The 117,946-nt window shown below is 36.5% G+C and overlaps 1 protein-coding gene across 1 annotated transcript; it reads right to left on the reverse strand.

Annotated features, from left to right (window-relative positions):
- Positions 1–7,630: 7,630 nt before the first annotated feature.
- Positions 7,631–116,949, reverse strand: LOC150080672 (ADP-ribosylation factor-like protein 15). Its single transcript, XM_090381163.1, has 5 exons — positions 116,470–116,949; positions 91,989–92,136; positions 36,166–36,225; positions 23,093–23,301; positions 7,631–7,994 (listed from the first exon to the last, which is right to left on the reverse strand). Exons 1-5 carry the CDS (start codon positions 116,530–116,532, stop codon positions 7,866–7,868), a joined length of 609 nt encoding a protein of 202 aa, XP_090237289.1. The 5' UTR covers positions 116,533–116,949; the 3' UTR covers positions 7,631–7,865.
- Positions 116,950–117,946: the final 997 nt, after the last annotated feature.

Genomic DNA, 117,946 nt, shown 5'->3' on the forward strand with positions numbered 1-117,946 from the left:
TCTCATTACATAACATAAGAATTCAAGGGGAAAGTGCATTGGCTGATAATGAAGTTGCCAGGAAGTAAGCAGAGGAATTTCTAAAAATTATTGAAGAGCACAGATACACACCACATCAAGTTATCACTGCTGATGAGACAGGTCTTTGGTGGAAAAAAAATGCCCGACAGAATGTTTATTTCAAAAAAGAGAAAACTGCACCAAGTTTTAAGGCATCAAAGGATTGTGTAACGTTACTTATGTGCAGTAATGAATTAGGAGATTACATGATAAAACCTAAGCTAGTTTAAAGATCCTCTAATCCTCGTGCAGTGAAAGGTGTAAATAAAAATGCTTTACCAGTATATTGGAAAGCAAATAAAAAAGCTTGGGTACCTGCTGATTTATTTAAAGAATGGTTTCTAAATTTTTTTGTGCCAGCCATGGAAAACTATTTAAAGCAGAAAAATCTAGATTTTAAAGTTTTATTATTGGATAATGCGCCAGGCCATTCAAAAGATTTAAGTCATCCAAACGTTGAAGTAATTTTCCTACCACCTTATACAACTTCTTTAATTCAGCCATTAAATTAAGGTATTATACTTTTAAAACTCATTACATCAGAAAATCATTACAAAGGATTTTGGAAAAAATTGATTCCGAATCTATTGAAGTGATGGAGGCATGGAAACATTTTTCAGTTGTGGACTGTATCGGAATCATAGCTTTATTGCTCAAAGAAGTAAAACCATCAACATTAAATGCTTGTTTGAAAAATGCATGGCCAGAGTCAGTTCATTCAGGAAATATGGTCGAAACGGAATCGGTGCAATAATATAAGTCAGTAGGAGGGGAAGGTTTTGATGATATGACTACTCAAGACATTCAAGAATTACTGGTAAGAAAAGAAGCTGGCAAAGCAGATTTGGTGGAAATGGCATTGGAGGTAAACCAAATCAATTCAGAGGATTATAGCACAGATGAAAATTCTGAAGTTCCAAATTTTACATCAAAAAGTATACAGGAAGGCATAAACTTAACCGAGCAATTAAAATCCTTCGACTGAAAGGAGCACAAAGTTCAAAAAGGAGCTTCAAAAATGCTTAGCTCCATACCATGAAATTGACAAAGATCTATCAAGCAAACAAATCTAGATTATGGATTTTTTTAAGAGAACAGAAGATACACAAAATCTAGATGCTTGCAGAAGAAAGTTCAGGAGGTGAAGATATTCTGCAACAGAGAAAACTTTCTCATTTGATTGTGCTTAGCAGCAGTGAAGAGGAAGGAAATTAATGACTGACATATATGTATCACAGTTTGTAAGACGTTTGTTATTACTATTTTTAATAAAAATTAAGTTTCCCATAGTGATAAAAAAAAAAAGTGTATTTTTGTTAGCTTTTGGAAAATAACCTCCTTTTTGCTTGTCCTGTATAACATGGTTTCACACTACACAAAGATTTTATAGGAACCTAATTACTGTGTTATATGAGGGTTACCTGTACTTCAATCTTTGACGTTTTGAGGCCCAGTGGAAATGGAGGGTTGAGTCAGGATAATCTAATGGCGCTCTTGGAGTTAAAAGCACAGAAGAGGTGAAATTTTCAGCTTGATTCGTTTTTACTATACTCCCTCAGAGCCTTACAGATGGTTATAAATGATGAAAGAATGTGGGAAAATTCATTCAAATAGTCTAAACATGATTTTAGGAACTTTTCTTTTAGCCAATGTGTTGCAAATCACTGGAATAAATTGTCTGCATCAGTGACTGAAGCTGACAATTTGGAAAAATTCAAAGGTCAGCTGGATCAGCAGCACCCACATAATGAGGGGTCACAAAGTTTAATTATTATTATTATTTTTTATTTTTTGTTTCTCATGCAGCAAAGCCTAGAACTTCCTTGCAGCAGATGGCTAATACTATAGTGTCTCTAAGGTTTTTAACAAAAAAGTAAACTTATAAACCTTTGTTCATAGTGTAATATTCTAAAACAAAATATATGAAATTATTTTCAATAGATAAAAATAAACCTTTGCCGTAAAAGATTCTAGACATTCTAGGTTCAAATTAAAATAGTTTTTCTTATTTGATCAGATATTTTTAACAAATTCAGTCCAATAATTTTTTGATCCTATCATGTAACAAGTTGTGTGTCACCACCCTAAAATAATTAGAATATGAAAAGAAGAAATAATCTTTCTGTAAATCAGATATTGTCATCAGTATGCATACTACATTGACATACGATACTTTTATTTGCTTATTTCTGTTTCTTTAATGCTAAAGGATATTTCTTCATTTATTTTTTCAAGATTTAAATGAGGATTTTTATAGTTGAAATGAGAAAAATTGGAATTTACTTGATGACTCCTTGTCTATATCTTCAAAAAGGCCTCTAAGGTTGGGAGAGTACATATCCAGAATTTAAAACAAATACACCAACCGTTTAATTATAATGGTTTAATACTAGAAACTAAAATGTACCAAACGATACTACACTGTAAAATGATATATGCAAAAGACTGATTTACAAAATAAATATACGATGAAACTTTAATATACAATAAAATATAAATAAATAAATAAAATATTTAAAATACAATAAAGATAAAAGCGATAAAACATTGACTGAAGCTTTCGGAGGCTTCCGCCTCCTTTCTCAACAACAATGATGCTTAAGCAACACATCCTTAAATAACAGGCTCACAGCACATGTGGTTGACCAGGCGCATGCTCACGGCACAGCTATGGGTTCTCCTATTAGCGCCATTGTCGCAAACCTGGCAATGGAAGAGTTAGAAAATAGGATTTTTACAAGTTTGGAGTTCCCTATGCGCAAGTGGAAGAGATACGTGGATGACACATTCACTTTGGTGCAAAAGGGGAGAGAAGAGGATGTAGTTAGATTTCTCAATGATTTCTCTCCTTTTATACAGTTCACCTCAGAGGTGGAAGTGAATGGTTCCCTCCCATTCCTGGACGTAATGGTGAGTAGAGAAGGCTCCAGGCTTAGTACTACAGTGTTTAGGAAGCCTATGTGTAGGAGCCAGTACACCCATTATAGGTCAGAACAGACTGCCCAGCATAAAAACAGCATGGCCAGGGCACTTTTGGGTAGGGTTAGGATGCATTGTAGCACCTCTGAGGAGAGAGAGAAAGAAATTGGGCGAGTTAGGGTGGATCTTATGAAATGCGGTTACCCCCAGAGGGTCATTGATAAATATAATAGAGGCGTGGAGCCTAATCATGAAATACCATCCGTTCCAGTCGCCACAGTTTATATTCCCTACTATCTGGGCTTGTCAGATCGAATTTCAAGAATGCTACGTGACTTTCAGACACGCTGTGTGCAGCTTCCAGGTCGGAAGTTGCACACAGTGTTGTCACAGGTCAAAGACCCCATTCCTGGGGATTCCAGTAGTGGGGTCGTATATGAGATCAAATGCCCGGACTGTGGGGGAGACAGGACGGCGACTAAAAGACCGTCTGGGGGAGCACATGCGAGCTATACAGACCGCAGAGTTCAATAAGTCCGCCATTGATGAGCATTATTGGGAGAAATATCATCAGGTCTCCCCGGTGAATGCTGTCATCCTTGACCGGGCGTATAGGTTCTGGGACCGTAAGTGGCTAGAGAGTTTGTGGATAGGCTTGTCTGAGAACAATAGTATGAATAGGGACAGGGGTGTTCGATTTCACTCCCTACTAGAAGCTGTGGTCCTGGCAAAAGACGAGCGATTTATATCTCCACGGTTCCGGTTCTGGATCGTATAGAAGAAATATTGAGCATGCGCCTGGTCAACCATGTGTGCTGTGAGCCTGTTATTTAAGGATGTGTTGCTTAAGCATCATTGTTGTTGAGAAAGGAGGCGGAAGCCTCCGAAAGCTTCAGTCAATGTTTTATCGCTTTTATCTTTATTGTATTTTAAATATTTTATTTATTTATTTATATTTTATTGTATATTAAAGTTTCATCGTATATTTATTTTGTAAATCAGTCTTTTGCATATATCATTTTACAGTGTAGTATCGTTTGGTACATTTTAGTTTCTAGTATTAAACCATTATAATTAAACGGTTGGTGTATTTGTTTTAAATTCTGGATTCCTTGTCTGAAACAGTGGAGCTCAGAACATCATAAGAGCAACACTCTCACATGTTGCTCTTATGGGGGTATCCCCCTAAAACTGGATTTCAGAATCGCTTCTTGATTAGACTGGGGTTCAAGCCCGTGACGACCAAATATGGAGGATGCGGAAAGGTCAGTGAATGACCACCGCATATCCCCGAGCAATATGGCCTTAGTTGCTAATGCTCCTAAAAACCAAATAACAAACAAACAAACAAGCAGCTACATCAGCAATTAAGCCCATATTATGTCTATATAATTGTCAATGGGCTGATTTGCATGTTGTGGACCTCAGGCGTAATCCCTCCCCCCCCCACAATTAACAGAGAATACGGGTTTATTAGATGTGGTGATGTGTTTAAATGCAAAATTAGAAAGTCCTTTCTCTGCACTGAAACTGCAACTCTCCATAAAGTTTAATTTTCTCACCCTTTGAGAGGGGGGAGAACTGTTAACCATATTTGCTGCATTCTTCTCTTGTAAAAGTGTCATGGACATTCAATAAACCAGTCATTTGCTGTGTTTACAGTAGGATAAAATGGCTTTATTTGCGAAAAGGCCTTTGGTTTCGGGTTCCACTGTATAAAGTATATTGCCACAACCGAAAACACAGAAATTAATACATTTATTTTAAATAAGTTAAGATACAAAAATATAAACAAACAGGAGTTTTCGGAACAGTGTGTCCCTTATTCAGCTGAACGTTATATAAACAAAAACATTACATATGGAATATCATATAAGACTGGGCATGATCATGTGTTAGACAGAGTAAGGCATATACACAAGATTGATGAATGTTATATGGAAAGGAACAGTGAGTCACTGGGCAGAATCAGACACTTGGTGCTGATGTAAGGTACATGTGCGAGACGTATGCCAGCATTCGTTGTATTGTAAAACAGCTGCCTCCATAATTGGGTGCATGTGTACACGTCTGTTACGGTTGAAGACACTACTACATTTAGCTATGTGTAGTGTTTCAAACCACAAACGTTGGTAGTAGTTACGTGAGTGATCAACAATCTTGAAATCACGTTGGGGATCGAGGTCGTGCTGTTCAGACCAATAGTGTGGAGCATTCAGTCAGCAGACCGGAGGGCCCTTTCGTGTTCCGAGACTTGATCTTGTAGTCTTCTAGCAGTTTTGCCTACGTAACAACTACCGCAATCAGGGCATGTAATACGGTATACAGAACCGCTACGTAAGAAGGAGGGAGTGAGTGTTTTCACCCTAGAGATAAATGATCATAATTTCCTACCAGGAAGTTGTAAACACTTTGTACAGTAGGTGCATAGGATTCTGGAAAGGCATTCCGAAACGCCCGGGTAATAAGGAATGTAGGCAGTTGAGATCGCTTCATTGTTACAGGGTGGATTAGGTCATGCAACAAGCTCACATGCTTGTAAATCGCATTTGTGTAGAATATGAGCAGGATAGCCACAACTTGAAGGCCAGCTCTTATCTTCAAAATTTCCAACCACCTGTCATCCTATAGTAGTAGTGGCATGTGATGCAAGAAAGCAAGTGTATGAGCTTATGCAGAATCAGCGGGAAAAAAAAAAAAAAATCACACCATTCCCTCCAAATGCCTGTCCAGTTCCTCCTTAAATTTATTTAACCTATCAACTTCCACGACAGATGGAAGTTTGTTCCAGCAATTACCCACCCGCGGGCTAAAGGCAAATTTCTGCACATCTATTCTACATCTGTCTTTTCTTAATTTCAACTTATGCCCCCTTAGGTTTGTAATCTGAACAAGTGGAAGGATTCCATCAGAATTCAGCATGCTCAACCCATTCAAGGCCTTATACACCTCAATCAGATCACTGTACAGGTCAGCATTGCTCAGAAAACTTCATATCTGACTGCACAATTACTCCCAGGTCTTTTTCACTTTCTACCACCTTAAGTGTAGTACCACACAGTTGGTATGTTTCTCTGGGGTTACTGCTACCCATATGCAGTACTTTGCATTTGTCAAGGTTAAACTTCAATTACCACTTCTTAGCCCATCTGCCCAAATAGAGCTAGAATGGGTCCAAGTGCAGGTAAGTAAGGCATGTGCAATGTTAAGTAAATGGCTGGGAGCATGTGCAGACCTGTAGTTTGTAAACTTGCCTGCACACGAGTTTACTATAAGCCAATGTTCTTAGACGTGAGTCCACAAGTACAAAAATATTGTACAGCAAACATTAAAGCATCGTACAATAAACTGGCTAGAAAACTATAGTGTATCAATTATATATTTTTTAATCCTAATTTTTTATTATAATATTACATATATACCATAAACCACTTAAGTTCACGCAAAAGAGATATGCAAATTCAGCTCAGGGTCCTACTATAGGAATGGGCTTGTGATCTCGAGCTTACCCGAGCCACACCTTATATCTTGCATCAGACTTTAAGCAGTCCTATACCCTTTGTTCTTATTTCTCCAAAATTATTAGGGCAATTATTAGGGGGAAACATACTACTATAATTCCACCTTCGTGGAGTTCAGGTACTTTTACTTCTACTCCATTAGTCATTCATCCTACCTCTCTATTGGCATGTTTCTTTTTTGCATTAACTTAATAGAAACTAATTGGCTACTAGGCCTGATGTAGCTGAGTGGTGAGGAGCACATGCTCTTTGAGTGGACTGGGGTTCAAGCCTATGAATGCTAAATACAATTAACATTTGTATTGATTGATTTGTTGTGAACTCCACTGACCTGCTGGTCGTGCCAGAGTATAAATAAGAACATTTTTTTTAGGCATTCTACACACATTTTCTAGTGAGAATTACCGTGTCCAATACACGGTAATTCTCACTAGAGAGCCATATGTTACACACAATAACATTTCTTTTTTGACTACAGTTTGTGCTATACCTGCTTTGTCAACTTGGACATGGTAAATATGCCTTTTCCTACTTTAACTTCTAAACTTGCATCCTTTGTTCTCTGTCAGGTCAACAATGATCAATCAGCACTTTGTACTGTTATTAAAAATCTTTCTTATTGTATTATGGTTTAGATTCGAATTATTTACATAACCTCTAAATTTATTACTTGTTATATTACACCAAACTATTTTTGGTATTCAACCTCAAAATTGATTTCATCTTAGTGCATATTGATCATCACAGAAACAGAGAACCCCTTATTGCTGTTTTACTTTCAGTTTGGGTCGTTAACCCCAGACGAAGTCACCTAGATTGTGGGTAAGCAACAATAAGTTTTGTATACTAACTTTTGTACATTATATTATCCTATACATTTTCTATAAATCTATCGAGGTATATATCTTAATATGATTATCTTACTATAATTTTCTCCATAATATTATAAAAATACTATATATGTGTGTATGTAGAAAAATATATTAGCAGTACAACTGATTTTGTAAACTTCTAAAAAATTTATTAGTTTAAGCTCCCATATTCTTCAAGAAGGAAACAAAAAGGAAACCAATCCCAGATATATATATATATACATGCACACATCTAAGAATACATGCCAATGAGCTGGATGGCATTATAAAATATTTTTCAGACAACCATTACACTTCATTTACAAAATAGTTATATTCCTGTAACATACATGCAAAACACCAATAGTGATTTTAAAACTATCATATATATAAATGAAGAGTAGTAATTTTAATAATACCACAAAAGTATTATTACACTGACTGGTGACAAAGGTCATGCTAAATTTAATTTGTGTCAGCTGATTATAGTCCTCTCTCCATCTATTTATATAAATTATTCTGAATAAGCCATGAGGTCAACCAAAGTTTCAAGTGCCATCTGGACACTGTTTCTGTCTTGTAAACCACAAACTTGAACCTGCCACTTCCTGCCATGGACTGCACTATGAAAATACTGTTCTAACTAGAAAGATAATAAAAAATATTTAGAATTATAAATGTACAAATGTGATGACAAATTATTTTAAAAATTAGAATACATCAGACAATCATTTAACCATATTCACTCAGTGCTCACTTTATTTGGGCACATGCAAATGGCAGATATGTGGTGTGACTGCAACTCAGGATATATATTCCAGGTGAATGGGAGCATGCCCAGCAGTCATGGGGATGCCATGTAGATAACACAATCTTGAACATGGAATGCTTGTAGGTGTATGCCAGTATTTTGGAGTGGCTAAAATGGTGGAGATTTTTTGCAAGGACAGCAGCAACAAGGCATAGCAAACAAAAAAAAACAGCCAACGTGTGAATTGTGGCAAAATACCAGTCACTGATATTCCAATACAGCGAAGCACTGCAAGAACTGTATTGGCTGCAGGCATATCAGACATTGCACTCTCAGCAGTCAGCAGTAGATAATATTGCCTATAAACAACCAGAAATGCCAACACCACGATGTTTAGCACCAGAACTGGACACTAGCACGCTGCAAAATTTTTGGCAGTCGTGGCAACTGCATCATGCTGATAGTAGGGTTGAGGTATGATAACAACCGGTGCTTTTTTTTGGGACAGTACATAATGGTACGGCGTACCGGCACCTTTTGTGCGCGTGACATTTGGAAGCAGTGCACTCCAAAATTTGTAATATTCCGTAAATTTTGTTCACATGTTTACCTATTGTTCAAATAAGCTTAAAATTATTTAACTAAATTTGCATTTTTCACTATGTTAAGATATTTTCTATATAAAATTGTATAACCATTTTTATAATTCTAAATTACTCAGTCGGGTCTCTGTTTAATGAAGTCCTTTTATATAGAATTTTGTATATTTATCAATGATATTGATGAAGGTATATCAGGCTTAATGTCGAAGTTTGCAGATGACACGAAGGTTGGCAGGGTTGTTAATGACAGTAATGGCAGTGTGCTACTGCAACAGGATCTAGATAATTTGGGCAGATGGGCTAAGAAGTGGCAACTGAAGTTTAACCTTGACAAATGCCAAGTACTGCATATGGGTAGAAGTAACCCCAGAGAAACGTACCAACTGTGTGGTACTACACTTAAGGTGGTAGAAAATGAAAAAGACCTGGGAGTAATTGTGCAGTCAGATATGAAGTTTTCTGAGCAATGTAGACAGGCTGCTAGGGCAGGTCATGGGGTTTTGTCAATGATATATAGGAATTTTGCTAGCAGGGAAAAGGAGGTGATTGTCCCTCTGTATAAGGCAATGGTCAGGCCACGCCTTGAGTACTGCGTACAGGTCTGGAGGCCTCATTTTAGGAAGGATGTAGATTTGCTTGAGCGTGTACAGAGAAGAGCAACACGATTGGTGAGGGGAATGAAGGGATCCTCTTACCAAGAGAGGCTTAAGTTCTGCAAATTGCAGTGGCTGGAGACTCGGCACCTGCGCGGTGATCTGATTGAGGTCTATAAGGCCTTGAATGGGTTGAGCACGCTGAATTCTGATGGGATCCTCCCACTTGTTCAGAATACGAACCTACGGGGACATAAGTTCAAATTAAGAAAGGATAGATGTAGAATAGATGTGCGGAAATTTGCCTTTAGCCAGCGGGTGGTTAATTGCTGGAACAAACTTCCATCTGTCGTTGTGGAAGTTGATAGGTTAAATAAATTTAAGGAGGAACTGGACAGGCATTTGGAGGGTATGGTGTGATTTTTTTTTTTTTTTTTTTCGCTGATGCTGCATAAGCTTCTACACTTGCTTTCTTGCATCAAGTGCCACTACTACTACTATAGCGAATTATTTTGACTTGCCCTTGGAAGTTACATTTAAAATAGTTTCCATTGAGCAAAGAAAATTTTCATATAGCAAACGGATTAGGAGAGGATGAATTCGGTACCCACTGTTCGCATTTCTGGCCTTTAGGCAATTAGTGCTGCTGCGCGAATTAAGAGAGCTAAAGTGATTACTATTCTGCAACTTAGTGGTACCTGGTAAAACCTATCCGACCACCTGTCCCACATACGGAGAAGTCGTGCTGGTCAGCAGATCAAGGGGGACTTTGTATTCCGAATGGGCTCTGGTCCACCTTCTACTGCAGTGGTGTCCAAACTTTTCCCGTACAGGTGCCATATTAAAAAAAAAAAAAATTCAAGGTTAAAAGATTCTTTAGTGTGTTACATTTTCCATATCTTGTTGCACGTAAAAGTAAAATTGAAAATATTCGAAACTTTTATTAAGTACAATACACAATTACATTTACGGAACAAAACATTTAATGAGAATTTTTTTGATAATTAACAAAATTTAAAATGTTGTTTTAATTCACTTTCCAGGCGGGCTGTAGCTTGGACACCGCTGTGAATCAACTGTAAGTGATCCGTTTGAGAATTAGGGGAGCGTGATTTACTTTTACTCTGACAAATAATCATCTGTTGTTTCACGGAAGTGTTATTATTCACATTTTTCCGGAAATTCTCCCTATCTCTTTTTACATGGTCACAGTACCTGAATATCCGAATGACACTGACATTTTCGACAGTTAATACCGATGACAACAGAAGGAAAATGGGGACAATGAAGGTATTAAACCTTCAAAACATGAGTTGTTGGCATTTGGTGAAAATGAAGTTAGAAAATTGTCAATTAGGTTAATGAAAATTTTTTTGATAATTAACAAAATTTAAAATGTTGTTTTAATTCACTTTCCGGGCAGCTGTAGATTGGACACCGAATGACAGGAAAATGTGAGTAATTTTTCTCTCCCCCTCTCTATTTCCGTCGCTAATGGAGCTAAAAATTTAAAAATCATATTAGCTATGCATTATTCAATGCTTATAGAGGGAAAACTATTCCGATTGAAATCTATCATTTACTTTTTTGTGTTAAAATTAAAAAACCAATTTTTTATTGCACTTCGACAGCACACTTCTTTGTACTAAGCAACTCTCCTTTTGGTGACAAAAAGGTTGCTAAATAGTTAGTTAATAATTCTATAAAGGTCATTTATAAATTTTGCGATGAGAAGTATTTTTTAACAATTTTCAAAGCTGGAGTTGTCCCGACAAGAGGTACTCAGAGAGCCAGTGTTTAAGAGGCGGTGGTAGGGAGGTGCCTGCGCGGAGTCTTGCACAGCCCTCACCTGCCAGCGCTCCCCCTCCCCAACACTTTAATTGCTTCTCCAGGAAGAAGTCTGAGTCGCTTCTCATACCTTTATCATTCACAACTGGAAAGACTCAAATAGACAACGTTTTCGTTAGTTCCTCAGTTTTAGGCCAAGCCAGGGTACTAGAAACTTTTTTAGTTACTACAGTAACGACCATTCGTGACTATGGACCCTTCATCCTGAGTGCCCGGCACTCAGTAGTTGACCGATTTATTTACTTATTTTACTCACATTTTACTTATCTTTTTATATACTTGAATAATAAATTTATGCTTAATAAACTGTTAATATACTAAATTTGTTGTTCTTATTCCAAAAGTAACAATATCAGGAAAAAAATTTAAGTACTTTTCATATCCTTTTAATTTTCAATTTTTCCTGATAGCAAGGAATGAGTACTAGCACCTATTTTTTTTACAAAAAAAAAGTACTGATAACAACAATATGATGTTATGAAGCCATCATGTTATAAACAAAACAAAACATATTACAGGTATGGTGTTTTGGTTCATGTTTTTCTGGGGATTCATAGGTCCCCTTGATTAATGTAGGCAAATACCTGAATGTTTAGGGCATATCTAAATATTAGTATTAGCCATACAATGCAAGGAAGCCCTATGCTTATATTGAAACACACAGGAATACTAATTAATTAAAAAATGCTGTTTTTATATAAATTAATCATATCTAACACAACCAGAAATTTAAAGCATTTATACATACCATATTTCCCCATGAATAAGACGCACTTTAATTTTGGGGCCCGAAATTTGAAAAAAAAAAAAAATGTATTACATAAAGTTATTGAACTCAAGTTTTATTCATCATGAAATTCATACAACTCCTCATCACTGTCAAAACTCCCATCCATTAGCTTGTCCTCATCTGTGTCTGATGACGATTCACTGTCTTCATATATTGTCTCGTCCTCAGTTCCATCTATGGCATTCGAAATGCCACACTTCTTAAATGACTTGACAACGATCTCAATCTTAATATTGTCCCAGGATCTTTTCACCCAGGTACAAACTTCTCCTATAGTTGGTTTCTTCACTCTTCCTGCTGGTGTCAAATTGTCCCCAGAAGACTTCATCCATTGGTTCCATTCGTCTCTCATGGCAGCTTTGAAGGGTTTGTTAATGCTGACATAAAGTGGTTGGAGCTGTGATGTCAAGCCTCCAGGTATGACGGCAAGTTTTGTTTTTTGCTCTGCAGCAATCTTTGTGTTTTTTGTTATGTGTGCCCTGAACTGATCACGCACCAATAGGGCAGGTTTGTGTAAGAACCCACCTGGTCCCCTGCTCCAAACTTTTTCAAACCAGATCATCTCATCCTGATCCATTCAACCCTTGTCATGAATGTAGACGATCACTGCTCGAGGAATGTCTTCTTTTGGCATTGTTTTGCGTTTGAAAATCAGCATAGGAGGCAGCTTGGTTCCGTCGGCACAACAATCTAGAACAACTGTATAATGGCTCTTTTCACGTCCCCTTGTCTTCACAGTTATAGTTTTCACCCCCTTCTTATCAACAGTTCTGTTACTTGGGACATCAAATTGAAGGGGGGACTTCGTCCATATTTGCAATCTGTCCCAACTCAAACTGATGTGTCTTCCGACATTGAATGACAAAACGATGAAATTCAAGGACCTTCTGCTCATAGCTTTCAGGCATCTTTTGGGCAAGTCTGCTGCGTGTACGCATGCTTAGTCCATTCCGTTTCATGAACCTGAAGCACCAATTGTGTCCTCCTTTGAAATCAGTAACTTCTTTTTCATCAGCAATTCTTCTTGCCTCATGCTGAACCATCTTTGTGGACACAGGAATTCTAATTGCTCTTTGCTCTTCAATCCCTTCTCTAAACCAGGCCATTTTGGTGACTTGCCTCTCATGGCCTTCTTCTGCCGTGGTGTTTTCAGTAGGGTTTCCTTCTTCCGTAGCCAGTCTCGGATTGTTTTCTCAGTTGGAGGAGGACCAAACTTATGTTCAGCAGCATGATTTCCATTCACTTTTGCAAACTGGATCACTTTTAACTTCAATTCAGCACTGTACGAAAATCTTTTCTGAGCCATTTCTGGGCAGAACGTGGCAAAACGTAACCTAATATACCGGTAAAAAGTGCGAAACAATGAGTGCGAAAAAGCGGGAAATGAAAGAACCACTGTATAAGACGCACCTAGTTTTTAGACCCCAAATTTTTCGAAAAAGAGTGCGTCTTATACATGGGGAAATACGGTAATTCTGAATCATCTATATAACATAACTTAAATAACATGGTTAACAGTTACTGTTTAACATATTCACTGCCACCTACTATTGCTGGCCTTTCACATCAAGTACAAACAAGTTAAGTATGTTGTGCATTATATTTTAAACATATTTGATATTTCTTCTTATATTAATTGATTTTTTTTTCTTTTTTCGGTGATTAACAGAAGTGAAATGTAAATATAGTTATCTTATCAATTAATTACTAAGATATAACTTTGTATCTTCTTTATAGAACACTTAATAAAACTCAATTTTTTTAAAATGAAAATCCCAAGCACAAGAGGTATTAGAACATATAGTACTATGCATGGATTGATGTTGAGAAGATGAAAGAAGATACTTGTTGATATTAGACTTGAACTGCATAATATTTATTGCTCTTCTTTGCAGATACACTTCTTTTTAAGTCTCTTTTTTCTCTCTCTCTATATATATATTATAGTAAAAACACAATAAGTACTATATATGACATCAGTCTATAATCTAGTTATTATAGTAATGAATGGGCCTGGTGTACTGGGGTCCATGGTTGTGAAAAAATATACAATGATAACCCAGTTTAATATAATACAATAAAATATACAATGGCAGAAGCTTTCAAGACTGACAAGTCTCTTTTTCAACTGATGATATGATTTGAATATAACAGATAAGTGCAATGAGTTGAGAGTGAGGCACGTTATTCATTTCCTATTGTTGTTGCACGGATGTGCGCTGTTTTTTACTCCATTTTTACTCCATTATCTCTCTCTCTCTAACTCAGCGTCTTCTACATGCTACTGGCTGCTAACTACCGCAATTCTATGGATTGCCAAAGATCCACAAACCGGGTATTCCCCTCAGACCCATAGTGTCGTGCTGCAATGCCCCAACGTACGAACTATCCAAGCATATTGCGCGCCTCCTCTCATCTCTTGTAGGAAATACCACACACACTGTCAAAAATAGCAGCAAATTCATCCACCTCATTAAGGACCTTTCAATCCCTGACAACAACATCATGGCATCATTTGATGTGGTTTCTTTATTCACTTCAATTCCCGTCCAACAGCCGTGCACTGCGCCAGAAGGCTCCTCGAGAACGACTTAAGCCTCCAATCCAGAACATCACTATCCACTGATGACATCTGCACCGCCCTCAACCTATGCTTATCAAGCAGCATCTTCACCTTTGAGGATTCAGTCTACCAGGAGGTGCATGGCACTGCTATGGGTGCCCCTGTTCCATAGTAGCCAACATCGCCATGGAAGATTTAGAGGAGCAGATACACCTGAACCTATTACAACATGGTGCAGATATGTTGAATATTTTTACTGTAATACCACGTGGCTCTGAAACATTATTACTGGAATACCTCAACTCCCTGTCTAATTTCATCCAGTTTACTATAGAGTTAAAGGTCAACGACGCGCTCCCATTCCTGGATGTCCTAGTGCATCGCGCAGGCCCACGTCTAGAGACTTCAGTATACCGCAAACCCATGTGGTGTGGATAATTTGCTAACTACAGATCCGGCCACGCACCCAGTCATCTCAATAGCACTGCTCACACCCTATTCTCCAGGGCTTGGAGCCATTCCAGCACTGATGCAATTAGACGTAATGAGATTTCCCATGTGAAGGCGGACCTAACCAAATGGGGTTATCCATCCCATGTGCTAAACAAGTGCTTATTACAGGCACAAGAACTCACATCCCACCCAAGACCACCGAACCAAGACGGTACAGTCCGCCTACATTCCCTATTATCCAGGCGTGTCAGGACGGATCTCAAAAATTCTTAGAAATTACAACATTAAATACGTACAGTTACCCTGCAGAAACCTAGGTTCACTTGTCTCCAGTGTGAAGACCCCTGTCACACCTCTCTTACACAGCAATGTAATATATCGCATCACCTGTAGAGACTGTGAGAGCTGCTACATAGGAGAGATATCAAGACGTCTTCAAGGTCACCTTGCGGAGCATGACAGAGCAATCCGGCTTGCCAAAACTGACCAATCCGCAGTCGCGGAACATTTTTGGGCCACCAACCACGATCTTGATCCCAAGCGTGACTTTGAAATAGTAGACCACTCACGACACTTTCGCCACCGCCTATGGCTAGAGTCACTTAATATATTAAACAATCCAAAGGCCATAAACCGCTGCAAAGGCACATGTCTGCACACCATCCTAGAGACAACCATTTTAACACTGGAGTAAAAAACAGCGCACATCCGTGCAACAACAATAGGAAATGAATAACGTGCCTCACTCTCAACTCATTGCACTTATCTGTTGTATTCAAATCATATTATCAGTTGAAAAAGAGACTTGTCAGTCTTGAAAGCTTCTGCCATTGTATATTTTATTGTATTATATTAAACTGGGTTATCATTGTATATTTTTCCACATCTAGTTATTATAGTAAAAGCAGAATAAGTACTATACAGATGCCGAACATGCATATGTTGTTATTTGGTTTTTAGGAGCATTGGCAACTAAGGCCATATTGCTCCAGGAATATGTGGAAAGGTCATTCCGTGACCTTTCCGCATCCTCCGTATTTGGTGGTGATGGGCTCGAACCCCGGTCTAATCAAGAAGAGTGTGCTACGCACTGCTGCTCCTTCCCACCTGGCTACGGAGGTGCCCGAACATGTATATGAACACAACAGTATACAGCTTGCAGTAGGCTATAAGGCCAAAATAACTTATAAAAATAAAATAGCCCATGCAGGCATTCATGGCCAAACCCTGGAAGTAAACATATAATTAGTAATAAAATATAAATATATAATACAATGAAGATTATGTAGTTAACCACTGGTGTAAAGATACATTGAAAGGGACTTTTTCAAGGGCTACCCATCTACTTCCTTTCTCCTTTTGTTAGCTATAGCTTGCTTTTGTATAAATAAAAATAATACCACAACAGAAATTAAAAATTATAGTTGGCCTTCCTTTTCTTTTTTCTTTTTCTATATATTCGTTTTGAAGGTATCTGTTGGGCTAAATGTTATCTTGCCTGTTTGCTACTAAATTATAACATGTTTAAGTTTTGGACACTGTTAAACTGGCAGATGGCAATCAGAAACAGATATCTCTGTTAATTATTGATAAGATACATTGAGAGGGTTAGCCCTTGAAAAAGTCCCTTTCAATGTATCTCTACACCAATAGTTAACTACATAATCATCATTGTATTATATATTTATATTTTATTACTAATTATATGTTTACTTCCAGGGTTTGGCCATGAATACCTGCATGGGCTATTTTATTTTTATAAGTTATTTTGGCCTTACGGCCTACTGCAAGCTGTATAGTACTTATTGTGTTTTTACTATAATAACTATATTACAGATGTAATGTACAATCTGATTTTGATGGCATTAATCTGATCTGGCTAATAACTTTTATATTCATCCCTATTGTTTATATATGTATGTATGTATGTATGTATCTCTACACAAGCACCACAATGTACATGACTACATAAAAATACAAAGCATTGAAACTATATTTAATGTATGAATTTCTTTTTCCACATACAAACGGCATGGAAAAAAAAATAATTTGCTGGATTTCTAATTGTTTGATTTTAATGAAATTTGGGATAGCTTAAAAAGTCTTTCTAAACAAATTAAATAAAAAATTTAAGGAATTTTATTAATTTGTAATTAATAAATATTATGCAATTTTTATTTGAGTTTTGTTAGCTGTTCTATAAAGTTTATATCTTAGTAATTAATTGATATGAAAATAACTACATTTACTTATGTATCTGTCCACTGGGAATCAAGTTGTTACATGTGGGCTGATAGATATGGCAATAGGCACTGTGTGTGTGTGTGTGTGTGTGTGTGTGTGTGTGTGTGTGTGTGTGTGTGTGTGTGTGTGTGTGTGTGTGTAATAATACCTAAAAAGCCTGATTTAGTCTCATCTAGTTGGGAAAAGATAGACTCCTCAATATGCTCTAGTTAGTCGGTTTCAGGTGAGTGTTACTGAATAAAATCTTCATGTCATCTGGTTTTCTGGAAGAAAAAATCTAGAGCTTTCAGAAAACAGTACAAAAATTATTCTTAAAGACAAGTGAGTGGTTTTCACCATATTTTGTAGTAGATAATGTTTATCTGCATGATTTCTGTAATATTTTGTAATGTTATATTCTTACCTTAATAAAATCTCTCCTTGATTATTCAAAGAATATCATGACTCAGGAATATTTGGTCATAGGTCACTCCCGTGGGAGAAGAATAGGTGGACTAGAATAGTGGTGCACAAACTATGGGGTGCGACCCCCAGAAGGGCTACAGGAAAAATTAAAGGGGTCGCAGAAATTTTTAAATAAAATTAGTTTTTGTGTACAACAAAGACAAAAAAACCTGTTGCTAAAATTACTTTTTCAATACTGTAGGTGTAGAGACCTTACTTGGTTATTTGTGTTTTTTTTTTTTTTTTTTTAGGAGCATTAGCAACTAAGGCCATATTGAGGTAGTCATTCCCTGGCCTTTCCGCATCCTCTGTATTTGGTGGTCATGGGCTCAAACCCCGGTCTAATCAAAAAGCCTGTGCTACGCACTGCTGATCCTGCCCACTTGACTACGGAGGCGCTCCAGAGACCTTACTACTCGAACGAAGTCTGAGATACAAATGAATCCTATTGCCACTCTATTTTTTAGGATGGTTTCACATGTGATGCAGGTGGCTTTCTTACTTGTCCTTGTGGATAACATGGCTTAATTTGCTCACTGGCTATGGACACACAGAAAGTAGCTAACTAGTGTGACTTCTCAGTATATATTACACTGGTGTGCAAAACTTCAGGACCAACACTATTTCTAAAGGTTACAACCACAAAATCTTTACTTAGGGTACTCTTTACTGATGAGAGTAGATTCAGTCTGAGCAACGATTCTGGACGTCAGCTAATCTGGCAAGAGGTTGGCACACAGTATCACCCCGACATCATTGAAAGAGATTGATATGGCAGTCGAGGTGTTCTTGTCTGGGGAGGCATTATTTTGGATGGACATACACAACTCCAGATACTGAAGGCGGTACTGTAACCAGTGCATGCTGCTGTACTGAGGTAATCCTTCCCCATGTGCATCTGTTCCGAGTTCATGTTTATGGATGATAACGCCACACCCCATCGCACTGCAGCTGTTGATGTGAAAATGAGGACATATTGTTCGTATGGATTGGCCTGCCTGTTCCGCCGATCTAAATCCTATCAAACACGTGGGACGCTCTAGGAAAATGGCTTGAGAAGTGGCAATTCAGGTTTAACACTGATAAATACAGAGTACCTCATTTCAGTAGCAATAACCTCAGAATAACATACCAATTGGGTGTGACCACTCTTAATGTATTGGAGAATATAAAAAGACCCGTGAGTACAACTGTACATTTCTCTGAGCAGTGCCAACAGGCTGTTAAGGCAGGGGTTTTGTCAATGATACACTGAAACTTTGTCAGTAGGAATAAGGGAGTGATTATCCCACTATAAATTACTAGTTACGCCACACCTTGAGTACTGCATACAAGTCTGGAAGCCTCATTTTAGGAAGGATATGGATCTGTTGGAACAGGTGCAGAGAAGAGCAACAAGATTAGTCAGAGACAAAAGGAGAACCAAGAAAGACTTCAGTTCTGTAAATTGCATTGTCTGGAAACAAAGTACTTGCAAAGAGACCTGATAGATATTAGGTCTCCTCGCAAATGCTGATGACATCCTTACTCTTTCATTGTATGACACAATGGGACAAATTTAAATTGAAAAGCGATGGTTGTAGAATATATGTGCAAAAATTTGCTTTCAGCCAGATAGTAATTAATTGTTTGAATAGCCTTTGATCTGGTGTTGTGGAAGTACATAGTTTGAATAAATCTAAGGAAGGATTATACAAGTTAAGCAAAAGTTTCAGATATTAAATTATCTGCTGATTTCAAAAGTAAGTACCAAAATTCTGTTTCTATCACATCTCCATTTAAAGATATACAGAAATTTTAATAACTTAATGTTTTTTCCTTCCCTTAGAAATGTTTGTCACCCAGAGTTTTTCTTATAGTCCATTTTGCTCTCCCTTCTTAAGAAACCAGCAGTAATCGTCTCCCATCATGGGAGTATTCCAGCAAATCTTGATACCTCTTTTCCCTTGTGGATATATCCTTTTGAAACTGTTTTCCCTTGCACTTACACTTCCAAATTTTGAGGAAACAAGTTAGTTAATGTATGCAGTGCATTACATATCAGGCATGTTAACAAACAGTAATAATTCATGATCTTTAACAGGGGAAAAAAATAAATAAAAAAGTAACTTTTATTAGCATTAGTAGTGGGATATATAATGCAAGAAAGCAAGCTTATATAGCATCAGCCAAAACAACAAAAAAACCCCACTTCCATTCACATCCATTTGCTCCAAACGTTTGTCCAGTTCTTCCTTGAATTTATTTAAGCTATCAACTTCCACGACAACAGATAGTAGTTTGTTCCAGCAATCAACTGCTCACTGGCTAAAGACAAAGTTCCGCACATCTATTTTGCAACTGTCCTTCCTCAGTTTGTCCTGCCTCTTCTCCCACTCAACCATCCTTTTATCCATAGCAATTATATATTAATTGAGAACATTTCATTTCTGTGCATCCACCACATTGCTCATTCTTTCCTCCAAACCAGTACAAGGCAACAGACCTACCAGTGCTTCAGTTGAGAATATAGTATATGGATTGTCGATTTGATATGTAGGGGGGGGAGAATGCAGGATTCTAACTGTCCAATTTTAATGAAATTTAGTAAGGCTCGACAAATCACATTCCAAAAGAATAAAATATAAAATTTCGCCCACTAAGAGTTGAGTTACTATATATGGAGGGACTGACAAAGGAAAAAATTGTCAGATTTCTATTGGTCTAATTTTAATAATTGAAATTTGTTATAGCTTGACAATTCTTTCAGAAAGGCACAAAAATAAAGTTTCACAAAATCCATTCACTGGGAGTAGAGTTATTACAGGTGGACAGGAAAAAAAAAATAAATAAATAAAATAATAATTGCTGAATTTCTGTTGGTCTGATTTTAATGAAATTTGGGTTACTCAACAAATATTTTTAAAAGGATAAGATATAAAATTTCATGAAATCTATTAATTAGGAGCTGATTTATTAAATAAGGACAAACAGACATGGTGAAGACAATAGGCACATTATGCATATATACCTAAAAACTGATATTGGAATGAATATTTGGCAGCTCATTTCTTATAACATTCCAGTAAAGTTAACACAAGAGAATCATCTCTTTCCTTCTTCCAAGAAATCCATGTATAAGTGCTTTAAAAGATTGCCTAGCTGCTAGGTTGTATCCTGTAGCTTTGTTTCAAATACATTTATCTTTGAGGCTCAATGGAAATTCCTTCTTTCATCTATTAAATTGAGAAACACTTCCCATAGGTAGCAGAATCCACTTCCTTCTTTATCCTAGTCCTAACTGAATTTGTCATTAATGCAAGTTTTATATGCAAAGATAGAGGAACTTTTTATTGTTCAACCAGTAGAACATATTTTATATTACTTAGAGAAATACAGTCTCACTGTTGGTTGCACAATATGGTTTTATGTCACACAAATGTCTCACAAACAGAAAATATTTTGTGAAGTATCTCTGTAGAACAGTGAGTAATCCAATTACCATATTCCAAGAAAAGTCATGGTACTTTACTGCACTCAGGATCATGGAAATACTTCATAAGTTTCAAGACAACATGAAGCAGAGGGAACTGAAGGCAATGCATTTCCATAGTGCAGCAAAAACTGCTTTTTAAACTTAATTTTGAGGTCTAAACAAATACATATCATTCATTAGGATTGTGTTCAATGCCTAGTATGTTCAAAAGATAACTAATATCTTTACAAAAACATTGACTATCTCTCATAACGAGATATTTTGAAAACACTTTGTGATGTTTTTAATATACTGTAATTTTAGTTCCTGCTTCAATAGAAAGATTGGATATAACTTAGAACTAAAGCATTTAGTTGCTCTTTAGATAAGTTTAAATCACCAACTAAGTCACACAACTCTCCTTGTTTAATTAAATGTGGCATGTTATTTTCAAGTGGATGGTCCAATGAAGTCTGCAACAAGAATCCTCTCTATATTCATGTACTTTCTCGATCCCGTGATATTGGAGAATCTGGTATCAGCAGGTCATCATTATATGGAACAGACCTTACAGCAGATATTTGATGCTGTGCTTCCTTTTTTTGGACATCCCTGATATTTTTGTCATGCAGAAATTGCAGTTGTCTGTTGACTGCTGGGTTCTCACCAACACATAAGAACAACAAAAGGCACATTTCCCAGTTAGCCCTCAGATTTGTGGTGCAGGTAATACAGCTATGAGTGTGGAGCCCAAGTTTTATTTTGATCACCAAATTTTGCAACCAAAGTGCAAAGAATATGCATGTTTAGTAATATTGTAGATTTTCATTTTAAACCATCTACACACAACATAAATTGTCAGGGTGATTAGATACTCCATTACTTCTGCTTAAAAATTTTAACAGTTTGATGCTAATAATATAAGAAAAACAAAGAAGAAACAAACAATATGCAATAGATATGCAGACAAACTTACATGTACTCACACTACAATGCTTTCCATTACTGAAAGAAAGTGGAGGAGAGAGAGAGAGAGAGAGAGAGAGAGAGAGAGAGAGAGAGAGAGAGAGAGAGAGAGAGAGAGAGAGAGAGAGAGAGAGAGAGAGAGAGAGAGAGAGAAGGTTGAAGATGTTAACCCTTCCCAACATTATTGCCAACCACTAATGAGCACATGCAAATATTATTATTTGCAGATAATACAAGATTGATGTAATATCTACATTCCTAAACTGTAATCAGATATGTTTTATGGACAAACAGAAAAACCTGTATATGTTGAAATTGCGATGTGATATGAAATTTTAAGAATTATTTTTGAATGGCTGATTTCAATTTGCCCCTTACTGATTGGAGCAAATTAAGGGGTAGTTCTGGACTAATATCTTTATATGTGAAATAATTTTTTACATCAGCAGGGTAGGGAATTTACTATGGGCAAGAATAGTCTAGATATGAACATCACGTACAGTCCAGCCAACATCACAGACCTCCTAAGCAGGATGTGATCACACAGCTTGAGTTAATTTAATCAAATTTAATATTGAACAACATTTTAATTTTATAATTTTTTGCTGCACATTCTAGAGCAAGTTTGAGAATAAAGCAGATCAGAGCTAGTTAGTTCAGTGGATATTCTAAACTTTGTCATAGTCTGGATTAAAAAAAAAAAAAAAAGCTGTTCATGAAGCTTACTGAAAAGTTAAGCTTCCCTTCTATCTCCAGTCTCCTGCATACTTCAGAATATTACTTATTGTTATCTCTGTTAGCATTCTTTTTTTGTAAGGCAGAGGTCATCCTTTTTCTTTTCCCATCCATTTTTATCCATGACTGTAATTAATTTATTCACTTCCATTCTAAAAACATAACCTTCCATCATAATCAATTTTCCACCTGCTTTCATATATTTTTATTTCTTCTGTATTAACAGATTTGGCAATTCTGTTATTATCCTAAGCATATTCATACCAATAAGGAAAAGTTTTATAACCTGCAAAATTACCTGTTCTTGTGTTTTTGCTTCTTCCAAATCCTGGTGTGTTGCCAAGATCACACAAGGAATACCTCTCAGTGCATTGTCAGAAAGTACAGTTTGTAAAGCTTCCAAAGTAATTTTAAGTTCACTATCACTTACTGCTCCATTTACTACATACAGAAGGCCATGTTGACCTTGAAAATATCGATTCCAGAAAGGTCTAACACTTTCTGCACCTAAAAGAAGAAAAATTAACCTAAACATTTTGGTCCTAAACATACAATTATATGATTCAATTACCAGTTGTAACTTATAATTAAATAGAAGGGCTACTTTCCTATGTAGATAAACACAATGAAATTTAATGAAAACATTCTGTAACAGCTACAAAAATCAGAGTAAATACAGTGAAATGATTACTATCACAAAATAAAGTTTAATATATACTATAGAAAACAGTGGATCAGTATGTATCTAATTTAAATTCCTATTTTTTTTTTTTTTTTCTCTTCCAATTTCATAATCTTCAATGAGTGCAAGGATGGTAATGTCATTACAGGCAAAACTACAGGATGATTCCGAATTCATGCAATGAATTTGTAATTTATTATTGATGATATGATGGAATTTGATTTTGTGCAACAGTGTAACCACTGATAATTCCCAGAGGTCTGACAGTTATTGTTTTTATATTAGGTCTTCAGCCCTTCACTAGTAGTGTTTTTATAGACTACAGTATGTAATTTTTCCACACATGGTGCATATTCATAATCAAACTTCATTTAAATCCTAATCACATGTAAATGGCTAAGCAATTCAGGAGACATCCCAATTTCTCTTATTCCAAATGTTGCTCCAATTTCAAGACATGTTGCCCATTTTCTTGTGTGGTGTGGTTATTGCAATATCCTAGGAAATTGCTCAGAAAACTTGCATCATGGATTTTTAGATCTTATTCAAATGTATGGAGGACTACAAAGAGTTACTACTTCTTACTGTTATACACATGAACTTAAAGAATCTGACAAGCTAAAACATATTTATTCAGGATAATAAATAAATTTTCTGTTTATACTCCAGCACAACGACCAAGTCAGTAGAGTTTACAATAAATTGCCAATACAAATATTTATCGTATTTAGTAGTCACGGGATTAAACCCCGGTCCACTCAAGGAACGCGTGCTATGCATTCTCATTCCTGACCACTGGACTACATCAGGCCTTCTCCCAAAGACCACTGCACTTGTTACATCTTTCATCCAATGTTTTAGGCAAAGAAAAAAAGAAATTGGGTCCATTTAATACAACAGTTCCCAACCTTTTTTGACTCGTGAACCCCTTTAAATATAATATTTTTATCGCTAACCACTAAGCCAGTGGTTTTAGACCTTTTTTTAACAATGGCACTCCTACTCAATTTTCTGCCTGTTAGATTGATTTTTTTTTTTTTTTTTTTTTTGATTTGGTGGTTGTTGGCGCATCGGCTTCTGTGGCCATATTGCACCTCCCAAGGTTTTTGCAGTACTTTGATCCAAGCCCAAGGCGGGAATCGAACCCGCGACCTTTGGGTTGCCGGGCAGGTACTTTACCCACTCGGCTAGCCCGGTCGGCTCTGCCTGTTAGATCCGATTCTCTCTGTATTATATATATATATAATATATGATAGTTATTACAATAATATAACTATAAACAAAATTACAATTCATAATACAAATTATATATATACAGGGTGTTTATAAATGGTGGGAACACTTTCAATAATTTATTGCACATGGAATAAGAGAGATACCATTTACTTATTTATATCATGTGAAAGAGAAAACATGAAAGTTTCTCAGTTGTTACTGCCAAGGCGTGTAGTTCCATCATTCACCACCAGTTGAATGATAGAACAAGAGGGCATTTTGTGTGCTACTGTTTGATAAGAACAAGTGCGCAACAGACGTTCAAAGGAAATTTCGAAGTGTGTATGGTAAAGAGCCACCAACCAGGAAGGCTATTTACAAGTGGCATAAGCAATTTGTAAATATAGGTTGCTTTTGTTCAGGAAAGCAATGGCTGGCCTAGTGTTACTGTTGATAATGTGGAATGAGAGAGAGAGACATTCACAAGGAGCCCCAATAAATCAGTGCGGAGAGCATCACGTAAGCTGTAAATGCCACATAAGCTGTAAAAAACTTTCTATGAAGCTGTATAAATTGCAGTTGGTGCATACGTTAAAGGAAGACAACAAAGAGAAGCATTTCCACTTTTGTTGTGAACTGCAAGGACTGACAGAAGAACATAACTTCTTTAACTGCGTAGTGTTTGGTGATGAGGCCACATTTCACACCAATGGGAAGGTCACCTACACTATTGTTGAATCTGGGGCACCCAGAAACCTGAAGAGATAACTGAATATGAGTGTGATTTGCCGAAGGTGAATGCTTTTTGCACCTAGTCACGCCGAAAACTGTACAGACCTTTCTTCTTTGCCGAGGGCACTGTAACTGGGCAATCCTACCTCAATATGCGGTAGCAATGGTTGATGCCTCAAGTTCAGGAAGATAGTGATGACAACTTAGATGGATAGAAGGATGGCTTCAGGGCAGGAGGCAGAGGGTTGTGATAAATGGCTATTCCTCAGATTGGGTTGATGTAAGAAGTGGGGTTCCCCAAGGATCAGTATTAGGACCACTGTTGTTTTTAATTTTCATAAACGACATTGATGAAGGGATAGAGGGCGTGATGTCTAAATTTGCAGATGATGTTAAAATTGGGAGAGTAGTTAATGATCACTGTCAAGCTGAGCTTCTTCAGAGAGACCTAGATAGACTTCAGGAATGGTCAGAAAAATGGCAGCTGTGCTTTAATCCAACAAAGTGTAAGGTATTACACCTGGGAAACAGTAATCCCAAAAAAACTTATTCACTTGGTGGAGTTCAACTAAAGCCAGTACTGGAGGAAAGGGACTTGGGTGTTACAATACGGTCAGACATGAAATTCTCTGAGCATTGTAAACAGGTTGCAAGGAAGGCAAATGGTGTCCTATCGATGATCTATCGAACTTTTGCAAGTAGAGATAGGGACGTGATAATCCCATTATATAAGGCTTATGTTAGACCACACTTGGAATACTGTGTTCAAGTATGGAGACCGCACCTGAAGAAAGACATCGAGCTTCTTGAAAGGGTGCAAAGAAGGGTAACTCGCCTGGTGAGATCGGCAAAGGGGCGTCCTTATGAAGAAAGACTTCGAATATGTGGGTTGCAGAGTTTGGAAACTAGACACCTTAGAGGAGATTTGATTGAGGTGTTTAAGGCTCTGAGAGGCATCAGTAAAATGAATGAGGACAAAATTTTCAAGATTATAAATGATGCTAGAACTAGGGGACATAAATTCAAGTTACGGGGGGAAATGTTTAGATTGGACTGCAGGAAGTTCTATTTTAGCCAGCGAGTTATAAATTACTGGAATAAGTTGCCTTCATGGGTGGTAGAGGCCGACAGTTTGGGGAAATTCAAAGGTCATCTGGATAGTACTTTCGGGTAAGGGAAGCGCATAGGATGATAGGTTTAATTTCCTTTTTATTTATTTTTTATTTTATTTTTTTTTAATTTATTAATTATTATTATTTAGTTATTTATTTATTTTTTGTTTTTATCATTGTTTTGTTTGGATTTTTTTTTTTTTTTTTTTTTTGGCTGGTGCAGCATAAGCCATAGGCTTTCTTGCACCATGCGGCCATTACTAATACTAATACTAATACTAACCCCAGGGATTCACATGTGGTGAGTATGGGCTTGGCACACCCAGGGTTCTGAGCTGGATATCACCATTCTTCTGTTTCTTGGTGATTCCCTTCTACTCTCTCTCTCTCTCTCTCTCTGGGTAACTCAAAAATTTTTTTTTTAGCTGGTGCAGCATGTCTCAGGCTTCCTTGCACTATACGGCTAATAATAATAATAATTTACCAGCAAGACGGGGTCCCTCCCCACTACCGATTCAGCTACACAAGCGCTGGATCGGACGTGCCGGAGAAAGGGACGAATGTTTCTTGAAATGTCCACCGAGATCACCAAACGTAACTCTGTGCGATTTCTTTTTGTGGGGTTACATAAAAGATCATGTTTATGTACCACCTTTGCCATATGACATCCAGGAACTAAAGCAGAGAATTGAAGCTACCATCACGGTCATACAGGATATGTTGGACAAGGTATGTCAAGAGTTCGATTACCGTGTGGACATTTGTCAAATGTGGTTCCCACATTTGTCAAATGTCAAAGTAAAAAAAACTTTGACTTTCCCTTTCACAAGGTATGTATATGACACTGATATCTGTCCTAGTCATGCAATAAATCACTGAAAGTGTTTCCACCATTTATAAACACCCTGTATAATAATTTTATTCTTTATACTTTATATAGACATGCTAAATAAACATCAATTATAGATCACCACAAAATTAAATAGATACTGTACACCTTTTTATAATGAAATAAATATATAAATTAAAATAACTTAAACCCAAATTACGTGGCACCCCTGGAATGTTGTTGCAGCACCCCGATTGAAAACCACTGCACTAAGCCTATATCCTCTGAAATCGTATAATCATTCTGAATTTTTATTATAAAATATTTCCAGTACTACTTTATAAGTGATATTGTGTAATAATATAAAATTATTATTAAGTACTTATACATAACAATGGTCTTTGAGAATGAAAAAAAAAGTTATCATGGAAAACATGATATACTGTATGATGGTAAACTAATTATAAGGCTTAGTCACTAAGGTGATCGCTATGTAAGGGCGCATGACCCAAACCACAACTAAATATAAATTTTGAACCGAATGGGATAAATTAATATTAAACTATTTTGCAGTTTACATAAATATACCTGTGTAAATCTAAGAAGACACCATTACAGAATTTTTAGTGCAAACCCCCTGGAACACTTTTGCGAACCACCACTGGGAACTGCTGCTCTAAAATATACCTTTCCAGTTCTGGGAAAAGATAATAGTCTGATGGAGAAAAGATAATAGTCTTAATCAAGTGAAAAACTGGGGTATTGCATAATGACTGTAATTGTTTTGGAAGAACTTAACATTATTTTATTTTTTTCTGGGTTTTCTCTCAATTTTTCCTTCACACAATCCATAAAAAAATCTCTGCAATTAATCCACTTATACTTAATTCCAAGGGTAATCCAAAAAATCTGTCTGAAAACTTTACTACAAGAACTATACACCTTTCTGCAGTTTTAGAGATTATCTAGTTGAAATTGAACATATCCACTTAACCCCTGTCATGAATGATGTATCATTTTACAGTCATTATATTGATGATGTTATCACTGTCTCTACAGTAGACACTGTTAATCAGATTTAAGATGTCTTTAATAATATCCCATATATGGCTAAAATACACATTAGAAATCGAATCCCTTTTTAAATTTCACTGTTATGAGGAAACAGAAATCCTTACACCTGAAAAAATTTAAGAAAATATTTGCATTTTAACAGTTTCCATCCCATCAAATATAAAAAATTTGTTTTATACCATCAGTTTATTAATGCAGTAAAACTGAACACAACACAGGAAATTTAATGCAACACAGACAGAAAATGAAGAAATTAATAGCCTTGTACAGAAATTTCTACAATGTGGCTACCCTCATTCATTAATAAATTCCATTAAGAATAGTGTATTATATAAATATCTGTTTCCCTACGTGGAAATAAATTTGTTAGTCCAGAAAAAATACGCAATATATCTTCTGTTTGTGCCTAACACAGTTTAATATGTTAAACTCCTAATATACATCTATGCGCAACAAAATGTTGACAATTTCCTAAGTCACATCTTCATCTGATATGACAAAACATGTTTCTTTTCATGCTCCTCAATCTTCAAAACATTACGAAAATAAGTCCAAAATACATCTGGGGAAAACAAACATTAGTCAAAGATACAAAAATCTACAGAGATGCTGCAAATGCTGCATTGTTCATGCCCATGAACAATGCTATATATGATATTGAGGAGAGTGCAACTAAGAACACAGACTGCAGTGGTTTTCAAAGCATGTCCATCTTGGTGTGCTGCAAGGTTACAGAAAAACTACATTCACTTCAATGGCAATCTCTTTAGCTGTTCCACGAATATAGCATATTTTTAAATCCAAGTACAAATCAAGTTTGGAAACCACTAGGATAGAGCATAAGCAAATCATCTTCCTCTACACTACTCACTGGACTCACCTCCACAATTTATGGGAGATGGGAACAACAATGTTCTTTGTTTTAGCAGGCAGGACTGGACTGAACCGTGTGTGTGTGTATAAACTGTAAAACTATTATGAAGAAGAGTAAAAATAAAGAGATGCCTGCAAACATAAGTGGCTGCATATGCAATATCCAACAACACATCACATAATATACAATATAATAGGTAATATAGAGGCAATATGGAAAACAAAAGTGTGAAATATTGCAAATATATGATAAACAACCACAAAAGAAACAGATACAGGACAAACAAAGCAAGGCACAAATAATAGATGACCACTGTATCCAATCTCATCAGAAGGCCCTGGACATGCCATGAACATTACTGCATTTTTAACATAATGCAAATTCCCACAATGGACAATGACAGACATTCATTTAAATGCCAGCTCACCATATTGCCTCTATATTACTTATTATACAGGGTGATTCAGGAGGAATAGTAAATATTCTGGGAGGTTATAGTATCGATTATTCTGAGTAAAAAAGTTCATATAAATGTGTCCAATTCTCAATGGATATGGAGATACAGCTGTTTGAAACTGGCATGCACAGACCAAGAAGCAATTATAACCTGACGCTGTTTGGTGTTAGAACTCTTGTTAACAATGCTGCACGTCTTCACACATGCTGAATACGGTGATATGGAATTTGTCTATGGTTTTTGTAATAAAAGTGCTCCTGCTGCTTGTAGAGAATACCATCAATGGTTTTCTAACCTCAGAATACTGGATTCAAGAGTGTTTACACCAAACTGCATGAGACTGGTACTGTTCCCAGCACTCATATTTCTTCTGAACGTGCAAATGAACACAAATATAGGTGTAATAGAACACATTCTTCAGTTGGTAGAATGTAGTCCTACTATTAGCACACAAAGAATTTCTATGCGTATCGGTGTTCCACAGAAAACAGTACGGCGAACATTACGTGAGCACAGCTTGTATCCATTTCACATAGAAGGTGTTCAACCAGGAGACGAAGCCCGGCGATTGGAATTTTGTCAGTGGGTAAATGCTAATCGCTGATTAATTCCATTAATACTCTTCAGTGATGAAGCTACTATCACCAGTGACAACAACACCCGTAACTCTCATAGGTGGTCAGATGAGAATCCACATGCCACTGCAGAAACAAATTTTCAACCGCTTCTTTGTAAACATGTGCTGTATTATCGACAATCAGTTGATTGGGCCTGTTGCTACGAAATCGTCTTACAGGGCCCATTTACCTAGATGTTCCCTTGGCTACAAGGATTGGTATGTTATCTAAATCAAACTTTCCCTGAACGATGCATCAGCCGTGGTGGTCACATCCATTGGCCACCAAGGTCTCCAGACCTCACTCCGTTAGGTTTTTGTTTGTGGGATGGATGAAAAGTGCAGTATACAAAGAAAAGATGAATACAAGAGACGAATTGCTCATTCACATTTTGGATACTGCTGCCCTCATACAGGAACACCAAGACAACTTCAGAAGAACATGTCATATTACCACAAGAGTTGCAAAGTGCACAAAGGCTGGTGGGATTTTCAAACATTTATTGCAAACTGTAAAAAATTTGTCAATTATTTGTGTTTTGTATCATTCAAAAAGTCAATAATACAAACAATGTCATATGTCATTCTTTAATACTTCTCATAATGGCTTCGTGTGCAGCAGTTTCAAACAATCTGTATCCATTGAGAATTGGACACGTTTATATGAACCTTTTTACTCAGAATAACTGATACTATAACCTCCCAAAATATTTACTATTCCTCCTGAATCACCCTGTATATACATATAATGTTATCGAAAGAAGTGGTTAAGAGTTTGAAATTGAGATACATAAAGGATTATAGCTCTAGGTTACTACATTAATAGTAGAAAGAACCCAGCAACTATAAGGAATGTAGATAACAAATTAGATAGACAATGAGTGTGAGTTAAAGTATAGTCTAAGGTTCAAACTTTTTGGTTGTGCACCCTTATTTTACTTAAAAGGACTAGCATGCACTCCGGAATAAAAAATTAAATATATAAGTTTAATATATTTTTTTATTTATAAAAAATCATTTACATGGAAGGCATTATATCTAAAATCACATTCATAAGACAACAAAAATCAAATATCATAGCCCAAGCTTACTCAATGGGGAATAACATATAATTTCACAAACAAAATTTATTGTCAAATAGGAACTAATGCGTGGATGGAAGGAAGGAAGGAAGAAAATTCAGAGTTCTATAAATGACAACGCTGCTATATTCCTTTTAGAAAAGAAATAAATAGTAATACAGTAATACCCTGACTTACGCTACCCCAATTTACGCGGTTCTTGATTTTTTCATTTGGTGTATATCTAAAATTAGCTTACCAGTGATTTGGAAGTCAAATCATAAAGCTAGGGTGACAGCTTCCGTTTTTGAGGACTGGTTTGGTCACCACTTCAAACCCGAAGTCGAACGTTATTGCAAGTCTAAACAGATTCCATTTAAAGTGATGCTTCTTACTGACAATGCACCCGGCCACCCTAATTAATTTCGACCCATGTATGAAAGTTGTTTTTGCCTCCAAACACAACCAGCTTGCTTCAACAGATGGACCAGGGAGTCATCAAAACATTCAAAGCTTACTACATGAGCCGTTCGTTTGCACGTCTGAATGAAGCTATGAGACAAAATAGTGAGATATCTGTTAAAGACTTTTGAAAACAGTTCATGTTTTAGATGCTGTAAGAATCATTGAAGAATCTTGGGATGAAATTCACAAAAAAACATTGAATGGTGTCTGGAAGAAACTTTGTCCATTTTTTTTCAAAAACAAGACGAAAACAACTCCAGAAACTGATCATGTCGCTCACGTGATAGAAGAAGTTGTTATTCTTGCCAGGCAATTAGATTTGGAAATCAACGGTGATGATGTTGAGCTGTTGGATTCACATGGTCAGGAGCTGACAATGAATGAGCTCATAGAGATGCGTGAGCAAAACGTCACTGAAGTATCCGACACTTCAGACCCAGTTCCACCAGAAAAGCACATGACAATTGCAAGCTTGACAGAAGGTCTCAGCTCAATTGAAAAGGGCTTAAAAATTTTAGAAAACAGACTCCAACGAAGAACGTGTTATAGCTACAAAGCAAGGAATAAAAAAATTATTAGTTTGCTATGAAGAAATTCTGCGTGAAAAAAAGAAGGCGCTGTGTCATCAGACGAATTTGTTAGATTTTATGAAGCCATCAACATCGAAATAACTTTTTTACGTAACTCATTTTTTTTTTAATACATATTTTGTATTAATATGTATAAAGAACTGCAATTTTATTAAATATTTTTCTTCTGAACTAGTGTTTTTATTAGTCCTTCGTCCCAATTAAACAAAATTTATATGTATTTATATGCAAAGTTGTACCCCGACTTACGCGAATTCGACTTAAGCGATTTTCGTCGGATCCACCTATCGCGTAACTTCGGGGTATTACTGTACAGTCTTTACAAGTTCATCCATTTCTACTACACCTTATAATGTTCAAAAAATCGTGGTGTAATGTATTATTTCATGTCACTATCATTTTCTTCAGAAATACCTGTTGTATTATTGGTTTTTGGATGCAATAGCAACTGAGGCCATATTGTGACATTGTGTGTGTGTGTGTGTGTGTGCACGCACGTGCATGCATTGGAAAACCTGAAATAACCAACAGATGAAACACTGTCCCTCTGTCAAAAGTCTTCTTCATTCAAGGCTATAGCCCTAAATGAAGAGGCCTTTTGAAATTCTTCCAATCAATAATGAGACTCGAATACTGTCGGTGGATTTCAGGGATGCAGCTGACGAATTATATATAAGAATTTTCATAAATCAAATCATCTCATTATTGAAAGTAGATGGATGTAAATGATAGTTTGCCAGGATGGCATGATCTTTGGGACTACTTAAAATTAATAATATAAACTAAAAATACACAATGAAGAATTAAAAGTCAGTATCAATCAAAAATTGCAAAGATAACTGTTCAAACACTACATCAATTCTCATTACCCCAGGGGCTCACATCTGGTGAGTATGGGCTTGGCAAACCCAGGGTCCTGAGCTGGACATCATCATTCTTCTCTTTCTTGCTCTCTTGGTGATTCCCTTCTACTTCTCTCTCTCTCTCTCTCTCTCTCTCTCTCTCTCTCTCTCTCTCTCTCTCTCTCTCTCTCTCTCTCTCTCTCTCTCTCTCTCTCTCAGGGTAATGCGGGAATTTTTTTGGCTGGTGCAGCATAAGCCTCAGGCTTCCTTGCACCATATAGCTAATAATAATAATAATAAAACATGGGGGAAAAAACGTTTATGCTTGCATTCTGTAAAGGGGAAGGGGATATCCTGAACATTTATTGTAACTTCTCTTATAATTATCCTTATAATGATAATTGAAATAAAAAGTATTACATGAATTATTAAATTAATATAGATACAAACAACTGGCCTCCGTAGCCGAGTGGTCAGGAGCGGGAGTGCAGTAGCACACGCTCTTTGAGTAGACCGGGGTTCAAGCCCCTGACTACTAAATACGGTCGATCTGCCAACCCGCACTGGATCAGCGTGGCAGATTATGGTCTATTTCCCTCAGCATGAATTGTTGAGGAGACTTCCATCCTGCAGTGGGTTGATAAGGGCTGCAGTTTTTTTTTTTTTTTTTTATAGATACAAACTAGTTATGTTCAGGTTCACATATATTGACATGAAACAGTGGCTAGAAACATTCAGACAGCAAAAGCAAGGTAGAGTTTAAATATGCAAATAGCAAGAAAAATTGTCATTTACACAGAAGATAAATACAGCCAATTATTAAGAATGGGAGTTGAGGTATTATAAATGGTCATGAATAGTTATTAAATTAATATTCTTAGATTATTTTAACATTATAAACAACAGGCAAAATGCCCTTTTGATAACATTAAACCATGGCATAAATTTTATTAATCGTTTCAACTCATTCTGCATTGGTAAGAAACATGCACTGGCTCATGATTTTGTTTGAAAATTTGAAAGTAATGTCAATTGACAAATTTTGAAAAATTTGTCAGCTGACATTATTCAAATTTTATTTTTCCTTATGTAAATATGGATATTCCTTGGAGGAAATGCCAACCCATCTTGAAGGAAACTCAAATTTGATTACATAATTTAACTATGGAGCAAATAAATTTGACTTAAGATGATGTGCTCTAAATACTCCAAATTAGCATACATCCAAGTTCTACAGATTTTAAATTGGTCCTATTAAGAAGGTATTCACAGCACTATGGAGTATTTAAAATTTTAGATTGCAGTTCCTTACCAGATCCATACAGAAGAGAAGTAAATACAGGGTTAGTCAAAATTTCAACAACTCTGACATCAAATATAATGCAAAAATGCTATCAAATGAAAGCATAAACATCAAAGTTGTGAATGCCACAACAGAGATGGTGCAGACATCACAGGTGTCTGTGCCTTCTCTATTGCAGCAAATATACCATTTTGAATGGAGAATTTTTTCTGGCATAGACATCTGTTGCCAGATAGTGCTGCATTCAAAATGGTGTCACCTGTGAGGAAATCATTTTATGTTCTTTGTTATCATGAAACAAAATCAAGTGTTTCAGCACAGCAATCATTCCAAACTAAATTTCACAGAACTCTACCAACTCGAGACTCCATCATTAAGTGAGGCAGTTTGTGGTGTGTGGATGCATCTGCAAGGCCAAAAGCACAGGTGACAGTTTAGTGTTTACCAAAGAAGCCACGTTCCATCTCAGTGATAAAGTGAAGCAACACAACATTCATATCTGGGAGAGTGAGAATCCACATGAAAGGGACAGTTCAAAAGTAAGACTTTTTGAAGGCTTTATGGGCCCTTCTCTTTTGCTGAGTACACAGTGAGTGCCATTTCCTACCTTGACATGCTGATCAAGTTGTTGCTGACACAGCTGACAAAAAGACAGAAACAATTTCATTTTGCAGTAGGATGGGGCTCTGCCACATTTCCATAGGGAGGTGCGAAAGTTTCTGAATGATGTTTATCCTCATCACTGGATTGGCCATGCTTCCTATGATGAAAAATCTTTACTTCATTGGCCACTGAGATCACTGGACTCCACTCCCTTAAATTTTTATCTATGGGATTTTTTGAAAGATTTGGTGTTTGTGCCCCCCCCCCCCAACTGTCACTTTGCACGAACTGTGAGGACATCACTGCAGCTATTGCCCAGATTGACAACAATATGCTGGAGAAAGTGTGGCATGAATTTAATTACCACATTGAAATGTGCTTGGTCACACAGACCCATATTGAAGGACTATACGGCAACTGTTAAAAATTTTGATATTTATGCATGCATTTTTTTTTTTTTGACAGAAAAATATGTAGTTACTTTCAAATACCGGAAAAGTTTTGGCAACATTTTGACTAACCCTGCATATTTTAGAATAATATCAGAGTTGGTTACATGTAAAAGATTTTAACTCAACCACCATATTTTTCCTAAGAGTGGAAGATCAAAATTTTAGAACAACACAAAGATCTATGTGGAATTGATAAATTTCAAAAGGATGGAGCAACCAGAAATGACTTTCTTTTTAGTATTTTTTTTTTTTAGTAATATATGTGAATTAGATAAAACATTAGAAAAAAAAAAGTATAGTATCAACTGAAATGTCTTCCAACGATTTTATTTTGAAAAGTGCAAAAGATTAATGGTCTTTAAATAGTTAATTTAAATAACCATTCATGTCAAAGTTAATTATTACTTCAATACAGTTATCATCAACAGACAAATATAAAAATAAAATCTGGCTGAAAAACTTACCTCCCAGTTCTTTAATATCAATAACAGTATCCTTCAGTGGAAGTGTCTTTATATTAAAACCTATTAAAAAAAATATATATATATAAAAAAAATTAAGAAATACTTTAAATAAATATAACTTTACAGACCTAATGCAACAGATTACTGGCTTTCATTCATTGCCTCTCCACTGAAAGATATATACTGTTGTAGTTCATTCAAAATTCGACAACATTTTGACTAACACTGTATATTTTAGAATAATATCAGAGTTGGTTACATTAAGATTTTAACACTTTCGCTGTTGATTGTTGCCACACGCAGCCTAAGATGCATCAGCATCTTAGGCCACGTGTAGCAGCATATTACGTATACAGAAGTGTGTTTGGAGGGAGCCAATTTGCAAATGTTGTGTGCAGGGCCGTATTTACACTTCTCAGGGTCCAAGGTGCTAAGCTCTTGCGGGGGGCAAGAGCTTAGCACCAGAATCGAACCTGGGTCACCTGCACTGTCAAAACCGAGCTGTGGGGCAACCCAACAACAATAAAGCACAATACACAAATAAGTACGACAAATTAGTGTAATTACTAATTTTATTACAAAAACAATATCAAAAATTGTGTTCCAAAAATATTATAAAAACAGTCACATCTTGTTTGTCAGCAGGTACATTATAAAATAGAAATGCAATAGCTAAATTATGAGTTCATACAATTTATTTGCATAAATATATTTACCTTGGCAAAAATATCCATTAAATCAAAGTAATTCATGCTATTTACTAGTTCAGATTCAATAAATAACAATGACAAATTGCTCACTTTATCTTGAATTAAACTATTCCTCAGTTTTTTACTCATTTGAGAACAGAAAACGGCTGTTCTCCGCTTGCATTACTACCTGGCATTGTTAAAAATATTTTTAATGTTGTTTCTAGGTTGGGAAATGTAGATCTTAATCCATTATTAATGATATTATACATCTCATTCGTATTATTTTATCTTTAATAAACAGTAAAAATTTAACAATTTCATTAAACTTTTTCCGAGTCAATGTCATTTTTACATATACTTGTTAATTTATCGATATTAGTGTTGAATTCAGTTTCATCTAAATCAAGATTTATAAATATTTTAAAAGTATCTAAAATACTGGTGTATACTTCTGTTCATCTATTTATTTCAGCAATTAATCTATCACAAACATAGAATGCATTGATAATAAATATTTCTTTCCCTTCAAAAATTACTTCATTATCTTTCATTTCGTCGCACAGTTTTTCTTTTTTTTTTAATTTGACTTTTTTTTATCTTTGTAAATAATTTACATTCATCAGTTAATAATTTACCTTCTCTTTCAATAATATTAAAATCGTTTCTAATATGCAAAATATATCCATGTAATGATTTACTTGTTTTATTTAAGCTATTTAACATTTTATTCCAGTGGACAGGAAGTAATGCAGTTTCATACTCAATTTTTTTTATAAATTAAATACATTCTAGATGTGCTACTGATCTTTCATGTTTGCTTGTTGATTAAGGCTTCTTTTGTTAATTTATAACCATTTCGAAGAGCTGAGACAGCATCAGCCTTAGCAGACCATCTTGTATTGCTTAAATTTTTCAGTGTTAGTGAATTTCTTCCTAAGTATTGATTTAAGACATTCCATCTTCTTGGGGCAGCAGAAAAAAAATATATATAAAAATTTTATATAAAGTGAAAAAATGCAGTGCAGTAGAACAAGATTCAGCTGCATTAATTCCAATTAAATTTAGAGAGTGACTAGTGCACGGTACATAAAATGCAGTGGAACTATGTTGCTTCAATCTGGCTTGGACTCCTGAATACTTTCCTGTCAATATTTGAAGCATTACCGTAACTTTGTCCTCTGCAGTTTGTAATACTGATAAATCTAATAATTTAAAATAGTTTTTCTATATATTCAGCATTGTGATGTTCTATAGCGGGGGTCGGCAACCTGCGGCTCTAACTTTTACTTAGCCCACATGAAACACAATATGAAATGGAGTTAGAGAACTTAAAAATCAAGGACATGTGGAGTGCAAGACTAAAATGCCTTAAAACTGAAATTGAGGATTTGGAGAGGCAAAAGGCTGCCCTTGCAATTCAACACAAATGGATGGCAATAGATGAGTTAAAGAAAGCAAGACCAAATTGTGTTTGATGCATGGAGTAGCTTACTGGACAAGTATATAAATTTGAAAATATTTGCATTTGGACTTCTCTCGGTTTTTTGTTCGACATATTTCTGCGGGCAAATATTTTCGAACATGAACTATATTAAAAATAAATCAAGAAACCGTCTGAACAATGCAAGTCTCAAGGCATGTTTAAAGATGAAAATTACGGTATACTCGCCTGATGTTGAGAGACTTGTTCAAGAAATTCAACAGCAAAAGTCACATTAATTTGTAAATTGGATGTTTGTTAAGATTTTTCAGTATTAATAAATAATATTTCAAAAAATATATATTTTTAATAAAATACCTTCCCACTCTTCCATTTCTTAAAAAAACATCCCCTCCTCCTCCCAGCTTGAGCTGAGGCTCATCAGATTCTCTTTTTTTTAAAATTAGATCAAAAATGGCTCTTCACTCAAAAAAGGTTGCTGACCCGTTCTATAGGATGGCAACCTAAAAATTGTTCTTTGATGATACCATTTTGTGACGTATCTTATAATAAACACTAATTGATCAACATGGCTAATATCAGGGGTTGAATCAACAATAATATAAAAATATTTTGCTTCTGAAATTTCAGAAACCATCACCTGTTCAACTCTTTCTGCCGTCAATTCTATAAATTCATCACAGGTTTTATGTGAAAGGTAATTGGTTTTGCTGGGTCCACAATTAGCATACATCTCTATGTGATTTCTTAAAAAGTTATTAAAATTTTACTCCAATATTCTAGGCAACTAAGTAATTACCACTACGTTCCGTATAAATTTTGTCGTTACTATCCCTAAATCCTAAACCAAGTTTACTCAAAAGCTGAACAGTAGCAATAATTCTTTTTAAAATATCTCGCTAATAATTTTCTTCAGAATGAATTTGTTTCATTAGTTCCACGTCAATATGACCCAAAATTGAACGTCTCTTAAAATAAACACGCATAGCATTAATGTGATCTGATGAAAAAGACCATTCACCACTTGCGTTTGTCACAGGCATTGTGAGAAATATTTTCAGAATTGTTTCAATGTTCGGAAATGTCGATCATTTCCGAATTATTAAGTCCATCATTAATAATATTGTTTATATACAGTTAGTCCCCGACTTACATAACTTCAGACTAACGTAAATTTTTTTCATAAAATCATAAAGATACTTTCTGTATCATTTTTAAGAGTGAAGTTGAATGAAAGAACAATAAGTATAAGTTTTTATTTTCGTTCCCATACAAACTACGTTGGATAATAATCTGCAATGTAACTAGGATCTTGGTAAATAACTAGAGTTAACATTTGATTTTCTGCTTTAAAAATTCTAAATAAATATTCGACAATGTGTTTGAGATAGGTGAACTATGTCGAAGCACTTAGAGAAACTCCCAAAGCGTTTAAGCCACGTGGACTGTGTCCCATTGGCTATTTCTTCGAAGAATTGCACTCTAGCCCTTCATCTCTACATCCTTTCCTTCCTTTCTTTCTGGATTGTACAGTTCAGCTTTGTTTGAGAGCGAAGTGGGAGCTTTTGTTATCCGGGTATTCAAAGCTTATTACATATGGACAACATTTTCTGGGGCTATAAATGCAACAGAGTGAGGGAAGTGGATCTGCACCAATTCAAGAGCCTGGAATGATGACAACAACAACTTGTATGAGCGAAGTAACAATGAAGGCTTCAACAAGATGAGCTGATGTCTTCTGTTACCAAAGAAATTGTAAACTTAGCCCAGGAGTTGCAGTTGGTCCTGGAGGACAAAGATGTAGATGAGCCTATGGATGAATGAGGTGAAGGTGAAGATTTAACAACAGAAGTTCTTCTGTTGAATGTACAGAGTTGAGGAGCAAGGGAGAGCCAAATCCATTGAGGAATCTGAGCACCCAAGCAGTTCAAATTAAAGGAAATGGCAGAAGTGTTTCGTAAAATTCAGGAAGGTCTCTCTCTATATTAGATGCAATGGATGAAAACACAGAACATTTCTTGAAAATAGAAAGAAAAGTTTGAGATTGCTTATCGTGAAACTTATGAAGAGAAAAAAAAAAGCATACGAAACAGATGAAGATCGAAGAGCTCATATCGCCTACTACCTCCCCGACCTCTACTCAGGCCTACAACATACTGTGATTAAGCTGTGTCTTATTATTCTTCAGGTTCGTTTTAAGTTACCTTCAGTTCATTACCTGAAGTGTATAGACTGATTCATTGTGTGGTTAAGAAAATTTTTTTAAGTATGTACACTCTGGTTTGATTCCCTTAGTAGTCCTTATAAAGCCTACACGATGTATGAAATACATATCAGTTTTTACAGCACAATAATGTGTTTTTTCTTCCTTTTATATTTTCTTTCCTTATGGCTACTTCACTGCTGTCCCAAGATAAAGCTTTTAATTGTTATGGTATATAACTATTTTTCTTCATCCTTCTTACGATATTATGTGGTTTCTGGAATTTTGGTATATCAGGATATAGTAGCAATATTTTATTAGTCATTCCGAAGTTACGTAAAAATCAACTTACGTAAGTCCTGGAACATATCTCTTATGTACGTTGGGGACAGACTACTCAATATTTGAAACATTTTCTTCTCTGGCATAGTTGCCGTTATTATGATTAATGCCTTTTTAAATATTAATATATCATTGTTTTAATTACTGCTTCATTTAATGCATTGTTTATTGACAACTTCAGATTTTTAATTCAAACGAGATTATAGTAACACTGCTTAAGAGTAATATAACCAGTGATTTTTTGGGACAGTATGCAATGGTACGGTGTACTGGCACCTTTATTAACAGTGACCTGTGACATTTGGATGCTGTACACTTCGAAATTTGTAATATTCTGTAAATTTTTTCACACATTTACCTACTTTTCAAATAAGCTTAGTTATTTAACTAAATTTGAATTTTTCACTGTCTACTGTTAAGATATTTTCTATATAAAACTTTATAATCATTTTTAGAATTCTAAATTATACAGCCAGACTTCTGTTTAACGAACTCCTTTTATAGCATTTTTTTTTTTTTTTTTTTTTTGAATCTCCCTTGGAAATTACATTTAAAATAGTTTCCATTGAGTGAAGAAAATTTTTAATATAACGAACAGCTTAGGAGAGACTTAACTGAGTATGCACTGTTTGCCCTTCTGACCTTCAGGCAACTTAGGAAATTAGTGCTGCTAAGCAAGAATTGAGAGAGCTAAAGGGATTACCATTTTACAACTCAGTGGTTCCTGGTAAAACCTATCCGACCACCTGTCGTGCATACGGAGGTCATGTTGGTCAACAGTGAGCAGATCAAGGGGTATTCCCGATGGGCTCTGGTTCACCTTTTACTACAGTGGCATCCAACCTTTTCCCATGCAGGGGCCATATTCAAAGTTAGATTTTTTCGGGGGCTGCACTGAGTGATTCGAGAAAAATTAGTGCGTTACATTTTCCATATCTTGTTACAGGTAAAACAAAGTTTCTGTTTTCAGTTACAGTTTTTTATTTTCAGGCTATATATAAAAAATGCAAATTCCCAATACTTTTATGTGTCACTATTTTATATTTTAGATTTTATTAAAATCTTAAAAATATGACTTTCTTTTGTTTTTCAAAAAAAACCTTTTGCCTTTAAATGCTCACTGTAGAAAATTTACAACCCAAAAGGATCACTGCTTAAAATGAATATATGGTGAATAAATAAAAATAATGATGAACCTAAAATTGAAAATATTCGAAAATTTTATTAAGTACAATACACGATTACATTTATTAAACAAAACATTTAATGAGAATTTTTTTTTGGATAATTAGCAAAATTTAAAATGCTATATTCACTTTCTTTAATTTTGACAAATGCAAAGTACTGCATATGGGGAACAGTAATCCCAGAGTAATGTTCCAACTGTGCGGTACTACACTCGGGGAGCGGAGAACGAAAAAGACCTGTGGGTAATTCTGCAGTCAGATATGAAGTTTTCTAAGCAGTGCAGATAGGCTTCCAGGACAGCTCATGAAGTTTGTTTCAACGATATACAGGAATTTTCTAGCGGGGATGAGGAAGTGATCATCCCTTTGTTTAAGGCAATGGTTAAGTGTAGTACCTTTAGTACATACAGGTCTGGTGGGGTCATTTTAGGAAGGATGTAGAGCTGCTGGAATGAGCACTGAGAAGGGTAACGAGATTGGTGAGGGGTGCCAAGGGGTGCTCTTACTAAGAAAGGTTTCAGTTCTCCTATATTTTCTTCAAAATCATAATATATGGGGTATCTATGCCTTGTCTTTCCAGTGCCTGAACCATTGCCTTATGCTGTATGGAGTCAAATGCCTTTTCATAATCCACAAATGCCAGGCATAATGGTGTTTTATATTCATTTGCTTTCTCCATTAGCTGTGTCATTATGTTAAGGTGATTCATAGTTGAGAATCCTGTCCTAAAGACAGCTTGCTCTTTCGGTTGATTCTCATCAAGTATTCTTTCTAATCTGTTAGTAAAGAACTTGTAGATGTGGGATAACAAGCTAATTGGTCTATAATTTCCAATTTCTGATTTATCTCCTTTCTTATGCAGCAAAACTATGGTTGCATTATTCCACTCCTTAGGCATCACACCTTTTCTAATGCATTTTGTGAAGAGTCTTTCCAGTTTTTGTGCCATGTCTCTTCCTTCCAATTTTAACAACCATACAGTAACTTCATCTTCCCCCGGGGCTTTCTGATTCTTCATTTCCTTCAACGCATGTTTTACATCGTCAGGAAGGATATCGTGTATGTCGCATGTGTTACTACTAATTTGCGATCCATCTTCCCCACTGCTGACATCATTCCCTTGTTCCTTGTATAATTCTCTATAGTAGTCTTCTGCTATTTGGTTTATGCCATCACTATTCTTCAGTTTCAGTATCATTTGTCTTTCTGCATTACTGTTCATGGCTGCAGATTTAAATCCTTTGCTTTTCCTTAATGCTTGTTCTACTTTGTGTTAAATCTTCTTATGTCCTCTCTGAGTCTCTTTCTAATGGCTTTGCATAACTCAGTATACTCAGTTTTCTCCTTGTCAGTGTTTATCTTGATCTTCATTTGTCATCTTCGGTTCATCACGACAAGTGTTTCTCGACTAATTTTTTCTTCTTTCGATTTCTTTTTACCTATAGGTTTCTTGGGCTTCATCACTTTCAGAAAGTTGTAATATTCCTCGTCGATATCTTGGTCCTGAGCAGTCTGCAGATGCTCAAACTTGTTCTTAAGTTTCAGTACATACTGCTTTTTCTCCTCTTCTGTTATCTCAAAAACCTTCGTATCATTTACTCGAGTCAGTTTTTTCCTTTCTTTTCTTACATCTATATCAAGTGTGCATCTTACCATTCTGTGATCACTTCCAACATTTACCTTGTTCGGGATAGTAACATCATTCATGATATATCTTCTGTTAGTGATAATGAAGTCGATTTCATTAGTTGTTAATCCATTTTTACTCTTCCACGCCCACTTTCTGTTCACCCTTTTCTTGAAAAAAGTGTTTGTTACTGACATTCCTCGAGATTCTGCAAATTCCACAAGTTTTTCACCTCTTTCATTTCTTTCACCAATTCCAAAATTTCCTATAGTTCCCCTTTCTGCACTGTTTTGTCTCTTTCCAACCTTAGCATTGAAGTTCCCCATAATGATAAGTGTAGTGGGTTTTCTGCTCATCTAGAAGACTCTCAATTTTGGTGTACATTTCTTCAACCTCTTCATCATCATGGCTTGATGTTGGTGCATAAATCATTATAATCTTTAGCTTATACCTCTTAGAAATCCTGAGTAGTAGTCTTGACACCCTTGGTGATGTACTTTTGAATTCCAAAACATTGTTTTATATCTTTATGGACTAGAAAGCCAACTCCATCTTCACTCTTCTCACTGTTTCCATTGGTGTACAGCAGATTTCCACTTGATAAACTTATAAGTGATTCATTTCTTCTTCTTGTTTCAGCCAAACTGATGATATTCCAATTCACATTTTCTAATTCCTTTTCCAGCTCTAATATCCTGTCTTCAAGGACAAGTTCAGTTTCCGTGCATGGCATCCTAGTCGTACCCAGAGATTCTTAGCACACTCTGCTTCCACTCTGATCCTCTTGCTGCTGTAAGAGGGGGAGTGGAAGCCGCTGGGGACTGAGGGCCATTTGTTTCGTTGTGCTGTCATATGCTGGAGGGTTTGGTCTTTTCCTCTTCATACTGACCAGGCGTCATGAAGAGAACCACTCTACACGTTCGTTGCCACCTGACATAGCAGGGCTTACTATCGAGAAGGTGTGCACGAGTGGATTTTAGGGAGGCAGGCCAACCAGACTTCTTCTAAATCTTCTGAGATAGAAAGATATTGGATCCATCAGTGTTTTAGACTGAGTGTCTGATAACACACAGAATGCCTGTTCCCCTCTCTAAACCCCCTTCTAAATATCAGTGCAAAGTAACTGTTGAGTTCATCTGCAACTTCAGCTGGGGTATCTAATACTATCCCACATCCATTACATAAGGGTCCGATCTGGTTTGTCCTTCTCTTCTTTGCATTTATATATGTGAAGAATTCCTTATCCTCACTCTTTGTTCTCTTTGCCAGCAATTTTTCATAATCTGCCTTTGCCAGCCTAGAGTAGATGCAATTAAACAAAGTTGCGATCAGATAATGGACTGTTATAAGAAAATTTTACTTGGGTTAGTGGAAAATATCACAAGGAAACAAACTTTTACAGCAAAAGAAAAAAAAAGCAAAAAAAAAGCACCATTACCCAACATCATCTCTACCTGCTTAAAAAAATAAAACACACATACACACACATGGAAGTTTGTTCCAACAATCAGTTACCCTCTCGCAGAATGCAAATTTTTTCAAACATCTGCCTGCAACCATCTTTTTTTTTTTTTTTTTTTCAATTTATATCTCCTTATGTGAATTATCTAAAAAATATTAAGGATGTCATCAGCATTTAGTTTACTTAAAGTCTCAAACACTTCAATCAGATCTCCTTCACAGGTAATTAGTTTTCAGATGCTGCAATTTGCAAAAATTAAAGCTTTTTCAGTAAGGGTTTCTTTCGTGTCCCTGACTAATCTTGTTGTTCTTCTCTGTAAACATTCCGATGAATCTACACCCATCCAAAAACTGGGTTTGGGTTATAATCCTGACAAGCCGAAATCTCGACAAATCTTGACAGAATGAAATCCCAACAAGCTATAATACCAACAGCCATAACACCCTCTTAATAACAGCACAAAAAAAAAAAAAAAAAAGAAAAAGTAAAAAAAAAAGTCAAATAGAAATTTAAAATTTCACTTTTTTACACTGGTTCATATAAAATTCATATTCACGCTCATATAAAACATAAATTGCAAACAATGCACGTTTTTGAAAAATTACCTAAGTTGCATACATACATTAAATCATTATTTAAAATAATTAAATACTTAAATGTCATATTTTTTAATAACATATATAATTGCAATTTATTAAAAACCAAATTAATTTAATAATATTAATTAGAAACACCATGAGCAATTCCATGAAGGTAATCAAGTTCCATGAATTCATAAATTGAGTTCCATGATAGTTCACAACTGTCAAAATTCTTGTTTCTTGATCGATTGTCACCTTCTTCTGTTTGGACAGTGTTCACTGCACAGTATGCATTAGCATTAGTAGAGGCATTTGATGCAAGAAAGCAAGCTTATGCAGCATCAGCCAAAAAAAAAAAAAAAAAAAAAAAGAAACCACTTCCACTTCACCCCTCTGTTCATTCAAAATACCTGTCCAGCTGAGCCTTAAACTTATTTAGGCTATCAACTTCCACGACAAGGGATGGAAGTCTGTTCCACCAACCAACCACCCGCTGGCTAAAGGCAAATTTCCGCACGTCTATCCTACATCTGTCTTTCCTCAATTTGAATTTATGCCCTCTCAGGTGATTATTCTGAGCGAGAGGAAGAATCCCATCAGCATTGAGCATGCTCAAACCATTCAAGGCTTTATACACCTCTATCAGATCACCTCGCTGGTGCCTAGTCTCCAGACACTGTAATTTGCAAATCTTAAGTCTTTCTTCGTAAGAGCACCCCTTTGTTCCATTCACTAATCTTGTTACCCTTCTCTGTACTCGTTCCAGCAGCTCTACGTCCTTCTTGAAATGAGGCCTCCAGACCTGTATACAGTACTCTAGGTGTGGCCTGACCAATGCCTTATACAAGGGAATAATCACCTCCTTATCCCTGCTAGAAAAATTCCTATACATCATTGACAATACACCATGAGCTACTCTTGCAGCCCGTCTGCACTGCTCAGAGAACTTCATATCTGCCTGCACAACCACCCCCAGGTCCCTTTCATTCTCTACCACTGTCAGTGTAGTACCACAGAGTTGATACGTTGCTCTGGGGTTGCTGTTTCCCATGTGTAGTACTTTACATTTGTCAATGTTAAACTTCATTTGCCACCTCTCAGCCCATCTGCTCAACCTTTCCAGATCCTGTTGCAGCAGCATAGTGTCAGTAGTGTCCTTGACAACCCTGCCAACCTTCGTATCATCTGCAAACTTGGACATTAAGCTTGATATACCATCATCAATATCATTTATACATACAGAAAACAATAATGGACCCAGCCCTGAGGGACTCCACTAATAACATTAGTCCACGACGAGCAGTGTCCATTGATTACCACTCTCTGTATTGATTACCACTCTCATTGCTGCTGTGGATAAAGCCACCCCTTTATCCGCAGCAGCAATTTGCCTCCAATGTCACACTGCTCCAATTTGTGCAGCAGTCTTCCATGTGCAACGGTATCAAAAGCCTTTCTAAGATCCAAGTATATAATATCAAAGTTATTCCCTGCATCCAGTTCCTTTGTGACTGCATCATAGTATCCAATCAAATTGTTCAGGCAAGACTTCCCCTTAACAAAACCATGCTGTGTCCGAGCTATAACTGAAGTCTTGTCTAAATGATCCTGAAGTGCTTCTTTAACTAGTGCCTCCATTAATTTTCCTGGAACAGAAGTTAAACTCACTGGTCTATAATTACTTGTGTCAGCTGTCAGCCTTTGATCCTCCTTTGTGAATTGGGGTTACATTTGCACATCTCCAGTCTGTGGGTACCTCCCCTGAGTCCAAGGAAGCTCTCATAATTATGGCTAAGGGTTTGCTTACTTCCTCTGCTGCCTCCTTTAATATAACTTGATAGATCCCATCCACCCCGGGTGCCTTTCTTGTGTTTATCTTCAACAATTTCTCCTCCACTTTACTCTCAGTTATTACTAGATTCTCTAGCTTACTGCTAGAGTTGAACACTCCTCTGGCTTTATCCCTCGCTAAATAACTCCTCATGTGTGAATGTCGATGCAAAATATTCATTTAGTTTGTTAGCTACCTGAGCAGGATCATCAACAGTTGACCCATCAATATCAAGTGGACCAATCTGATTCATCCCCTTCCTTCTAGAGTTTACATAAGTAAAGAACTGTTTGCTGTTTTTCTTCGCATCCCTTGCCAAGGATCTCTCGTAATCTGCCTTCGCCTGCCTAACCTCCTTTGTAACTTGGTTACAGATCAACTTGTATCTATCATAGGCTTCTGTGTCATGTGTTAATTTGTATGTATCCCATGCATGTTTCTTCTCTGCCATATGCCTCATCAGTTCATCTGACATCCATTTAGGCCTAAACCTTGAACAATATTTCTTGGTTGGTATGTAAAGCCTAGTAGCTTCCAAGATAAGTTTTTTGAATGCTTCCCATTTTGCATTTGCTGTTGGTAACATCATCAGTTGGTCCCACTGTATAGAATTTAAATACTGTCTCAGTCCATCGTAGTCGCCTTTACGAAAGCAATAACCCCTCCCTTCACCCCTAATGGTAGTTACCTCTTTGAGTAAATCCCACTTCAGCACACTGTGATCACTGCCACCTAGTGGTTCATTTATCTGCAGATTCTTAATGCATGAAGAATCACTGCTGATAATCAAATCAAGAGTATTCCTCCTTCTAGTTGCCTCCCGAACATGCTGATGTAGAAAACAATCATCCAATAAATCCAAAAAAGCCTTGCTAGTGTGTGAGTGACCAGCCCCCAAATTCCAGTCAATATCTGGGAAATTAAAATCTCCCATTATAAGACTCTCTGATTTACTGGCCCACTCTATTTCCCTGTACAGTTTCTTATTATACTCATCAGAGTCATTAGGCCTATAGCACACTCCTACTCTCAATTTTGATTTACCTATGCTTATGTCACACCAAACTGACTCGACACTGCACTGTCCAGCGATGTCAACTGGCTTCACTTCCTTGGATTTTATGTATTTCTTAACTAATAGCATAACCCCTCCTCCCTTCCTGTCCAGTCTATCCTTTCTGTAGACGTTGTACTCCCCAAATTCCAGTTCTGCATTCCTTATATCTGTGTGACACCGTGTCTCATATATCCCAACAATATCTGCCTTTGATGTTTTGAGCAATACCTCAAATTCATCAAATTTATTTACTAAACTCCTAGCATTGGTGTACACGCAAGTATACATGCACCTATTTCTATTCTTAGCTACCCTAACACAACCCATGTGTTTACTTGTACCGCAATGACTCCCAGCAGTCTCTGAAATATCCTGCATCTTGTTTTTCAGGCTTCTGCTCATTCCAATAGAAGCAGTGCAAGAATCTCTTTCACCTCTGCCAGTGGCTACTGTTAATCTATTCGTCTTTGTCTCCCCCCCAAGCTAGCAGTTTTCCGACCCGCCTAACACTGCCTCGATAGCATCAGCAAATATTCTTGCACCCTTTCTATTTAAGTGTATCCCATCCCTGTAGAAGCAATCTCTCCTGTTAACAAGTACAGTCCAGGCTGAAAAAAATTCTACCCCTTGAGCCTTGCACAATCTTTCCAGGGCCGAATTGATCGACAAGGCTCTCATCATATACTCCCTCCTATTGTGTCTGGGCAGAATTGCAGACACTTTCAAATTCAACCCTATTTCACGGCTTTTTTTCAACAGTGACCTGTACTTGTTAAACAATTCTGCGGGTCTCCTACTCTTGATATCATTAGTGCCAACGTGTACAACTATATCACCTTTTGTGCCCTTAAAAGATGATATCTGCTCTACAACGTCATCAACCTTTTCCCCTGACAGACATACCCTGGTCTTGTTCCACCTATCCTTTTTACAAAGCACGTTCCCCGTTTCCCTGACAATAGAGTCACCAACAACTACTAGTTCCTTTGGGACCAGCGCATTCTGCCTTGGGGGTTGCCACTGTGTTGCGCGATGACCAAGTGCAAGCTCTGGCGTTGATGTGGGCAAGCGAGAGCTTGATGGGCCCCTCAATTTAGTTCCTTCGAGGGCATCCACCCTGTCCTTCAAGCTCTCATATAGGCCCATAAGAACGCTGAGTTGTTGCCTGATTTCGATACACTCCTTGCATCGCGCACACACAAAGACATCGCCCATGGCAATATCATGTCCCATACCTGAATGCTCCACAAACATCATGCAAGCTGTGCATTTTAGAAGGCTGTGATTCAGAAGGTAACTGCCCCCCTCAGTTCTCCTCTGAGCCACAGCACTTCCATTAGCTTGAGCCTTTTGTTTTGCTGCTCTGGTCTGAGTCATGATTTGTTTTAATTTAAATAAAATTTCAATTTCAGTTTATAATCCTAACTTATCTCCCAACACAGTTATAACGGGATATATATTTTTTAGTGTCAAGTATTAATTATCTCCGAGTTTTCTTTATATAACTTCCTTATCAGTTATGCATTAATTAATTATGTTACGTTTGTAATCTAAGTCGGTATATGTATTTAGTTAAAAGTACAGTTTAAATGCCAACGAAGTTCAACAAGTTTAATAGATTTTACCGATCACTGAAAATATTATAACCTATACTATACTAACGCTATCTAGGTTCGATATATAACGATCGTATGACAAAGACAAGGGCGGGAAGTTACGAACGGTAAATCTATGGACACTTAAGTATTAATTAACTTTCAAATCTCGCTGTCTCAATTCAGAATAAACTAACAATCCTTACTAGGTCTATAAGCTACTTACAAAAAATAATTTGATGTAAAAAATATTCAATAAGCGGCTAAATATGGCTAAAAAACTTCTCGTTCAGCGGAGTTGCGACTTGCAACACGTGGATACCCTTACCGATACTTTTATGCAATTGCAAGGCCGAGTAAAGAATAAATACATCAAATTAATCAGAAAATCACAAAATAATGCTATACTACTAAATTTAAATCAAAAGTTTTAGAAAAACAATAATTTCAAATCAATAAATAAGAAAAATCCACTTAGCGGCTTTGAACACGTCTGGCCCCTACTAGCCTCGTCAGCAGACTCGAATTGAAACTTTGTTATCTACTTGCTGCTGTTCTTTCTGAAATTCTTCAATAGTACTGTAGATGCCAATATGTGATCGTTCAATTATGTTCTCCCATCTTCTGTGCCAAGCTTCACCAATATTTTGGGTATGTGGAATTCCTAGTTTCTATGTAGTCATACACGAACCACAAAATTGGAAAAATCAATGGTGGAGCACGATCAGCAGTACCATTACACAAACACCATCTTATTCTTCTGCAAATATAATTTTTTTCAAACCATCCAATCATATCAGTAGCTTCTGCTGACATTCACATGCAACTCATCAGCCCTCATTCTGAGGATCAAATTACGATCTCTTCCCACAATTTTCCTAACGTTTGGAACTCTGTCCTCATTTCAAGAGGTTGATGGATGCTCACTTCCTGGGTCATGGCAAACATCCTGACGTCTGTCTCTGAACCACTTATACCATTCAACCACACTGCTATAAATTAATGTTTCATTAGTATCAACAGTTTTTAACATTTCATGTTTCTGTTAGAGATTTTTCCCATTTTATAGCAAAATTCATTGCTCCATTTCAAAATCGTGACACAGAATGTCAACACTACTAACAAACTTGGCTGTTACTTGCAACCTGTCAGCCTACTGGACAATCTTATGCTACCATATGTTGGAGGAAGTTTGAACTGAAACATACCACTTTCATTTATTTTCAAACTGAACATGACCACAACAGCACTAATCCGGAAACTTTATTGTATATGTATGCAGGTAACCCTTGTATAATACGGTAGTTTGGTTCCTACAAAATCTCATGTAATGAGAAACTGTGTTATACAGGACTAGGAACCAGTACAAAAATGGGAGTTACATTCCAAAAGCTAACAAAAAATTATACCTTTTCTTTTTAATAGCTATCGGAAACTTAATTTTTACAGTAGTAATAGCTTAATATTTTAATTTAATTTTTATAATAGTAGTAACTTAAATAGTAATAATTGAACAAACACCTTACCTTACAAACTGTGATACTTATATGTCAGATAATGTATGTTCATTTAATTTTCTTCCTCTTCATTGCTGCTAAGCACAATCTCTTCTGCAGCATCTAATTTTGTGTACGTTCTGCTCTCCGTCACAATCTGCACGCTTTGAAGTCACAATTTTTTATGGTTTCTAACAAGCACAAGTTCAATAGCACAGAACCTAACTCAGGGATTTCCCCAACAAAATACAGTGGACCCCCGCTTTAACGATATAAAGCACAAATTTAACTTTATTACCTTGCCAATTAATAAAATTAAATGATTGTGAAAATCGAAAGAATATTTTCTAGTTAGCAAAATAAAAATAAATTTACGCTTACATACATAGATTAATTAATACATACTGTAATGTGTACATACTAACTAATTGATATTTCTGTTCACTGAATTTTTTTTTTGTTTTTTTGTAAAATTTAAAATAGTAAAAATTAATAACAAAGATCATGGCATGCACAAGTTGCAACAAACACGATACGCACAAGTTGCTGTTGTTGTTATTTGGTTTTTTTAGGAGCATTAGCGACTAAGGCCATATTGCTCCAAGGGGGGGGGATATGCGGTGGTCATTCCCTGACCTTTCCACATCCTCCGTATTTGGTGGTCACGGCTTGAACCCTGGTCTAATCAAGAAGCGTGTGCTATGCACGGCTGCTCCTGCCCACCTGGCTACGGAGGCGCCACACAAGTTGCAACAAACACAATATGCACAAGTGAGATACAGAGTAATGAGTTTCTGAAAATTTATTTATGTTTTTTTATGACTGAATATTTCATGGAAGGGGAAACTCATTTCACCATAATGACATGAAAACCCACAGAATTCCAACTATTGGTACTATAGCAAATGCAAGAAGATCAGGTTTACTGCCCGTTTACAATTGATTACATTAACAGAAAAGCCAAATAAACCGGAAACTGCAAATTGTTTTTATTGTTTTGTGATAGTGACTCCAGAAATGTGCTTTAGAAAAATATCATGAAGGCGATAACGACTAGTGAGTCAACAGCAGGTATTCACAAAAAGGAATGGAAACATTGAAAATTACATCTAACCTAATAGCAGGGTTTTCCCAGCACAAAAGCTCAAAAATACAGTGTTATGCGAGATTTCCCGAAATTCTCAAATGGTGTTAGTTGTTGTTGTTATTTGGTTTTTAGGAGCATTAGCAACTAAGGCCATATTGCTCTGGGATATGCGGTGGTCATTCCCTGAATGACCTTTCCGCATCCTCCGTATTTGGTGGTGACGGGCTCGAACCCCGGTCTAATCAAGAAGCGTGTGCTACGCACTGCTGCTCCTTCCCACCTGGCTACGGAGGCGCCAATGGTGTTAGAACGAAACCGTATTATAAGTACTGTGTTGTAGAAGTACCATGTTATACAGGGGTTGCCTGTATATACACAGGCAACCCCTGTATCCTAGGTGATGCACTTTCTTTGAACACAGGTGTTCAAAGAAAGTGCATCACCTAGGAATTTCACATTTCTAACCCTTTTTTCATGATGGTATGCTACATTAACGACGAGCATCACATACAGAAATATAAACAAACGATATTTATTAATGGTTAAGGCAAAGCTAAGTAATGTTTGACAGATGCTCTCAAAATGAGCATTTGCAACCTTTATACAACAGTTTTGGTAAACACGACAATTATGGCTGAAATGTTATCAGAAGCCCTCAAATTTGCTTCAGTTTTATCATTTTAAATGGAAAACAAAATGAAAAGTTCACCAAGTACAAACTAATATTTAGTTGAACAGCCTCTGGCCCTGATGACAGCAGCACACCATCAAGGCATTGACAAGATCAATTTCCGAAGATAATCAACTGATAGTTCATGGTTCCAAACACAAATGATGGCTTCCTAAAGTATACAAAGGGTCTTTGGTTTCTTTCTGGCATAGGATTCAGGTCCGGGCTGTTTCCTGGCCAGCTAAGAGTTGTAATGGACCGTTCTTCCAACCATTTTTTCACCTGAAACAAACACATTACTGTCAAACTTCTAATGCAGAAATGAAGCTAAAGTAACTACAGAAGTGCCTACTTACACTTTTCGCCCAATGACAAGGAGCAGAGTCATCCTGAAAGATGCAGTTACTTGGCAAGTTGAAATGGTCTCTAACGGTTGGCAGCAATTTGCCTTCCAATATAGCCAGGTATCCAATGGCATTTACGGAACCTTTTATAAACTGCAGGTCACCTACTCTGCGATATGAAATGCACCCCCATATCATTTGGCTGGTAGGGAATTTCACCATAGACACCATACAGTCTGGATGGTATTCTTCACCATGTCTACAGCGAATCGTTTGTCTCCCATCAGAGCCATGCAGGTTGAATATCTTCTCATCCAAGAAAATAACTGACTTCCACTGCTCGGGAGTCCATTTGACATGCTCCTTACACCAAATTAATCAGGCCTTTTTCATTTTTTGTGAGGAGGGGCTTCTTCTTAGGATGACAGGCTACAAGTCCATTTTTAAAGAGGTGCCATTTGACCATTACTGCACTTGCTACCACTCCTGTATGTTCTTCCCATTCTCTTTTCACTCAGACGAAGAAGCTTTACGGTTTTTAAGGCATAAGCACTTCAAAGTGTGGTCCTGTTTTGACATAGATTTGGCATCCTTTTTTCCTATCAGCAGAACCAGTATTGTTGAGTTTGGAAAGAAATCTACTCACTGTCAACTGATTACAAGACACTCTATAAGCAATATGACAGGAAGAACGTTCTTCCTCAAGTAAAGCAACAATAGCACTCTTTCTTCATGGCATCAACTGCACGTAGCTTGCCATCCTGACGCAAGCAAGGAATGACTGCAACTCTTGCAGAGCATGCTTATGCAATATTATGTCATCACCTACGCGGGTCAACCTTGTCTGATGAAATCCGTAAGAAATATGTTATTCAGACGACAATTACAATTTTAAGGTGTGATGTACTTTCTTTGAACACCAGTGTATATATATATATATAATATTAAAGATAATAGAAAATAATAGAAAAAGTAAATCAATCATATAATACATTCAGGGATTTAAGAAAATGCAAAAAAAAAAAAAAAAAAAAATATTATCGCTTTTTACCCACAATCCAGATGACTTCAACTGGGGCCAACCACCCAGACTGAAGGCAAAAAACGACAAGAGGTTCTCTGTTTCTGTAATGATCAATATATGCTAAGTAATTTAAATATAAACCAATATAGGCTAAATATAAATCAAATATAGTAATTAAAAAGTTTTAGAAATTTTTGAATCAAAAGTAAGAAAATATAAGTAAATTATAAATGTAAGCATATATTAATCATCGTTGACCCGACAGAGAACGTAATTTAATGATTAAAATAAGATTAAATATATAATACATACTACATATTTACCGTATCCAGGACATAATGTAATAGTCGTCAAAACAATATGTCGTGCCCCTATGTGATGGATATGGTAAAAATAAATATAAATAAATAATTAATCAATTAGCCAATCAAATCTAAGTTAACGCAAGGAGAAACATGCAGATAATAAGAAGGAAAAACTAAAGGAGTAGGAATAATAGAACCTGAACTCCACAAAGGCGAAAAATAGTGGTATAGATAAGAAATAGTTTTTCCTACGTCCTCGGATTGGCCTAAAAATTCTACTCTTTCTAAAGTAATGGAGAAATCAATTAATCATCAACTCTTAAACCATCTAGAAACCTTCCATCTGATCAATGATTTCCAGTAAGAATTCAGTTAGCATCAATCCACTGGTGATATTCTGGCTTATGTTATCCACTTATGGACAAATTCAATGGAAAAGTCTGGTAAAACTCAAACCGTTGCTCCTGACATTTCAAAGGCTTTTGATCGTGTCTGACATACAGGCCTTCTAAATAAGCTTCCACCTTATGGTTTACCAACTGTTTCTTGTAACTGGGTATCCAGTTTTCTCTTTGCCCTCACTGCAGGTGATTGTAGATGGCTCTCCATCACTGCTGGTATTCCCCAAGGTTCAGTTCTTTCTCCCACTCTTTACCTCTTGTATATTAATGACCCTTCATCGACCAGAAATCCTATCCATAGTTTTGCTGATGATAGCACATTGCATTCCACCTTCCAGTCTGAGAAACCTTGTCCTGCACAAACAGCTTCAACTTCTGTTTCCACTGCCAATTCCTTAAATGCTGATCTCCAGGTAATTCTCTAGACGAGCAAAGATGACTAAGTTGATTTCAATCCTTCTAAAACTCAGGTCTGTCTTATATCTCACAAAAAGGATTCTTCTGCTCCTACGCTTATCTTTTATGACACTCTGATTTCTAGGCAAGATCATATATCTCTATTAGGGATTACCCTGACTTCTAATCTCTCTTGGCATAAGCACATTACACATTTCCTCTGCATCTAAAAAACTGGGTTTTCTCTTTCGTTATGAGCATTACTTTTCTTCCAAACAGCTGTTCACTCTGTACAAATCACAAATCATGGAATATTATTCCCACATCTGGGGTAGTGCCCCCCAAAACCTCTCTCAGGCTTCTAGATTCCATTCAAAGGAGGGTAGTTAGGTTAATTAATGACTCATCTCTAATACTCCACTCTGTCTCAGAGATGTTCTGTTTCTGCTGTATGCCTTTTCTATAGATACAATGAATAATAAAAAATGGGTACTGTTTTTCTGAATTGGCTTCTATAATTCCTGCTCTTTCTTCCAAAGTAGTCCAAGCACATGCTGCAGCCAGTCAACATCCTTTTACTGCCCATACAACTTCAAACTCACCAAACCAACTTTTCTTATTCCTCACTTATTCACTCAACTTCCGTTTTCTTCAACCTTCCAAAACACACATTTCCTGAAAATTACAATCTAAAACCAGACCAACCAATTTCTTCAGTATTTAGTCACCAGTTTGAAGACCTTATTAGCTGAAGGAATAATAAGAATTCTTGAAGGATAAGTTGAAGGAATAATAATAAGCTTGACGACCTTATTAATTGAAGGAATAATAATAGGTTGAAAAAGAATAATAGCTGAATAAATCATATTCAGCTTTTGTTAAGATAGCATGAAAAATTAGTTACCTGGAATGTGTTTCATAATTAGTTTCTTATTCAACATCAATGCAGCAAATGTTATCCTTTTTTAATTGATCAGGAACATATAAATATTCAAAGGTTGTTCATTCAGGAAAACAACATACTGTTTATCTTGTAGAGTTTTGTTTATGTGCACTATTGTAAATCAGGTATTTGTAACTTGGAGCGACTTGAATTTAACACCACTTATGCTTTTTCAATTTGTATTGTTTCAGTATTCTGGTAATAAGTAATACACCATTTATAAGCAATTTAACATATAATAGAATTAATCATATTAAAAGTTAATTACATAAAGAAATTTAAAAGCTTTTAATTTTCAATGAGTTTAATTGTGAACAGATTGTCCAATAGCATGGGGGTAGTTTGATATTGGCTGCTTTTGGAAGTTGGCATTATATGAATTTAATACTAACAAGCAAGATGGTATTTTCATCTCATCACATGGCTCAAGTTTACTGCATAATAAACCTGTTCCATAAAACATTGCTTCCGATAGCATTAGCATTAGTAGAGGCATTTGATGCAAGAAAGCAAGCTTATGTAGCATCAGCCAAAAAAAAAAAAAAAAAAACCACTTCCACTTCACCCCTCTGTTCATTCAAAATACCTGTCCAGCTGAGCCTTAAACTTATTTAGGCTATCAACCTCCACCACAAGGGATGGAAGTCTGTTCCACCAACCAACCACCCGCTGGCTAAAGGCAAATTTCCGCACGTCTATCCTACATCTGTCTTTCCTCAATTTGAATTTATGCCCTCTCAGGTGATTTTTCTGAGCTAGAGGAAGAATCCCATCAGCATTGAGCATGCTTAAACCATTCAAGGCTTTATACACCTCTATCAGATCACCTCGCTGGTGCCTAGTCTCCAGACACTGTAATTTGCAAAACTTAAGCCTTTCTTCGTAAGAGCACCCCTTTGTTCCATTCACTAATCTTGTTGCCCTTCTCTGTACTCGTTCCAGCAGCTCTACATCCTTCTTGAAATGAGGCCTCCAGACCTGTATACAGTACTCTAGGTGTGGCCTGACCATCGCCTTATACAATGGAATAATCACCTCCTTATCCCTGCTGGAAAAATTCCTGTATATCATTGACAATACTCCATGAGCTACTCTTGCAGCCCGTCTGCACTGCTCAGAGAACTTCATATCTGCCTGCACAACCACCCCCAAGTCCCTTTCATTCTCTACCACTGTCAGTGTTGTACCACAGAGTTGATACGTTGCTCTGGGGTTGCTGTTTCCCATGTGTAGTACTTTACATTTGTCAATGTTAAACTTCATTTGCCAATAGTTTTGCATTCATACTAAGAATCCATCATATTGTATCTTTGTCTAAAGTTGGGCCATTCATTACAAGATACAGACCACAGCAATTATAGAACAAAGAATAGGCAGTTCGACTTCAGAGCTGTCAGACTGACTTATAAAATACTATCACCAACCTGGGTTTTTTAGTTGTCAGGGCAGCCAGGGCAACCAACTTTATCGAGCCCTGGTTCCAAAGATGCTACACTGTGAGACCAATTCAATCCCCTTATCCAGCAGTTTGCAGCATTTAGTTCTCTGTGGAGGCACATGCATGTTGAAGATATTTAAGTTATATATTTAGGTATTACCAAACTTATTAACAGTGATTAAAATTTTTCAAACTTCAAATTAAAAAGGTGTTTAAACTTTTAAACACTTTTAGACCACACACACGGATCTTTGGTTTAGAAATGCTGCCCTAATTTGCACTTATTAAAGGTAAATTTATTACTTTATGCATAATGTACATCAGCAACTCATTTATTTACAGCTACTAAACCCTATACAGGGTGATTCAATTAAAAGATTCTTGGGTCTACCTTGCCTATTTTTTAGGCTATTTCTCATCTGAATGTTTGTCATATTTGAGCTAAAATTTCTTAATTTCACTAAGTAATACCATTTAGAGTTTACAATTTCTAAATTTAAAATTTATCTAATCAAATATTTTTCTCAATGGAAAAATTATTCCTTATTAGTATCAGTGAGGCAAATGATATAAGAAAGCATTCGTATAAAGCATCAGTCAAAAAATGACAACAACAATTCCCACATCCCCTCTAATGGTTTACTAGTTTTCCCTTGAATTTCAAAATATCCACTTCCACAACACCAGATGGAAATTTATTCCAACAGTCAACTACCTGCTGGTTGGATAGATCTGAAGATTTCTGCACATCTGTCCTGCAATCATACTTTCCCCAATTCAAAGTCATGCTGCCTAATGTATTGTGAGCAAGAGAAAGGATAGATCAGCATTTGGCTTACTCAATCCATTAAAAGCCTTAAAAATCTCAGTCAGATCTCCTTGCAGGTGCCTAGTTTCCAGAACTGAAGCCTTTCTTCATAAGAATATCATTTTGTTTCCTCACTAATCCTGTGGCTCTTCTCTGCAACCATTCCAACAGATAAACATCCTTCCTAAAATGAAGTTTCCAGACCTATCCAGTACTGAAGATGTGGCCAAACCACTGCCTTACACAATGGGATAATCACCTCCTTATCCTTGTCGAAAAAACCCTTGTATATCATTGACAAAAGCAATCAGCACATCTGTCCTGCAATCATACTTTCCCCAATTCAAAGTCATGCTGCCTATTGTATTGTGAGCAAGAGAAAGGATAGCATCAGCATTTGGCTTACTCAATCCATTAAAAGCCTTAAAAATCTCCTAGTAGCCCATGTGCACTACTCAGAGAACTTCATATATGACAGCACTATTCTTCACCACCTGAGTGAGGTACCACACTGTTCAAATGTTATTTGGCGGCTTGCTGCTATCCATTTCAGTACTGCTTTAATTAGTCAATGTTAAACTTCAACTGCCACTTCTAAGGGCATCTACCTAATTTTTCTATGGCTTCTTTCAGTAGCACACCCTGATTATTGTCATTAATCACACTGCCAACCTTCATATCATCAGCAATCTTAGGCATTAAACCTGATATGCCTTCATCAGTATCCTTACTAAATAAAGAAAACAAAATTGGACCCAGCACTGAACTCTTCAGAATTCCACTAATAACAGTAGTCTAGAAAGAGCAGTACTCACTGATAACCACTCTGTCTTCTCTCACTCAACCATCCCTTTATTCATAGTAGTAACTTGCCCCTAATGCTACACTGCTCCAATTTGTATCAAAAGATTTTCTGAAACCTAAGTATATGATGTCAAAATTATTTTTTGCATCCAATTACTTTGTTACTGCATCTTAGTATTTAAGAGCAGACTTTAAAGTTTGCTCTTTAAAAAAAATCCATGCTGTAATTTTTGCAGTATAATTGTTTTTCTGTGTAGATGGTCCCTGGATCAGGGAAATGATCAGGAGTTGAACTAATAGGTCTGTAATTACTCATATCACCTTTTGATCTTTTGAGGGCTGCATTCACACATCTCCAGTCCATAGGAATCCAAAGATGCTCTCATAATGCTAGGCCACAATGTCTATGTGTCTGCAATTCTGCCCAGACACGATAGGAGGGATTATATGTTAAAAGCCTTGTGGATTAACTCAAGACTTGAAGGACTCTACAAGGCTTTAGGGGGGAAAATTTCTATCAGCATGGCCCACACTTTTAGGTAGAAGGAATTTGTTTTGTGGAGACAGGGTACATTTAAACAAGGGTGGTACAAAAGTTTTTGCCAGTATTATTGAGGATACCTTAAAGGTTCAGGGAAACTGCTAGTTAGGGGGGATGTGGGTAATACCGACACACATTTATCTGATAATATTGGTCAAAGTAACTCTTGCACATACCTCAAGAGTTCTTATCTGTTACCCCAACTGGACATATTATCTAGATGTTCTGGGGGCAGAAATGTTTCAAGTGAGCAGGTAGCTAAGGCCAGGGAAGAGAACCTAAAAAACTTCAAGGGTTGTGTTAGGGTAGTTAAATATACAAGAACAGTAAGTCTTAATTGTTTAAATAGTAATGTTAGAAGTGTCGTCAATAAAATGAGCGAATTCGAACTGCTGGTTAAAACAAGTAATGCGGACATAATAGGGCTTAAAGAGACGTGGTGCCACCTGGAAATTGGGGATGATGAGTTTCAGTATGGCTTGTATAATGTATTTAGGAAGGATAGGGCAGATAGAAGGGGTGGTGGGGTAATGCTTCTTATCAGAAGCAGCCTGAGTGTGACGATAGGTTTCACGGATTCAGACGTTTCACATGCTAGTATAGAATCTGTATGGTGTGAGATAGTTGGAAACAAAGGTATAATGCGAGTAGGAATAATCTACAGACCAGGTGATTGTGAAGATTATGACAAAAGCCTCTACATGCAAATGGAATGGGCAAGTAAGCGTCAATGCCTTATTATGGGTGATTTCAATTTGCCTCTAATTGATTGGAATAAATGGGAAGGAAACTCGACATAGGGAACAAAATTTTTAAATCAACTAGATGACTGTTATTTGTATCAACATATCAGGGAAAGTACTAGAGAAAAGAATATCCTAGACCTCATCATCACCCATGAATCAGATGACATAACAGGGCTGACGGTAGAGGAACCAGTAGCAGGAAGTGATCACGGAGTTCTACGGTGGATGATGATGAGAGAGGTGGCAGTAGTAAAAGGCAAAGGAATGGGTTTTAATTTCAGAAAAGGAAATTATGACGCCTTAAGGTACTACATGGCCTCTATTAACTGGGTAGATATCGCACAGAGAATGAATACAATTGAACTGTGGTATGCTTTTAAAACATTAATCACAGATGCCTTGAATGCGTATTTACCATTAAAAAAATACTCCACGAGGAGGGTTCCAAGTTGGATGAATAGTGAAGTTGCCACATTACTTGAGCAGAAAAAGGTGGCATGGAAAGGTTACAGAGCAATAAAAAGTACTATTGAAAGTACTGAAGCCTATAACAGCTACAAGATGATCTGTAACAGAGCCACAGAAAAGGTTCGACAGGCAAAGGCAGTTTATGAGAAATCACTAGCAAACAGAGCAAAGAGGGGGAGATAAGGAATTCTCCACATATATAAATGCCAAGAAGAGCAGGACAAACCAGATCGGACCTTTACTTAAGGGAAAGGGGATAGTATTAAATACACCAGCTGCCGGTGCAGATGAACTCAACAGTTATTTTGCACTGATATTTACAAATGAAAACCTTTTGTGGCAATGGGAAATTGTGGGAGCGAAGTTGAAAAATATGTAATTAATGATATTGAAATTTCGCAAGATTATTTAATGAAAAAACTTTTGAGCCTACAGGCCAGTAAGGCTCCTGGAGTTGATGGAATATACCCTATAATCTTAAGAGAGGCGGCAAGCGAGTGCATTGAACCATTGAGGCTAATTATGCGAGCATCACTAGACTCTGGGGAGAGTCCCTTGGATTGGAAAAGTGCAAATGTATCTCCCATACATAAGGGTGGCTCTAAAAGTGAAGTTGGAAATTATCGACCTGTCAGTCTGACTTCAGTAGTAGGGAAAATCATGGGGGCAATGATCAAGGGTGGAATTCAGGATCATTTGGATCGAATTGAAATTCTCAAGGATACTCAGCATGGTTTCATAAAGGGAAAATCATGTTTAACAAATCTGGTTCGCTATTTCGAAAGGGTCACTCACGAACTGGATTTAGGGAATAATTTCGACATTGTTTATTTAGATTTCAGCAAAGCTTTTGACTCAGTCCCACATGAGCAGTTGCTTTATAAGCTGGAACAGGTTGGAATCACTGGGAAAATCCTTAGATGGATAGCAGGATGGCTTCAGGGCAGGAGGCAGAAGGTTGTGATAAATGGTTATTCCTCAGATTGGGTTGATGTAAGAAGTGGGATTCCCCAAGAATCAGTATTAGGACCACTGTCGTTTTTAATTTTCATAAACGACCTCGATGAAGGGATAGAGGGTGTGATGTCTAAATTTGCAGATGATGTTAAAATTGGTAGAGTAGTTAATGATCACTGTCAAGCTGAGCTTCTTCAGAGAGAGACGATAGACTTCAGGAATGGTCAGAAAAATGACAGCTATGCTTTAATCCAACAAAGTGTAAGGTATTACACCTGGGAAATCCCAAAATAACTTATTCACTTGGTGGAGTTCAACTTAACCCAGTACTGGAGGAAAGGGACTTGGGTGTTACGATACGGTCAGACATGAAATTCTCTGAGCATTGTAAACAGGTTGCAAGGAAGGCCCATGGTGTCCCATCGATGATCTATCGAACTTTTGCAAGTAGAGATAGGGACGTGATAATGCCATTATATAAGGCTTTTGTTAGACCACACTTGGAATACTGTGTTCAAGTATGGAGACCACACCTAAAGAAAGACATCGAGCTTCTTGAAAGGGTGCAAAGACGAGTAACTCGCCTGGTGAGATCGGCAAAAGGGCGTCCTTATGAAGAAAGACTTCGAATATGTGGGTTGCAGAGTTTGGAAACTAGACACCTTAGAGATTTGACTGAGGTGTTTAAGGCTCTGAGAGGCATCAGTAAAATGAATGAGGACGAAATTTTCAAGATTATAAATGATGCTAGAACTAGGGGACATAAATTCAAGTTACGGGGAAATGTTTAGATTGGACTGCAGGGAGTTTTATTTTAGCCAGCGAATTATAAATTACTGGAATAAGTTGCCTACATGGGTTGGTAGAGGCTGACAGCTTGGGGAAATTCAAAGGTCATCTGGATGGTACCTTCGGGTGAGGGAAGCGCACAGGATGATAGGTTTAATTTCCTTTTCTTTTATTAATTATTATTATTTATTTATTTATTTTATTTTATTATTATTTTTAATCATTGTTTTATTCGGGTTTTTTTTTTTTTTGGCTGGTGCAGCATAAGACATAGGCTTTCTTGCACCATGCAGTCATTATTAATACTAATACTAATAATTATGGCTAAGGGTTTACTTACATCGTTTGCTGCCTCCCTTAGTATAATTGGATAGATTCCTTTAAACCTTGGTGCCTTTGAATGCATATTACCAGACAGCATAAGTGCCCATTGTCTTCACCATGTCCATTTGTTGATTTGTTGAACCATCTTCAAATTCGGACAACCTGGCAGTTATTATTATTTTTTTCCATACAATTTGTATGGAAAAAAGAAATTCATAGTTTAAATGTAGTTTTAATGCAGTATCATTAGATAGTCTGTGCACACTTTTATATTATTATTAATAGCCATATGGTGCAAGGAAGCCTGAGGCTTATGCAAAAAAAAAAAAAAAAAAATTCCTGAGTTACCCTGAGAAAGAGAAAGAGAGAGAGAGAGAGAGAGAGAGAGAGAGAGAGAGAGAGAGAGAGAGAGAGAGAGAGAGAGAGAGAGAAGAGAGAGAGAGAGAGAGAGAGAGAGAGAGAGAGAGAGAGAGAGAAAGAGAGAGAGAGAGAGAAGTAGAAAGGAATCACCAAGAAAGAGAAGAATGATGATATCCAGCTCAGGACCCTGGGTTTGCCAAGACCATACTCACCAGATGTGAGCCCCTGGGAGTACTTAGTGTGTATTATGTAAGACTCATGAATATGGTGTCGCTTGTAAAGAGATGAAGATATATATAGGCTTTGCTATAAGTAACAAACATAAATTAAATTTAACTTTCAGTCACATATCAAAATTAATTGGGATTACCAAACTTGAAAATAGGTAATTAATAATAGTAAAACTGTTATTGGGACTACAGAAATGGGTATGCACGAAACCTTCATTTCATATGGCTATCTGTCCATTCAAAAGCCCCTGACAAAATAGCAGAGAGATGGCCAAGTGGATGAATGTAATTTTCCATTTGCTCTCTAATTCTGTTATATTCCTTTTCGAATTGTTCTTTTATTTTATTGTTTTTAAACACGGTTCTTTAGCTATAAAATCATACAAATTTAGTAGCTAACTAGTAAAATTAGGATTTCACATAATAATAATAAAAAATAGGCGAACTGGCTACTGCTAGCACACCAAATTGCTAGTCAGCACCATTAGGCCTTAATGTCTGAAACACCTTCCATCCAAGTTATACACAGCAAACATGAATCCAAAAATAAATAGGATCGTGCCCTAAGAAGTAAAACAATGTAGTTTAATTGATAACTATTACAATATCATTAATCGAAAAAAATAAAACTTTATTCTTTTATAACACATGAAACATAAACTAAATAATAAAGTTTAAATATATATTTAAACTATTATGAAATAATTAAGGTAGTAAAAGGAAGAGAAGTATGAAAAGTTTTGGTCTGAAAACTCGCATTGAACACTTATAATGTACACATACACTCTTACAGTAGCAATTTTATATATATAAGTAGATACAGTGCTTTTTTTGTAAAAAAATAGGTGCCGGTACTCATTCTTTGCTATCAGGAAAAACTGAAAATTAAAAGGATATGAAAAGTACTCTAAAGTTTTTTTTTTTTTTCCTGATAGTTACTTTCGTAGTAATGTTTTTGGAATAAGAACAACAAATTTAGTATATTAACACACTTTATTAAGTATAAATTTATTATTCAAATATATATAGAAAAATAAGTAAAATGTGAATAAAATAAGTAAATAAATCGGTAAACTACTGAGTGGTGGGCACCAGGATGACATGAATTGTCCTTAGTGTAGTATCTCAAATAGAGAGCTTTATGGTAACTGAAAAAAGTTTCTAGTACCCCGGCTTGGCCTAAAACTTAAGAAATAATGAAAACATTGTCTATTTGAGTCTTTCCAGTTGTTGTGAATACCAAGGGTGGGAGAAGCGACTCCGACTTCTTCCTGCAGAAGCAATTAAAGTCTTGGGGGAGAAGTGACTGGCAGGTGAGGGCCCTGCAAGACTCCGCACAGGTGCCCCCCCCACCACTGCCTCAACACTGGCTCTCTGAGTACCTTCTTGCTGGGCAATCCCAGCTTTGAAAATTGTTAAAAAATACTTCTTGTCGCAAAATTTATAAATGACCTTTAAAGAATTATTAACTAACTATTTAGCAACCTTTTTGTCACTAAAAGAAGAGTTACTTAGTAAAAAGAAGCATGCTGTTGAAGTTCAATAAATTGAAGTGCAACAAAAAAAGATTTCAAACTAATTTTAACACAAAAATAAATGATAGATTTCCATCGGAATAGTTTTCCCTTGATAAGCATCGAATAACGCATAGTTAATGTGATTTTTAAATTTTTCGCTCTGTTAGCAATGGAAATAGAGGGGGGACACGAAAATTACTTACATTTTCCTGTCTGACGCCGCCATTTTTAATTCTAAAAATATTTTTAAATTATATTTTAAACATACTCGTTGAGATCTTTCCAACGGTCTAGCTATAGGTTGTCAACAGCATTTTTATCCCCCCACATTTTAACCCCCCTCCATTTCTCAGACAAATTTTTGTCAACAATGATCAATATGGCATTATGTTGGTCCACTTGATGTCCAAACCCATGCAAAATTTCTAGTCAATAGGTTGAGTGGTTCCAGAGATACAATGCTGTGACAGACAGACGGACGGACAGGCAGACAACCGAGTGACATTTTAAGGGTCCTTCATTAAACTATGGCCTCTAAAAATAATAAGTAAAAATAATTTTATAATAAAGTTTTTGTAGAATATTCCAAATTTTTAATTAAGTTCTCATCCACCACCCTATGCCGACTTCTTTTCTTCCTCTTAATGTGTCTCTTGCTGAATGACCTTTCTGAAGCAGCCATGAATCGCATATTTTGCTGGATCGCAGCGGGTCAGCGGTGGGCCTACAATTTGGAGACTAGGCACCAGCGAGGTGATCTGATAGAGGTGTACAAAGCTTTGAATGGTTTGAGCATGCTCAATGCTGATGGGATTCTTCCTCTTGCTCAGAATAATCACCTGAGAGGGCATAAATTCAAATTGAGGAAAGACAGCTGTAGGATAGATGTGCGGAAATTTGCCTTTAGCCAGCGGGTGGTTGGTAGGTGGAACAGACTTCCATCCCTTGTCGTGGAAGTTGATAGCCTAAATAAGTTTAAGGCTCAGCTGGACAGGTATTTCGAACGAACAGAGGGGTGAAGTGGAAGTGGTTATTTTTTATTTATTTATTTTACTTTATTATTTTTTTGGCTGATGTTGCATAAGCTTGCTTTCTTGCATCAAATGCCTGTACTAATGCTAATGCTAATTTTAAGAAACAGTAGTGAAGAAAGTGTTTTTGTCACCAACGAAGCTCTGGTTGGGCTGACAATCAGATTCATTTGTGAAAATCCTCATTCACATTCACTCGATGAAATTTGTATCATACTCAGAGGGGCCAACAAATTCTTCAATTCTTCTGAAACCATCTTTTCAATTAGGTGACCCCGAAAGCCACGAATTGCATTTAACTGTAACCTAATTGATAATTTTCTAACTTCATTTTCACCAAATGCCAACAATTCATGCTTAGAAGGTTTAATACCTTTGTTGTCCTTGTTTTCCTTCTCTCGTCATTGGTATTGTCACTAGTTCTTAAATTTGAATTTTTTTTTTTTTTTTTGAAATTGTCACTGTCATTTGGATATTCAGGTATTGTGACCATGTAAACAAAGATAGGAAAAATTTACGAAAAATGTGGTTAACGCACTTCCACGAAACAACAGATGATTATTTGTTGGGGTAAAAGAAATTACTCCCTCCTAATTCTTGAACGGGGCGCTTACAGTTGATTCACGAAGGTGTCCAACCTACGGTCCGCGAGGAAAGTGAACTAAAACAGCATTTTAAATTTTGTTAATTATGAAAAAAAAAATTCTCATTAAATGTTTTGTTCAGTAAATGTAATTGTGAATTTGCGAATATTTTCAATTTTACTTTTACACGCAACAAGATATGGAAAATGCAACACACTAAAGAAATCTAGCTTTGAATTTTTTTGAATATGGCACCTGTACGGGAAAAGGTTGGACACCACTGCAGTAGAAGGTGGGCCAGAGCCCATTGGGAATACACCTTGATCTGCTCACTGTTGACCAGCACGACTTCTCCGTATGCGGGACAGGTGGTCGGATAGGTTTTACCAGATACCACTAAATTATAGAATGGTAATCCCTTTAGCTCTCTTAATTCGCTCAAAAGCAACTAACTGCCTAAGCTGCCTGAAGGCTAGAAATGCGAACAGTGTGTACCGAGTTAATTCTCTCCTAATCCGTTCGCTATATGAAAATTTTCTCGCTCAATGGAAACTATTTTAAATGTAACTTCCAAGGGGAATTCAAAATAATTAAACAGAGGTCCGAATGAGCAATTTAGAATTATAAAAATGGTTATACAGTTTTATATAGAAAATATCTTAACAACAGACAGTGAAAAATGTAAAAATAGTTAAATAATTTTAAGCTTATTTGAATAGTAGATAAACATGTAAAAAAAATTTACGGAATATTACAAATTTCAAAGTGCACTGCATCCAAATGTCAAACGTCACTGTTAATAAAGGTGCCGGTACACTGTACCGTTGCGTACCGTCACAAAAAAAGCACTGAGTAGTTATATATATAATAATAAAAGAATAATTGTATTAAGAAGCTAGGTAATCATGAAAGGTGGAATGTAACAGTACGAAAAGGAAGACAACAATGATTATGGATCAGGGACACTGCATTAGCAAAACCTACCATACAACAACAGTAATAATGTGTATATATATATACTTTGTATATATATATATATATGAAAAAGAAAGAGACAGGAAATTAAAAATAAAGTGAAAAGGCGACCAAGGTCATCCACCGAAATTACGAGAAAGACGGCAATGTTCTTGCTTCTGTTTCCAACATGTTCTGTATGCTATGGTGTGCTGAACACATGTGCTGTAGCCACGTGTTGAGAACAAAATTTTAAAATTTTGTGGTAAGAATAAGGTCTAATAAATTGTCCAATAAATATAATTATATTACGTATCTGTATGCCCTATGATATATGGTATGAAAAAGAAAGAGACAGGAAATTAAAAATAAAAAGTGAAAAGTACGTAGGGCATAGATATATCTGTATGCCATACGTAATATAATTACATTTACTGGCACAATTTATTAGACCTTATTCTTATCGCAAAATTTAAAAATTTTTAAACTTCATTCTCAACATGTGGCTACAGCACACGTGTACCATAGCATACAGAACATGTCAGAAACAGAAGCAAGAACATTGGCGTCTTTATCATAATTTCGGTGGATGACCTCTGACGAAGACACTGAAATTGTGAAAAACACTGCAATGTAATCTTATTTTCGATTTAGTAGGGTCTGCTACTCAACCTTATGAAAGAACATATTAATGGATGACTGAATGATGGCTTTTTTATTTTCATTGTAGATTTCTTTGTAGCAACACATCACAAAATTTCTCTGCAGCTGTAGAATTGGCACTGGTGACTCCATCGCATACTCTAACGTTGTGGAAACCAGCGTGTTGCTTGAACCTATTCAACCACCCATTGCTTGCCACGAACTTGAGTTGGGGTTCGCCGTATTTATCCTTAATATCTTTATAAATACTTGTTGCTTTTGCTTGAACGGCCATTGGACTCAGGGGCACTTGATTCTGAATCTGAGTTTCCATCCAAATTATTAATAGCTTTTCCATCTTCGATATAGCACCTGAACACTGTTTTGTGATCACTGTTGATCTTAAGTGCATGCTCCTTTAACATGTTCTTTTATACACGCACTCTCCTTTAAAACAGTATTCACTGTTGAAGCAACAAGAACTAATTCCCTTGCAATAGATGACAAACTTTGTCCTGCTTCTCACTTCTTAATCATTTTCATCTTCAATTCTAATTCAATTTTGTTTCGTTTCCTGGCACTACTACCACTTGTACTTTTTGTTGGTCGCTTTCCCTTCATCATTGTAATATGTAAATAGGAATGAAGAGAATTTTTTGAAAATTTGTTTTTTATATGATTGAAGATTTCAGTGAAGGGGAACACATTTCACCATAATAGCGTAAAAACCCACACAATTGCAGTTATTGGTATTATCGCAAATGCAATAAGAGCGAGTTTACTACCCATTTATAATTAGATGCACTAACAGAAAAGCCCAATAAACTGGAAAGTGCAAATTGCTTTTATTGTTTTTTGGTCGTGACCTCCAGATTGTTTGTTGTTTGGTTTTTAGGAGCATTAGCAACTAAGGCCATATTGCTCCGGGATATGCGGTGGTCATTCCCTGACCTTTCCGCATCCTTCATATTTGGTGGCGACGGGCTCGAACCCCGGTCTAATCAAGAAGCGTGTGCTATGCACTGCTGCTCCTTCCCACCTGGCTACGGAGGCGCCGTGACCTCCAGAAACGTGCTTTAGAATTTGGTGTTCAAAACTGATTCTTATAACGGGAACATATGATAACAATTGTGGTAGAGCAATTTCCATTATAAAAATGACCTTTTAGAGAGTTATCTCTCTAAAAGGTCTTAGGAGCTTAAAAGCACCGTAAAATAGCTTAGTAATATAGCGAAATTTTTGGAACGAATTACAAAAAAAAAAAAAAAAAAAAAAAAAAAAAAATGTTATTGGGTTCATATTACAATATTTTCACAATACCTCCATTTATCCCTACAGATTCAAAATACGTTTCCATATTGTTTTCAATTTGCACCGGCCGGCAAAAACTTACATAAAGTCGAATTTCCTGTACTTGCAGTGCCCCTTGTCCATAATCCATCCCAATTTTTTAATTTTTTAATTATCATTCTTTTGAGGCCATTATTCACTACATCCACTTGTTATTAATACATTATATATATATATATATATATATATATATATATATATATATATATACACAGGTAGCTCTCGATTTACATCGGGGTTAGGTTCCTGGGGAGACGGTGCAAATGGAACCCTTTATATAATGGAGTCAATCGGCAATCGGAAATCATAGGGTTAGGTTCCGGGCACCAAAAATTTTACCTACCACTTCGCATTGATTGTTTTATTTTATTAGCATTCTTCACAGTTGTAGTAACCGTCGATGGAGGCATATCCATAGCCCTACACACATTAGGGGAGCTTTCACCAGATTCCATCCTCCGAATATTGCACTAGAATTCAACGAACTTCTTTTACCAGACACAGCATTTCTTTATTCTATTAATTTAAAAACTTTATAACACGATTGGCAAAAACTGTACACTGATATCACTATTATTTTTATTTAATTTATTAATAGCACAATTAATAAAAAATGCTAGCATAATAAATTTCCAACACATGTAAATAGCATAAACAACAACCAACTGAATGGTTCACCCCATGGACCTTTACTACCCGCATCTACGAGTGGTTACTTTGAGGGGGGGAATCTTTCTCGTCTCTGATACAGATGTGCTAATTGCTGATTTCCTCAGATTGTACTAAATCATGTGAACACTGGATACCACAGTATGATGCCGATAAATTTTGTCTGACGATTTTAAACTTTCAATTTATAAAAAATTTGCAAAAATAAAAAAATAAAAATGGCATTGTGGTTAGTGATTGGGAATCGGCAAAAAACGGACCAGCGCAAAATGAGGGCTACCTATATATATATATATGGGGGGGGGAGAGAGAGAGAGAGAGAGAGAGAGAGAGAGAGAGAAAAGAGTATTGAGAGAGGAGCAATAAATATTATACAATTATAATTATAAATATAATATAAAACTGAATAGTTCAGTTTACAGAATATAAAAGTACAGAGTTCTATGAGTAAATAAAATATATAAATGTTCTTGTTTATACTCCAGCATGACCTGTAAGAGGAGTTTACAAAAAATCACGAATACAATCATTAATCATATTTAGCAGTCACAGGGCTTGATCACCATGGCCTGTTCAAAGAGTGTGTGCTACTGCATTCTCACTCCTGACCACTCAGCTACGTCAGGCCTTTAAAGTTAATAATCTTAGTAATTATTGATAAAATAACTGTATATATTTTTCATTTCAGTTAACCAAAAAAAAAAAATAAATAAATAAATTAATTTTAAGAAAAAAATAGAATGCGCCTGAAATATAATGCACTGTGCACATTACCTAACTTAATTACCTAAATGGTATCAGATGTTTAGACATTACTCAATAAGTTCAACCAATATGACATTTTCGGTGTATGTTTTGTTGGTCCCTGAAAAGCTTGTAAAGATCAATCATAACCTTCCCACCTCCTGATCACAGAAATCTATTTATATAAATTAAAGTATATTTTGCATATTACTCTAGAATAAAAAGTCAGATTGAGGCCAAATTTTCAACCTATTCTCTGTTAGTCCTTGGGAAAATTTCAGATCCAGTTATGATTTTACAGCCCTCTTTTCATCTCCCATCACAAAAATTGGCATAAATGAAAATATGTTTACACATCAATCAACAAGAAAAATGTGGATTGCTACCAAATTTTCAACATATATTCTGCTGGCCGCTGGGATGGTTCAAAGTTCAATTCTGATTTTGTAACATTCCCACCCCAGTTTCCCCTACAGAAATATTACTATAAATTAGGAACAGGAGCTCTAATCAATTTCAAAATTTCAACGATTACTTTGAATATTTTCAGAATCTCTGTAAAAAATTTGTTTATGGGTTGACCTATTTTGTTATAAATCATGAATTACAGTAGAGAGTCAGATGTTCTGGATAATCGAACATAAGGTAAGATTAAATAAACTCTGTTATAATATATTAAGGTAAAAGAAAAAAACTTTAAATATCGTGAAAAAAATGAATTTATTTAACTAAAAAATTAATAATAATAACTTATTATGTACGTACACTGCCCTACCATTAATATCTGGACTTCAGATTTAACTAATTTAGTAGGAAACTGGAAGCACTCAATGCATAAAAATATGCCTTCCTTTCACTTTGCCATTTTTTGTTGATAAAAAAAAAAAAAAACAAGCTTCTCACATCCATTGCTATAATCCATTTATGAGCCAAACAGGCATATAGCACTATCAATGGTGGAGTGATCAAAAATGTAAATTAGCATTAGTTGAGCCATATGATGCAAGAAAGCAAGCTTATATAGCATCAGCCAAAAGAAATAAGAAAAAAAAAACATCCCATAAAAATCACTCATCGGGTAATTCCAAATGTTTATCTAGTTCAGCTTTAAATTTATTTTAAGCTATCAACTTCCACAACAACAGATGGGTGTGTCCCAGCAATCAACTACCCGCTGGCTAAAGGCAAAGTTATGCACATCCATTCTACAACTGTTTTTCCTCAATTTGAACTTATATCCCTTCAGGTTCTTAATCTGAGCAAGCAGAAGTATCCCATCGGCATTGAGCCTGCTCAAACCATTCAAGGTTATACACCTCAATCAGATCACCTCACAGGTACCTAGTCTCCAGATGCTGCAACTTGCAGAACTTAAGCCTGTCTTGGTAAGAGCACCCCTTTGGATGGAGCAACTCTACATTCTTCCTAAAATGAATGTCTCCAGACCTATATGCAGTACTCAAGGTGTGGCCTGACCACTGCATTATACAAGGGGATAATCACCTCCTTGTCTCTGCTAGCAAAATTACTATATATCATTGACAAAACTCCATGACCTGCTCTGGCAGCTATCTGACTGCACAATTACCCTCAAGTCTTTTTCATTCTCCACCTCCCTGAGTGTAGTACCACACAGTTGGTACATTTCTCTTGGGTTACTGTTACTCATATGCAGTACTTTGCATTTGTCAATGTTAAACTTTAGTTGCCACTTCTCAGCCCATCTACTAATTTTTCTAGATCCTGTTGCAGTAGCATACTGTCTTTACTATCATTAACAACCCTGCCAACCTTTGTACCATCTGCAAACTTGGACATTAAGCCTAATATACCTTCATCAATATCACTGATAAACACACAAAACAACAATGTTTATGTTTTGTTTGGGTTTTAGGAGCATTAGCAACTAAGGCCATATTGCTCCGGGATATGCGGTGGTCATTCCCTGACCTTTCTGCATCCTTCGTATTTGGTGGTGATGGGCTCGAACCCCGGTCTAATCAAGAAGCGTGTGCTACACACTGCTGCTCCTTCCCACCTGGCTACGGAGGCGCCAAAACACCAATGGGCCCAGCATCAAACCCTGAGGAACTCCACTAATAACATTAGTCCACATAGAGCAGTGTCCATTTATTACCACTCTCTGCCATCTCCCACTCAACCATCCTTTATACATTGCAGCAACTTGCCCTTAATGCCATATCCAATTTGTAAAGCAGTCTTCCATGTGCAACAGTATAAAAAGCTTTCCTGATATCCGAGTATATGATATCAAAATTATTTTTTGCATCCAATTCCTTTGTGACCACATCGTAGTATCCAATCAAATTGGTCACACAAGACTTCCCCTTAGCAAACCCATCGTGTGTCTGAACTATTACTGCAGTCTTGTCTAGATGATCCTGCATCACTTCTTTAACCAGTGACTCCATTATTTTCCCCAGAACAGAAGTTAAACTAACAGGTCTATAATTATGTGTCACCCTTTGTTATTGGGGATACATTTGCACACCTCCAGTCCATGGGGACCTCCCCTAAATCTAAGGATATTCTCATAATTATGGCTAAGGGTTTGCTAATTTCCCTTGCCGCCTCCTTCAATATAACTGGATAGATTCCAACCACCCTAAGTGCCTTTTTTATTTTTTAACTTCAACGAATTCTCCTCCACTTTGCTCTCCATTATTACAAAATCAATTAGCTCCCTGTTAGAGTTTAATAAACTTCTTTCCTTCATTTCTTCACAGAATTCGTCATGTGTGAATGTAGATGCAAAATACTCATTCAGTTTGTCAGCTATCTGGGCAGGATCATCAACAGTCGAACCGCCAACATCACGTGGACCAATCTGATTTATCCCCTTCCTTCTAGAGTTTATATAAGTGAAAAAGCCTTTGTTGTTTTTCTTTGCATTCTTTGCCAAGGTTTGTTTGTTTGGATTTTTTGGCGCATTAGCAACTAAGGCTACAATGCGCCATTCTTTACCAAGGATTTCTCGCAATCAGCCTTCGCTTGCCTAACCTCCTTTGTGAGTTGATTACAGATATATCATATGATGTAATATGATTACATTATATCTGACATAAGCTTCTGTGTCACTTGATAATTTATATGCATCCCAAATATTTTTCTTCTCTGCCATGAGCCTCATTATTTCACTGACATCCATTGAAGTCTAAATCTTGAACAGTATTTCTTAGTTAGTATGAAAAGCCTAGTAGCTTCCAAGATTAATTCCTCGAAGGCTTCCCATTTAGAATTTGCTGTTTTAAAAACATTATCAGTTGATCCCACTGTATAGAATTTAAAAACTGTCTGAGACCACTATAGTCACCTTTACAAAAACAAAAACCCTTCCCTTTACCCCTGATTGGTAGTTACATCTTTTAAGTACCGTATTTCCCCATGTATAAGGCGCACCTGAATTTTGGGGCCCGAAATTTGAAAAAAAATGTATTACATAAAGTTATTGAACTCAAGTTTTATTCATCATGAAATTCATACAACTCCTCATCACTGTCAAAACTCCCATCCATTAGCTTGTCCTCATCTGTGCCTGATGACGAATCACTGTCTTCATATATTGTCTCATTCTCAGTTCCATCTATGGCATTCGAAATGCCACACTTCTTAAATGACTTGACAACGATCTCAATCTTAATATTATCCCAGGATCTTTTCACCCAGGTACAAACTTCTCCTATAGTTGGTTTCTTCAATCTTCCTGCTGGTGTCAAATTGTCCCCAGAAGACCTCGTCCATTGGTTCCATTCGTCTCTCATGGCAGCTTTGAAGGGTTTGTTAAAATGCTGACATCAAGTGGTTGGAGCTGGGATGTCAAGCCTCCAGGTATGACGGCAAGTTTTGTTTTTTGCTCTGCAGCAATCTTTGTGTTTTTTGTTGTGTGCCCTGAACTGATCAAGCACCAATAGGGCAGGTTTGTGTAAGAGCCCACCTGGTCTCCTGCTCCAAACTTTCTCAGACCAGATCTTCATCCCATCCTGATCCATCCATCCCTTGTTATGAATGTGGACAATAACTCCTCGAGGAATGTCTTCTTTTGGCATTGTTTTGCGTTTGAAAATCAGCATAGGAGGCAGCTTGGTTCCGTCGGCACAACAAGCTAAAACAACTGTATAATGGCTATTTTCGCGTCCACTTGTCTTCACAGTTACAGTTTTTACCCCCTTCTTATCAACAGTTCTGTTACTTGGGACATCAAATTGAAGGGGGGACTTCGTCCATATTTGCAACCTGTCCCAAATCAAACTGATGTGTCTTCCGACATTGAATGACAAAACGATGAAATTCAAGGACCTTCTGCTCATAGCTTTCAGGCATTTTTTGGACAAGTCTGCTGCGTGTATGCATGCTTAGTCCATTCCGTTTCATGAACCTGAAGCACCAATTGTGTCCTCCTTTGAAATCAGTAACTTCTTTTTCATCAGCAATTCTTCTTGCCTCACGCTGAACCATCTTTGTGGACACAGGAATTCCAATTGCCCTTTGCTCTTCAATCCCCTCTCTAAATCAGGCCATTTTGCTGACTTACCTCTCATGGCCTTCTTCTGCCGTGGCATTTTCAATAGGGTTTATTCTTCCCATAGCCAGTTGTTGTTTGTTGTTTTGGTTTTTAGGAGCATTAGCAACTAAGGCCATATTGCTCCGGGAATATGCGGTGGTCATTCCCTGACCTTTCCGCATCCTCCATATTTGGTGGTGACGGGCTCGAACTCCAGTCTAATCAAGAAGCGTGTGCTACGCACTGCTGCTCCTTCCCACCTGGCTATGGAGGCACCCCCATAGCCAGTCTTGCATTGTTTTCTCAGTTAGAGGAGGACCAAAACTTAGGTTCAGCAGCACGATTTCCATTCACTTTTGCAAACTGGATCACTTTTAACTTGAATTCAGCACTGTACGAAAATCTTTTCTGAGCCATTTCTGGGCAGAACGTGGCAAAACGTAACCTAATATACCGGTAACAAGTGCAAAACAATGAGTGCAAAGACAACAAGCACAAAAAAGCGGGAAATGCAATTAAAAAAAATCTACAACCACTGTATAAGATGCACCCAGTTTTTAGACCCCAAATTTTTCGAAAAAGAGTGTGTCTTATACATGGGGAAATACGGTAAATCCCACATCAGTACACTGTGATCACTGTCAACTAGTGGTTCCTTTATCTGCAAATTCTGAATGCATGAATAATCACTGCTGATAATCAGATCAAGAGTATTACTCCCTCTTGTTGCCCCCTTGAATATGTTGCTATAGAAAACAATCCTCCAATAAATCTACAAAAGTCTTGCTAGAGTGCAAGTGACCAACCCACAAGTTCTAGTCAATATCTGGAAAGTTAAAATTCCCTATTACAAGACATTCTGATTTACTGGCCCACTCTTATTTCTCTGCAGAATTGTTTGTTGTACTCATCAAAGTCATTAGGCCTAATAACACACTTCTCTCATTTTCCCTTTCCCAGTGCTTACGTCACACCAAACTGACCCAACATTGCACTGTCTATCTATGATAACTTTCTTAGATTTTATGTGTTTCGTAACTAACAGCATAACCCCTCCTCCCTTCCTGTATACATTGTACTCCCTAAATTCCAATTCTGCATTGCTTATATCTGTGTGACACCATGTTTCTGATATCCCAACAACATCTGCCTTCGATGTCTTGATCAGCACTTCAAATTCATCAAATTTATTTACTATACTTGTAGCATTGGTGTACATGCAAGTATACATGCACCTGTTCTTACTCTTAGTTACCCTAACAAAGCCCATGTATTTACTTGTTCCATGATGATTCCCAGCAGCTGCTCATTACGATAGAAGCAGTGCAAGAATCGCTTTCACCTCTGCCTGTGGCTACTGTTAATCTTTTAGTCTGTGAATCCCACCAAGCTAGCAGTTTTACAACCCACCTAACACTGCCTCGATAGCATCAATAAATATTTTTGCACCTTTTCTATTTGAGTGTATCTCATCCCTATAGAAGCAGTCTCTCCTGTTAGTAAGCATAGACCACGCTGAAAAAAATGGTGCATTGGCACTATACAAATTCTTATATAGTGCCAAGATTCTGTAATGTAATGATGTCTGAGCACATGTACGGTAAACTCAAAGAAGTAATTGTTACTGTGAACAAACGTACAATACAAGATAATAACAAATATCCAAAACAAGAATATACAACACCATACTCAATAAAGCATGGTTTGCAAGGGTTTAAAAATGAAGTTCATGAGGCAAGTACAAATAAGAATAGAATATTTTTAATCTGCCAACGAGCTCTACAGTCCTGAATGTTACATCATTAATAAAACTAATGTTTTAACTGTCCAAAATACATTCAAACATTGTGAGTCTTATATAGGTTAAAATCCTTAGTTTCTTACAGAAATAAAGCTATTTAGTCAGGTGCACAAATATGTAAAAAAACATAAAGTGCAGCCATTATCAACCCACTGCAGGATGGAAGCCTCCTCAACAATTCATGCTGAGGGAAATGGACCATAATCTGCCACGCTGGTCCAGTACGAGTTGGCAGAGCGACCGTATTCAGCAGTCAGGGTCTTGAACCCCGGTCTACTCAAAGAGCGTATGCTACTGCACTCCCGCTCCTGCCCACTCGGCTACGGAGGCCGGTTTTACACAAATATGTAGCATGGGGCATTCCAAAATCAATTCCACACAGTACTGCAATCTATCATGGATGATGATGATATGCTAGCAAACCCATGGCAGTTGTTGATGTGTCCAGTTCTCCAGATACGTCAACAACTGTCAAAATACTGATCTACTCTGATAGTGTCTGTGAAGAAGTTTTCTCCAATAACAGCTATATGGGCTTGTCCTGAGTACAAACCATCTTCCAGAGTTTTGGGCAGGATAAATGTGAACCATAACCTGTATTTTCATGATTGTTGCACTCAGGTATCATGCTCACAAATGCATCATTCATGGGAACATTCAGTTGTTGACTACACTTCTTCCAATATACTAGTGAACCTGTGCTGGAGTGACAACCTCCACTGTAAGAAATTGAATAGCATTGCTACGCACTAGCCTGAATGCATCTGTCACTATGAACATCCCATTGTCTCTGCTGCACATCACTCCTGCAAATAATACAGAATATGCAACATGCTTGATCATTTGGTAGCAGTATTAGTAGTAATCCCTAAATTTACACTCATGGTGACGTAATTTAAATTTAGAAAATGAAAGTCTCATTTTCATTTTGATCACCCTCATACAGTTAAACTTACTTTGTAGTTATGAACAAATGAAAATCTTGAATTTTCTTGCACAACTTCTATTCCTGTTTAAAGTTACAACATCAAATAAAATAGACTTATCAGACATTTCTTCAGAAGAGAGGAAACCTACTTCAGTATAAAAATTTTGATGTACGTTATTACAGACTGTTAGCTGTTTTGTACTAAACATTCACATTTGTCAAAAAATGATCATGTTAATTGAGTCAGGGAATAAAAATAAAAGCTTGCATTAGCTTTAGTAGTGCATATGATGCAAGAAAGCAAGCTTATACAGCATCAGCCAAAAAAAAAAAAAAAAACTTCCCATTCACCTATCCATTTGCTCCAAAAGTTTGTCCAGTTCTTGATTGAATTTATTTATGCTATCAATTTCCACAACATGCAGAGAAGTGTTTATTTCTAACAGAAATAATCAAATTCACAGATCCCTCACAGTTTACTAAAAATGAGCAGTAAAACCAAAACAGAGTTTATGAAAGGTAGGCTCAAAAACAAATTACCCCCCCACCCCCACCAAGATGAACTCCCCCCACCACCACCACCACATGTACACAATTAATTAATAGAACCATAAAGGAAGTAGGAAATACAGAAGGTGGACAGAAAGAGAAAAGAATAAACTGTTATAGCATATTTACTCACATAATTCTTGCCGCTGTGTAATTCACACACCCCAATTTTTCGTTGTGAAATTAAGAAAAAAATAAATCCAGCATATTTCACACATTCCAATGTTGCTTCCATTCTAGCTCTTTGGAACCACAATGACAGATGCAGACTTGTCCAATCTAAAGTCTGTTCACTCTATCCTAATGTAAACAAATGCATGTTGTTGAAAATATTCCCTTATATTTTAAAATACTCTTATTAAGCATTTACATTTCTTACTTTATTCATTAATACTTTTATTAAGAACTATAACAGTACATGCAATCATTTCAGACGGTGATTTAATTTTAATTCTGTGTGATGTTTGTTAACAGCCTTTGCATGATTCTTTCACAAGCAAATTACTTTTACTAATGGCATAATATAGGACTGGTTTGTAAAAATATCAGTATAAAGAAGTACAAATAAATGTAGCCCTTTTAAATTTTACTACAGTGCAACCTTAATATAACATGTAGATGGTGGGGGGGGGAGACTAACACCCACTTTATAAGCTAACCACATTATAGCCAAAATCCACCTCTGTCTAATTTTTTTAAAATGAATAAGTACATAATTAAAAAACATGAACTATTAAGCAATTGTTTTATTGTAAGCAAATTTTGTCAAGTTTATTATTTTTTTTAAAGCTGATGAATGAACTATTCTGATGCCAATGGATTAAATAGTTTTAAACATTTTAAATAAATAGCTAATCTTTACTGTAGCATTAAATTAGCATATATTAAAAATCGCAAATGCCAACATTACTCTAACTTTTTTTTTTAACAATACTGTACTTTAATATAAAACAATATTCTACTTTAATATAAAAATATTAGCAATACTGCATGTACTTAAAAAATAAAAATTCAAAATTGCCAATTTCTTATAGCAATCCCATGCTTACAAATGAGGACTGTTTACATGGAAAAGAACCAATCTACAGTACAGAACTATAAACAAGCAGCAAGGAATGGCTCAGCTACAAATCAAAGCTTTGCAAATGTACTGTATAAATCATCAATAATAGTATCATATAGCCAGAGTCCTATAGGTTTTAGTTTCCATGAGCTTCAAAAAGGATTATGGTAACTTCATTGCATTAAGTTACCATAACGCACTGCATTCTCTATAGCTTTCTGTGTAGCACCACAATTTTGTAATATAAATCTAGAATCAAAGGTGTGACATTCTAACATCTGTTGCCATGGGTTATTTACAATCAACATAACCAAACACAAATGGAGCTTACCAATCTCCATATGATAAACAACTTAATAAAAATAAAATGTATCAACAATCAATACTTTAGTTCTTTTCACCAAGACACATCATTATGTTTTCTTCAACAAATTGTATTGAATATTAATAAGCAGAGTCAAACAATAATGGCACTTTCTGAGATCGCTGGAGGAATACAGAATTGTGTAAAATAAGCAACGGTGTAAAGTTTTAACAAAAAAAAAAAAAAAACTTTCTTCATATATAATAAAAATAACTGCATTTTTTTATGTCTTTGGGAATATGAACATGCCCAGAGTATATCTGCTACAGCAATATATAACATGACACATATCAAAACTACATTATAATAAATGATATATGATATCTTCATGTTTATTTCACAGATAATCACAGACTTTTCAATCAATCCAGTCTTCGAGAGACTACAACATTCATGGTGTAGAATTTTTCTCAGTGTGGTCTGTACTTACTAACAGAAGAGACTTTTTTTTTTTTTTTTTTTATAAGGATGGAATATACTTAAATAGAAGTGGTGCAAAGATATTTTCTGATACCGAAGCAGTGTTTAGTGGGTCAGAAAACTGCGCTGGGTGGAGGTATATACATACTAATAAATTAACGGCAACCATAGGCAGAGGTGAGGCAATTCTTGCATTGTTTCTATTGGAACATGCAGTAGCCTGGAAAGAAAGCATAGGAGATTTCAAGGACTGCTGGAAGTCCTTTAAAAAAGCAAATACATGGACTATGTAAGGGTTACAAAGAGTAAAAACAGGTGCATGTATACTTACTTGCATGCATACTAATGCTAGGAGCACAGTAAATAAATTTGATGAATTTAAAGTTTAAGTCATCGAATGCAGACATTTAGGAATATTGGAGACATGGTGTCACTCCGACATAAGAGATGCAGAAATTGAATATGGGGAATAAAATGTGTACAGAAAGGATTTTATTTCTTGTGTGAAGGTAGTCCCGAGCCAGACTATAGTAATCCCACTGTGTGTGTAAAGGTAATGTAACCAGCAAAGCTGATCAATTTTAGTGGTGTGTGTGTGTGTAGTACAGTGCTAAGTTGTATTGCTTGTGTTGAGTGATCAGCCTCTTTAGCCAAGTAGGCAGCATAGTATACTACCCACTGGTTACTATATCTGCCCCATGGAGGTGGGCCAGACTGTACAAGCATTCCAAATGTATCTTTCACTGATAAAAATCACACTTTGTTATCCATGAAACAGGATCAGAAAAAAAAATAAAATAAAAAATATGCTCCTGCATGTCAATTCATTCTTTACAAACATCTTGAAGTCATTCAGCACTAGAAACCACACAAGACAGCAATCCACATCTTAAAGTCAAGCAGTACCAGCAACCACAGGACACAAAAGAGATGCTGACTTCTCATAAGATGACTTCTGTCATTTTATGACAAGTCAGTGTCTCTTTCATATAACATTAATTGTGGCTAGAAAAACAAGTTTATATAACCATCCAAGTCCAAATACACCTTTGACACCTTCTAATAATGAGCCCTTAGTAGTAACACAGAAAGACAGAGATACATGCAAGTCCAAAAATGTCCACAATCCAGGAACAATAAAAGTAGTAAAATTTAAACCATCCAGCATAGGAAAGCTAAACATGCAAATCAGCCACTAAAATTTTTGTTACAGTCTATTCAGTTCAAGAGAAATTATCCTAACTAGAGTGCACATAGAATTGGACACTCACCCAGAAAAAAAAGTGGAGTACCTCATCCAGTCCACTTCTATAATGAAAAAGGAGTCAGTTCCCTATAGCTCTAGCATCTGAAATCTCTGTTCCCTATAAAGCCCAAACCAAAAGCCATTTATCATTAAATTATAAACTGTGAACCATCCACAAAACAAGAACCATCCATCCATGATTTATAATTGCCCTAAAAGGTACCCCCATATCTATCAGTAAGTTCTGTGCATGATTTAACACACTCAATAGCCTTCAAGTGAACAGAAGAGATATTTCACACAAAATGGGAAGGAGGACACATTCTGCTTTTGCAATTTGCACAAACTGGTTTCCCATTTCTTAGTTTAAATTCATGATATGAATGATCTTTATTAGCACAGTGTAAACAATCTCTTTACTGCAGCATCATTCTGCAGTGACTGAACACCAGGCATCAGTAACATCTTGTAACCAAGTATCTCATCAACTTGGTTACAAGATGTTACTGATGCCTGTAGATTTTATTTCCAACAAGACCATCTTTTTGACATCTCTGCTAAAAGAATAAGAACTTTTTTTGCATCAATGATAATTTTAAGAGAGATTTTTCCAAACTCATCAAGTAATTCAGCACTCTTGACCACCACACTAATAACAGATTTTAGTTTAAAAAGTTTATTTTTGTCACTGTTCACAAGAGTTTTCATATGTAGAACATCACAGCAAAGTCAATCCTCAAAAGCAGAACAATGACTAAGATCCAAGGTATCAGTTCCTGAGTCACATTTTAACAAATCAGTGTTGATTGCTTTTGTGTTGAGCAATTAGCATCTTGGATCTTTCTCTTCTCTTCAACTAGACTCAAATTCAACCTGTAAACCAATACTAATCAATTTATGCTTCAAGATATCCTATGAAGGTGTGCTACCACCTTTCCATGTTGGAGCATTACTCCATTGTCCTTCAAAGTGTATTCTCCTGAATCAAATGAACAGCTAGATGCCAGCACTCCATACATTATATCACACTGTCAAGTTCTGGTTTGGAGTCCTCAAATCAGTAGGCTATCTGAAACTCCAGCTGGTGAAGCATCTCATAAATGTCAATTTCTCCAAGTGTTCTCAAGGTAACAATACTAGAATCAATTGACATTAAACTTTCACCAAACTGTTCATAATAGATCTGAAGATCTTGTGCTATAGAAAAAAATGCTGTTCTTTGAATGGAAACTGTTGTTGACCAAAATGGAGGACACATTGAACAATTGCAGTGCTGTTCAAGTGATTTGTGTGTGTTATTTGGTTTTTAGGAGCATTAGCAACTAAGGCCATATTGCTCCGGGAAAAAATGCGGTGGTCAAGTGATTTGTATTGCCACAGTACCATATAATGACAAATTTTGTAACTATATATTTTTTTTCCAATAAACGGCAAACACATTCTTTACTGTACCTGTTGTACAAATTTCTCTTCAGTATGAGCCTTAGAACTCACTCCAGAGCCCTCTACATAGGGATACTTTAATTTTAACAACCCTGTGTGTGTGTGTGTGTGTGTGTGTGTGTGTGTGTGTGTGTGTGTGTGTGTGTGTGTGTGTGTGTGTGTGTAAAACAAACTAATTAATAAAAAAATAGGTAAAAATAAAGAATAAGAAATAAAATTGATAAGGCAAGCATCAGAGGAAGCAAAATAGCATAATAAAACTTAGGCCAGCAGTATGGCAAACTAATAGAGCAAAAATAGATTGAAATTAAAGGTGTAAATGCAAACAGTGGGGAGGGGGGAAAGGTAATTAAGACGGAAGGTATTGTAGAAGTTATGCTTCAAATAATTTAGAATAAAAAATTGAATTAAACAAAATTTAGTTTAATTTTGTTTAATTCAATTAAACAAAAGCACCCCCAGCAGCACCAGGTCCAAATTGTGTGAAATATCACTATTAACAGAGTCATAAACCAACTACAATACAAAATTAAACTAAATAAACAAAAACAGACTGACCATTATGGCCCATCTCGTCAGAGGACCACAAGGCCAATAAGTCAGAGAATCACAGCATTTCGAACACTGGACAAATCGTCGCAGAGGCGAGTCGATCAAAGGATTTGAACAGTGGTGGTCCTTATGCTGTGAAAAATATAAATAGGATAGATAGTAGCACTCATATGGAAGCAACCACACTACTGACAAGATTAACATTAAACCAGATTTAAACAGACAAAAATTGTCTATTGTATAATGTACTGCTCTCTATAGCTTAATTTTTGTCTATTTTAATCTGGTTTATGTTAATCTTGTCAGTAGTGTGGTTGCTTCCATATGAGTGATACTATCTATCCTATTTATATTTTTCATAGGATATATCTATCCTATTTATATTTTTTCACCACCACTGTTCAAACCCTTTGTGTATCGATCTATCGATCAGATAGGGAGCTGATCCTTTGATCGACTCGCCTCTGCAACAATTTGTCCAGTGTTCGAAATGCTGCGATTCTCTGACCATTATTGGCCTCGTGGTCCTCCGACGAGATGGGGCATAATAGTCAGTCTATTTTTGTTTATTTAGTTTAATTTTGTATTGTAGTCTATCTCTAAATAGGCCTACGAGGCTGGGACAATTCATGTTGATGATTAAGCTTCACACCAGCCAGAAGATAAATAAATTCAATACTGTAACTAAAAACACTTTATTTACAATAAAATAAATATAAAATAGATATATACATGTATTTACAATAAAAATATATAACACTGATAAAATATACTAAAAACCTAGAAATTAAAAGTGATAAAATTTGCTGTAGCTTTCGGAGGCAGCAGTTTCCTTCCTCGGTAGCATATGTCTACTGTGCGGCACATCCTTAAATAGCAGATCCACTGCACACGTCACATGGTTCCACGGTTGGAATTTTCCATTTGTGCACCGGGACCGGAAATGGCTCGGGAGTGCGCTAGCTGAAACCGTTCATCACGTCCAAGAATGACGGTGTAGACATACACCCCTATCCCTATTAATAGTATTGCTAGCTGCCCCAATATGTAAGCTTTCAAGCCATTTACGATCCCAGAACCCCTGTGCATGATCTGTGATGACAGCATCCTCCGGGGAAATTTGATGTTGTTTCTCCCAGAAATGTTCTGCCACAGCAGACTTCCCATAATTTGCGGACTTTATTGCATTTACATGCTCCCCCAGCCAGTCTTTCAATCGCCGCCCCATCTCACCCGCATAACACACCCCACACATCCAAGAACGTTCTTGGATGTGTTGGTCTACAGAGAAGGCCAGTGTTTAAATACTAGGGTTTACAGAAAACCTATGTGTAAAGGTTAGTATTCACATTATAATTCAGCCCAGGCCAACCATCACAAGAACGGTGTGATTAGAGCACTAATAGACAGGGCTAAATCATATTGTAGCACCTCCAAGGATAAAAAGAAAGAGTTTGAGCATGTCACAACAGATCTCCTGAGGTGTGGCTACCCCCAGAGGATCATAAATAAGTATATCAAAGGAGAACAGAGGAGAGGTGAGGCATTTACCCCGATAGCCACTGCATACATTTCCTATTATCCAGGTCTAACCGAGATAGCCCGTGTATTACGGGATCATCAGACACGTTGTGTGCAGTTGCCAGGATGTAAGTTGCACACAGTGTTGTCACAAGTGAAAGATCCCATTCCAAAGTAAGTGGGGTCGTTTATAGCATTAAGTGCCCAGATTGTGGGGAATGTTATGTGGGGGAAACAAAACGGCATTTAAAGGATCGTCTGGGGGAGCACACGAAGGCGATAAGGAATGCAGATTATGCGAAATCAGCCGTGGCGGAGCATTATTGGGAGAAGCAACATCAAATCTCCCCGAACGAAGCTACTATCATCGATCGAGCACATAGGTTTTGGGACTGCAAGTGGCTCGAGAGCTTGCAGATTAGTTCTATTAGGAGCAACATTAATAGGGGTATGCAGATTCATCCCCTCTTTGAGACAGTGATTCTTGGAAGGAATGAACGATTTCACCTGAAGCGCTCCTGAGCCACTTCCAGTTCTATTACGCATGAGAACAATGCACGTGTTATTGAATCACGTGACATGTGCCGTGAATCTGCAGGTATTTAAGATTGCACTGAAAAAATAAAGCGTACTGTTGAGAAAGAAGGTAGAGCCTTCGAAAGCTTCAGATTTTAGCGCTTTTAATTCTGTATATTTTATTGTATTTTATGGTATTCTTTTTCTTTTTCTTTTTATATACTTATTGTAAATTAGTAATACCAGTTATTAAACTATTAATTTTGTTTTTTTTGTTTTATTATTTCAATGCAAGGTTGGTGTAAACTACTAAAAATTAAAAAAAAAAAAAAAAATATTATGTTATGAATATGCCCAACCTCAGAGGCCTATTTCAAGAACTACACTATGCAGACTACACTAAAACTCACAATCTCTGGCCTTTACAGAGTTGACAACATGGAGTTGGGGGGGGGGGCAGTACCTCTTGACAGTAAACACTATAAACTACACACTATGTCCTTTCTGTACAAACTGAAATTCCATATTCAAATTCTGCATCCCTTATATCTGAGTGATACCACGTGTCTGTTATCCCCACAATGTCCATATTTGATGGCTTGACCAGCACTTCAAATTCATCAAATTTATTTACTATGCTGCTAGCATAGTAAATAAATTTGATGGATGTGGTGTACATCCAAGTATAAATGCACCTGATCTTACCCTAACACAGCCCATGTTTCATGATGACTAACAGCAGTCCTTGAAATTCCCAGCATCTTGCTTACAGGCTGCTGCATGTTCCAATAGAAACAGTGCTAGAATCAATTTCATCTGTCTGTGGCTATTGTTAATTTATTACTCCACGAATCGCCCTAAGCTAGCAGTTTTCCAACCCACCTATCACTGCCTCAACAGCATCAGCAAATATTCTTGCACCATTTCTATTTAAGGGTGTCCCATCTCTATAGAAGCAGTCTCTCCTTTTAACAAGCACATACAATACTAAGAAAAATTCTAATGCATGAGCCTTGCACAATCTCTCCAGGGCCAAACTGATTGACAACACTCTCATCGTATACTTCTTCCTATCATGCCTGGGCAAAATTGCAGACACTTTGCCCAGCATCGCCCTAGGCAAAGTGTCTGCAAATTCAGCAATGCCCTGTACTTGTTACGTGTTGAAATTAAACATAAAAAAAAGGCACCTGGGGTGGGTAGGTTTTATCCAGTTATATTAAGGGAAGCAAATCCTTAGACATAATTATAAGAGCATCACTGGATTCAGGGGCAGACCCTGTGGACAGGAGATGTGCGAATGTATTGCCAATTCATAAAGGGGGATCAAAAGGCGACATAAGTAATTACAGACCTATTAGCTTAACTTCTGTTCCAGGGGAAAATAATGGGGTCATTGGTTAAAGAAGTGATGCAGGACCATCTAGACAGTAGTGTAGTTATACTTCAGTCACAGCAGGTTTTGTTATGGGGACATCTTGTCTGACCAACCTGATTAGATACTATGATGCAGTGACAAAGGAACTGGATGCAAAAAATGATTTGATATCTTACTTGCATTTCAGGAAAGCTTTTGCTACTGTTGGACATAAAAGACTGCTTTACAAATTAGTGTGGGGTGGCATTAACTGAAAGTTAATGCTATGGATAAAGGGATGGTTGAGCGGAGAAGACAGAGTGATTATCAATGGACACTTCTCTTCGTGGACTAAGGTTATTAGTGGAGTCCCACATGGTTCAGGGCCAAACCCATTATTTTCAGTATTTATTAATGATATTGATGATTTGTGTCATCTGCAAACTAAGACATATCAGGGCTAATGTCGTAGTTTGCAGATGACACAAATGTTGACAATGTTGGTTAATGACAGTAATCAGGGTATATTATTGCAATAAGATCTAGATAAATTAGGCAGATGGGCTGAGAAATGTCACTTGAAGTTTAACATTGACAAATTCAATGCACTGTATATGGGTAGCAATAATCTCAAATGAATGTACCATGCGGTACTACACGCAGGGAAGTGTAAAATGAAGAAGATCTGGGAGTAATTGTGCAGCAGATATGAGGTTCTCTGAACAATGGAGACTGGCTGCTAGGACAGCTCATGAGGTTTTGTCAATGATATATAGGAACTTTACTAACAGGGATAAGATGGTGATTATCCCATTGTATAAGGCAATGGTCAGACCACATCTTGAGTGCTGCATACAGGGCTGGAGGCCTCATTTTAGAAAGTATGTAAAGCTGTGAATGGGGAAAACAGCAACAAGACTGATGAGGGGAACAAATGGGTGCTCTTACCAAGAAAGGCTTCAGTTCTGCAAATTTCAGCATCTGGAGACTAAGCATCTGTGAGCAATGTGATTGTGGTGTTTTAAGGCTTTGAATGGCTTGAGCACTCAATGCTGATGGAATTCTTTCTCTTGCTCAGACTATGCACGAGGGAAAATAAATTCACATTAAAGGATGGTTGCAGAATACACATGCTGAAGTTTGTCTTCATCCAACAGGTGGGTGATTTCTGGAACAAGCTTCCATCCATTGTTGTGGAAGTGGATAGTTTGAACAAATAAGGAAAAACTAAAGAAACTATTGGAGGGGATGGAGAGGTGAAATGGAATTGTTTTTGGCTAATGCTGAATAAGCTTGTTTTCTTGCATCATTTGCTACTATTAATACTAATACTCAGGTGGTCACTGGCAATGAGAATTGTGTTCATCTGCGAGACCATGGTGGAATCATCCAAATTGAACACAAAATGTCCTCACGGCCTAAGAAGTCTCGTGCATCCAACATCAAAGTTATGCTAATTATTTTTTTTTGACGTGAGGGCATAGTAAACCATGAATTTGTGACGAGGTGAGAGGCATTACTGCTGCTTACTGTAAATGTGTCAAAACTTCAGTATACTGAAGTTTTGACACATTTGCATGAGAATGTGAGGTGAAGAATTTATCCATCCTCATAAACGGAAGGATGGCTGGATCCTACACCATGACAATGTGCTCAGTCATGCAGTGATGGCATTTCAGCAGTTCTTTTGGCCATAAAAAAAAAAACAAATCAGATCTAGGGGAAAAAAAATTGTAAAAAAAAAAAAAAAAAAAAACAGATCATACAACAGCCCATGCACCATCAGACTTCTGGCTGTTCCCTAAACTGGAAGCTGGACTTCGGGGTCGTAGTTTCACTATAGTGGATGATATCAAAGAAAACGCTGAAGCAGCCCTGGATGCACTAAAAAAAAAAAAATACAATTTTAAAGATTGGGAAAAACTGATGGACCAAGTGTGTGCATGCAGAAGGAACGTATTTTGAAGGTGATTAGGTTAATAAGCCCAATGATTAGGTTAGTTAACTCAATAAACTTTTATAGTAAAAGGGAACTTTTTGAATGTACTTTATATCTGCTTCAAAGTAGGTGGTGCATAGCAAGAATTTATATGAATGTAAGATAATCCCACCTGCCAATCAGTGATGGTAAAACAGTTGAATATCCTTTTTTGTTATCATGGTACAGTGAATTTAAAGCACAGTTCAGAGGGCAAAGTTCCAGTGATATGTAAAATTAAGAAGAGATAAAAGGAAGTTGCTACTTGTGAAGAGTTTTGTTTACTCACCTAAATGGTTTGTATAATTTGGGATATCAGACAAGGTGAACTCACTAGGGATGATATGATACACATGACAGTGTAGATTAGCAATTTCTTAATTTAAATAATTATTTGGAGTTACAGAATCTATTTGTTTTATTAATTTAATTTTTATATCACATTTTACACTTGCTGCACATACATAGTTATTACAAACAAATTTTACAACTTTGTATTGCTGAAAGCTGTTTACATTTAGAGTGAATCGAAAAAGTATCAGCATAGGAAGGTAGCAAAGATCCTCAAATTTTAGACACAGTTGGCATTTGTGCCTACAACCAGAGCACAGTGTGTTTTGGTTTCAGGATACTTAGTCAGTAAATAATTTCACATTTATTACAACAGAAATCCTCTTAACTGACTTGCTGTGTACAAATGACACAAATTTCATGCTGTGACTTATGCAAAGAAAACAAGCAAACTGAATGCAAACAGTGAAAGGCAAACGTTCCTCAGAAGCACGAAGAAATCAACGTGTTTGAGTTATGAACTGAATTTTTGGCAATCAGCCATCTGGAATTGTTAGCAACTGTAACCTTACCGATAACAAGTGTCACAAGAAGTCAGTGATGAAGACAAAGTGCATTCTGGCATGGAGATGATGGCACAGTTTCGGTATTGGATTACGCAATAGGCATAGTAGCCATCCTGCCCGAATAGGTTAACTTATATAGGCAGTACCACTGAAAGCAAAAAATAAATAAATATAAATGAGGAATGTAAATAATGAAAATAAATTTTCGTATTAAGGGACTGAAATACAGTAATTAATACAATAATCTCTGCATGTGGGGTAACTACCTACCATCCGCATGGGGATGGGGTAACATTACTGATAATCTGCCACTACATGGCTTGAAGTTGAAAATAACTTGGTTAGTCATATCATGTTCAGTGAAAAATGCACCTTTCATCTCAGTGGCTATGTCAACACACAATATTCATGCCTACAACTACTTAGAATACTTTCGTGCTAGCCCCAAAATTAATGTATTCTGTGTGCTGACTTCAGAGAAAATATGTGGGTCTTTGTTTTTTTTTAGTGAAAAAAAAGCATCAATGGATTTATTATTAGGTGGATGGTGATTGTGCGTGTATTGGGGAGGGGATATCCATTCATTGGTCTTCACAATAAACTTTTTTTCAGGGTTTTTGTAAAAAAGAGCATCCTATCAGTACCATTACCAAGAAATGTAGATGAACTGAAGATCAGGATCACTGCTGCTGCTGCTGCTATAGCACAAATTACTCCAGAAAACTACTGGAAAGTTTGACATGCACTTGAATTTCAGTAGAATGTTTGTCAAATAGCTAATGGTGACCATACTGAAAATTTGTAGCACATTAGAAACTTGGATTCCTCTTCAATATAGCATATTGCTTCCTTTATTTTTGTAAATAAATAGAATTTAAAGTTGTAATATTACTCTATAGTCTATAATAACCCTGTACTTCTTGTAAATAATGCTCACATTGTCTGTATGGAAAAATGCATTCTAAATTCCAAACAAACTTTTTGAACACGACCTATCCATAAGTTGGGGAGAATATACAAAATTTTATTAATAGACAACCTTACGGAAGAAACTCTGAATACTTACCAGTTGTTGGTTCTATATCATTTATTGGTTCTCCAACTAATGTAGCAAGAACTGTCGACTTCCCAGAGCCAGACAAACCCAGACACAATACTTCATACTGGTCTCTTACAACTACTACTGGCTTATAGCAATGCAACCACTGCCAACACTAAAAACAAACAAACAAACAAGTTCACTCTTTTCTCCAATGTCATCTGGTGTTTGATATGCCTCTTCATTTTGTTTAGATAAGCAACTTGTAAAGGAATGAAATTGTACAGGATTGTAGCTAGATTCAGAATATAATTCTATTAATATTAATATTAAATAAAGATTAACCCTATTAACTGGTTCATGTTCTGAAATGTTATTAATAATGCAATAATTGACAAGCAAGTTCTTCATATAAAATCGATAATCGAAATAGCATACGATAATATCTGTATTCTATGGATATTATCGTATACTACACAGTTCCACATGTTTCACACATTAATCATTTACTCACAACCTTGCGACAACTTTATGTATAATAACTGTGATTAGAATTGAGAATGTTTTCAAATAATGTTACAGAAACCTCCCAATTTATAAACATCATGCATTTAGAAAAGTAGTTCACAAAGCTGAAGTATGCAAATTGAAAGCCATTTTTCCATAAGTATAATGATATGAGATATTATGTTCTAAAAAAATATCGTCTACTCCCAAAAATACATAACCACCGGTATAACCATAAGGTTTATGTATGATATACTCATATGTATTATACACTGATGAGCCAAAACATTATGAGCAGCGAGTCGTTATGCAAATTGAAGCAACTGCAAGTGAACTACGGAGTGGGTCGGGACACGGTATAAAAAACACCTGATACTAAGTTCTGTTAATCGGTGTTACACTTGTTCTTCTGATGGGAAAGGCAAAGGACTTAAGAGAATCTGACAAAGGCCAAATTGTACTGGCCAAATGATTGGGTCAGAGCATATCTGAAACTGCACAGATGGTGGGATGCTCACAGTCAGCCGTGGTTTCGTACCTTTCGTTAGTACTGAAAGGTACTAACGAAAGGTCTGAGGAGGGAAAACCCACGAAGCGCCAGCGAGGTGTTGAATGACCATGGCTCATCGATGCTTGAGGTGAGCAAAGGCTCTCCCGGATGGCACATGGCAACAGAAGGGTGGCTGTGGCACAACTCGCTGGTAATTGGTATGCTGGTGACGGGAGTAATGTATCACAACACACAGTACATTGAACCCTGCTGAAAATGGGGCTGTGCAGCCGCAGGCCGCTCTGAGTGCCCATGATAACCATGGTTCACCAGCGACAACGCCTACAATGGGGACGCAAGTATCAAAACTGGACCTTGAGTGATTGGAAGAAGGTAGTCTGGTCTGACGGATCACGTTTCCTGTTGCACCATGTGGATGGCCGGGTACATGTGAGTTGTTTACCTAGGGAAGTGATGTGCGCCTGGATGCACCGTGGGATAAAAACAAGCCGGTGGCGGCAGTGTCATGCTTTGGGCGATGTTCTGCTAGGATACCCTGGGTCCAGTCATCCATGTGCTGGGAACTCTCACGTCTACCACCTACCTAAACATCACATGTATTAGAGGAGGAGTATAGCTACAAAGTGCTAACTAAATAAGGTAGAAATCGCTGGCGCACTAACCCGCAGAAACCGCATGTGACAGCTAACCTACCAGACAAAGAGCAGAAACTAGACCCCGCTGGCAATGCAGTCGAGCAAGTCACTACTGAGAGACATCATCCCGCAAATGGCATACGCACCGAGACAACAACTTTAGTGCCAGAACCTGTGGGGACAGCAACACCAATGACAAGACAAACAGCAGATAAACTGCTGCAGAGCCTTACTGGTAATCTGAGCTGGCTCCCTTGCTGAGCTCACTGTACTCCCCTACCTAGCAGGGGGCGAAGCCTTCATGTCTCCCTCCTGCCACCCCCTCTTTTTCTTCTGGTGGGGCATGGGCATGCCCCACTGACATTTGCGTCGTCTTCTCTACTGATCCCAGTTCTTCCTACCTTTTCCCCCTCTCTATCTGCACCCAGTGCATGACCTACACCAAAATTTTAACTTCTCAAAATTATTTTCGCCAACTCCTTTGCGACTAAATCTCCAGTGCATCCCCATCTAACCAGGAAAATAACAATATGTATGTGTTCAACATACCAACGGGTATGTTGGTATGTACATTTTTTATTTATTTATTTTTATTATTATTATTATTTTTTTTTTATATATAGTCCTAGCCACTGAAATCTCAGGAGATTAGATGGCAGGACCTGCCAGAGTACTTATTTAAAAATACTGGTGAACCTGGTCTGCCTCCACGGGGCAAAAGTGGGGCAACGTCGGGCCTCGGCTGAGGTCTGGTGGCTAAATTGCCAGAAGAACAATGGTACACGACGCCACACACCTCAAGATCCATACACTTTTAAATCTCTGGCCTTTACAGTGAACTGTATCACCACACAATGTAAACTATGCAGAGATGGGGAAAACACCCTGGTGCCGTCTGACCCTAAATACACTTTACTTTACCTAAACATCATTGCTGACCATGTACACTATTTCATGTCAACAGTCTTCCCCTCTGGTGGTGCCATCTTTCAGTAGGATAATGTGCCATCCCACACCGCTCGGATTGTTCGAGACTATTTTGCGGAACATGAGGAAGACTTCCAGGTGTTGCCCTAGCCTCCAAACTGCGCAGACATCAATCCCATCGAGCATCTGTGGTTTGTGTTGGAACAGCAACTCCGATCTGCAGCATCTCAACCACAGACCTTACAGGAGTTAAAGGATCTGCTGGTTACATGTTGGTACCAGATATCACAAGACACATTTATAAATCTTGTAGTGTCCATGCCTCACCGGGTACGAGCTGTTTTGGCTGCACGTGGAGGACCAACATCATATTAGGTAGGTGGTCATAATGTTTTGGCTCATTGGTGTATATTATGTGCATTATGTATTATATATGATATTTGTAAACTTCGAAACTTTTTTCAGAATAAGATTTAAAATAATAATAATAATAATATCCTTATTACAAGATGCAGTAGAGGTGGACTGCATTTTAACCCCCAGTCCCCTTCTACAGGTCAGCATGACTAACCAAATGGAAACACTCTTTCTACCTTAGCTGCATGACAATTATCAAAGTTTCACTCACTGGAAACATGAAATAACTTCGGAAAGAAAATGCAGTTTCTCTAGGCAATAAATTAAATGAAAAATTCTAAACAGAAATCACTGTTATCTAACAGGAGATACTGTTAATAATTTGTACTTTCATCATGCACTTGATAGTACATTTCACCAAAAATATAAAAATGAAAGGGAAACTCTGAATTTCAAATTTAATTACTTTGTTATTTCTACTATAGCAGTTTAGAGAATTTTAGATAAACAAACTTAAGAGAGGTGGTAACTGCTATCTGCATAAAAAAACTAAATTCAAGCTACCAAATTAAAAACTATATAAAAATTTTAAAAATGCCAAAATAAACAAGGAAGGGTCTACACCCACCCAGGGAAGGAGCACAGCAGCATAATATTCTGCAAACAGCACTGGGGTAACAGTTTCCTGGAAACACGTATGAAAACACATCTGTGGTACCAATCTGATGGGAAAATACTTTGCAGACATCTAGTAAGAAGAATAACAATGCTAATAACAATATAAAGAAAGGTTAAGGGAACCACAGTGACCACTTCATCAAGGAAGTATCATCAGCACTGAAAATTTCCAAACACCTGAATTTCTATCATAATCTATTCAACAGAAAAACAATAAAGGATGCCCTATACAAGCAATAATGAGAGCTAAAACAGAAAACATACCTTTAAATATAGTTAATCTGATAAAAAAAAAAAAAAACCTCAGAGAAAAACTGAAAGTAAAAGATGCAAATCTTCATGCTGACTGGAGCCAAACAGGCCAAATGGAAACATCATACAAAATAAAAATTTACTAAAATTACAAACAAAAAAAATAAAATAAAATAATATACTAAATTATTATTATTTTATTATTATTAGCCATATGGTGCAAGGAAGCCTGAGGCTTATGCTTACAAAAAAAAAAAAAAAAAAAAAAATTTGAATTATCTTGAGAGAGAGAGAACAAGAGTCAGAAGTAGAAGAAGAAGGGAATCACCAAGGAAGAGAAGAATAATGATATCCAGCTCAAGACCCTGGGTGTGCCAGGCCCATACTCACCAGATATATGTCCCTGGGGTTAGATAAACATATATTCAAGACCACCACATGCTGGTGTGCAGGTTGCACACTATACAAAGGTACCTAATCAGGGAGGTGGTGAGGGACCTCCATCCAGAGTTTAATAATTATTTACAAATGTCAAAAATTAAAAAAAAAAAAAAAAAAAATAGAAACGAATATTATTTTTCTCATTTCTGTCTGTACTTAAGCATAAACATTACTAAAAGGTTGCCAGCCCATAACATTATCATCTAAATTTGTTTCCAGACATAAATTATAAAAACAGAATGATAAACAATCTGATAACTAATTATTTTTTCATTGTGAAGTGTAAGAACACAGTTGTAATTTATTTAATTCCAAAATGTATTTTGTTATGTGTTCATTGACCATTATGAACCACATCAACCCTGAATAAGTTGCATGGAGTCAATTCAGCCCTAACAATATTTCAGCAATTTGTGCTTTATCTACTCCTAATGGCTGTTTTTGAAGAAAAATTTTCTTTGAATTCTCCACGGAAAATTCTAGAAATCTCTAATTATGTGTGTGTGTTTTAATTTAGCATATGTTATGTACAGTTACTGATAGGAAGCTTGTTTTATTGACACTTGCTTTCCTTCAATTGGTAATGCTCCCTGGCTTCAAAATGATGCACCTGTCTAGAATCAAATTTTTTGACGCACATGTGCTTCACATTTCAAGCAGCAAGTGCTCCTGTTATTGACAGGTTGACGTCTAATTGCAGTGTTCATTGAAGCATGTGATTTTTAAATTTGCATTTGCATGCTGAAAAGGAGTTTTAATTTTAAAAATTAATATAAAATATATGTTTTAATATAGAACATGGATTTCGTTCAATTGTGTTCAAAAAAGATTGAAAATAAAGGAGGCATCAAAAAAAAAAAAAAAAAAATTAACACTTTTGAAATTTTTTTTTGCTGATTTTTCAAATTTTTGCATGCCTAACTTAGGGTTAAAATAATTATTTATAATTATATATTAATCTTTATTTTAGTGAGGGCACAGCTAACATTTTGCAAAAAGGTGGCTCACTGGCAAATAGCATTCCTGTGTATATTTAATCAAGCAAATATACAGAAAACTAAAAAGAAAGAAAAAAAGAAATTAAATCAAATGCAGATATTGTGGGATATCAGAGATGTAGTGCCACTCAGGCATAAGGGATGCAGAATCTGAATGTGGGAAGTACAACATATACAGAATGGACAGACAGGACAAGAGGTGGGGAGGGGTTATGCTCTTAGTTAAGAAGCCCATAAAATCTAAGGCAGTGCATTCAGTTGGTATGGTAGACAGGTCAATGTTGAGTCAGTTTGGTTTGACATAAGAATGGGGAAAACAAAAATAAGAATAGGAGTGCATTATCAGCCGAATGACTGTGACGAGTACAATGAACAACTGTACAGAGAAATAGAGTAGGGCAGTAAATCAGAACATCTTATAATGGAGGATTTAATGGCCCACTCTATTTCCATAGTAAATTCCACATCAGCACACTGTGATCACTGCAATCTAGCAGTTATTTTATCTGCATTCTTACTGCATGAAGAATCATTGTAAGTTGTGGGTTTGTCACAGCCACAGAGAGAGAGCTCTTCAACTGATTATCAGTAGTGATTCTTCTGCAGTAGTTCTTTTATGCACATAAAAGAACTACTGGGTGGCAATGATCAGTGTGCTAATGTGAGATTTATTTAAAGATGCAACTACCATCGAGGGTAAAAGGAAGGGTTTTTGCTTTCATAAAGGAGACTACAGTGATCTCAGATAGTTTTTAAATTCTATATAGTTGGACCAACTAATGATGTTACCAACTAAAAATTCGAAATGGGAAGCATTCAGGGAACTAACCTTGGAAGCTACTAGAACTAGATAAATAATAGGCTTTTCATGCCAACTAAGATATACTTTTCAAGGCTTAGATCTATATGGTGTCAGATGAACTAGTGACATGTGGCAGAGAAGAAAAATGCATAGGATGCATATAAATTATCAGGTGATAAAGAAGCCTGTGGTAGATATAAACTAGTCTGCAATCAAGTCACTAAGTAGGTTAGAGAAGCAAGGCAGATTATGAGAAATCTCTGGCAAAGAATGCCAAGAAAAGCAGCAGACTTCTTTACTTATATTACATGGAAGGATGAAATGAATCACATTGGTCTACTTGATATTGATTGTTTAACTGTTGATGACCCTGCTAAGGTGCAGACAGGCTGAATAGGTATTTTGCATCTATATTTACACATGAGGAACTCTTTAGGGAGGGGTATGCCAGAAGCATTGCTTCTGGAGGGATGGATTTCAGGAATGCTTTTGATACTATTGCACATAAAAGACCGTTGCACAAATTGGAACAGTGTTGCATTAAGGGAAAGTTACTGTTATGGATAAAGGGATGGTTGAGTAGGAGAAGACAGAGTGGTTATTAATGAACACAGCTCTTCATGGACTAAAGTAATTAGTGGAGTCCCACAGGGTTTGATGTTGGTCCCATTGTTATTTTTTTGTATTTATTAATTATATTGATGAGGGTATATCAGGCTTAGTGTTTAAGTTTGCAGATGATACAAAGATTGTAAAGGTAGTAATCAAGGTAAGCTACTGCACTAAGATCTAGAAAACTTAGGCAGATGGGCTGAGAAATATCACTTAAAGTTTAACATTGACAAATTCAAGGCACTGTACATGGGTAGCAGTAATCCCAGATTAATGTACCATGTGGTACTACACTCAGGGAAGTGTAAAATGAAGAAGGCCTAGGAGTTGTTGTTATTTGGTTTTAGAAGCATTAGCAACTAAGGCCATATTGCTCCGGGATATGCGGTGGTCATTCTCTGACCTTTCTGCATCCTCCGTATTTGGTGGTGACGGGATCGAACCCCGGTCCAATCAAGAAACGTGTGCTACGCACTGCTGCTCCTTCCCACCTGGCTACGGAGGCGCCTAACCTAGGAGTAATTGTGCAGTCAGACATGAAGTTCTCTGAGTAATGCAGACTGGCTGCTAGGACAGCTCATGGGGTTTAGTCAGTTATATACAGGAATTTTGCTAGCAGGGATAAGGAGGTGATTATCCCATTGTATAAGGCAATGGTTAGACCACATCTCAAGTACTCCATTGAGATGTGGAGGCCTTGTTTTAGGAAGGATATAGAGCTGTGCATGGGCACCGGAAACGGCAGCGAAACATGAGGAGAACAAAGGGGGGGTGCTCTTAAGGCTTCAGTTCTGAAAATTGAGCATCTGAAGGCTAGGCACCTGCCAAGTGATCTGATTGAAGTGTTTAAGGCTTTCAATGGTTTGAGCAAACTCAATGCTGATGGGATTCTTCCTCTTGCTTAGACTATGCACAAGAGGAAATAAATTCAAACTGGAGAAAGACGTTGCAGAATAGAGATGTTGAAGTTTGCCTTCAGCCATGCAGGCTGATTGCTTGAACAAGCTTCCATCCATTGTTGTGGAAGTGGACAGCTTGAATAAATTCAAGGAAGAACTAGACAATTGGAGCAGATGGTTGGGTGAAATGTTTTTTTTTTCTTTTTATTTTGGCTGATGTATCATTTGCCACTACAAATACTAACTTAACACACCAAATTAGAAAGGGAAGAAGGAACAAAATAAAATGAAAACAGTGTGTGCTATTCATATCAGAAAAAATAAAATAATAAAATAAAATAAAAAATAAATAAATAAATAAAAAACTAAATAAATAAAATAAAAAAATAAAAAATATAAAATAAAATAAACTAAAAATAAATAAATAAACTAAATAAATAAAATAAAAAACTAAAAAATATAAAATAAAATAAAATAAAAATAAATAAATAAAAAACTAAATAAATAAAATAAAAAACTAAAAAATATAAAATAAAATAAATGGGTATAATGAAATAATAATTTACAAAAATAAACACTATTTTACCATGTATGAGAATTTCTGCAAATTGCAAAAACCTAAATAAAATATAAGGGGCTCACATCTAGTGAGTATGGGCTTGGCACACCCAGGGTCCTGAGCTGGATATCATCATTCTTCTCTTTCTTGGTGATTCCCTTCTACTTTTGACTCTCTCTCTCTCTCTCTCTCTCAGGGTAACTTGGGAATTTTTTTTTTTTCCTGGTGCAGCATAAGCCTCAGGCTTCCTTGCACCATATGGCTATTAATAATAATAATAAAATGCCAAAATAAACAAACAAGAACTTACACTCATACTGAGAAGCAGAGTGGTAAGTATCCTGCAAACAGTATTGGTTCAATTGCTGCCTGGACACATGCAAATAAACCCACCCATTACTCCAACCTGATGGGTAATAACAGGCACCCACTTAGAAGAAAAATAACAAAGAAAGGTTAAAGAAACTACAGTGACCAACTCACTAAGCAGGCATCGGCCCTGTGGAAATTCACAAACTTGTTGCAGTTTGCAAAAATTTTAATTTGGTAATAAAACATTCTTTAATTTTGTAAATCATTATTTCATAACACCATGTTTACTTATATTTTTAGTGACCTCTGATATGGACAGCACACATTCTGTTTTCATTTTACTTGTGCTTCTGTCTCTACCAACTATGATACTCTTCATTCTCTGATATGGCTACTAACTAGTCTAATTTGTTCATTAATTTATTTTTTCTGTCTTGCGAGTTTTCCTTGTGCTTTGTTGTTTAAATATACTGTACTTTTATAATTTGGTATATGCTATTTTCATTTTATTTGTAATTTTAGTCAGTAGCTTTTATTTTGTATATTTACATTTCCATTGGACCTGTCTATTGGGTCCAGTCAACATGGAAATTTACATCTCGTCTTCTCAGTTTCTTCTTGATTTCATGTTTTTATACTCCAGGACAACCACAATCAGAGGAGTTCATAAGATATATGGAATATGAGAAACAGCACTGTGTTTAGCAGCCACGGACTTGAACCCCAGTCACTCAAAGCAAGTGTACTTATGCACCCTCGTACTTGACCACTCGGCTGTGGTAGCCTACTTAGTTATTGGGTTAACTATATTTAAGGATGTCTTTGTTGTAGCTGTCTGTATTGGTCACATAGGGGTATTGTTGATAGATTGGGTTGGTGCAGTGGGTGGATTTTCTGGCAGAAGATATGGCAACAATACTATTTGCAGGACGCCAAGCTGCTGGCTATTTTGGCATTTTTTTATTTATTTATTTTTTCATATGTGGTAAAATAGAGTTTAACTTTGTAAATCATTATTTGATTACACTAAGTTTATTTGACCTAATCTCATACAGGTTTTAATTCTGGAAAAATTTTTACTGCTCATACTTTTGATTTTACAGGTTGAGCAAGAGTAAAAAGTTGCTATTTTCTTGTACTGAACCATAAAGAATATATGTATTTAAAAAAAAAAAAGTTCAAAATGAAATTATGATTGCAGCAGGTGATCTAACAATGACAAATAGCCAATGCAGAAGATATTCCAGCACTGAATAGAGGGCTCTTTACTGATATTCATCCACAACTTTTGTTATCCTCTTTCTTAGGTGAGAATCTGAAGAAACTAACTGCTATGTTTTAACCAATTTATAAAGGTTAAGGAAGACAGCAAACTGGACAAAGAAACATTTGGTAGCAGTACTACACTTAAGATTACACGGTAAAACTAAAATATATATGTATTATATAAATTTTATTACCAATAGTCTTATACTTTAATACAGGACTGTAATTTCTACTTTAAGTCAAAGGAAGTTTTCCTATTCTCAAAATCAAAAAAAAACAGCACTTCATATAAACTTTAAGCAAAATGACTAGTTTATTGAAATAATTAAAAAAAAAAAAAAAACCTTACAAAAAAACATTCCAATACGCCAAACCATTTTTTCTGCCAATTTTGACATTTCAAATCAACCATATCAAAATGTTTTTGCTGTGGACATACTTAGATGGATTGCAAATGACAACAGCTACTTGGACGTTGTTATAATTAGTGGTGAGTCAACTTCAAATGTGTATGGTACAGTAAATAAGCACAAATGCAGAATTTGGGGCACTGAAAATGCATGTTGTTTGACAGGAAGTTCAATGGTGCATAATTTCCCATCACAAGGTAATTGGTTCTTTCTTCTATAAAGAAAAGAAAAAGTGCTAATTATCTGGGTATGCTTCAGTCATGCTGTACTGCAGAAGGAACATCTGCACCCAAATTTTATTTTTCTACAGGAATAGCACTCTTCCATGCTGTAGAGAAAAACCTCATAGAATTCCTGGATAATACATTTTCAGGCCAATGGATTAGTTGCGGAGGGCCCATTTTTTGCTGCTCACATATAATTACTGTGGATTCCTATTCTGTCTGTCCCCTCTGTACACATTGTACTCCCCATACTGAATTTCTGTATCCCTTATGTCTAGTGACATCACATTTCCAATATCTCTACAATGTCTGCATTCAACAACTTAATCAACACCATCACTTTATTTTTCATCAATTCATCAATTTATTTTGAATTTGGCCTATCATTAGTGTACATGCACCTGTTTTTTCTCTAATACAGCCCATGTATTTGCTTGTTCCATGAGAAGTCCCCCCCCCAGCTTACAATCCCCAACAACCCTTGCTTCCTAGGCTGCTGCAAGATTCAATTGAAGCAGTGCAATAATCACTTTCACCTCTGCCTATGGCTGTAGTTAATCAATTAGTCTGTATATCCTCCCAAGCTAGCAGTTTTCCAACCCACCCAACACTGCCTCAATAGCATCAGCAAATATTCTCGCATCCCTTCTATTTAAGTGTATACCATCTGTGTAAAAGTAATCTCTCCTGTTAACAAGCACAGACCATGCTGTGAAAAATTCTACCTCATGAGCCTTGCACAGCGTCTCAAGGGCTGAACAGGGCTGATAAAGCTCTCGTCATGCACATCTATGCACATGACGCACATCTATTGTGTCTGGGCAGAATTGCAGACACATTCAAATTAATCCTAACTTGTGGCTTTTCCTCAACATTGCTCTGTACTTGTTAAGCAAGTTCTCAGATCTCCTATTCTTAATATCATTAGTGATATGTACACAACATCACCTTTTGTGTCCTTAAAAGATGATATCTATACTACTAAAACACTATCAACTTTTGTGCTTGACAGAAATACCCTGGTCCTACACCACCTATCCTTTTTGCACAATATAATTTCTGTTTCCCTTACAATAGAGGCACCAATAATAACTACCTCTTGTAGGACTAATGTGTTCTGTCTTTGGGATTGCTGTTGTGCTGTCTGATGCATGAGGGTAAGCTCTGACATTGAAGTGGGCAGCTGTGAGCTTGATAGGGTCTCCCCATTTTAATTCCATTGAAGGTGTCAACCCTGTTCTTCAAACTCTAAATAGTCTATGTACAGCATTGCATTTACTGTATTTAGTATCTGTTCCATTATTGAGTTTATGGAGAACAAGGTCGCACTGAGGATGGATCCCTGTGTCACTCACTCTTCCTGGTCTTATAAATCTTAGAAAGCATGATCTGCATTCAAACTTGAAAGGTACTCTGGAAAAAAAGTTCCAGATTTAGAGTGGTAAGTGTCCTTTCAATACAAAATTGTATATCTCTGAGTATTCCATGATACCACACAGTACCATATGATTTCCCTATATCAAAGCAATCATGATTAAGGTGTTCTTTCCTTATGAAAGAATTTCTTTGTACCAATAGATCTAACACTCATCAATGTCTTCTGAATCCATACTGTACTGCTTTTTTTTCCAAATACAGTCGATTCCGGTTATTTGGGATACATCGGGATGTGGTTACAAAGGAACTGGATGCAAAAAAATTTTGATATCATATATTTGGATTTCAGGAAAGCTTTTGACACTGTTGCACATGGAAGACTATTGTATAAATTGGAGCAGAATGGTATTAAGGGTAAGTTGCTACAATGGATAAAAGGATGGTTGAGTGGGAGAAGACAGAGGGTGGTAATTAATGGGTGCTGCTCTTCGTGGACTAATGTTATTAGTGGAGTCCCACAGGGTTCGGTGTTGGGTCCTCTGTTGTTTTGTATATTTATCAATGATATTGATGAAGGTATATCAGGCTTAGTGTCGAAGTTTGCAGATGATAAAAAGGTTGGCAGGGCTGTTAATGACAGTAATGGCAGTGTGTTACTGCAACAGGATCTAGATAATTTGGGCAGATGGGCTAAGAAGTGGCAACTGAAGTTTAACCTTGACAAATGCAAAGTACTGCATATGGGTAGACGTAACCCCAGAAATATGTACCAACTGTGTGGTACTACACTTAAGGTGGTAGAAAATGAAAAAGACCTGGGAGTAATTGTGCAGTCAGATATGACGTTTTCTGAGCAATGCAGACAGACTGCCAGGGCAGGTCATGGGGTTTTGTCAATGATACATAGGAATTTTGCTAGCAGGGAAAAGGAGGTGATTGTCCCTCTGTATAAGGCAATGGTCAGGCCACGCTTGGAGTATTGCGTACAGGTCTGGAGGCTTCATTTTAGGAAAGATGTAGATTTGCTTGAACGTGTACAGAGAAGGGCAACAAGATTGATGAGGGGAATGAAGGGATCCCTTACCAAGAGAGGCTTAAGTTCTGCAAATTGCATTGGCTGGAGACTAGGCACCTGCACGGCGATCTGATTGAGCTGTATAAGGCCTTGAATGGATTGAGCATGCTGAATTCTGATGGGATCCTTCCACTTGTTCAGATTACGAACCTAAGGGGGGATAAATTCAAATTAAGAAAAGACAGGTGTAGAATAGATGTGCAGAAATTTGCCTTTAGCCAGCGGGTGGTTAATTGCTGGAACAAACTTCCATCTGTCGTTGTGGAAGTTGATAGGTTAAATAAATTTAAGGAGGAACTGGAAAGGCATTTGGAGGGAATGGTGTGTTTTTTTTTTTTTTTTTTTGGCTGATGCTGCATAAGCTCATACCCTTGCTTTCTTGCACCACTACTACTACTAGTGCATTTTGGCCCGATTAAGCGGCTGCCCCAATTATCCAAAGTTTCACATAAAAAAGGTAAAAATACAATGGACCCCTGCTTTACAAATGGTTCATTGTACAATCAAATCAGGTTATGATGGAGTCATCATAATAAAGTACAGTTCACTATACGGTGTAGTAAGTGCCGGTCATTGTGATCACATTTGCGAATTGAAATTTAAATTCTATTAAACAGCGATTCTAATTAGCGAAAATAGGAGGAATATTATCCATAGGCTATAAAAGTAAAGATATATTAAGCACAAATTTACCTTTTTACCTTACCAATTAAAAAATTAAATGATACGTGAAAATCGGAAGAATATACATGATAAACGAAATAATTAATACGTACTGTAATATGTACATACTAACTAGTTGACATTTCTGTTTTGTTTGTTTGTTTGTTTGTTATTTGGTTTTTAGGAGCATTAGCAACTAAAGCCATATTGCTCCGTATTTGGTGGTCACGGGCTCGAACCCCGGTCTAATCAAGAAGCGTGTGCTACGCACTGCTGCTCCTGCCCACCTGGTAACGGAGGCACTGACATTTCTGTTCACTGACATTTGTGGGTGAGGGTTAAAATTTAAAACAGTAAAAAGATAAGCAATCAATAATAAAGAACACGGCACACACAAGTTGCATGTAACATGATACGTGCAAGTGGTAACAGAGTAATAAGTTAAGCAGCTTTAAAAATAGGAATGAAAAGAAGATTCTGAAAATTAATTTTTTTATATGATTGAAGATTCCATGGAAGTGTAAACACATTTCATCATAATAAGCCACAGAATTCCAGCTGTCGGTATTACAGTAAATTCAATAAGATCGAGTTTACTATCCGTTTATGATAGATTGCACTAACAGAAAAGCCCAATAAACAAGTGACTGTTAATTGTTTTTGTTTTATGGCTGTGCCCTCCAGAAATCCGATCGAACCATGTGGTACGGTTGCAGACAATCGTAGGGTAATCTCCAGTGCTGAGGTCTCCTGCCCCGATTAAATGGCACGTTGTCCCAATTAAGCGAAGTAAACCCTGGCTATTTTCTCAATTGGGTTCTGTTTTTTGAGATTTACCCCAAATAAACGGCTGCCCCGATTAACGGGTGGCCCAAATAACCGGAATCCACTGTACCACATTAACCTTGTTACTCATCTTTTCCATAATCTTCCCCACTTTGGGCAATGGGGCAGTAATAAGTTGGATTTACAGGATCTTTAGAAGGCTTTGGGAAAACAAGGACTACAATGTTATGCCATTTATGTGGAAAGTCAGTTTCCATATACAGTGTTTCAATTAAGAGGCACTGGGGTCTATCTTATTTATATTTTGATTTAGCTCATTTATCATCTGGTGCATTTTTTTTTTTTTTTTGTTGAGCTGAAAATTTTGAATTTGATACTAAAATTTGACTATTTGTTACAGTTTTAGATTTTACAATTTCTAAATTTAAATTTTGTCTAATCAACTGCTTTTTTTCTCAATAGGAAAGTTATTTCCCTGCCCTTGGTTTAGCATAAAATATCATCATAAATGTACATGAGTTTAACATAAACAGATTTTTATTTGAAGAAATAAAACAGAAGAACACCCACAACAGTTGTACTGTGAAGATGGGGGAACCTCTGGGGCCATTAGACACAAAACAGTTGTAGCATGAGTAGAGCTGCATAAATTGCTCTTGTATAGCCAGTAATTCTATACAACTAAGTACACACTACAGGGCAAGCATCACATGCAAATGCTGTAATGTGTTTGTTGCATTTTTGTTCAAGTAAAATCAGTTTACAGTGTTTCAGAAGAATACCAATGATATTTTTAAACTAAACAGAGAGCAGAGAATTTTCTCAGTGAGAAAAAAGCAGTTTATTAGGCAAAATTAAATTTAGCAATCATCAAATATAAATGGTAACTAGCTGTACCCTTTGCAAAAATTTTGCAATTGGTAGCAGAGGTTTTCTGTAGCTGTCCTAAAGAAATGTAGCTGTGTTTTGTCGTGAGCAGGTAAGCCAGTATGCACTGAATGCACATCTAGGAAGAAATATCTTCAATTTGAGACCACTTTCAGCCCCATCAGTTAGGCCTATTGTTCACAATGGCTGTCTCAAAAAAACAGCTTCCATATTAATATATAGATAACTGTCCGTTTTTCACACATCTAGCCTTTAAAGAGTCTGTAAAACACCACAATGACAAACACTGAGTTGAGGAAGACCCCCGGTGCTGGCAGACCCTGAGAGTCTTTACACTTTTGTCCATTTTCTATCTTCTCCCCTTGCATGCCACCTCCAAACAACAGCCTATTTTTTGATTATTAAGGGGGGGGGGGGCATGAATGCAACCCCCTACTAACAAAAACTCCACATTCTGTCTATCCCAGGAATCAGCTAACCCTGTAGTGCAATGGGAAAGCCTCTCCCTGGAGGAGCTGCCTTAAGAGCCAAGTGTGCTACTCACTCGCCCTAGCAAGCACAACTATTACTGCCATGTAGCTAATGAATTGGCTTCTGCATATAATACAGGACATTTTTTTTTCCTTCCTATTCACCACTAATGCAATTTTTTTAATATTTAAATTATATCTGATCCGATCAGATATAATTTAAATATCAATCCGATCTTTAAGAGAGAGTGATTAATTATTGCAAAATTATCGTATTTTATGGATAGTGTATGGAGAGTTTCTGGCCCATTCCATAAAATAAAACTATTCGGAATTTTTATATTTTCCCATTTTTCTGCACACCTGGGAAGAAATCTTCAATTTGAGACCACTTTCAGCCCGATAAGTTAGGCCTATCATTCACAATGGCTGCCTGAAGAAAATGGCTTCTGTATTAATATACAGATACTTAGTACAATTTTAACATAAAAAAATTCCAGAGCAAATATGACAAAAGCTCCAGATAGCAACTACCCCAAACCTAAAAATAAGTGAGGCTGACCCCAGTGCCTTTTAACACGTTCTGTGCATCTAATGGATATAAGCATTGAACAGTACCTTAAGCACTGTGATATAACACATACACTCATGAGCCAAAACATTATGACTACAGACGCATCATCTAAGAGTGACATCACTGATAAGCAGAGTATACATAATGACTGCATGAGTAGTGCTCGATACTGCTGTTCATCTTCCTGATTTTATTCCATATGATTTGTGTTCTTGGAAGTACAGGCAAACCCCCCCCCCGTATAACACGGTACTTCTATATGATTCTAACATGATTGATAAATTGGGCAATCCTCACACAACACAGTACTTGTATAACACGGTTTCACTCTAACACAGAGAACTGCGGCACACGATATTGGTATTTTTGAGCATGGTACCACAAAAATTTCCAACACATGACATTTTTGAGCTTTTGTGTGGGGAAAACCATGCTATTATGTTGGATGTCATTTTTCAACATTCCCATTCTTTTTTGTGAATCCCTGCTATAGATGCACTAGTCGTTACGCAAAAAAGTTATTGGGAAATCCCCTGTATTTTTATTTTGTCAGGAAATCCCCATGTTAGGTTCTATGCTAAACTTGTGCTTGTTTGAGACTATAAAAAATTGTGACTTTGAAGCATGTAGTTCGTTACTTTTAAGATTTTTGTAACATTAAATTGGTTTTTGTTTGATTGTTTAATTCCCAACAAAGAAATTGGAATAATTTCTTTGTTGGGAATTAAAAATTCCAGTCCTAAATTATGCCTAAGGAAAGTAAAAATGCACCACTCAAAAGAAACTATTTCTCTAGAATCAAAGATACAAATTTTGGATTGTCTTAAAAAAGGGGAAAAAGTATCATGCATTGCAAAAAGTTTAAATTTAAATGAAGCAACAATCCAGACCATAAAGTAAAATGAACAGAAAATTAGAACTACTGTTGCTGTAAGATCTTTCATTTCTGCAAATATGAAACCTCTTCCCCAAGCTGCAATAATTGAGAAAATGGATTGACAATAGCAGTAAAAAATAGATCTCATTATATAGCCATGTAATTAAACAAATGGCTCTAAAAATTTATAACCATCAGATGGAGAATCATGTCAACCTGGAGTTTGTTGCCCTTAAAGGTTGGTTTGAGAGATTTAAAAATCTTTCTCATTACAAAACATAAGAATTCATGGGAAAAGTGCATCAGAGAAGAAGTATACAGAGGGAAAATGAGATAGGTCTTTGGCGAAAGAAAATGCCCAACAGAACATTTATTTAAAAAAAAAAGAGAAAACCGCACCAGGTTTTAAGGCATCAAAGATCATGTAACATTACTTATGTGCAGTAGCACAATAGGAGATTACATGATAAAACCCATGCTAGTTTATAGATCCTCTAATCCTCATGTAGAGAAAGGTATAAATAAAAAACGCTTTACCAGTATATTGGAAAGCAAATAAAAAAGCTTGGGTAACTTCCTATTTATTTAAAGTTTCTAAATTGTTTTGTGCCAGCTGTGGAAAAATATTTAAAGCAGAAAAATTTAGATTTTAAAGTTTTATTGCTATTGGATAATGTGCCGGGCCATCCAAACATTAAAGTAATGTTCCTACCACCTAATACAACTTCTTTAATTCAGCCATTAGATCAAGGTATTATACCTACCTTTAAAACTCATTACATCAGAAAATAATTACAATGGATTTTGGAAAAAGCTGATTCCAAATCTATTGAAGTGATGGAGGCATGGAAACACATTTCAGTTGTGGACTGTATCGGAATCATAGCTTTATCACTCGAAGAAGTAAAATCGTCAATTTAAATGTGTGTTGTAAAAATGTATGGCCAGAGTCAGTTCATTCAGGAAATATGGTCGAACCAGGAGAAAACAGAATCAGTGCAATAGTAGAACTTGCTAAGTCAGTAGGAGGGGAAGGTTTTGATGATATGACTACTGAAGACATTCAAGAATTATGGGTAGAAAAAGAGGCTGGTAAAGCAGATTTGGTGGAAATGGCATCAGAGATAACCAAATCAATTCAGAGGAGAGATTAGAATCTTATTTTTTGAATGCAGATCCTTTGACTGAAAGAAACACAAAGTTCAAAAGGAAGCTTCAAAAATGGTTAGCTCCATACCATGAAATTTACAAGGATCTATCAAGGGAAAAAAAAAAAAAAAAACACAGATTACTGATTTTTTAAAGAAAGCAGAAGATACATGACATCTAGATGCTGCAGAAGAAAAGTCAAGAAGGTGAAGATATTCTGCAAACAGAGAAAACGTTCTCTTTTGATTGTGCTTAGCAGTGATGAAGAGGAAGAAAATTATTGAATGTACATTATCTGACATATACGTATCACAGTTTGTAAGTTGTTTGTTAATAAAAATTAAGTTTCCAATAGTCATTAAAAAATGGTGTATTTTTGTTAGCTTTTGGAATGTAACCCCCCCTTTTTGTACAGGTTCTCAGTCCTGTATAACACAGCTTTGCACTACACAAGATTTTATAGGAACCTAACTACTGTGTTAGAGAAAGGTTACCTGTATTTATTATCAAAGCAAAACGCATCCAGAATGTAATTTTACATGCATATCTTACATACTTAGAATATTATCGTTTGATACCCTGGCTGAAAGTTACAATATTTCATTTATTTCAAAATTATTCTAAGATCTTTTGTAAAATCAAGGAACTTTTCTGTACTATGGATGTAAGGATAAAACTAAAAAACCACTATTTAATGTTTGTCGATCTTTTATTATTTCCAACACATGAAACTACACAAATTTAAACAAAAAAGCAGTTTACAGTTCCCATCAATAATCATAGTAGTTAAATCCTGGATGGGAATTCACTATAATTTTAAATTCATCAAATTTATTTACTATATATAGGGTGTTTCAAAAATGATGGTCAATAATTTAAAGGTGAAAAGTACAAACTAAAATAAGCAAAAAAGTCCCAGTGAACATCGGGCCGCAAATGAACCATTTTCTGTTAAGATCCACCAATGACTATGGGAACACTAGTTTTGCAAAAAGCTGTCAATCCTTTGCTAAGGGTAGTTTTATTAAACATAAGATAATACATTTTTAATTTTTGGTTTTAACACCACAGGATTTTACAGATGTTACATGGTTACAGGATATTCTTTCTAACACCCTTTCCTCAACATCAGGTGTTATATGCTTCTGGGGCTACCTGCTCGTACTCCATGTACGAAGCACCCATGTTCTCTAAGGCATTGATGTACCCTGATGAATGTGCACCTGTTGGGCTGCCTTCGGTGGGGAAATGCTTGGTACACACATGCAGCCTCAGGTGCACTGCCATTGGCTTTACCATACATGAAGTGCATGTCCGCATACTCTTTGTTGATGTAACCTCTTTCCATGTTGACTGTCCTTTGACAAGTACTAGTATGCCTGCTACATCTCAGAGCATTGAGAGAGGGGAAACGGAGAGAATGAGCATAACCTAACCTAAACAAACAAGTGGTGGATCTCAACTCTGTACAGTTCACCTTGTCAGTGGTGGATCCCAACTAGAAATGTGCAATATCTCGAAAACGATTCACGTAAGGACCCATGTTTACTAAGTTTTTTTGCACTTTGTAGTCTGTACAGTTCACCTTTAAATTATTGACCATCACTTTTGAAACACCCTCTATACTCTTAATGCCAGGAGTATAGTAAATAAATTTGATGAATTTGAAGTATTGGTTAAGTCATCAAGTGTTGACATTACAAGGATAAATGATATGAATGATACATGCTATTTAGTATTCTTCTATGTAATTTCATAGGAGTATAATTAATATCAGAAGTGTTTTTATTAAGTCTACAAACTATTAATTTATAAAGTGATTTTACAAACATAACTGTTACATTACATATTTAAAATTAAATTATACATTTGCATTAGTAGAGGCATATGATGCAAGAAAGCAAGCTTATACAGCATCTGCCAAAAAAAAAAAAAAAACCTTCCCATTTCACCCATCCATTCATTCCAAAAGTTTGTCCACTTCTTCCTTGAATTTATTTAAGCTATCAACTTCTACAACGACAGATGGAAGTTTGTTCCAGCAATCAACTACCCGCTAGCTAAAGGCAAATTTCCACACATCTATTCGACAACTGTCTTTCCTCAATTTCAGTTTATGCCCCCTCATGTTTGTAATCTGAGCAAGAGAAAGAATCCCATAAGCATTGAGCCTGTTCAATCCATTCAAGGCCTTATACACCTCAATCAGATCACCTCACAGGTGCCTAGTCTCCAGATGCTGCAATTTACAGAACTTTAGCCTTTCTTCGTAACAGCATCCCTTTGTTCCCTCACCAGTCTTGTTGCCCTTTTCTGTACTCCTTCTACATCCTTCCTAAAATTCTGTACTCTACATCCTTCCTAAAATGAGGCTTCCAGACCCGTACACTACATAGTATGTACTACTGTTACATAACCTGAGAATTCTGTAGAATTATTATACTCTCATCTCTTAGTTTTGTAAATTTAATTTACAAAATTTATTTAAAAATACCACAAAAAAAATTATGCATAAAATCACACCTCAGACTAGTTCCAAATATCAACAGAAGAGATGTTGAAGTGTCAATTGGGCATACACCTTACTTTAAAAGGAAGTCAATTTACAAGAAATTAAATTCAATATACAAAATCTTGAAAGCTAAATCATGTTATCTGCATATCTATAACAAATACTTCTCCCCTTCTATTTAAGTGTATCCCATCTCTGTAGAAACACTCCTGTTAACAAGCACAGATGACTGAAAAATTATGTCCCATGAGCCTTGCATAGTTTCTCCAGGACTGAGATGATTGATAAGGCTCTCATCATGTACTCAGTCCTATCGTGTTTGCACTGAATTTCAGAAAATTTCAATTCTAACTCTTGACTTTTTCCCAGCATTGCTGTCTACTTGTTAATCTTCTTCTTAGGATTTATTCCATTATTACAACGGTTCTCCTCGACCTAACATTGAAAAGTCATTCCCTTATTCTTTTTTTTCCATTTTCTTCTATCTTTCCAATCTCCGTCCACCAGTCCTCTTCTATTCATGGCTGCTCTCACACCTTATATCCCCGTCCTTCTTGGTTTTCCTTTCTTTTTCCTTCTCCATGGCATCCGTTCCATGACTCCTCTGGGCCATCTGTTGTCCTCCATTCTCTTCACACGGCCAAACCACTCCAATCTTTTCTCAATTTTATTTGTGATGGTTTTTTGGACATTCATTATATTCCTTATCATGTCATTTCTAACTTTTTCAGTCCTAAACTTTCTTGTTGATTTTCATCAAAAATCTATCTCAACTGCTAGTAGTTTATTTTTTTTTTGTCTTTCAGTTATATATATAATTGCATTATATATTCAAATATATAATTGCATTATATATTCAAATATATAATTGCATTATATATTTGATGTTTAGTTTTGTTAATAATATTTTTATTCCATAGCACAGAATTAAGCATTCCTATGACCTTTCTACCTTCACTCAGTCTTCTCTAAATTTCCTGTGCAGTTGATCCATCAGCCTGAATAATTGCATCCAGGTATTTAAATTGCTATACAGTTTTCACCTATATTCTATCTAAATCATCATTCTTCTCTTCCTTGGTGATTCCCTTCTACTCTTCTCACTCACTCACTCACTCACTCACTCTCTCTCTCTCTCTCTCTTAGGATAACTTAGAATTTTTTTTTTTTTTTTTTTGGCTGGTGCAGAAAAAGCCTCAGGCTTCCTTGCACCATATGGCTAATGATGATAATAATAATAAAACATTCAGTTAAAATTTACTGCTGTACATATTACTTTATCCACTAACAGTTATTAATCTTATACCCACTAATATTCTTAATGGACTAATAATTTTAGTTTTGGCTTTAATTGTTCATTTGACAAATAACTGAAATTACATAGTGCATCACATGAATTTTTTTTCTTGCACCCAAACACATCACATTATTATTTAAAATTCATAAAAGAATTGTCATATAATATCCCTTGTAGTTATCAACCCTTTTTCAGCCATCATTCTGGCCTTGATCCCTATGGATGACCAGAAGAATTTCTACAATTAAGGCTGAAGTTGGCTGATCTCAAGCAAAAGTAGATGTTGTTGTTATTTGGTTTTTAGGAGCATTAGCAACTAAAGCCATATTGCAACGGGGATATGCGGTGGTCATTCCCTGACCTTTCCACATCCTCCGTATTTGGTGGGTCACGGGCTTGAACCCCGGTCTAATCAAGAAGCGTGTGTTATGCACTGCTGCTCCTGCCCACCTGGCTACGGAGGCGCCACAAGAGTAGAGTTCCCCCATAAATTATTCTGAGGTTTTCAGACTACATAACATGCAAATCAGACTTTCAAAAATTTCTACAGATACACGTGACTAGCTCTGGTGCCATTAAAACAATAATTTGAAATCTTTTCCTACTGTTTCTCTAAATGATAATGCAATATTTTCTGTTTGTTTCAATATACTATAGTTACACAAAGTTTACTGTTTATCTAGCATAAAATAGATGCCACATGAGTAACAATATTTTTTTCAGAAACAGCCAAACATCCCTCTCATCCAGAAAACCATGATTTGTGTTCCCACCCACCTGGAAGGACAAGTGTGAGAATGAACCAAAACATTATATAATTTGGCTCACTGAACCAGTGTAAATTTTTAGGGCCAGTCTGCTGGATAAAAAACTGGAAATTGAGTAAGGGGGAGCATAATAGAAGAGATAAGTGAAAAAATGTATACAACAGAATTTAAGGCATGGAATGAGATAGTTACATGAATAATAATTAATAAAATATTGTTTTTGAATTTGAAGTTTTCTCAAAATCAAAAATTTCAAAATTGTTTTTGAAATTTTCTCTGAAACTTTAGTGGGGGGGGGTTCCACATTGGTAGCAATTTACAAGCATCAACACATGACAGTACCATTTTAAAATATATAACAAAATGGTCTTGTGGGAGCTTTAGTCCCCTCATTCCCCAATGGGTGTACCTATAAATTCAGCAAAAAAGCTAAAAGTTAATTTTATAATAAAACAGATCCTCAATTTTTGGCAGTTAAAAATCTAAAAGTTGGTGAAATATTTCTGAACAAACGTCTGCCAAGAATTTTTTTTAGCTGGTTGTAAAAAGGCTTTCACCTTGTTTTGGATTTATAACTGTAGGGGGAAAATGAAATAAAAACGTCTGCTTTCTGTACATGAATTCTTTTGCTTCCATTCAAGGTAGATGACAGATATCTAACTCATGTAATTGCATAAGTAGAGGCATATGATGCAAGAAAGCAAGCTTATAGGGGGATCAGAAAAAAAAAAAAAAAAAAAAAATTCCCACTTCATTCGCTCCAAATGTTTGAATTTATTTAAGCCAGTGGTTTTCAACCGGGATGCTGCGGCACACTAGGGTGCCATGTAATTTGGGTTTAAGTTATTTAAACTTTTTTTTAAAAAAATTATATATTTATTTCATTATAAAACGGTGTACGGTATCCACTGTACCGTATCTTTTTAATTTTGTGGTGATCTATAATTGATGTTTATTTAATACCTCTACATATACACAGAGAGAATCGGATTATTTTAAAGGTCGAAAACCACTGTGTTAGGTATTTCTTTTGGCCTAGGGGTGCCGTGAAAAAATTACTGGAACACTAAGAGCGCCATGAACCGAGAAAGTTTGGGAACCGTTGTCAACTTCTACAACAGATGAAAGTTTGTTCCAGCAATCAACCACCCGCTAAAGACAAATTTCCGCACTGTCTTTCCTCAATTTGAATTTTAGACATGTACGAAGAGAAGTCAGGTCAGTTTCCTTCAAAACATACAATTTATTTTTCAGTATAATTACAAAAAAGCATTTAGAGAATCAAAGGAGGAGGAAAAAACCAACAACACCGTCCGGACCAACCAAAAATCATCATTTCATATAAAAGGTGGCACTCCTGGATGAAATACGTTGTATTTTATCCAATAGTTACTTGCTAAAACCGGCTTTAGCGGATTACGTCCGAGCGTCCACCACATGGTCAAAAAAGTGTAATGCATTACCGGGACGAGGGTGTAGCAACTAAGGAACCAACATTAGGCACAAGACTTATGAGATGTAATAATTTATGTGATACAATCATTTCACCCGATTCACATCCTATTGGGTGCTAGAAAGGGTGGGGAGGAACAATTCTAATAGCTGTCTCGGGCGTTGAAACACCATGTCTCGGCTCTGATGTAAAGTAACTGATATCATATACATTAATAAAGACTAACATACCTTCCTCATACCGATCCTGCATGAAGCAAAACCAAACTGAATGTTTTCTAAAACTTTTGGCATTGTTTAATACATATAACTTTCAAGGCGTCATGAGTAGGTGTCTATTTGTCATCCAACCACAATGAAAACTTCAAGTCACCTTTCATTACCCTGCTATAGACTTCTGTTCCCTTTACTTTAAAAATTCAAAGTACAATACACGCATATCTATATATGCACGATATATTTCCTTCATATGAAATGTTCGATAACAAACACAACTTTGCATATGTATCACAGTTATCATGCTGCCGACTTTATTTTCCTAAAAATTAATAATAATTGTTATCTAAAATCTTAAATTTCTCATTTACATACTCTTAACCGGTGCTGTTACGCAACCTATTTCAAAATACGGTCCAACGCACATATATCGCCATTAAAACAAAAACTGTCATGGTCGACAGGGGGGAAAAATACACTAAGCAAAAAGCGCTACTTTCATCCAAATCGCATTTCATTTTTCAGAATCAACGTCAAAACGTTATTAAAAAAAAAAATTATCGTTAGAGCGTCACAGGCAGATTTTTAGCCAGCGCCCACAGCTTTTTCTCCAAAACTCAAGCCAAAGATTCCTGATTCAGATGGGAAATCGAACCACAAATTAAAAAAAAAAAAAAAAAAAATCTTTTAGACATATACAAAGAGAAGTCAGATCAGTTTCCTGCTTTTTGAAGGAAACTGACCTGAACATTATTATTAATTATTATTAATATTAGCTATATGGGGTAAAGAAGCCTGAGGCTTATGCTGCACCAGCTAAAAAAAAAATTCTGAATTACCCTGAGAGAGAGAGAGAGAGAGAGAGAGAGAGTCAGAAGTACAAGGGAATCACCAAGAAAGAAAAGAATGATGATATCCAGCTCAGGACCCTAGGTGTGCCAAGCCCATACTCACCAGATGTGAGCCCCTGGTAAAATCAGTATAATCACTAAAAGCATTTAGAGAATATACACATAGAACATTGAATTAAGACCACTTACCTTAATACCGTTTTGGCACACGGTTCGACGGATAACAGCCGCTGTTCGCCTAGACTAGACACTATTAGGTGTCTGAAGATGTCTGTCTCTCCGTAGAGATCTGCAAACATGCTGCCTGCAAGTCTTTCCACAGTGCCGAAATAGATGACGGTAGCATGTCTATAAGGCGCACTTCCCGTTCAAAAACATACAACATAGGTTCAATTGGACTGAGATCAGACGTATTTTAGGCCAATTAAGACAGTGATTTCTTCGTTGTGTTCCTCAATATACTCCTGCACAGTGTGGGCCCGATGACGGCAAATTATCATCTTGGAACAAACCGTTTCTGTCCGGAAAAAATGCAACATGGCAAGGTGCATATGATCACCTAACAAACGATGGCATTACGAGAGAAATGTTGGTCCATGCGCAACAGGAGTCCTACTTCTTTCACACAAAAACATCTCCAA

This window comes from Mastigoproctus giganteus, chromosome 9 (assembly GCF_048544385.1).
Source record: "Mastigoproctus giganteus isolate SK-2022 chromosome 9, ASM4854438v1, whole genome shotgun sequence".
Lineage (NCBI taxonomy): Eukaryota > Metazoa > Arthropoda > Arachnida > Uropygi > Thelyphonidae > Mastigoproctus > Mastigoproctus giganteus.

Excerpts from the sequence above, each read along its gene's own strand:
- LOC150080672 (XM_090381163.1), bottom strand. The coding sequence starts at position 116,532 with ATGCCAAAAGTTTTAGAAAACATTCAGTTTGGTTTTGCTTCATGCAGG. Across the intron at positions 23,302-36,165 it reads TGATATTAAAGAACTGGGAG|GTGCAGAAAGTGTTAGACCT; the intron begins GTAAGTTTTTCA and ends TTCTTCTTTTAG. Across the intron at positions 7,995-23,092 it reads AAGCAAAAACACAAGAACAG|TTAGAACAGTATTTTCATAG; the intron begins GTAATTTTGCAG and ends TTATCTTTCTAG.